This window comes from Callithrix jacchus, chromosome 16 (assembly GCF_049354715.1).
Source record: "Callithrix jacchus isolate 240 chromosome 16, calJac240_pri, whole genome shotgun sequence".
Classification (NCBI taxonomy): domain Eukaryota; kingdom Metazoa; phylum Chordata; class Mammalia; order Primates; family Cebidae; genus Callithrix; species Callithrix jacchus.
The window spans coordinates 47764660-47886555 of record NC_133517.1 but is presented as its reverse complement, the minus strand read 5'-3'; the positions used below and the strand labels follow the sequence as shown (position 1 = coordinate 47886555).

Genomic DNA, 121896 nt, shown 5'->3' with positions numbered 1-121896 from the left:
TTATTTCTCCATATCCTCTCCAGCATCTGTTGAAGGTAAAGTCTCATGTTTATTCTTGGTAATAGGCTATTAAAGGTTATATATTCAATGAAAGTAGGAAATCAAATAGCAACATATTATTAAAAATCTCATCTTAAAAATTCGGTTGGGATTTATTAACTGAGTGTGCAGTGTTAATACATAGGTCATTTATTTTATCAAAGGATTAATGTTATCCAAAGTAAGCAATTTGTAATGCTGTATGAAAATATTTTATATACAGATATACTGTCAAAATTAAATACATATATTTCATTAATTAAAAGGTAAACATATATTATTATCTTAAAAATATGCCTCCCAAATTGCAACTTATTTAGACAAGTTATATTCTATATAAATGACAAAGTAACTCAGTGCTAAAGGTTAGCATCCTTAGATTTGGTAAATTTATTTATTTGTGTCTTTTTTGAAATTGTCCTTTTTCATGTCAAAACATTTCCTATAACATTTATTGAAGGCACTGTGTTACACATTCATGATTAATTACATCTCTTGAAATCTCTCTTACATATCTTGGAATTTGTTATGCTGTTGCTTCCTTGAGGTATATGACTCTCTTATTCTCATGGGCATTATTCATATATCATTGTTAACCCTAAAACATCTCCAGCACAGAAGTTGATAATTTCCACTCTTAATGCAGTATAATAGATTCATAGTGAACCATAAAATTATTTTGACAGTAAAGCAATGTCAATTTTGAGTGTTTGAAACCTTTAATACTTCATAGATTTAATGTCTTCTCTTGAAATATTTAAACAGGTTTGAAAAGTATTATCGCAACTGATACCTTACGTGGATTGTCTTACAAAAATCAGTACAGAATTATACTGATTGATGTATGTTCACATACGTATGAAATAGTTTGTTGACTGCAGCATTCAGTTTCCATTGTTTGTATCCATCTTCTAGTAAGACAAGATGTATTTCTCAATTGATCTAATCCATTTTGACCAGGATCCATTCAGTAACTTCTGGGAGGCATTCCACTTTGAAAAACTGCACGAGCAGATAGATTCTTGGAGGATGTAACTAAAGTTCATGTTTCTATATTGTCACTCCATATTTTTCAGTGTTCTTTAGTGCCACTCAAAATCTTATTCCAACAAGTTTTTATCTCTTGTAGTAGTCTCTTTAGGAAACATGAGTCATTCAGTTTTTTCTGTTCCTTTAAAGCTTTATTTTCTTCCTAGAGAATAGATTTTAAGAAGTTTAAACTTCACATTTTTACAAAAATATATATTTTTAAATACTCAAATTTTCATATTACTTTATACTTAAAACTGGTGCAATGAAAAGGTAGAATCTTGTGTGACATTTTAAAAATGATGATTTCTGACTATCATTATAACATGGAAAACTCGAGGTTGATTAAATTCAAGGAGATTAAAGATTTAGGATTCTCCAGAGAGCTACATCAGCTGACTGCCATTTTTACACTTTAACTGTGGACATAATAATACTGTTTGAACTTTCATGATAGTTGTAGATTACTCAGTTGAGTTTCTTTAACGTAGAAAAATGTATTTTTAGTGGAAAGAATAATTGACTCTGAAAATACTCAGATTATTTTGGCAAAGATAATTAATAAGGATATATATAACTGATGGAGCTTGTGCCCTAAGCTCTACCCCAACAATTAACCTTCACCAGATTATGTCAGATGCCTGCCTCATAAGCTAGGTTTTAGCACCTAATAAGAATCTTAAAAAGAGCTACCTGTACAACAAATAGGAAGAAAGATACCTGGCAGGAACAGACATGTAAAGGAGTAGCTCTGCATAGACTCAGTAATAGTTCTCTGAGTCCTCTGAACTGTGAGAATGGGAACAGTGCAGGGTGGATTAATTCTTCACTTTGATAACAACTAGTTAATCACAAATATAAAGCATACCAGTGACCTTTATCCCTTTCTAGACCAAGAGGTGATATCAGTTGTTTGTTTTACACTCTTTGCAGTTGAGCCCAGACTTGAGGCTTAAAATCAATATAGTGCTTTCAACAATCAGTACTAAGTAATTGAATTGCAAGCAATATAAAACCTATTATAACTAGTTATTACTAGTTGTTGGGTAACTAGATAATTTAGATAAGTCATTGGGTATTCTCTAAGTTACGCATTGTGCAGTGTTTTACATACTTCATTTTATTTGCGTAATAATCTTTTGAACTTGATGATTTAAACTCATATCACAGATGAAGAAACTGATCTGCAAAGAAGATAAATCAGCTGCTAAGGTCATATGTCAAGTAAACATAATGACAGAATCTTGGTTTCTCTGTCCTATTTTTAATTTGGCTACAAACTCGTATCTCTTTTTGCCATGCATTTAGTAACACTAGCACATACTTTTTAAAGTACACATTTCAAACATTAAATGACAGATCTCAAAGGGAAATATAAAGCAAACTTTTCATATTCTTTCCAATAAGGGGTCCCAGACAATTTTTTAAAGTGCCAATTGAAATTTTTTAAGAGCAAATATATAATGTGAAATATATAATGCATCTATATATTTCAAATCTTGCCTAAGCAGATTTGAAATATATAGATGTGAAAATTTCATACTTTTCCTCAGAGACCAAGAATAAGCATTCACTGAAAAGACAAAAATAGGGCATCTTGGTTTTACCCCTGTAAGCCTGGGAATATTGTTGTTTTCTTTCTTTTCTGAACTTTCTTTCCAAATTCTCTTAGTGAAAAGTCTTCAGGGTGTTTATATTGTTTTTAGCTCCTGTATTTATTTCAGATGTTCCACTTTGTATGGAATCCCTAGAGTTTCCTAAATCCCAGAGTGTACAGACTGACTTCGCTTTTCTGAAAAAATTAAGGAATTTCCATGTTGCCATAAAGCTGTTGGTCAAGTAATGGAAATGTAAAAGAAGCCATCACTTTTATGAATAAGGTGTGCTCATTTTTCTATGCCTCAACCTAATTAATGCCTATATCATATTAAAGTTTAGTCAGATTCAGTTAAGTGTTCTGCCTTATTAAGTCATTCATAAATATTTTCCATATTATTGTATAATTTATCTAATAATATCTAGTAGTATACATATAAATATATAGTGTTTATATACTATTATATATTATCTATTCTGTACAATAGACACTAATAAAAGATATAAGATAGGTCCTTATTGTTTAATTTTTATTTCTTTACAAAGTAACAGGGATGATTATTTTTCTTCATGTATTTGTCATCTATTTTATTTTCTCCTATATAAATTATTTTTTCATGTCTTTTACCTGCTAGCTACAATATTTTAATGTTGCTGCCTTTTAAAAAAGTTATGCTTTGATATTTGCCCTAACAGCTTCTATTTTAAAATAGTGTGTTTATAAAATGCAATTGAAAAGACTCCCAGTTTTGAGGGGCATCTCACTTCTCCTTTTATCAATGTTGTAATAAATTATTTCAAAACCAGCTACAAAAAGAAACAATTCAAAATGAAAAATTAAGAATTAAGGTGAGTAAAGAGCTGATGAACCATAGGGAAAATTATATAAAATAATTCTCACCAAACTCTTTGTCGGTTGGGCTTCACCCAGGGCAGGTGGTTTTCTTTCTTTAACCTTAAAAACAAAGTCACATTTATATTACTGAATAGTTCCTCATTGATCCTCCAGTTGTTTGTAATTGCTAATTTTCATATTACCTTCAACTTGTCTAATCTATTTGAGACTCTACTTTAAATTTCTTATTGTTAAGATAGAAAAATATTAATATGATTTAGAAATGGAATGTCAGAAAGAAGCAAGAGAGTTCAATATTCTGAATTCCCAGAATCCATAATTTTGTAGATATGCCTAGCACTGTGTTAACTGCTGTGAGGTATGAAAAATTAACATAGTAGGGTATACTAGCAGAGATAAAACTTAAATTTTAATTAATATAAAAATAAAGTTAACAAGAAATTGTTAAATCCTGGCCATATATTTTATTAAGCTTCTCTTATCAGAAACAAAAAGAAATAAAACAATAGTAATAGTAATAGTAAAAAGCTTGTAACATCCCTGTCTCATGAAGAAAATTCAGTGTAGCTGACTGCTTTAATATCTTGCCTTGTTATTTCAAGAAAAAGGTGACTTGTATCAAATTAATTAATGTTGTAATATAATTTAATTTAAAGATTTAAATTATTTGCATATTTTGCTTCTCTATAGTTAGTTAATTTTGGAACATGATGATCCACAGAAAGCTCAGCACGTAAGAGAAAGAATCACAAATATTTAACATACTAAGACCTTTACCCCTTCCTAGACCAAGAGGTGATATCAGTTGTCTGTTTTACACTCTTTTCAGTTGAGATGAGACTTGAGGCTTATAATCAACATAGTGTTTTCAACAGTCACAACTAATTAATTGGATGTACAAGCAACATAAAAACTACCTACATTAGACAGTACTTTGAAATCACTGTAAGTAGGAATGAAGAATGGTAGACTAGAGTAGGAAGTCTTCATGAATCTTGAGCTAAGCCTTGAAGGCATAGAATCAAATAGATCCAATTTATAGGTAAAAAAAAGTAGAAACGCCCTCTCAGGAACAAAGGTAAGGGCCCAAGATTGGAAATAAGCTTAGCAAATCCACCACACCAAGAGGAGACTGGCTTCCATCAAGTACAAAAAGCAATGATAAATGAGGTTGTTCAAGTTATATAATAGATAATACATTTTTATCACTGTCAATAGGGTTCAAAGATAATCTTACCATTTTACCTTCTATGGGAAACTACTGCTCAAACAAAACAAAATTCTTATTAAGTCATAAAAATTTTATTTAGGAAAACATTTAAAACCATAAAATAACCTTTTGATTTTGTGTGACAGTTGGTAAAATCCATAAAGAGGTGAATAATAAAAATAAAATAAAACATTGTATTAAACATTGAAAGCTTTTTATTACTAAGCACTTTATATGTGTTATGTAATTTAATGCTTTCAAATCCTATAATGTAGATACTATATTTTTCTGCATATGTAGGTAAGAAAACTGCTGTCTAGTCTCTAGATGATGTCTTCCATATTTGGTTTCATTGTTTTAGTTCATAAGCACTAGTGGAAAAGTAGGAAAAAATTAGCCCTATTTGTATCAAAATTATTTAAATAAAGGGAAGTTGTGGGACATGTATATGCCTAATTTAAGCATATAAAGATATTTGTTAAATACATTTGATTTTCTGTTTTATTGACTAGGAGTTCTTATAAATGTATACACATATGGATAAAAACTATTAATATGTTTTAGAGAGAGATATTTTCCATTCCCCACCCAATGTATCACCCTAGTATCCTTGGAAGTTATTATGGCAATGAAGCATTTATTTATTTATTTGTTACTCCCCTTTCACAAAGAGTTCACTCTAGCCAAGAGATATATAGGTATTTCCAAACTGAGTCTTTCCTCTTCCAGAATTAAGTAAAAAAAAATACTTCAAATCTAGATGATAATAAGCACTTAGGAGTCTATGATAATGGATATGATCATCAGAATTGTGGCATCTTGGCACAGGAGTGGTTTATATTTTTATTTAAAGTAAATAGTCCTTAGCTTACCTTGCTGGTGCAGTTCAACAGTACTGTTGTGCCTTGTGAAACTTTTAATAAGTGGAGATCGAAATCACCAGTGCTATTCATTTTAAGAAATTGCCTCAACTTGCGAGCAGCACGGAATAAAAACATACCTTCCTATTATAGGAAAAAGTCAGAAGGGCTGTGGTTCAAATAAAATATTAAGAAATGATAAGCTTTCTTAAGGAGCCTAGAGCCTGAGCTGTATTGCTCAGTAATGCCCCACCTCCACCCCAGTTTTCTATTCCAGTAAATCACGTTACTGACAAGTTACAGAACTAAAACTGTTTAGCTCCTAGGTGACAGCATGAAGTTCATAGAACTTGGTTTAATGATTATCTTGACTTATAAAGTTTCTTTCCTCTATTATGCCTATGTGATTTTATCGCTTGTGGGTGAACATGTTACAAGATTGTTTGATTTTAAGCGTGATAACCAAAGGAGAAGGCTTCCGGAAGCAATAATATATTATAAGAGGTATGTATGGTTTTTCTTAGTATTTCTTGCATCTTCTGAGCTATAGATGAGTAGCTGATAATAGGAAAATAAAAGACTGCAGTCACGTAAAACATTAAGTTTTTCAGATATTTAAATTAAGAAATTAAAAATTTATTTTGAAATCTAAAAAAGAAAGCTAAGGACTAAAATAGGAATTTATGAGGCTAACTTAGCTACTGTGAGTTTTAAAAAAGACTATCAAATAGCACACTAGTTTCTGTAGGGAGAAATGGCATAAACTTTTTAGGTTTTGCAAAGTGTACTATTATACCAACTAGAGGTGATAAGCATTTAGTGATAAGCAAATATTGAAAGAAACATCTTCAGGATGCTTCCAACTAAATTATATGAATGACTTATATTTGTATGTGTGCAAGCAATCACATTAACAAGTATTTTTCTGTATAAGAAATTTAGAGGCTGGGTGTAGTGGCTCACACCTGTAATCCCAGCACTTTGGGATGCTGAGGTGGGCAGATCATGAGGTCAGGAGATCGAGATCATCCTGGTCAACATGGTGAAACTGTGTCTACTAAAAAATACAAAAATTAGGTCATTCCTGAGTAGTCAAAGCTACTCAGAAGGCTGAGGCAGGAGAATTGCTTGAACCTGGGAGGCAGAGGTTTCAATGAGCCATGATTGCACCACTGCACTCCAGCCTGGTGACAGAGTAAGATTTTGTCTCAAAAAAAAGAAATTTAGAAATAAAAGACAGATGTGTCTTTGAATTCAACAATTATAGTATTTTCAAGGTAAAAAATAGAATAGTAAAACAGAAAAGAAAATTGTTATTTAATAACCACAGGGCTATTTGTAAAATAAAAATATAAAAGAGGACTATAATATGATTTAATCAATGGGAATTATGTGGCCAGATTGCATATATTAATAGTATTCATATAATTGTCTAACAGAGGCACAAAAAATATAAGCTTTTATAAAATCAAGCTTGAAGGACAAACTCCAAATAATTATCATTACCTTATTATCATCACATAAATGTCTTTTTAAAAAGTTAAATTCATTATTCAGGCAATTGCTACCAATTTCTTTCATGCTGTCCTGTAATAAATAACATAAAATAATATGGTTAAAACTGAGTACTTTTCTAATATCTAGTAATTATAAAAATAATAATTTTATAATATCTGGTATTTATATGTGCATTTTAAGGAAAATAACTTTTGCCTGGCTTAGCTTACTATGCATGAAGCATGGTTTTCTATAGTTGAAGGATAAATAAGTGTATACACAAACCCTCCCATATTACAGCCCCTCCCAGATCCTATAATTGAATCCCAGAATTCACTAAGATAATCTGGTTCATCTAGGGAAATAAAAGTACCTATTTTAGAAATTGTGCTATATAGACAAAGTACTATAAAATGTGAAATTATTAAGTTGAGATGTATTTAAGAGTTTATTCACTCCAATTTCCCGCCATCAACAAACAACAAGAAAAGAGATCTATATTAGAATGGAGGGATCCATACAAAGCTCAACACATAAGAGAAAGAATCATAAATATATAACATACCTAAGACTTTTACCCTTTCCTAGACCAAAAGGTGATATTGCTTATGTCTTTTACACTCTCTTCAGTTGAGCCGAGACTGCTGGCTTATAATTAACATACTATTTTCAACAGTCACAACTAATAATTTGGATGTGTGAGCAACATAAAACCTGTCTGCATTAGACAGTACTTTGAAACTGACAGTGTGAATGAAGATTAAAATTTATTCACATTTTTGGCAATCCAATTTTCTGGGATAGTTGAGGTAGAATTTTCCTGGGAAACATTGTAATTGGATGTGTGTGTATTATAAACATAGCAATGGGAAAGCAGACTGGTACATGCTCTTTTTTTTTTTATTTCTAAGGAATGTAGTAAAAGAAGGTAGCAATTACCTAAATCAGTAATGTAATTGATATTAGGAAAACTCCCTAAGGTTTTAAGTTTTCTTATGCACTGGGTTGTACCGGCCTCTCCAGCAAACTAGAAATTCCATAGTATCAGAGTTTCTAGGACTGAAAACAATCTTAGCCTACATAATGTCACCAGAGAAACATGATAAGAAGTGGAGCAATGGCAGGATATGGTCATGGGCTTTGAATCCTCATCTGCCTCTCAGAAAAGTGTGCATTGCTGTTATCACCTGTGAAAAGCAGAAATGATCTCTGGGTTGACCCTGATTTTAAAATGCATATGCTATCAGTTTTATCTGCAAGAAATGTCTGAATACAAACATCTCAAGTGTAAAAAATACATTTTCAATGACTATCTTCACATTGCCACTTTACATATTTCTGAAAATGTAGTAGATAATTAATATTTGCCTATTAAGTCATTTTCATGTTGACTTCCACTTACCCCAAGGACCATAACTCATACATAATTTTTTCTTTGATAAAACATAGAGTATTTAATTCTTGCCATGTCATCCTTCAAAAAAGGTGAAAAATGTGCAGTTAATCTATATGATATCTTCCAGTTCACCAAAATATTATATTAGACTATATGTCACATAATGAGTGCTAATTTCTTGCAACAGTTTAACAAATTGCATGACACATGAATATTTAAAAAGCCTTAGTGATTAGGCTGCCTTTCTAGGTTATTAATAAAATTTATTTTTGGCAGATCCACAAAAAGGTAATGTTATACCAGTTGATTTGTTTGCCTAATGTTTGATACAGAATGTAAATATGTTAATATACCTTTAAAAGGTTGACTCCTATAGAGGTCACAGTTATTAATTCATTGACATTAGTATATTTTATTAATGCATCCAATATACATCTATATGGCTGCCAATTACTGTTGCTTTCTAAAATTCTTTTCATTCAACCAAAAGAATGGCTCAGAGTAAGAATTATAGATACATGGTATTGGAAGGAAACTTAGATGGCCATTTTTTTATTTAGTAAAGAATATAATTACTTAACCAAAGTCACAATAATTGTTTTTTATTCATGTCACATATGTCAAGATGCATATAAGAAACAAATCACGGCTGGACGTGGTGGCTTACACCTGTAATCCCAGCACTTTGGGAGGCCAAGGCAGGCAGATTGCGAGGTCAGGAGTTAGAGACCAGCCTGGCCAACATGGTGAAGCTTTATCTCTAGTAAAAAAAAAATCCAGGCATGGTGGCACATGCCTGTAATCCCAGCTACTTGGGAGGCTGAGACAGGAGAATTGCTTGAACCTGGGAGGCAGAGGTTGCAGAGAGCAGAGATTGCACCACTGCCCTCCAGCCTGGGCAATAGAGCAAGACTCTGTCTTGGGGAAAAAAAAGGAAACAAATCACATGTCATATATATCAAGATGCATATAAGAAACAAATTTCTTCAAAATTTTTATGAATATGGAAAATCAAAAGAGAAAAGCCAAGATTATACAGACTGAACTGTAGTATTTTCTAGTATAAAAGATGACACTGTAGAAGTTCTTTGTTTTTAGGTGAAGCTATTTTTAATACTTTTGTCTTTTAACTCTTATACTAGAGGAAAAGTGATTTTAAGACTAAAATTTCCTTATATACTATAATTACATACAAATTCATTAGAGCAGTCTGAATTTGACTATATTTTATCTTTACATTGAGTTTTATACTATGCAGTGAGTTTTATGCTTTCATTTCTTTTCATGTTTTTAAGTGTCTTTTTCTTTCTCTATTTTTAAACATTTATTTTAAGTTCAGGGGTACAAGTGCAGGCTTGTTACATAGGTAAACTTGTGTCATGGGGTTTGTTGTATAGATTATTTCATCACCCAGGTATTAAGCCTAGTACTCATTAGTTGTTTTTTGATCCTCTACCTCCTCCTACCCTCCATCCTCCAAAAGACCCCCAGTATGTATTGTTCCCCTGTATGTGTCCATATATTCTCATCATGTAGCTGCCACTTTTAAGTGAGAACATGTGGTATTTGGTTTTGTGTTCCTGTATTTCTTCGCTAAGGATAATAGCCTCCAGTTCCATCCATGTCTCTGCAAAGGACATGATCTCATTGATCTCATTCTTTTTATGGCTGCATAGTGTTCCATGGTGTATATGCACCATGTTTTCTTTATCCAGTCTATCATTGATGGTCATTTAGGTTGGTTCCATGCCTTTGCCACTGTGAATAGTGCTGCAATGAACGTACACGTGCATGTGTCTTTATAACAGAATGATTTCTATTTCTTTGGGTATATACCCAGTAATGGGACTGCTGGGTTGAATGGTATGTCTGTCTTTAGGTCTTTGAGAAATTGCCACACCATCTTTCATGATGGCTTAACTGATTTACATTCCGACCAACAGTGTATAAGCATTCCTTTTTCTTTGCAACCTTGACAGCATGTTATTTTTTGACGTTTTAGTAATAGCCATTCTGACTGGTGTGATATGGTATTCCATATTTCTCAGAGGTTTTGTTCATTCCTTTTTATTTTTTCTTCTCTATTCTTGTCTGCCTGTCATATTTCATAAAGCCAGTCTTCAAGCTCTGAAATTCTTTCCTCTGTTTTGTCTATTCTGCTATTAATACTTGTAATTGCATTATGAAATTTCTGTAGTGTGTTTTTCAGCCCTATCAGAAGGATTAAGTTCTTCTCTATACTGGCTATTTCAAATTCTTGCTGGAGAGGTAATGAGGTCACTTGCAGGAAAGAGGGCACTTAGGCTTTTTGAATTTTCTGCATTCTTACTCTGATTCCTTCTCACCTTTGTGGGCTTATCTACCTTCAGTCTTTGAGATTCGGGTTTTTTTTTTTTCTTGGCACAATCTGGTCACTTTTCCATAGGGTTGCTGTGGTTTGCTGTGGGTCTGCTTCAGTCCCCAGTTGCCTTGGATTTTCCAGAAGCTGACAGTATCACCAGTAAAGGTTGCAAAACAGCAGAGATGGTAGCCTACCACTTCCTCTAGAAGCTCCGGTCCAGGGAGGTATGATCCTATTGCCAGGTGGAACACACCTATAGAAGGTGGCTGGAGTTTCTGGTTGGGAGATCTTGCCCAGTCAGGAGAAAGAGGATTGGGGACTCTCTTAAAGAAACAGTCTGGCCCTGCTTTTGTAGAGCAGCTGTACAGTGCTGGGATACTGCTTCATTGCCAGTTGGCTTGAGCTCTCCAAAGCCTGCAGGCTGGACAGTATAGGACCCAAATAGCAGAGATGGCCAGCCCACCCCTCCCTCTGGGAACTTGTCCCAGGAAGTTTACAAATCTCTGCAGGCAAGAGAACACCAGCAGGAATGGCTGGAGGCCCTGGTTGGGAGGTCCTGCCCAGTGAGGAGGGATGACTCAGTGACCTGCTTAGATGCAGTCTGGTCATGTGTTGGTAGAGCAGTTGTGCTGTACTGGAGGATCCTATCTGCCCCTCATAGGTTTGGACTCTCCCAAGCCTTCAGGCTGAAAAGGGTAACTCACCCAAACAGTGAAGATGGTGGCTTGCCCCTCTCCCTGAGAACTCTGTCCCAGGTAGGCACAACACTGCTGCAGGTGGCTGGCTGAAATTCCAAACCAATGGGTCTTATCCTTTGAGGCACCATGGAAGTGGGGCCCCCAGACTATCATTGCTTGGCCCTCTGGATTCAGCCTCTTTCCTAAGGGTATGCACAGGGATCTAATGTCCCGCTTTGCTGGAGCTGCAGTTACTTTTGCTGGGAAGCTCCAACGTGTGCCTGAATGGCTGCTCTGCCAAGACTCCTGGTATCTCTGTGTGTTAGACTGGTGAAGTGGGTTAAGGAGGGGATTTCCCAACTCAAGGTGGCAAAGATCTGTTGGAAGAGTGTGGTTTCCAGGGTCACATATTCACTCTCCACTTTTCTGGGCAGGGGGGATTCACCTGGCTGGGTGTCACTCCCAGGTGGCTGTCATCCTGCCTTTCTTTTCTCTGTTCTCTATGGGTCAAATTGTTTCCCTGATTAGTCCCAATGAGAGTACTTGGGTGTTTCAGCTGAAGGTGCTGTATTTACTCTCCCCTTTTGTTCCTCTTTGCGAGAGCTACTCACCCTATCTACTTCTATTTGGCCATCTTGGCCACTTCTCCACTCCTTTTCTTTCAAGTTCTTCAAATACATAATGTTCTTTACATTTGTGAATTAGATCTTATTTAATTTCAGCATAGTTTTCTTCTGTCTTTGAATTTTTAAATTACATTTTAAGTCTCTTCTTTAGAAATACTAATTACATAAAAATGAATCTTCCATTGAACTTTTCTTATTGTGTGTGTGTATATATATATACACACAGATGTGCATACACACACACAATTTCAATTTGTATGGTTTTGCCCACCATGTCTTTGGTATGCCTGTTTTAATGGAGTATTCATTTCTGGTTTTTATTTTGGTCTGTATATTTCCCCCAAATCCAAAGAACATTTTTTTCTTTCTGTTTTCTTTCATACTCTATTGTTTTTAGCTCTTTTTACTTTGGTTTCTTAGAGACTTCACATTTTCCATTGCTTTCATGGATAATTAAACTTTGGTCTAGATACTTCATTTTCCTTTTGGCTATTTTTGTGTTAATTCATTTGTTCATTTATTTTGCTAGTATCAGTGCATAATATTTCCTTTTAAATTTTCTGATTATTTTTGAAGGGATGCTAAAGTAGAGTAGATTATTGTTCAGCCAATATTTGACATCTAACTCACCAAATGAGAGGATGTATTCATTCCATATGGCTGATGTAACAAATTACCAAAAACTTGGAGGCTCAAAACAATAAAAAAGTATTATCTCACATTTCTAGAGGTTCTAGGAGAGCATGCACTGTTTGCCTCTTCTATCTTCTGGTGTTTGCCAGCATTCCTTGGTGTGTTCTTGCCTTGTGGCCTCGTGGCTGGAGTCTCTGCGTCCGTCTTCATCTCACTTCCTTTTTGTGTAATCCAAAATAATCTCATCACATCAACATTCTTAATTCATAGAGAAGTATGCTTCTCTGTCCATTAATGTTGAGTTTGTCCAAAAGACATGTGGCAAGAAATTGAGGCTTTCTGTATAGTTTTTGTGGGTCAAGAATTTGGAAGATTCTTAATTGGGAGCTTCTGGTTCAACCTCTTCTCTGAGGAGGCAGTCAAGATGTTGACTGTGTCAGTAGTCACCTGGACTTGACCAGGACTGAAGGGTCTGTTCCCAAGATGACTCATTCATATAGGTATTGGCAGAATGCCTCAATTTCTCACCACATGAGCCTCTTTACAGGCTTTCTTCAATGTCCTTACAAGATAGTTTCTGACTTTCCCCCAAATATCAATGTAAGAGAAACCAAGGAGGAAGCCGTATGTATTTCCTGCCATTTCTGCATGATTCAATTGCCTTGCAGTGAGTCATTAATTCCACTCCACACTCAAGAGGAGGAAATTTAAACTCTACCTCTTGTTAGGTGGAGAATCAAGGAATTTGTGGGCATATGTTAAAATGTCCCCACAGCTGCTCCTTCCATCTTGTGACTTATAATGAAACACATGGAGATAATTGAACCCAGCCAAACTGCATGCCTGTGAACCTAAGATAAATGCATATTACTGAATGCCTTTCTCTCTCTCTCTCTTTATGTATGTATGTATTTGTAACAAAAACTGACAGATAGAGAACTATTGCTTTTTAGAACAACTAACTGTCCAAAAATAAAGCTGGAAAAAGGCAAAGGTAATGAAATGAAACAGCTGTTCATTCTTACCCAATTTCTAGATTCTCTGTCATAGGACAGTTTTCTTCTTAATTTTTTTCCTATTTTTCTCTTCAGGAGAAAAAGTCAATATGGCTCACAGTTACTCTTCATGGTTACATGTGCTAGAGCTAGCAAGCTAATGTTTAATTATTGCTCATAGCTGATTTCTGCTTCCTTTCTGTTATTTTTCATTCTTTTAGTAGAGCTGGGTCTAAGGATTGGAAAGTTTTGGTAAATAATATATTCAGTCTCATTTCTCTTGCTAGAAATAAACTTGGTCCCTGTAGAAATGTTCTTCATTTCTTCATTGCTTTCTTTTTTTTTTTTTTTTTTTGAGATGGAGTCTCACTCTAGCCCAGGTTGGAGTGCAGTGCCATAATCTGCTCACTACAACCTCTACCTCCCGAGTTCAAGCAATTCTCCTGCCTCAGCTTCCTGAGTAGCTGGATTCCAGGTATGCACCACCACACCCACCTAATTTTTGTATTTTTAGTCAAGACAGTTTCGCCATGTTGACGAGGTTGGTCTCAAACTCCTGACCTCAAGTAAAGTAAAAATATTTTTCATTTCTGATCATCACTATGACAACCCATCCATGGCCCAAACCTTGTGCCATATGAAGCCTTATTTAGGGGATCTTTTAAAATGTGCTGTTTATTTTTTAGAAATCTGTACTCTATATGAAATTTGTAAAAGGCATATATTGTTCCTGGAATTCTGTTATTTTGCCATTTGTCAAACATCTTAGCAGATTATAGTATGACTTAATAGTTAATTCTTAGTTTAAATTAAAGTCATTTATTCTTTGATCAAATACTTGAGCATTTACTATGTGCCATTTCGTATTTGGAATGCAATAGGAATCAAAATCATATATAGCTCCTTCCCTCAAGAAGTTTACTATTTAGTGGCAAAGACATTAATTCAATAATAGCAATAAAGTCCCAATTTGATAACTGTTATAAATACAATATATATGCTGCCATGAAAGCCTATACAAGAAGATTTTACTTAAAAACCTCAATGAATACTTCCTGGAGAAGGGTACACTTCAAAAGAGGTCTGCATAATAAGTACCCTAGGGAAAAGGGGGATTCAGTAGTAAACAGTATACGTGACTACTTTGAAGAAAGAGGGAATATTGGTTGTATGTGACAGAAAGAAGAGAGCAAGGGAAAGTAGGAATATAGCTGAGAGAGGAAGAGACAGAACTGGTTTCACATAAAGCCAGGGGGCTGGAAGAGATCAAATGATGTGTGGCCTTAAGGACATTTTAAGAAGTTCTATAACAATCCTAAAAGCAGTAATTAATGTATTTCTACTTACAAACAGGGGAATACTTTTTCAGTTTTATTTTTTTTCAATAATCATATTAATAGCCATATGCTGGGATGGTTTGGAGAGGTTCAAGAAAGTATATAGGTCAGTCTTTATGAGGCTGTTACATAGTCATTGCTTCAGATAATGGTTTATTGCACTTGATGGTAAGAGAGAATCTAGAAATATGTGAATAGATCTGAGAAACAGGAAGCAAATTTAATGTATTTTAAAATAAAAATTAACCAAGATGGACATGTCAAGGATCATTCTTGGGTCATCTGGTGCTTACAATGAAAGAGTCAGATGCTCCTTGATGTACAATGAGTTTACATTCCAATAAACCCATTGTAAATTCAAAAATTATAAGTCCAACCATGGTAAGTTGGTTGCTATCTGTATTGTGTTGCCATTGAGATAGGAAACAGAAGAAGAGGTGGAATAGATAAATTACATATTAGGTTTTAAACAGATGATATTTGAACTGACTTTCAAAGATTCAGGAAAGATGTCAAATAGACAAATAGTGAAGCCAAAGAGTTAGAAGGAAAGCAAAGAGAATAGATTGTTTTGAGGAAGTGGTGGTCCATAGTAAATGCTAACTTAAAGGTCAAGTAAATTGAGTCTTGTTCAAAATTTACCTACATAAAGAAAACAAAGCTAAAGTAGAAAATAAATCTAATATTGGAATGGTAAAATAGATGAGGGAAAATAAAATCAAATATTAAGCAGATATTGTATTTGTTTTCAGGTAATGTGTATAAACAAGTGATATATCTGCAATAAAACATTAAGAGTAAAAAGCACTGTGTGGAAGCATATGTTTCAATGTGAATGCATATGTACATACATGAACACACATATCTAGCATAAGCCTTTAAAATTAACTTTCATTTACCTGACTTGCTGGGATGATCAATAGTTTCTATTCTTTTTGTCAAAACATATTAACTAATGCCCAAAAAACAATAAAGACCCCCAACTAGTAGTTTAGTTTCTGATGTGCTTATATATTTTTTCTCCCACCACTTCAATTGCTTATTTACTAAGTCAATTCCTTAACACTAAGTTATATTTAGCATTTAATTGTAATACATAATACTATATAAACCAATGAAATACTGGGATAAAAATAGTTGTTTTGAGAACTTCTACTTTTCAGTTTGGCATGTAAGAAACTTAGACATTGCCAATCCATACTAACAAGTAAAAAGCTGACTCCATTAAAAAATCAACAACTCTTCTTAGATCAGAGAAGTGAGGTCACAGGGCAAACCACTGCACTAAGGTTGGAGAGACAGAGAAGACCCCCAAATTAGAGAAACAGAATCACAACTTACTGAAGCAGAGATCCATGAGCAGAATCCTCCATAGCAACCGTTGTGGGGGTAGAAAAAATTAAACCGTAATTGGCATATGCTGAAGGCTCAGTGTGAAACAACTTTGAGAGCTAAACACTCCAAGCGTCCCCAGTCATAGTGGGTGGCTACATTCTTTTATGAGTTTCACCTTCAGGTTCTCTATCTACTAGGTCCTCACAGTAAGTATCAGATGAGAAAGTCCTCTGGTGCTTCTGGTAGTAGAAGGGGAAAAAACTATTATAAAATAAGTTAGAGGTAGGAGGATCACTTGAGCCCAGAAGTCTGAGACCAGCCTGGGCAACACAGCGAGACCTTATCTTTGCAAATAATTACAAAAATTAAGCCAGGCATGCTGGCACATGCTGGTGGTCCCAGCTACTCAGGAGACTGAGGTAGGAGCATCACTTGAACCCGGGAGGACAAGGCTGCAGTGGGCCATAATTTACATCACTGCACTCCAGCCTGGGTGAAAATAAGACCCTGTCTCAATAATAATAATAATTGTTAAACAGCTGAATAGTCTGCTCTCCTTTAAAGGGCCCACCCTCAGGGGAGACTATTTTACCGCTAGAGCCTAACCTTCTGAGGTTTTATCAGAGTCTGACCTGCCTCAGGGAAAAAATACCCAACTCCAGGGTCTTCTAGCCTTTCACATGTTGGAAGGCCGTCCTGTACCACCTAAGGAGGGGAAAAAAAAGAGCAGCACTGGTAAAGTTCACAGTCCAGGGCACAGGCTCACCAAAAGACTAAGACCTAATTACAGGCTTATAAAACACATTCCCTTTTTCTACACCTTTATTATGACATCACTAAAGGCTATTTATTACAGTTTAATTGCCCAGAACATTATAATCAGTTATGAAAAAAATTACAAGGCATACAGAAGGTGAAAAACACAGTTTGAAGAGCCAGAGCGAGCATAAGGACCATACTTATACATGGCTGTGATGTTGGAATTATGAGAACAAAAATCTTTTTAAACATCTATGATTAATATGCTCAGAGCTTTAATGAAAAAATTGACAACAGAAAAGAATAGATAGAAAATGTAAGCAGAGAGATTACAGTTCTAGGAAAGAAATTTTAAAATGCTGGTGATCAAAAATAGAAATAATTTTTCATAAGGTGTAAGAAAGGGGTACAGTTTCAGTTTTCTGCATATGACTAGCCAGTTTTCTCAACACCATTTATTAAATTTTGTCAGATTTGTCAAAGATCAGATGGTTGTAGATGTGTGGTGTTATTTCTGGAGATTCTGTTCTGTTCCAGTGATCTATATATCTGTTTGGGTATCAGTACCATGCTGTTTGGTTACATTCACTTTTGAAAACCGGCACAAGACAAGGATGCCCTCTCTCAGCACTCCTATTCAACATAGTATTGGAAGTTCTGTCCAGGGAAATAGGGAAGAGAAAGAAATAAAGCGTATTTAAATAGGAAGAGAGAAAGTGAAATTATCTCTGTTTGCAGATTACATGATTGTATATTGAGGAAACCCCATTGTCTCAGCCCCAAAACTCCTTAATCTGATAAGAAACTTCAGCAAAGTCTCAGTATACAAAATCAGTGTGCAAAAATCACAGCATTCGTCTACACCAATGACAGCCAAATCATGAGCAGACCCGCATTCACAATTGCTACAAAGAGAATAAAATACCTAAAAGTACAGCTTACAAGGGATGTGAAGGACCTCTTCAAGGAGAACCACAAACTACTGCTCAAGGAAATAAGAGAGGACACAAATAAATGGAAAAACATTCCATGCTCATGGATAGGAAGAACTAATATCATGAAAATGGCCATACTGCCCAAAGTAATTTATAGATTGAATGCTATTCCCATCAAGCTACCATTGACTTTTTTCACAGAATTAGAAAAAACTACTTTAAATTTCATATGGAACCAAAATAGAGCCCTCATAGGCAAGACAATCCTAAGCCAAAAGAACAAAGCTGGAGGCATCACGCTACCTAACTTCAAACTATACTACAGGGTTTTGCTCACTTTTTAATCAGGTTTTTGTTGTTTTGTTTTGCTGTTGAGCTGTATAAATTCCTTGTATATTCTGGAAATTAAACCCTTGTTGGATAAATAATTTGCACATATTTTGTCCCATTCTACAGGTTTTGTCTCCACTCTGTTGATTGTTTCCATTGCTGTTTAGAAGGTTTTCAGTTTAATAAAGTCATATTTATTTTTGCTTTTGTTACTTGTGCTTTTGAAATCTCAGCCACAAAATCTATTCCTAAAAACATTATGAAGCATTTCTTCTATATTCTCTTCTAGTAGTTTTATATTTCTGGGTTTTATGTTTAGGTCTTTTATCTATTTTGAGTTGATTTTTATATATGGTGAGAGGGGTCTAGTTTCATTTTTCTGCATATGAACATCCAGTTTTTCCAGCACTATTTATTAAAGAGATCATCATCTTCCCATGTATGTTCTTGCATATTTTGTCAAAAATAAGTTGGCTTTAAATATGTGGATTTATTTATAGCTTCTCTATTCTGTTCCCTTGGTCTATGTGCCTGTTTTTATATCAGTGCTATGTTGTTTTGGTTACTACAGCTTTGTAGTATATTTTGAAGTCAGGCAGTGTGGGACCTCCAGCTTTGTTGTTTTTGCTTAGTATTGCTTTTGCTGTTCAAGTCTTTTGTGTTTCCATACAAATTTTAAGATTGTTTTTTCTTTTTCTGTGAAAAACATCATTGGTATTGTGATGGGGATTGCATTACATTTGTAGATTTCTTTGAGTAGTATGATCATTTTAACAATATTAATTTTTCCTATTCACAGGCATATTAGGTCTTTACAGTTGTTTGTGTTCTCTTCAGTCTTTCATTAGTGTTTTGTAGTTTTCACTGTAGAGATCTTCACCTCCTTGGTTAACTTTACTCCTAGGTTTTTATTTTATTTTTCTGATAGAAATTGTAAATCAGATTGCTTTCTTGATTTCACTTTCAGCCTGTTAATTATGGTATAAAGAAATGCTGCTGATTCTCATATGCTAATTTTGTATCTGATAACTTTACTGAATTCATTTATCAGTTCTAAGAGTTTTCTTGTGGAGTAGTTAGATTTTTCTATGTATAATCATGTCATCTGCAGAGAGGGACAATTTATTTCTTATTTTCCAAATTGGAAGCCCTTTATTTCTTTCTCTTGCATAATTACTCTGGTTAGGACTTCTAGTGCTGTGTTGAATAGGAGTGGTGAAAGTGGGCATCCTTGTCTTATTCCAGTTTTTATAAGAAAGGCTTTCAGTTTCCTCATTCTGTAAGATGAAAGCTATGGGTTAATCATATGTGGCCTTTTTGAGTTGAAATACTTTGTTTCTATGCCAATTTATTAAGAAATTTCATCATAAAGAGTTCTTGATTTATATCAAATGCTTTTTTTCTGTGCCAATTGAGAAAATCACATGTTTTTTGCTATTTACTCTTTTGAAGTAATGTATCATATTTATTGATTTGTGTATGTTGAACCTTCTTTGCATCCTTGGGATACCTTCCACTTAATCATGCTCTATTAATTTTTAGATGTGTTGCTAGATTCAGTTTGTTAGTATTTTGTTGAGAAGCTTCGCATGTTTGTTTATCAGAGATACTGGCTTGTAGTTTTCCCTTTAGGTATCTCTTTGTCTGGTTTTGCTATCAGGGTAATGCTGGCTTTGTAGAATGAGTTAAGAAGAACTCTCTCCTCTTCATTTTTTTTTTTTTTTAAAGAATAGATTGAGAAGAATTGGCATTTGTTCTGCTTTAAAAGTTTGGTAGAACTCAGAAATAAAGCCATCTGGTCCTGGGCTTTTCTTTTTTGGGAGACATTTTATTATTGGTTCAATCTTGTTACTCATTATTGGTCTCTTCATGTTTCCTATTTATTCTTGTTCTGTCTTACAGAGTAGATGTATTTAGGAATTGATTCATTTCCTCTAGGCTTTCCAATTTGTTACTGTGTAGTTGCTCAAAATAATCTCTGATAATCCTTTGTATTTCTGTGGTATCAGTTATAATGTGTACTTTTTTGTTTCCGATTTACTTATTTAGATCTTCTCTCTTTCTTTCTTAGGTAGTCCAGCTAGTGGTTTATTGTTTTGTTTATGTTTTCAAGAAATAACCGTTTTGATTTGTTAATTCTTTTTATTATTTAGTCTAGTTTAGATTTTAGTTTTTATTTCCTTCATTTCTGCTCTGATCTTTGTTTTTTCCTTCTTTGTATTAATTTTGGGCTTGATTTCCTCTTGCTTTTATAGTTACTTGTGGTGCGCTGTTAGGATATTTATTTGAAATCTTTCCACTTTTTTGATGTATATGGTTATTGCTATAAATTCCCTTTTAGCATTACGTTTACTATATTTCATATGTTTGGGTACGTTGTGTTTACATTTTTATTTGTTTCAGAATTTTTTCATTTTTATCTTAATTTTTTCATTAATGCAATGATCACTTGGAAGCCTGTTGCTTTATTTCAATGCAGTTTCCAAAAATTCTCATATTATTAATCTATAGTTTTATTCCATTGTACTCTGGGAAGATGCTCAATATAAATTTGATTTTTAAAAATTTTTTGAGACTTGTTTTGTAGACTAGCATATGGTTTATCCTGCACAATGTTCTATGTGCTGGTGAAAAGAACGTGTATTCTGTAGCTGTTGAATAAAATATTATCTAAATATCTGCTAGGTTCACTTGGTCTGTAGTGCAGATTAAGTCCAATATTTCTTTGTTAATTTTCTCTCTAGATGATCGACTCAACACTGAAAGTGGGGTGTTGAAATTTCCAGCTTTTACTGTATTGGAGTCTATCTCTGTCTTTAATAATATTTGCTTTATATTTCTTAGTGCTCCAGTGTTGAGTACATTTATATTTACAATTGTTGTATCCTGTTAATGAATTGATCCTTTCATCATTACATACTAACCCTTTTTATCTCTTGTTATGTTCTTTGACTTAAAGTTTATGTTGTCCGATATAAGTATAGCTACTCCTGCAAGGTTTTGGCTTTCATATGCATGGGATATTGTTTTCTGTCACTTCACTTTCAGTCCATTAGTGTCTGATATAGTTTGGCTGTGTCCCCACCCAAATCTCATCTTGAATTGTAGCTCCCATAATTCCTATCTGTTGTGAGAGGGACCCATTGGGAGATAATTGACTCATAAGTGTGGATCTTTCCTGTGATGTTCTTGTGATAGTGAATAAGTCTCATGAGATCTGATGGTTTTATAAATGAGAATTTCCCTACACAAGCTCTATTGCCAGCCCTTATATAAGATGTCCCTTTGTTCTTCCTTCATTTTCCACCATGTTTATGAGACCTTCCTACCCATGTGGAACTGTGAGTTCATTAAATAATTTCTTTATAAATTATTCAGTCTTGGTATGTCTTTATTAGCAGCATGAGGAGAGAGTAATACAGTGTCTTTACACATGATGTGACTTTTTTTTGTTGGCAGCATTTGGTTGGGTCTTTTGTGTTTTCTTTTCTACCCATTCAGCCAGTCTATATGTTATAATTATAGCATTTAAACCATATACATTCAACGTTGTTAATGATAGCTGAGAACTTACTACTGTCATTTTGATAACTGTTCTCTGAATGTTCTGTATGTCCTTTTTCCTTTTTCATTTTTTATTATTTATCTTTACACTTTGGTCATTTTCTGTAGTAAAAAGCTTTAATTTCTTTTCGTTTTCATTAGTGTGTCTGCTCTGCCTATGAGTTTAATTCTTTCTTGTGCTTTCTAAATAGTAGACATCATCCTTTTACTTAGAGACATTGTACTCCCTGAAGCATTTCTTATATGATTGATCTAGTAGTAATGAATTTCCTTCAGTTTTTTGCTTGCCTGAAAAATTTTATTTCCCCATCGTTTTTAAAAGATAGTTTTCCTGGGTTTAGTATTCTTCATTGGCATTTTTCTTTCATCACTTTGAATATAGTATTTCATGCTATCCTGGCCTGCAAGATTTTTACTGAGAAATATGCTACTAGTCTGATGGGATTTCATCTACATGTGACTCGATGTTTTTCTATTGCTATTTTTAAAATTCTCCCTCTGTCTTCAGGCTTTGACAGTGTAACTTTAATGTGCCTCAGAGAATTTGTATTGAATCTATTAGTATATATTTTAGCTTTCTATATCTAGATGTCTGTATCTTTCATAAGATGGAAGAAGTTTTCAGATATTATTTCAATAAAAAGATTGTCTATGGCATTTCACTTTTTTTATTCTTCTGGAAATTATACAATTCAAATACTTTTTTGCTTTATGGTATCCTAATGTCATGTAGGTTTTCTTCATTCTCTTTTATTCTTTTATTCCCCCCACCTTTTAAAAAATCCAGCTCTGTTATTTTAAGAAACCAAGTTCAAAAATTCTTCTTCTTGAATTACTCTATTGTTGAGGCTCTTGATTATATTTTTTTATTTCATCCATCCAATTATTTAGTTCCAGAATTTCTGTTGGTTTTTTTATGATATATGTTTCTCTTTCTTGAAATTCTCATTGAGGACATGAATTGCCTTCCCAATGGCTTTTTAAAAAATTGTCTATCTGTATCCTCTTGTATCTCACCACATTTCCTTAAGAACATTATTTTTAATTCATTTTCAGGCTTTATAACAGATGCTCTTTGGGATATTTTACTGAAGAATTATTGTGTTCTTTCATAAGTGTCATTTTTTTCTTAAATGTTCATATTTCTTATGCTTACCTTATCTGTGCAACTATTTTAACAGTTCTCTTTCAGTTTCATGGATTGGCTTCTTTCATATAGAAAGATTTTTCCTGTAGCTGTATTTAAAGTATTGTTTTAGGAGGATGTTTTGGCTTTAATTCTGGATTGGCACAGTAGTGTCGTCTCTATATGATGTATTTGGATGCAATCAATATCAGCACTGCCTGAGAATTCTTCATTGGCTCTAGTGCTGGTTGTTAGTAAAAATTATGGTGAGATGGGCCTGTTCTCATGCCACCAGATGGTGCACATGAGTACTGTCAGCGGTGAGTAGAATTGGCCAATATGCAGGCCCCTAGACAGCATTCGCTGGTTCCAGTGATTGCAGGATGGGCTAAGCCTCAAGCCTCAAGCTTATTTTTCTTATTCTTAATTGATATAAAAGTGAATACTTTCAAATAATAATGGCAACCATGTATTCAATTATGCTTATATATGTTTATGCATATAAGTGAAATGAATAATAGCAGTGATAAAAGGGCTAGGAGGGAGACATTAGTAATATTTTGTTATTATAAATTACTTGTACCTCTATGAAGTGGCATAGTATTATCTGAAAGTAGATTTTGATTGGTTTTAAATGCAGTGTATTCATATAAAAATGAAACAGGGACATCACTATAGATCCCATGGATATTAAACAGATAAGAAACAAATATGAGCAACTCTAAGTCCACAGATATGATAATTTATATGAAATGCATCAATCACAATCTGCCAAAACTCACACAAAAAGACATAGAAAATCTGAATAGGCCTATATCTATTCAATAAATTGAATCAAAAATGATGTTACAAAACAAAAAATACTAATTCAAGATGAGTTTATTGGTTAATTCTATCAAACATTTAAGGACAATATTACATCAATGTTCCACAATATCTTACAGAAGACAGAAGCAGGAGGAACACTTCGCAACTCATTCTATAAGGCCAGCATTACTCTGATATCAAAAGTCAAAGACATTACAAGAAAAGAAAACTATAGAAAAGTACCTCTTATGAACATAGATACAAAAATCCCCAACATGAAAGTATACTTTTATACATTAATGAATTAAATTTGCTATTGGGGATAGCACCTATGTTTTACACCACAATTAAGTGGATTTTTATCTGAGGTATTGAAAGCTGATTCAACATTGGAATATCATTTAATCCAATCCATCACATCAATAGGCCAATAAAGAAAAATCATGCAATCATATCAATAAATGCAGAAAAAGCATTTGACAACATTCAACACCCATTCGTGATAAACATTTTTAACACACTAGGAATAGAGAGGGACTTCCTCAACTTAATAAAGGACATCTACACAAGTCCTATAGCTAATATCATACTTAATAATGAGAAAATTGAAGCCTTCCTGACAACAAAGCAAAGCTATCTCCCTTCACTTCTCCTTTCAACATCTTACTGGAACACTTAGCTATTGCAATATGACAAAAAGGAAATGAATTGTATCTGGTTTGATAAGAACAAAATAATGCAGTCTTTGTTTGCAGATGATATAACTGCCCGTGTAGAATTTTTTTTAATAAGTAAAAAAAGAATCTCTGAGAACTAATAAGCAATTATATAAAAGTTGCAGGATTCAAGAGAAATAAGTCAATCACTTTTCTATGTACCATTAATGAACAAGTAAAATTTGAAATTAAAAATACATTATCACTTACATTAGCAGTCTTAAAAATAAAATACTTAGGTTTAAATCTAAAAAAATGTCCAAGATCTTATATGAGGAACACTACAACACTCAGATAAATAATATAAAAAAATAAATGGAGAGATATTTCAGGTCATGGGTAGGAAGACTCAATATTGACATGATGTCAATTCTTTCCAGCTGGACATACAGACTCAATACAATTTCAAACAAAATTCCAGAAAGTTATTTTGTAGAAATTAACAAATTTGTTTTAAAGTTTGTGTTAAGAGGAAAAAGATTCAGGACAGAGAATTCAATATTGAAAAAAAAGGGCAAAGTTAGAGGACTGACACTACTCAATCTCAAAACCTACTCTAAAGATACCGTAATCAAGACACTACAGTATTAGCGAAAAAAAAAAAAACACAGACAAATAGATCATTGGAACAGAATATGAGCTCAGAAATAGACTCACATAAGTATGGTCAATTGATCTTTGACAGAGAAGCAAAGGCAGTAAAATGGAGCGGTCTCTTTTCAACAAATGGGGGTAAGACAACTGGACATTCATATCCTCACCCCTAAAATTAATGTATACACAGACCCTGAACCCTTCACAAAAATTAGCTCAAAATAGATTACAGACTTCAATGGAAAATGCAAAATTATTAAAATCCTAGCAAATGACATAGAAGAAATCCTTGACGAACTTGGACATTGAGATGACATTTTAAATAAAACACAAAAGGCATGACCCATGAAAGAAGTGACTAATAAGCTGAACTCAATTAAAATTAAAAACTTCTGGTTTGCAAAAGACTGCATCAAGAGAATGAGAATACAAGCCATACACTGGAAGAAATGTTTATAAAAGACATATCTGATAAAAGAATATTATTCATATATTACACAGAACTCTTAAAACTCTACAATAAGAAAATTTACAACCTAACAAAAAAATGGACAAAAAGCCTGAACAAGCACCTCAGCAAAGAAGATACACAGACAGAAAAAAGCATATGAAATGCTATTGAACAGCATATGCCATCAGGGAAATGCAAATTAAAAGAACAATGAGATATCATGACATCCTATTAGAATAGCCAAAATCCAAAACACTGACCACACTAAATGCTGGGAAGGATGTAGAGCCATAAGAACTCTCATTCATTGCTATTGGGGATGTAAAATGGTACAGCCACTTTGAAAGACAGTTTGGTGATCTTCTACCAAATGAAACAATCTCCTGCCATGCAATGCAGCAATCCTTGCCATTTATTTACCCAAAGAATTAGAAAATTTCTGGCCACACAAACTCTCCAGATGAATAATTATAGTAGCTTTATTTATAATGACCAAAACTTGGAAGGAATGAATATCCTTCAGTAGGTGAATGAAACTGTGGTACTTGCAGACAATGGAATATTTTTCAGTTCTAAAATGAAATGAGCTATCAAACAATGAGAAAACATGGAGGAATCTTAAATGCATACTCCTAAGTGAAAGAAGCCAATCTGAAAAAGGATATATATAGTTTGAGTCCAACTATGTAATATCCTGGAAAAAGTAAAACTAGAGACAATAAAAAGATTAGTGGTTGTCAGGATTTAAGAGGGAGCAAGGGGATGAATAGGAGAGAAACAAAGAATGAAAAGTGAAGTTTTTAGGGCAGTGATACTATTGTGTAATATAATTTGGATGAAAGACATCTGTCAAAACCAAAGAGTGTACAACACCAAGAGTGAATCTTAGTCTAAACTATGGACTTTGGGTGACAATGATATGTACAATCAATGATCATAACAAATGTACCACTATGGGAGCAGCTGTTGATAGTGGGGGAATTTGTGTGTGGGGACAGGGAATGTATGGGACCTCTACTTTCAGCTCAGTATCCTATGCCTATGCATGTTAGGACTGCAGGCATAGAAAGCACACAAATACACATGCATATACAGGGTTTTATGAGGGTATTTTCCTTTTTCATTTTATTAAAACACAGGATCACAATGTACACATTATACTTAAACTTTTGTATCATTCTCACTTTGCTTTATATCATAACCATTATCCTAGGTCACACATAATAGAACAATTTTTATGACTGCATAATATCCTACATTAAATGTATTCCACAAATTATTCAATGCTTCTCTTATTGATGACTTGTCAAATATTTTCTCCTCCCAGCATTCTATAACAGACATCTTTATATTTGTGTGTATGTGTTTATTATTTCATTTTATATTAATGCTTGCATTTCTGTAGAGTTAGTTCCCGAAAGTGAGATTTACTGAATAAAATGGTATAAGTATTTTCAAAATAATTTGTGCTTCTACCATCAAATAAAGAAGCCCATTCTGTTACATTTTTATCTGCATCAGATGTCATCAGTCTTTATCATTTTTATGAATCTTGAGAAGTGAAAAATTATGCCTCATTGTAGCTTAAATTTGCATTTTTGTAACTACTTGAAGATGAGTATTATTTTATGTTAATGAACAATTTGCATCTTCTTTTCTATGAATAGTCTGTTCTTATCCACTTTCTTATGTGCTTTTTGTCATTTAATGACAAGTTGATATTTTTATATAAGAAATTTTAAAAACTTTTAATATTTTACTTTAGGTTTTTCTATTATATAGTGCATACAGTGTGAGTGAGTGTGTGTATGTGTGTGTATCTCATATAGTGCATATAGTGTGAGTGTATCTCTTATATAGTACATACAGTGTGAGTGTGTATATGTGTTTATATCTCTTATATAGTGCATACAGTGTGAGTGTAAAAACCAGGTATTTCAGAGTTTAAGATTGTTTACATTTATTGTCAGATATAAATTCTATTTCTTTTTGTTCCTTTTCCTTAATTTTGGTATGGAAGTGACTACATTTTATTTTCCTTTTCCTATTGTAATTTGAAAGACTATAATTATTTTAAAAGTGTTTTCCAACAATTATTAAAATTATATTTTCTACCACTGTAATTAGTATACATATACATTAATCATTCTAATATCAGGGAGGGATGAGAGGGACTTATCATCTTTTTTACTTTCTCAGTTTTTCTATAACCAGACACTTTTTATATTCTTAGTTCTTAGGTGAAACATGTTATTTTTGTGTTTAAATATTTATAATAACTATCTAGAAGTCACTAAATACTGCAGCATTTAATAGTAATTGTTTCATAACACCATTTCTCTATTATTGATATCTTGTTCAAATGGAGTAATCTAAAAGTCAGGTTTTTATTGAATAAAGAAGCAGTACCCTTGCTGCTCTATGTGCGTCTTTATTTTTCTTGGTACAATAATACAATTTGCCTGGGTCTAAGACTGTGAATCCACAGTCACAAACCTTAGTAGTTATCACAAAATTCAGTAGAGATTGGTTAACTGGAGATAAACAATGGTAAAAGAATTAGAGGCTAAGTTTTAAGGCAGAGTACATCTAAGACCTTAGTTTATTACCTAATTTATCCTTTAGTTGACATATTTCCTCTCTCTTCCAGGAAGGATGCTTCTTTGAAAAAATTCACCTCAATATATCCTAGTGTGTCTCTTGCTGTTGAGTCATAATCAACAACTTTAAGATTTTAATGCAGAAAAAGACCTCTTTTCTATTCTGAACTTTTGTTTCTATTTGATTGGTTATTTTCTCTTCAGAAATGCTTATTATTTATAGATTAACTCTCTGCTCTGTCTATGGTATCAATCAACTTTTCTTGATTATATGTACACACACATACACAGGCCCACACACAATAGGAATATAATATATAGACAGATATATAAATTCTTTAATTTTGCTTTTTAGGAGATCTTTACACTTTTGTCTATCCAGTGATTATATCAAAAATCACTCCTCTTTTTTATACATATATTTTTATTATTAAATTCTTTAACTTCCTATCTGATGGAGATAAACTCCTCTCAAAGCACCATGTAATTTCTGAAATTTCCCATAGTGTTATCTAATGTGTGTTCTGTAATAAACTCTTCAGGTTCTTCTCCTTGGTCTCCACAACTTGTCATAGAAATGGTGAACTTCATGAAATCACTACTTTCCAAGGTAAAGCTATTTATCCAGTGGGAATCACTGATGTTCCCACTCCAGTTGTGGAGAGGAGACAGATCTTATTATGTCAAAAAGTGTTTTCCTAGCTGCGTTTGGAGCTGTTGGAGCTCCAAAGACTTCTAATGCAATACACATTGTGGTTTTCATTCCCTAGCTTTCCTGTTTATCTCCTTCCATTATTTAGCATTAATTTTTTAAATGAAAGTTAGTAACACTTCCACTACTGGCTTGAGCTTTGATTAGTCTAAAACTTAGATATAAGTTAATAAAAGTTATCCCATCTCTCTGACTAGAGCAACTTGCTCAATTAACCAAGGTCAAAGGCAGTCAACACCTTGGTGTTCCACTGGCAAAAGATTGTTTCATAAGTAATCCAATTAGAGTACATCTAAGACCTTAGTTTATTATAAGCAAGGGAATGATCATTCTCCTGGATATGAGAGGAGAAAGAAACTCTTGTGGCTACTGGGTTTCATGAAGATGACTGTCACATGGAGAAATGCAGAGTCAAAAATATTGCAAAGAAATAAAGCTGAAGTTCTAAGCTACAATTAAAATATTCATTTGGGGTCTTTTGAGTTATACAGGCCATTAAATAACTATTTAATTGTTTAAGTCCATTTTTGTTCAGTTTTCTACTAATTATACATGAAAGCATAGTGACACAAATACTTACACATGCTGAGGAGGCACACCTTCTTCAGCCTGGAAGATTCAAAAGCTAATACCCTGTGCCTGGCTGTTCTAAAAACTGTTCCCCTTTCCGTTGCAGCCACTGTTATAAATGAAAGGCTTGCTTTTGCTGTATCCTCACATGGTTGGGAGAATATACTCATAGCATTGGAACAGCTCTAGTCCTCTCTTAGCTGAGATTTTTAAAGTAACTCATATACAGCCCAAAAGAGAGGAGGAAGTTCCTTATCCTCCTGTGAGAGAAAATCTGTCATGTTTCCTATCCCAGGAACCCTTCTTTCTAGAATAATGGACAGTGTAAGCAATACCTAACAACTATCACCACCACCATTACATTCCACAATCCCAGGGAAATCAGATTTACAAAAACACTAAGTGGAAAAACTAATGATTGGCAGGGCTAGCATGCAAATATGGGTTTGCCTGCTTACACAAAGGCTATGCTTTTTCTGTTACTCGAGTTTGTCATATAAGTAACGTAAGCTTCATTCAAAATTTTCAACAAACAGTGTTTCATAGAAGAGTTGAAAACATAAATTCTAGCAAAATCCAAGACAACATGTTATTTTCTGAATCCTGAACCCTGACCATATGCGTAGCCTGTAATACATTTTGTTTGCTAAGTCACTTGTGGGTCTACTTTTAAAAAATGTATTGGATGTGCATGCATATTCAGATTTTAAGCATAAAATGTAGAATGATACCTTCCTTAGTAGTGTTCAAGATAAAGTGCAACAGAAGACTACTTTTGACTTGTATTATGAATAAAGTAGAACCTGAACTTGATCTTAAGTGATACAGTAAGTCCTCATCTAACATCACTGATAGGTTCTTGGAAACTGCAGCTTTAAATGAAATCTTGTACAAAGAAGCCAGTTTTACCTTAGGCTAATTGATACAAAAAAGAGTTAAGATCCTGTGGAATATTTCTGGTCACAAAACATCACCAAACTTCTATATAAAGACCCAAAACATTTCCAATATTAAACACTGAAATAAATGTGAGCTACATGTACATTTAAGAAAGATTAACAAAAACAAGATAGTTATCCATGTTTTTGTGAATCAATGAGTGTCAATGGTCATAGTGGTGATTAAGTAGAAATAAATGTTTGCAAAGCTAAAACTGTCAGAAGCATTTCCTCCCACCACACAGTTAAAAAAAGAATTACAAACAAATAAGGGTGGCTCACAGCTGGATGAGCACTTTCATCTTGCAGCATTTATTGTTGTGTATTTGTATGATGACCATCTACTTAACAAATTTTTATTTGGCAATAATTTACATTGATTGATTTGTTCATTTTCCAAACTGCTTATTCCAGTTCAGGGCTGCAGGTGGCTGGAGCCTATCCCAGCAGCTCAGAGTACAAAGCATGGACTAGCCCTGGATAGGACACCCTCCATCACAGGGTGCTTTCATGCACACCTACACTTAGACTAAGACCATGTAGACAAACTCATTCTCCTAAAGAGCACACTTTTGGGATGTGACAGGAAACCAAAGTACCCAGAGAAAACCCACACAGACATGGGGAGAATGTGCTAACTACACAGACAGTGTCCCAGGGCCTGAAATGGATTTTTTTCTCATCGGTGTCATAACAAATGTCATTGAACAAAGGATGTTATTCAATTACCTGCTGTCTTTAAATGTGGGTGTGGGAAGATTTGTGGAGTAAGACAGGGGAAGTAGAAAATTCCAGAATGGGGAAACACAAAGCAAAGGCACTGCGGTACAAAAATGTTTAGCATATTTTGGAAACAGTAAGTAATCCAAATTGGTTGTGGTGTTGGCCATATAAGGGGCCATACAGAGTGGTAAGTAGACTAGAAATGTAAAGAACAGATTTTTCTTCTCCAATGCCCACATGAGGAATTAGTCCTGCAATTTTGTTGAGTAGGGATATGGCATGATATGACCCTGCTTTGTGATGATTAGTACGCGTTTGGGAAGTGCTCATAATGTATATCTGACTGAGATGCTTATCTACTTTGCCTGGAGAAGCCAATTAGGTGGAGGGTAGATGTGAATTATGGGAGAAACACTATGAGGTGGAATAAAGGCAGAAGAATCAGAAGGAAGGCTGTTTGTGAGAATTCTGCCCTGTTGGACTGGGGTAAATCCAGCTGCATGAAGATGTTGGATCCAATTTGGACATGTTAGGTAAACAAGCATTATTTAGTTTGGAATGCCATTTTGAAAAAAAATTATAAAGTAATAAACCCCAACCTTATTAATCATGTCTACATTTTCTACCAAAAGAGCAGAGAAAAGAAAAAAAAAACCACATATTTGTGAGCTCAACTGTGTTTACCCTGTCTAACATTTTGGATTTCATTACTTATAATAGTTCTCAACGGATAAGTTTTGAGAAGGCAAGAGATACCAAGCATTTGCAAAGACTAAGACAAAAGAGCTTTATCAAACCCCGTAGTCCTGTCTCTCCTTCATCTACTGCCCAACATTGCTAGGTTAACAAGAAGGAAAAAAGTCCACGGAATTATTTAACTTTAGCATTCTTTGTTATGACAGTAAATATATATTAATTATGTTCTAACATGTATGAAATAGGATACATTTAATACAATTTAATATCCCAAAAGTTTTTTATACTAAATTTTATGTTAATAACTAAGGTGAATATATACTACGAATTAACAATTGTATTTTAATTAATAAAAGCTCTGCATCTAAAAATGTGACTGTATTAATTTCCCAGTCCTTCCTATGACCAAGAATAGCTCAATTCTTATGCAATTTATGGCACTGTGCTCCTCATTTAACTTACACTCATAACATAGCATGCATTTTAATGCTTTTCTCTGTAGTACATAAAACAATGGCAGAAATAGAAAGTTAATATTTTAACAATTAATATTGATGGAATCCACTGTAAAGAACACTAGGAAATAAAGAGCAAGCAAAGAATGAAAATTACTATATTCTCAAATATAATGTTTCAGAATAATATCATCATGAAAGTTCCCTCTAAATGCTTTTTTATGCACTAGAGTTAGAAAACTTGTGATTGTGAGTTTTCGTTTGTGAAAATACCTCTACAAAATTTCTCTGATGAAGTTCAACTTAAAAATATCAATTGGTGAAATTCACTAGAAAATCTAATAATGTAATGAATACAGAACAAAAGAGTGTCTAATGAAAGGGTAATTAATAAATCTTAGTTGTCAACCATCCTTTAGCTTGTGTAAAGTTGTATATGCATTGAATTTCTTTTTCTGATGGTAATATATATTTTCTATTTAAGGGTAATGAACAAATCTTAGTCAATAAACTCATCCTTTAACTTGTGTAAAGTTGTGCATGCACTGCATTTCTTTTTCTGTAGGTAACATTTTCTTTTATTCATGAAATGCCTTTTCCAGCTTTACCAACACACCTTAGGTACACAACATGGGATTTTATTAATTTATTTTAATCAAGGTGTGGTTATGTAAGGTTGGAGATAAGAAATGGCATTCCAGGAATTATATAATTAAACAGTTGGCAGATTTGCCTAGCTATCAGTGTTCATGTTAAATACAGACACTGCATAATTATTGAAAAGCTGATGGCATATTCACATGTACTTGGTACAGTGCCATAGATGACAAGATTACAAATATCCTACTCTGGGTGTGCAGAAAGGTTATTATGGAATTTACCCAGGACATCCATTCTCTGGGTCTCCTAAATAGTCTGTACTTCTACATCAGTGTAATGAAAAGAACACCAAACTAGAGTTTGTGAATAATTGTGTGGGTTTCTGGCATTCAATAGTTTTACAGGTGGAATTGATCTTATAGATTATGCAAGTCAAAATTCTAATTGGAAAAATAAGGCTCTCAAGCAGTTAACTGACTTGTCCAACACCTCATAGTCAAAGTGGCAAAAGGGGACTCTGACCAAAGTGTTTCATTTCCAATCTTTGTTCTTCCTATGGCATTGTACTGACTTAATGTAACCTCCCCTTGAATTTTGTCATAAGTAAAATGAGTGCATTGGACTAGAGCAGGGTTTTTCACATATCATGTTCCATATAGTCCTGGGATTCCACAAGGTAACTGGGGCCATTTAGAAGTAAGCATGAAGATGATACAGGATAGTCAGGGCTTGGGGTTTCAGTGGAGCTCTGTGTAAGATTTTACTTTAAAAACTTTCATGGTTAAATACAAACTTGAAAACCAGAGTTATTAAAGAGTCACTTCTATGTTCTATACAGTGTTCCCCTATTATCCTCGTGGGATACTTTCCAAGGCCACCAGTGGATGCCTGAGACCACACATAGTACCAGACCCTATATATGTGATACTTTTCTTCCTATGCATACATACCAATGATAAAAGTTTAATTTATGAGTTAGGCACAGTAAGAGATTAACAACAATAACCAATAATGAAATAGAGCAATTATAACAATATTTCAGCATTACTACTCTTGTTTTTTGGGGCCGTTATGAAGTAAAACAAGAGTGACTTGAACATAAGCACTGAGATACCTCTGCCATCAATCTGATCATGTGAAAGGCTGCTATACGACTAATGGGAAGGTAATATCCACAGCCTGCTTTGATGGACAAGGGAATGTTTCATGCCTTGGATGGGATAAAGTGAGAGAGTGCAAGATTTCATTATGCTACTCAGAACGGCATACAATTCAAAATTTATGAATCGTTTGTTTCAGAAATTTTCCATCTAATATTTTTGAACCTTGGTTGATGTTGGGTAACTGAAACCACAGAAAGTGAAATGTTGGATAAGAGGGAACTAATGTAAATGTAAAATCATATTATGTAAGTTTGAATTTTGAGAGAATATTGCTCTCATAAGTCAAACAATTTCTAGCCATTTTCAAATATTGCAGGTTTTTATTTGCATCTGTTCTTAAGGATATGAGATAGAAAATGTAGAGAGCATTGTCATAGACATTATTTCTAACATGAATAATATTACAAGAACTATCACTTGTTGAATGCTTAAGTTCCAAGCACTGTTCCATGAGCTTTACATATATTAGCCCATTTAATTTATTTAAAATAACCTCATGAATTATGGGTACTAATTTTATCCTCACTTTAGAAATAAGAAAACTAAGGCACAGAAAAGTTAAGTGATTTATCCAGTAGAGGTCTTGACAACAATAGACACCTATAAAAAGGAATTCTAAAAGTGTCTTCCTTTTTCACTAGGAGGAACTTTGTAATTATGTTGTGGCATTAGCATTCAACTGAGCAGTCTCTCCATTTTCTCTCCAGGTGCTGGGGGCCATTTCAGTTCTACTCTTCTTTTTGGAAAACTACCTTTAAGAACTCCATATATTCACTTAGTATTACTCCTTTTTATTTGCTTGTTCCTAGTACAAGAACTATATTTTATCAATCCTCAAGTTTTCCATTGTATTTTCATGTAATAAAAAATTACTGATTGAATGACAGTGTCATCAGTCACATACTCCCAAACTTTCAGAAAACATCAGTTGCCATCTGTAAATTTTACTATGGTTTTTAAAAAGAAACATGTCATACTCAACAGCGTCAACTACAAATGCTGAAATAACATCTTTCTGAAAAGCAAAGCACACTGCCATGTGTGTACCTACGCAACTGTCTTGCATGCTCTGCTCATGTACCCCAAAACCTATAATCCAATAAAAAATTAAAAAAAAAAAAAAAAAAAGAAATAACATCTTTCTGAATGCTTTTCATCTCCAATTTATTTTATATGGCCCACATGAATTATCTCTCTCTCTTTTTTTTTGGTTCTGAAAGAAAGGGTTTAACAGATAATTAACTTTTGTGTTGGTCTTCATTCTGGGCTATCTTGTAAAAAGGGTATTTTTTTTTTACTGTGTTTTTGAAATTTCAGCTTTTAGATTCAAGGGGTATATGTGCAGTTTTGTTACATGGGAATATTTTGTGATGTTCAGGTTTGGGGTGTAGTTGATCCCATTACTCAGGCAGTGAGCATAGTCCCCACTAGGTAGTTTTTCAGCTCTTCCTCCCCACAAGTCTATTGTTCCCATCTTTATGTCCCAGTGCATCCAGTGTTCAGCTCCCACTTACAAGTGACAAATACATGGTATTTTGTTCTCTGTTTCTCTATTAATTCACTTAGAATAATGGCCTCTAACTATATCCATGTTGCTGCAAAGGACATGATTTTGTAGCCATGAAGAATTATCTTTCTAAATCCCAGATTTAATTATACCATGCTGCAGTTTAAAAGCCTGATGGCTTCTTATTATCTAGTCCTAAAAGATCAGGTTCACATTCCTCAGCCTGGCATGTAAGGTCTTGCAAGATCTAGTCATACCCTACCTTCCAACTTTTCTACACCCAGATCTCCACTAGAGCTATGCGGGCCATTGACTTTAATTACCAAGCCCCCATGTCAAATTAGTTGGTATCCCTAAACGTTTTCAACTGTAATGATCACATTATCCCATTGCATTGCAATTCTTTATTTAAGAGTCTATCTCTTTTTCAAAACTGGACTTCACAGTCTGGTAAACTGGTCTCTTTTATACCTGTGCTCATTATTTAACAGCTTGCACACAATCCTTAACAGGCATTTATTAATTGCATGCAAAATTGCATGGCAAGCCAGGATTCCAAGCTTTGACTCAGAGTCCTCTCTGATGAAATGACATTCCCTTTCATTTTTGCCTCCTTAAGACATAGACATTCTTTAAAGTCCTATTAAATTGTAATTCCACACTGAGTAGAGTTGTTGAAGAGGGGAACACATCATTCAGATTTGAGTTGATGAGTTACAGTTAGCAGATGCTTAATAAATGTGTAAAGTAACAAAACTATTAAGGAACCATGTGTTAAATAGGGAATCCTTTCCCCATTGCTTATTTTTGTCAGGTTTGTCGAAGATCAGATGGCTGTACACGTGTGATCTTGTCTGAGTTCTCTATTCTGTTCCACTGGTCTATGTGTTGTTTCTGTACAAGAACCATGCTATTTTGTTTGCCATAGCCTTGTAGTGTAGTTTGAAGTTGGGTAGCATGATGCCTCCAGCTTTGTTCTTTTAGCTTAGAATTGTCTTGACTACACTGGCTCTTTTTTGAATCCATATTAATTTTATGGTAGTTTTTTTTCTAATTCTGTGAAGAATGTTAATAGTAATTTAATGGGAGTAGCACTGGATCTATAAATTACTTTAGGCAGTATGGCCATTTTCATGATATTGATTCTTCCTATCCATGAGCATGAAATGTTTTTATATTTGTTTGTATCTCCCCTGATTTACTTGAGTAGCGGTTTGTAGTTCTCCTTGAAGAGGTCTTCACTTCCCCTTGTTAGCTGTATTCCTAGGTATTCTCTATGTAGCAGTTGTGAATGGGGTTCATTGATGATTTGGCTTTCTCCTTGTGTATTGTTGGTGTACAGGAATGCTTATGATTTTTGCACACTGATTTTGTATCCTGAGACTTTGCTGAGGTTGCTTATCAGCTTAAGAAGCTTTTGGGCTGAGACTATGGGGTTTTCTAGATATAAAATCATGTCATCTGCAAACAGTTTGACTTCCTTTCTTCCTATTTGAATGTCCTTTCTTTCTTTTGCCTCATTACTTCCAGTATTATTTTGAATAGGAGTGGTGAGAGAGGGCATTTTTGTCTTGTGCTAGTTTTCAAGGGGAATGCTTCTAGCTTTTGCTCATTCAGTATGGTAGTGGCTGAGGGTTTTTCAAAAATGGCTATTGTTATTTTGAGGCATGCTTCATCAATACCAAGATTATTGAGAGTTTTTAACATGAAGGGATGTTTAATTTTATCAAAGGCATTTTCTACATCTATTGAGACAATCATGTGATTTTTGTCTTTAGTTCTGTTTGTGTGATGAATTATGTTTATTGATTTTTATATGTTGAAACAGACCTACATCCCAGAGATGAAGCCAACTTGATCATGGTGGATAGCTTTTTGATGTGCTCCTGGATTTGGTTTGACAGTATTTTACTGAGAATTTATGTATCGATGTTCATCAGAGATATTGGCCTGAAGTTTTCTTTTTGTTGTAGTATCTCTGTCAGGTTTTGGTATGAAGATGATGCTGCCTTCATAAAATGAGTTAGGGAGGATCCCTCCTTTTTAATTTTTGGAATAGTTTCTCCTCTTTGTACCTCTGGTAGAACTGGGAAACTACCTTTAAGGACTCCATGCATTCACTTAGTATTTATTCGGTTTTTTTGTTGTTGGTGGTGATGGTGGTAGGCTATTTATTATTGCCTCAATTCCATAACTTGTTATTGGCCTATTCAGGGATTCAACTTCTCCCTGGTTCAGTCTTGGGAGGGTGTATGTGTCCAGGAATTTATCCATTTCTTCTAGATTTTCTAGTTTATTTGCATAGAGGTGTTTATGGTATTCTCTGATGGTTGTATTTCTGTGGGATTAGTGATGATACCCACCTTATCATTTTATTTATGTGGATATCAATGATGATATCCACCTTATCATTTTATTTTATCATTTATGGTATTCTTCTTTGCCTCCTTTGTTAGTCTAGATAGCAGTCTATTTTATTACATTTTTTCAAAAACCAGCTCCTGGATTCATTAATATTTTGAAGGGTTTTTTTAATGTCTATATTTGCTTCAGTTCTACTCTAATCTTGGTTATTTTTTGTCTTCTGCTAGCTTCAAGGTTTGTTTGCTCTTGGTTCTCTAGTTCTTTTTGTTGTGATGTTAGGATATATATTTGAGATCTTTTTAGCTTTTTGATGTGGGCATTTAGTTTTATAAGTTTCCCTCTTAACACTACTATAGCTGCATCCCAGAGATTCTGGTACATTGTCTCTTTGTTCTTATTGATTTCAAAAAACTTCTTGATTTCTGTCTCAAGTTTATTATTTACCTAGGAGACATTCAGGAGCAAGTTATTGAATTTCCATGTAATTGTGTGGTTTTAAGTGAGTTTCTTAAAGTTGAGTTCTACTTTGTTTGTGTTGTGGTCTAAGAGACTGTAGTGATTTTAGTTCTTTGGCATTTGCTGAGGAGTGTTTTGCTTCCAATGATGTGATTGATTTTACAGTAAGTGCCAGGTGGTGCCAAGAAGAATGTATATTCTGTTATTTTGGAGTGGAGAGTTCTGTAGATATCTATCAGGTCCACTTGATCCAGAGCTGAGTTCAAGTCCTGAATATCCTTGTTAATTTTCTGCCTCAATTGTTCTGTCTAATATTGACAGTGCAGTGTTAAATTCTCTCACTATTATTCTGTGGGAGTCTAAATCTCTTTGTATGTCTCTAAGAATGTGTTTTATGAATCTGGGTGCTCCTGTATTGGGTGCATACATAGTTAGAATAGTTAGTTCTTCTTGTTGAATTGAAACCTTTACAATTATGTAATGCCCTTCTTTATCTTTTTTTATCTGTATGGTTTAAGGTTGTTTTTGTCAGAAACTAGGATTGCAATCCCTGCTCTTTTTCTGTTTTCCATTTGCTTGGAAGATTTTTCTGTTTTGAGCTGATGTGTGTCTTTGCATATGAGATGGGTCTCTTGAATACAGCAGACTAGTGTGTCTTGACTCTATCTAGCTTGCTACTCTGTGCCTTTTAACTGGGGACATGTAGCCCATTTACATTTAAGGTTAATATTGCTATGTGTGAATTTGATCCTGTCATCATGATGCTAGCTGGTTATTCTGCAGACTTGTTGTAGTTGCTTCATGGTGTCATTGGTCTGTGTACTTCAGTGTGTTTTACAGTGGCTGGTAATGATTTTTCCTTTCCATGTTTAGTGCTTCCTTCAGGAACTCTTCTTTCATGACAGGCCTGGTGTTGACAAATTTCCTCAGCATTTGCTTGTCTGAAAAGGATTTTATTTCTTTTTTTGCTTATGAAGCTTAATTTTACTGGATATGAAATTCTTGGTTAGAAACATTTTTCTCTCAAGAGTGTTAAATATTGGCCCCCAATCTCTTTTGGCTTGTAAGGTTTCTGCTGAGAAGTCCACCATTATTCCAATGGGCTTCCCTTTGGCCTTTCTCTCTGGCTGCCCTTAAAATTTTTCTTTCATTTCATCCATGGAGAATATGATGATCATGTGTATTGGAGTGGTTCTTCTCATAGAGTATCTTACTGGGGCTCTCTGTATTTCCTGAATTTGAATGTTCTCCTCTCTTGCTAGGTTGAAGAAGTTCTCCTGGATGATATCCTGAAGCATGTTTTCCAACTTAGTTCCATTCTCCCTGTCTCTTTCATGTATCCCAATCAGGTGCAGGTTCTGTGTTTTTATATAATCACATAGTTCTTGCAAGTTCTGTTCTTTCATACATTTTTTTCTTCAATTTTGTGTCTTATTTCAGCAAGATAGTCCTCAAGTTCTGAAATACTTTCCTCCACCTGGTCTATTCAACTATTGATACTTGTGGTTGCATCAGGAAGTTTTTGTGTTGTATTTTTCAGCTCCATCAGGTCATTTATGCCTCTCTCTAAACTGATTATTCTGGTTAACAGCTACTATAATGTTTTATTGTGTTTCTTAACTTCTTTGCATTGGCTTATAACATGCTCCTTCAGCTCAGTGAAATTCATTATTACCTACTTTCTGAAGCTTACCTCTGCTAGTTTATCCATCTCAGCCTCAGCCCAGTTCTGTACCCTTGTTGGAAAGGTGTTGCCATCATTTGGAGAAGAGGTACTCTGGCTTTTTTCAGTTTTCAGTGTTTTTTTCATTGATTCTTTCTTGTCTTGCTGAGATTATCTACCTTTGATTTTTGAGGCTGCTGACCGTTGGATGGGGCTTTTGTGGGTATTTTTTTTTTTTACCTTTAATAGTGAGGCCCTTCTTCCATAAGGCTGCTGTGGTTTGCTGGGTGTCCACTCTAGACTCTATTTGCCTGGGTCTCTCCTGTTCCTGGGGGTGTCCCCAGTGGAGGCTGCAGAACAGCAAAGACAGCTGTCTGCTCCTTCCTCTGGAAGCTCTGTCCCAGGGGATTATTGGTCTCATGTTAGTGGGAATGCTTCTGTGTAAGGTATCTGGTGACCCCTGTTGGGGGTGGTCTCACCCAGTAAGAACAGAATCAGGGACCCACTTAATGAAGCACTCTGGCTGGAATTCCACTTGTCCGAACTGCCTGGATTCCTCAGAGCCAGCAGGGGAAAAGACTAAGTCTGCTGATTCACAGAGACAACAGCTACTTCTCACCCCAGAAGCTCCATCCCTGGGGGATCAGAATTTTGTCCATAAACCCCTAGCTGGAGTTGCTGGAATTCCCAGAGGGAGGCCACACCCAGTGAGGATGGATTGGTCCAGGTGCAGCCTAAACAGGCAGTCTGTTCATGATCTGCAACAGCTGCTGTGTTATGCTGTGGAGAATTCCTCCTGGATCCAAACCACCTGATCTCCTCACCAGCAAGGGCAAAGGCAAACTGGAGTTGCAGTGATGGTTGCTGCCCCTCTTCTAAGCTCAGTCATCTTAGGCAGTAGGTAGCCACAGTGATGGTGGCTTCCCCTCCCTCTAGGAACTTGGTAGTCTTAGGCAGCCCTCAGTAAAGCGGGCACTGAGAGAGTCTGCACAGCTCTCTGCTTGGAACCCAAGACCCTGTTGGCATAGGCCTACAAGGGGAATCTCCTGATCTGCAGGTTGCACAGATCCATGGAAAAAGCGCACTGGCAACTAAGTGCGCTGGTAGGTAGCACAATCACTCACTGCCTTCCTTGGCTGGGGATGGGAGTCCCACTTAGCCCCTGTGGCTCCCAGGTAGGCCATTACTCCATCTTGATTTCTTTGCTTTCTGTCAGTTGTGCCGACGATCTAGTCAGTCCCAATGAGAAAACCTGGATACCTTAGTTGCCAGTGCAAGATTCACTTGCTGTTTTTGTTTTCCTGGTGGAAGCCTCCAACTGCAGCTGTTTCTAGTCAGCCATTTTGGCCCAGCTCTCACTCAGTAGTCTAAAGGTTAATATGCAGTAGTGGTTATACACTATCCTACAAGCAGCAATCTAATTAGCAATTAACATATGTGCCAACTGTAAATTCATAATCACAAGTGTATATATGCTGTACTTTATAACTCTTACTGTTTACTTGAGCTTTATATATCAATTTCAACTATAGAACCCATAGGATCTAATTAATGAGACAATGTGAGAGACAAAGTATGAGATGGAATATATTCAAAGATTCTGGTGAGCGGAAGTGGGATGATAACAGATCAAATATAAAGATTTACTAAAGAAATATGTAAAGCAAAGAAATGTAATCAAGTATGGTAAATCAAACTGTCAGAAGAGAGTGTTTTGTTTCGAGAACATAACTCTAAATACTAACTGGTTAAGCAAAAATAAGCCATTATGTAGACTGCAAGTAATTGTATAAGTAGCATATAAACCAATAGTGAGAAGTCACTTATATAGCCAATATGGTAAAGACTGTAAGTCATATAATGATTTTATAATGTCACCATTATGAACTGAATATTTGTGTTTCCTCCAAATACATATGTTGAAATCCTAACCCCCAATGTATTGGCATTAGAAAGTGAGGCCTTTGGGAGGTAATTACATCATGAGGCTGAACCTCTAATGAATGATAGCAGTGCCCTTATAAAGACACACCAGAGAGCTCTCTAGCCATCTGAAACTTTCACATTGTGCCACATAAAAATACGAGAAGCTGGCAGTCAGCAATGTAGAAGACCTCCTTCACCAGAAACCAACCATACTGCCCCCATTCTTGGACTTTCGGCCTCCAGAACTACGAGGAATAAATTTCTGTTGTTTATAAACCACCAAAGTACCAAATTTCATGGTTCTTTGACATGGCACCCAGAAGTGTCTAACAAAGTCACTTATGTATATCAAAATCTTTACAACATAATTTTGAATTATACTACATTCATATAACATATAATTTTATGTTATGCTGTGATGTTATAACTTTAAAATGCCATTTAAGTTTTCTTCGATGTAAATATAAAGTATGTTCATTCTTTCAGTCAATAAATATTTATGAAGGGTCTTGACTGCACTAGGTAACATTCTACATGCTGGGGATTACCAAAACAGAGAGTCTCTGCTCTAAAAATATGATAATTTCAGACAGTAGTAAGAACCGTGAGGAAAATAAAAGAATATAATTTGAAGAGGCCACTCTAATTCTACAAGGAACTAAGTTTTGTGTCATCAATTGACCTTTTACTACAGTGTCTGCATTTTTCCTCTTGGTTGGTTGGATTTTATATCCAGTAGCGGCCCCTCCCGCCGCCTCTCTCCTTCAAAAGGTTCACGAGTGTTCTATTGCTTAAATTCTGACATACATAAGTTTCTGCCTGTGCACTTTATATTTGACAATAACTTGTCAAGTATCAAATTCCTAAGTCACGTTTTTATCTCTCAGAATTTTGTAGACATTATTCCATTATCTTTTGCTTTAGATGTGGGAAATCTGAAGCCACTTTGATTCTCCTCCAAATGACTTGCCATTTCCACCTTTAGAATTATTCTCCCTTGCTCTTGGAATTCAGTCACTTTACCAAGATATAACTTAGTTACAATCATGTTGAATTAATTTTTTATAGTACATATACTAATTAGCACTGTACATTCCATTTTTCCTTAATTTGTGGGAAAACTCCTCTATGATAGTTTATTTTATGCTTCCATGTAATGAATTTTCTTTGGTAGCAACAATTATTCATAAAATGGCTCACTATTATCTCTTATTGTTTCAGCAACTGTTGATATTTGTATTTTAACTTTGCATTTATGGTGATTATAGCAAATCTATTTTATATATTTGTTTATTCTTCTTGTTATTGCTAACAATTTTGTCTTGTCTAAAATGGAGGGCGTGCACTATTTTTTATTTCAATATATTTCCTTGGTTGTATAATATCCTTTTTCATCGTATTCTATTATCACCTACTCTTTGATATTCTTTGGTAAAATTAATGTGTACTTTAAAACTATGGTGTGAAGTACAAATGAAGGTTTTATTCTCTTTATTGGTGGCCAGCCCTTTCCAGAAGGGAAGACTGTAAACCTAGAATAGAAAAGTCTATTCTAGGTTTACAGTTTTTTTACTGTGGCATTTCTGTATGGTTGTCATGTTATTTTTATCTTAAATTTAAAGTGGAACACTCTGTTCTGATATATATTTGACTCCATATCTAATGATCCTCTTCTCATTTATCACAGACTCTTCTCTGTTGAATTTCTAAGTGAAGCCACAGTATTATCTGCTCTGTGTGCTCTTAGAAGGCCTAGGAACACAGCTATATGGGAAGGGGTATGTGGCAGCCTTAATACACTGAGAAGTGGGAAAAGCTCTGGTCAATTTTATTGGTGGACAAGGACTGTGCTCTTTCTTTTTATTAAAGACTATTTTATAGAGCAGTTTTAGGTTCACAAAAATTGAGAAGAAGGTATAAAGATTTCTCACATATATCATGATACTGTAAAATACAGTTATGTATTACTTAACGATGGGGGATGTATTCTGAGATATGTGTCATTAAGTAATGGTGCCATTAGATGATTTCATCATTGCACAAACATCAGAGAGCCCAAACCTAGATGGTATAGCCTACTACATACGTAGGCTATATGGTATTACCTATTGCTCTCAGGCTACAAACCAGTACAGCATGCACTGAATACTATAGACAATAATAACACAATGTTAAGTATTTGTGTATCTAAACATATCTAAATATAGAACAGGTACAGTAAAATTACAGTATAAAATATTAAAAATAGTATACTTGTATAGGGCACCTTCCATGAATGAAGTTTGCAGAACTGCAAGTTGCTCTGGATGAGTCAGTGAGTGATTGATAAGTGAATGTGAAGGCCTAGGATATTACTGTACACTACTGTGTTGTACCTTTATATGACTGGTAGTGCAATGGGTTTGTTTACATCAATGTCATCTCAAACAGTAATGCATTCTAAGACATTACCACAACTATGATGTCACCAGGCAATATGATATGGATGTTTCAACTCCATTATAATCTTATGGAACCACCATGGTATAGTGGTTCCTCATTGACTGAAACGTTGTGTCATATGACTGTTCATGTTTGGTCTTTGTCCCAGATTCCTGACACACAACCTTTAAAATCCTTGAAATCTCCAAAGGGATGTCTTTTTGTGTGCTAATAAGATGACTGGTGTCTGGTAGCCCCTAGGTAGCCCCCAGCCTCAGTTCTAGTCCCAGCCACTGGGATAACAAGGTGTAATTAGAGGGTTGGGACTTTCAGCCCCATCCCCCAACCTCTGGGGAGAAGGCAGGTTATGTTGATCACCAATGGCCAATGATTTAATTGGTTATGCCTAACTCTCCAGAGAGCTCACAAATAGCTGAACATGTGGAAGTATTCGGAGGGTGGCATACCCAGAGGGAGTATGAAAGCTCCTGACCTGTTCTCCCCTACCTTGCCCATGAATCTCTTCATCTGTACCTTTGTGATATTGTTTATAATAAAGGATAAATATTAGTATTTTCCTGAATTCTGAGACCTGACCTAGAAAATTTATTAAACCCAAGGAGCAGATCGTGGAATCCCCAATTTACAGCCAGTTGATCAGAAACACGGGTTAGACAACCTAGGGTTTGTGATTGGCATCTGGAATGGGGGTGGAGCAGGAGTCATGAAGACAGCCTCAAGCTGTGCTATATGATGCTCTTTCTAGGTAGATAGTGTCATAATTGAATTGTCAGCCAGTTTTTGTCCTTTGCAGAATTGATCGCTTGCTTAGAGTATGAGTGGGGTATTAGCCCCACATTTGGTCACAGAAGTCTTCTGTGTTGATTATTGTTGAGAAAGAACTTAGGAAACCTGGTTTTTTTCCACAGATACTTTCTGTCCCCACACATGTGTAGCTTTCCCTGTTATCAGCACTATGATGTCTTTTTAACAATTTACCTTTTGTTAAAGTACATCATGGTGTATGGTGAGCTGGCCTGCATGAGAAAAGAGTGGTCATTCGGTTTTCAAGTTTCCTCTCAATTGAGAAAGCAGTGTTTTGCTTTTCATAGAGACTACCATATTTAGGGGTCATTTCCCCAATTCACTTGCTTTTCCCCAGTAGATATTTCCACTGCCTCTCTTCAAAGTGGAGTGTTAGTGAAAGTTTTTTCAAGATGTTGTCCACTTTTGTCACCATTTATTTGAGTTTCTTAGGGCTTCCATTACAATTGTCCATCAACAGCGTGGCTTAAAACAACAAAAATGTACTCTCTCACAGTTCAGGAAGCCAAAAGTCTGACATCAAAGTGTTGGCAAGTTGGTTCCTTCTGGAGGCTCTGTGGGTGGAATCATTTCATGACTCTCCTGGTTTTTGGTGGCTGCTGGCAATCCTTGGTGTTCCTTGGCCAAGCCAAGTTGATGCATAAAATTAACCATCAAACTCATATGACCTTATTATCTTTTTAATACCTATGGAATCAGTAGTTATGACTTTCTTGTTACTTCTTATATTAGTAATTTTTGTCTTCTTTCTTTTTTTCATGGTCAGCCTGGCTGGTGCCTTATTAATTTTATTGATCTTTTCAAAGAACCAGTTTTGGGTTCATTGATTTTCCTCCATTAATTTCTTATTCTCAATTTCATCTCCAATTTCATTATTCATTTTCTTCTGGTTAATTTAGTTTTAATTTTCTCTCCCATTTCTGTTTTCCTAAGGTGGAAGCTTAGACTATTGGTTGTACATCGTTTTTTTCTTTTCTTTCTATGCATTTAAAACCCTAAGCATTGGTCTCACTGTACCACACAAATATGTATTTTCTTTTCATTTAATTCAAAATATTTTAAAATGTCTTTTGAGACTTTTTGTTTGAGCCATATGTTATCAAAAATGTGTTTTTAATCTCCAAATGTTTGGGAATTTTCCATCTATTTTTCTTATTTTATTGATTTCTATTTTAATTACATTTTGGTTGACAGCATACTGTGCATCATCTGTACTTTATAAAAATTTATTATGGTGTATTTTATGGCTCAGTACATATTCAGTCTTGGGAAATATTCCATATGAGGTTGAGAAAAATGTGTATTATGCTGTTGTTTGATTAAGTATTTTATAAATGTCAATTAGATCCAATTGTTTCATGGTGTTTTCAAGTTCATCTGCAACCTTACTGATTTCCTCTCTGCTGAATCTGTCAATTACTGACAGAAGGCTATGAAGTTTCCAACTATAATAATAGATATGTGTATTTCTTGCAGTTTATCAGTTTTTGCTTCGCAGAGTTTGATGCTGTTGTTAGGTATATACAGAGAAAGGATTCTTTTTTTTCTCCACTGTCACAGAGTTGCATTTATTTTGTAGAGAGACTATTTACAATGGTTTCTTCTCTGTTTCTCAGATGACCAATTCTTGGCTCAAAATTGTCAGTTCACTGTGAGCAGTAATAACACACTGAGAAAATCACTAAACAAACTAGGTAAGAAATCTAGGTTCTTTCATATATATATATATATGTAAAATTGCACTTTAGGTTCTGGGGTACATGTGTAGAAAAGGCAGGACTGTTGCATAGACGCCTACAGAGCAATGTGGTTTGCTGCCTCCATCCCCCCATCAACTATATCTGGCATTGCTCCCCGTGTTATCCCTCCCCAACCTCCCGATCCCCTGCTGTCCTTCCCCTATTCCCGCAAACAGACTCTAGTGTGTGATGCTCCACTCCCTGTGTCCATGTGTTCTCATTGTTCAACACCCGCCTATAAGTGAGAACATGCGGTGTTTGATTTTCTGTTCTTGTATCAGTTTGCTGAGAATGATGGTTTCCAGATTCATCCATGTCCCTACAAAGGACATGAATGCATCATTTTTTATGGCTGCATAATATTCCGTGGTGTGTATGTGCCACATTTTCTTTGTCCAGTTTATCATCAATGGGCATTTGGGCTGGTTCTAGGTCTTTGCTATTGTAAACTGTGTGGCAATGAATATACATGTGCATGTGTCTTTATAATAGAAGGATTTATAACCCTTCGGATATATACCCAGTAATGGAATTGCTGGGTCAAATGGAATTTCTATTTCTAGGTCTTTGAGGAATCACCACACTGTCTTCCACAATGGTTGAACTAATTTACACTCCCACCAACAGTATAAAAGTGTTCCTATTTCTCCACATCCTCTCTAGCATCTGTTGTCTCCAGATTTTTTAATGATCACTATTCTAACTGGCATGAGATGGTATCTCAATGTGGTTTTGATTTATATTTCTCTGATGACCAGTGATAATGAGCATTTTTTCATATGTTTGTTGGCCTCATAAATGTCTTCTTTTGAAAAATGTTTGTTCATGTCCTTTGCCCACGTTTGAATGTGTTTGTTTTTTTCTTCTAAATCTGTTTTAGTTCTTTGTAGATTCTGAATATTAGCCATTTGTCAGATAAGTAGATTGCAAAAATTTTTTCCATTCTGTTGGTTGCTGGTTCACTCTAATGATTGTTTCTTTTGCTGTATAGAAGCTCTGGAGTTTAATTAGATTCCATTTGTCTATTTTGGCTTTTGTTGCCAATGCTTTTGGTGTTTTACTCATGAAGTCCTTGCCTATGCCTATGTCCTGAATGACTTTGCCTAGGTTTTCTTCCAGGGTTTTTATGGTGTTAGGTCTTATGTTTAAGTCTTTAATCCATCCGGGTTTAATTTTAGTGTAAGGTGTCAGGAAGGGGTCCAGTTTCTGCTTTCTGCACATGGCTAGTCAGTTTTACCAACACCATTTATTAAACAGGGAATCTTTTCCCCATTGCTTGTTTTTGTCAAAGGTCAATGTTGCCTCAAAGGCCTCTGTTCTGTTCCATTGGTCTATATCTCTGTTTTGGTACAGTACCATGCTGTTTTCATTACTGTAACCTTGTAGTATAGTTTGAAGTCAGGTAACATGATACCTCCAGCTTTGTTCTTTTTGCTTAGAATTGTCTTGGGTATGCCGGCTCTCTTTTGGTTCCACATGAAGTTTAAGGTGGTTTTTCCCAGTTCTGTGAAGAGGGTCATAGGTAGCTTGATGGGTATAGAGTTGAATCTATAAATTACTTTGGGCAGTATTGCTATTTTCACAATATTGATTCTTCCTAACCATGAGCATGGAATGTTTTTCCATCTGTTTGGGTCCTCTTTTATTTTCTTGAGCAGTGGTTTGCAGTTCTCCTTGAAGAGATCCTTTACATCCTTTGTTAGTTGTATTCCTAGGTATTTTATTCTCTTTGTAGCAATTGTGAATGGGAATTCGCTCTTGACTCTCTTTAAGTCTGTTAGTGGTGTGTAGGCATGCGAGTGATTGAGGAAGGATTTTTATGTCTTCTTGGAGAACTGACCCTTTATTATTATGTAATGCTCCCTCTTTATATCCATGATAGTCCACCTTGCTCTGAAGTTGGCTTTGACTGAAATGAATATAGCTACTCCCATTTTGATTAGTGTTAACATCGTGTATCATTCCCCATCCTTTTACTTTTAATCTATGCGTATCTTTACATTTCAAGTGGTTTTCTTGTAGACAACATATAGTAGGGTTTTTAAAATCTACTCAGGCAGTCTCTATCTTTTAATTTTTATAACTGAAAATGTTATTCCTAAAACAAAAAGCCTTGCCTCTTAAAAGGCAATGTCTCTTGTTAAATTGCAACTGATTAGTCATGCTACTGAGTCATATAAACAAGAAGTTTGTATTTTACTCTAGCATAACTTGATATTAATAAACTAATTTTTATTGTAATCAATTTACATGTTCTTTTCTGTTATAATTATAATTATTTAAACGTTGTCCATTTATTTACACATATTTTGGAAGCAATATTTGACTAGAATTTGATCCTTCTTTGGCTACTTCTGTTAGCAAACCATTCAAATGCAAGACCAAATCCTGATAGGTACTCAGGGAGAAAGACTTTATTAAAAATCTTTTCAAAGAAGAAAAATGGTACCAGATTTGAATTGAGACAGATAACTCAAGCACCATTAAAGAGGCCAAATGTGCAGGGGAGGCAGGAAGATTAGCCAGACCCCACTGAAGGCTGCAGACGTTGTCCCAGTGAGATCTGACAACTACTTGAACTAAGATTGGTAGTAGAACTCTACAGAGTAAATAAAGAATACAGGTGTTAATATGATATACTAAAATACAGAATTTGGTGATGGATGAGATGAAGACTATCAAAGATAATTTCAGGCTTTCAGAATTCAAAGACTGGAAAATACTAAAATTACCTAAGATAGAGAATTTAGAAGCAAGAACAGGCTAACCATGATGGTAATTAGTCCACTGTTATGCATGAGGTGCCATAGTACATCTGGGTAGAGATCTCTACTTGATATTTGATTTAAACGGTCCTAAAACTCATGGGAGAAATGTGAACCTCAGGTAATAGGAGAGCTGTCAATGCAAAGCCAGAAGTTGAATCTGTGAAAGTCTCTAGAATACAGTCAGAATTAAAAAGTTTGAAAGTTGTAAAAGTATATTGTAACCTATTAGTTATTAGATTTATAAGTTCATAACTTAAAATAAATAGACAGCTCTATATATTTCTATGATTAGACTGAGTTATTCCTAAAAAAACATTTGGCCATTTCTAACAGTCTTTATATTTTGAAACAGCCTCTGCTCTGGTGACTAAGACTTACATAGTTCAATCATGTGTGTTATATTCAGGTAAAATAACTTTTTATGGATAAAAAATATTGTATAACATCTCAAACTAGTTCACATTGATATTAAAAAGTACCTGACATTTGATTCATAACAAATTTCGGAGGAAACATATGTTCCAAAAAAGGCTTCCTAGATTATTTGAAATTAGTTCTGGGTCCTCATTAATTTATAGTGTTGACTAACAATCCATAAATTAGTTATTGAATATTTGAAAAACTAAGATGCTGAGCTAATTATGAGATACAAAGATGACTGACTCAAACATAAAATCTGTCTTTAATATACATATAGACTAATTTGGAGAAAAAAGAAACATACTTAAGTATACAAGGAGTAGAGAGTTAGAAATAATAAATAATTTCAAAATAAAATAAGGAAAAAATTCCATTTGCAATAGCATTAAAGAGACAAAAGATACTTAGGAATAAATTTAACAAAAGAAGGGTAAAACCTGTATTCTGAAAACTATAAAATATTGTTAAAAAATTTTTAAAAGATATGAATAAATGGAAAAAAAATTCCATGTTCATGGATGACAAGCATTTCTAAACATTATTAAAAAGATTATATTCCCAAATTAATTTATGCATGAAACAAAATCACTATCAGAATCCCAGCTGACTAATTTGTAGAAATTTGACAAGCTGATTCTAAAACTTATTTGGAATTGCAGGGGACCTGAAATAACCAAAACAATCTCAAAAAGAAAAGACAAAATAGAAGGATTCATACTTCCTGATTTTAAAGCTTATCCAAAGAAAGATTTTAGTACTGACCCAGGATAGATATATAGATCAACGAAATGGAATTGGAGAGTCCAGAAATAAACCCATACATCTCTGGTCAAGTGATGTTTGATGAGGATGCCAAGATTATTCAAGGGGGAAAAAACAGTCCTTTCTTCTCCAAATCTTGCTTATTTGTGGCTTTATAGGAAAACTATTTCTGTATAAATTTCACATCAGCTCCTGATCCCTCCCACCTTCGTGCCCACATTGTACCTTCTGAAATTTTATTATATAGATGTCACTACATAAAAATAAAGTTATATATCAAAATTAAGGAAATTATGAATAAAAAGATGTTTTAAACAGATAGGACAATCATAGAGTTATGTTTAAGCGAGGCACAGTGACTCATGCCTGTAATCCCAGCACTTTGGGAGGCTGAGGCAGGCAGATTGCTTGAGGTCAGGAGTTCAAGAACAGCCTGACCAACATGGCAAAACCCCATCTCTACTAAAAGGTCAAAAATTATCTGGGTGTGGTGACACATGCCTGTAATTCCAGCTACTTGGGAGGCTGAAGCACAAGAATCGCCTGAACCTAGGAAGTGGACATTGCAGTAAGCTGAGATCACACCACTGCATTCCAGTCTGGGTGATGGAATGAGACTGTCTCTAAATAAATAAATAAAGTTATACTTAATATATTATAATGTGCTCTTGCCAAATGATGAGAATATCATCAAAATCTAATGGAAGAATGAAAACTGATCTTGAGAGCTATAACAAAGAGAATACCCTTAAGTTCCCTGCCACTTCTCTATGGTCTGTCATTGCTTCTGTCCATGCCACTCACTGGACCATACTTACTAGTATATGGAGTCACATGGTTTAGTAATTGCACAGAGATGTGACATCACTAGAGAGCTTCAGATTGCATTTAAATCATAAACATATTTAATATACTAATCCCAAGAAAAGGTAGGTAATCCATAAGATAAATAACAGGAATTTCATCAGTATAAAAGATTTTAAGAAAATAAAAACATAATTGAAGGACAAAACTGATTTCAAAACTAAATACCAAGCTATAGTATTTGAGACTATGGTCCTGGCAGAGGGATTATATATCAATGGGTTATCATTGAGAGGTCAGAAATAAACCAGTACATTTGAGTTCAATTCATTTTCAACAAGGATTCCAAGATATTCAGTGAGGGAAAATAGAATTTTCAATATTATGTAGCAAAGACTGGATAGCCACATGAAAAAGAATGGAATTGGACCCCTACCACACACCATATACATAAATTAACTCAATATGAAGCAAAGACCAACATATGAGACTAAAACTATAATGCTCTTAGAACAAAAAAGAGGTGTGAATCTTTGTTGTTTGGATTAAGCAATAGTTTCTTGGTATGAAAACAAAAACATGAGCAATAAGAGTAAGTGAACTGGAAAACAACTTAAAATGTCATAAAAATTTAAAATGTCCTTAAAAAAGGACACTATCAAGAAAATGAAAAGTATAAATGATAGGAGGAAAAATTATAATATCTGATAAAGGTCTAGGATCCAGAGCACATAAAGAACTCTTACAACTGTAAAAATGAAAAGACAACCCAGTTTAAAAGTGGTTGAATGATTTGGATAAACATTTATGCAAAAGAAGATATACAAAATGGCTAATAATAATAGCCAATAATGAAAAGATGCACTTGACATCATTAGTCATCAAGGAAATACATATCAGTAGCACTATGAGATACTACTTCACACCCACAGAGATAGCTAGAATAAACAAGTTAGATGATAACAAGTTTGGTAAGAATGTAGAGAAATCAGAGCTTCCATAAAATACTGGTAGAAATGTAAATGGTACAGCCTCTTTAGAAACAGTTTGCAGGTCCTCAAAAAGTTTAACAGAGTTCCATAGAGTCCAACAATTTGACTATTAGGTACATACCAAGAGAATTGCATAAAAAGTTGCATAGCCAAATAATGGAAAACACAAATGGCCAGAAATTGATGAATGGATAAACAAAATGTGGCATATCCATGCACAATTTTATTGAGCCATAAAGACAAAAAAAATACTAACTCCTGTTATCATACAGATTATTCTTATAAATATTAAGCAAGGCAAACAAAGTCAATACAAAAAGCTGCATATCATACATATGAATTATATATAAGACATATATGAAATGTCCAGAATAGGCACATTTCTAGAGACAGAAAGCAGAGTAGCGACTGCCAGAGGCTGGTGATGGGAAATAGTTACTGCTAATGGGTAGAATTTTTTTTTGGCAATGATGAAAATATTCTAGAATTAGATAATGATAATGACTGCATAATTTGTTGCAGACATATCGCAGAGATATTGTGGGTTTGGTTCCACTGCAATAAAGCAAATATCACAGTAAAGTGAGTCACACAATGTTGTTTGGTTTCCCAGCACATAAAAGTTGTTTGCACTATACTGTAGTCTATAATGTGTACAATAGCCTTATGTCTAAAATAAGATATATAAAGCAATGTATATATCTTAACTTAAAAAGATTTCATTGGTGAAAAATTCTAACAATCATCTGAGCCTTCAGGGTGTTGTCAACTTTTTTGCTGGTGGAGGGTCTTGCTTCGACGTCAGTGGATGCTGACTGATCAGAGTGGTTGTTGCTGAAGGTTGGATGGCTGTAGTAATTTTTAAAATAAGGCAACAATAAAGTGTGCCACATAGATTAACTCTTTCTTTCACAAAGATTCCTCTGTAGCATGTGATCCTGTTTGAAAGCATTTTATCCACAGTATAACTTCTTTCAAAATTAGAAGAAATCCACTCAAATCCTTCCATTGCTTTAACAACTAATTTTATGATATATTCTAAATATTTTCTTGTCATTTCAACAATGATCACAGCATCTTTACTCAAAGAAAATTCATTTCAAAAACCACTTTCTTTGCTCATCATGAGAAGCAACTCCTCATCCATTCCAGTCCTGAGATTTCAGCATTTCAGTCACATCTTCCGGCTCCACTTCTAATTTTAATTCTCTTGCTATTTCCACCATATCTGCATTTACTTTCTCCACTGAAGTCTTGAACCCCTCAAAGTCATCCATGAGGGATGGAATCAACTTTTTCCAAACTCCTCTTAATGTGGATATTTTGACCTCCTCTCATGAATCACAAATGTTTTTAAGGGCACCTATTACAGAATAATGAATCCTGCTCACAAGGTTTCAATTCTTTGCCCAGATCCATTAGACGAATCATTTATCTTTGGCAGCTCTAGCTTTCCAAATGTATTTCTTTCTTTCTTTTTTTTTTTTTTTTCTTGAGATGGAGTTTTGCTCTTATTACCCAGGCTGGAGTGCAATGGCATGATCTCGGCTCACCGCAATTTCCGCCTCCTGGGTTCAGGCAATTCTCCTGCCTCAGCCTCCTGAGCAGCTGGGATTACAGGCATGCGCCACCATGCCGAGCTAATTTTTTGTATGTTTAGTAGAGACGGGGTTTCACCATGTTGACCAGGATGGTCTCGATCTCTTGACCTCATGATCCACCCGCCTCGGCCTCCCAACATGCTGGGATTACAGGCTTGAGCCACTGCACCCAGCACCAAACGTATTTCTTAAATAATAAGACTCAAAAGTTGAAATTACTCTGATTCATGGGCTGAAAAATAGATGTTATAGTAGCAGTTATGAAAACATTACTATCCATCAGCACTCTTGAGTAACTAGTTTTGCATTGTCAATGAACAGTAGTAATACTTTGCTAAAACTTAAAGTCACCAGCTGCATTTGTCCCTAACAAGAGTCAGCTTTTCTCTTAAGCTTTGAAGCCAGTCATTGACTTCTCTTCTTTAGCTATGAAAGTTCTAGATGTCATCTATTTTCCACAGAAGGACGTTTCATCTACATTGAAAAATCTGTTGTCTAGTGTAGCCACTTTTATTAATTATTTTAGCTAGACCTTCTGGATAACTTGCTGAAATGTCTACATTAGCACTTGCTGCTTCATGTTACACTTGCATGTTATGACGATGGCTTTTTTTCCTTAAGCTTAATAAACAAACGACATCTGCTAGCTTCAAACTTTTTTAATGCAGTTTCCTCACCTCTCTCAGCCTTCACAGAATTGAAGAGAGTTAGAAACTTGCTCTGAATTAGGTTTTGCCTTAAGAGAATGTTGTGGGTGGTTTAATCTTTTATCCAAGCCACTAAAACATTCTCCATGTCAGTAATAGGCCTGTTTTGCTTTCTGATCATTGCTGTGTTTACTGGAATGGCACTTTCAATTTTCTTCAATAACTTTATTTTTTAAAAAATGTTTATAGATTCAGTGGGTATATGTGCAGGTTTGTCACATGGATATTTTGAGTAGTGGTGGAGTTTGGGATTCTAGTGAACGCCTCACCCCAACAGTGAACATTGTATCCAATAGCTAATTTTTTAACCCTCAATCTCCTTCCACTCTCCCCACTTTTAGAATACCTATGTATGACCATATGTACCTTTCCTTTGTATCCACCACTTAGCTAACTGTTTTGTGCAAGAGGCCTGGCTTTCAGCCTATCTCATCTTAGAACACACATTCCTCACTAAGCTGTATCATTTCTAACTTTCAGCTTAAAGTGATATATGTGTGACTCTTCCTTCCACTTGAACACTTTAGGGGCAACTGTAGGATTATTAATTGACCCATTTTTAATATTATTGTCTCTCAGAGAATAGGGAGGTTCAAGGAAAGGGAGAGAAATGGGGAATGGCCAGTTGATGGAGCAGTCAGAACACATAAGTATTTACTGATTTAAGTTTGCTGTCTTATATGGGCATAAGTGATGATCCCCTAAAACATTTAAATCGTGAAATCAAAGGTCACTAATTAAAGAGCACATAACTAATATCAAAATAATTTAAAAGTTTGAAATATTACAAGAATTACCAAAATGTGACACAGGGACAGGAAGTGAGCACATTCTGTTGGAAAAATGGTGCCAACAGACTTACTTGATATACGGTTGCCACAATCTTCACTTTGTAAAAAACAAACAAACAAACACCCACAGTATCTGCAAAGTGCAATAAAGTGAGGCACAGTAAAATGAGGTGTGCCTGAAGACACTGAATTGTATATGTTAAAAGGATAATTTTGATCTCAATGTAAAACAATTAAAGAAAATATCAATGATGAATAAACTTAAAAACATCCAATGTTTCTAGCAGTTGAAGAAATGCAAATCAACAGATAATTGCACTGGAAGATAATTTTAAAAATAAAAATAAAAGCTGACAAGAATATTGATCTCATATACTGCTGTGGGAACTGTAAACTGAATTATCCTTTCTCAAAAATAATTTGGTGATAGTATCAAGACGCTTAAATGATGATTCGGTTTCATTTTGTCATTCCAATTCTAGCAATCTGCATTCCATATTTGGCAGAACATAGGGAGTGAGGAATATTACCGTTTATTATAAATCTCCTTTTCCCTCTAAGGTGGGTAGAAATAATGCGTCTCATCCTTACCCTGGGTCCAATTTGGACTCTACTATTATATCCTTACCCTGGATCCAATTTGGACTCTACTATTATAGTCAGCATTATTTCTGTTTTCTTACTTCTACAACTCTACTCCATGGCCACTCGACAGAAATGTGACGGGTTCTATCTATGTTTTGCTTTTATCTCAATCTTTGTAAATTGTCATTGTATGTGTATTATTACTAATGTATATGGAAGTACTACAACATGTAAATATCTACAAATCAATGCTAAATGTATATTGGAAGTGCAGGCTCATCAAATTGTACTGAAGAGGTATACTATCTAAAAATATTGGAGATCAGCTCAATTTCCCACAACATGTTGTCTCTACACAGGCTAAAATGGCTACTTTACTACTTCTAAAACACCATTTACATCTTTTCATTTCTGAGCTTGGTTTACAACCAGTCTGTTTGTTAGATGATAAGCTAACATGTAACAATCAGGCAGTCACTCTTCACACTTCTAAAATTGTAACTTGTATATTTACCACCAACCCTTAACCCCCACCAAAATGTAAGCTTCTTGAAAGAAGGATCTGTACTTGGTCCATCATTGTACCCATACCCAAATCCAACATCACCCACACAAATGGGTTTTCCATAGTAATTTGTACATATCAGGTCCTAAATAAATGTTAGCTGAATGAATAAACTATCACAGATATTGTCATTGGGAGGTAGGAGGGTGCAGTAGAGAGCATAGACAAAGATACTGGCTTGGTCACTTACAAACTGGATAACCTTGGGCGTCAGATTCTTCTGTGGTGAAATGGAGGTAGTAAGAGTGCCTTTCTCAAGGAGTGTAGTAAGGATTAAATTAATTAACAAATGGAAAGCACTGATAATATAATAAACACTTCATAGCTACTAGTATTATGGTCTCCCCAAGACTTAGACACTGTAATGTTTGCAAAGCATCTAGTACACACTGAGTGAAAGAGTAACTAAATCTGTTCTACCAGTCATGTTGATATTAACAATTCATTGAGACTTTCTTTCTCCTTCCCTCAAATTTATCATGTTCTATGTACAGAAAACATCCTTAAAGCTACTGTGGAACTACTCATTTGGACTGATTAGCTGTGTACTCTTCCATGCCTTGTGAATTAACCTCCTTAAGAAGAATAGCTATGTTTCATTTCTTGAAAATAGTACCATTGTTGCTGCTGATGTACTTGTTCTTGTTTTGTGTGTTAATGTGATAAGCTCCTCTATATTCCCCCACCAAAAAAAAATATATCATGACTCTGTTGGATAAAACTCTCCTTTTATTGAATTTTTAATAGCATCTTCTTTTGCAGTTTTACACACATATAGTTATTTATAAACGTTGAACTAGCACTAGTTTTTTCTGTCCAGTAACATTAAAATTATACGAGAAATATTATCTTGACTCAAAAGATTAATCTAGTACCATCACCTAATGCAGACAATGTCCAAATTAGCAAGAAATGTAAATGGAGCAATTAGCATTTACTGTGCACTATTTTTTTTTCTCATCAATGGGCAAAATCAGGGACCTCTGGATTACAATTTACAGTGTAGTATAATATTTCTTTGAAGTTCTCATATTCCTACAAGAGGTATGACACTAAATTCCTCAAGGCATCATGACACTTTGGTATGAGTATGTGGAAGAGACAGTAGAGTAAAAGAGGGGACAGATTAGACAATTTCTCCCATCTTATGAACATTTGAAAGAGTTTTCCTTTGCTATTTGGAGTTTCAATCTGGTTGAAAAAAGACAGATTATCTGTTAAAACAATACATCAATCATATTGTGTTGACACAGTTCTGAAACCTTAGAAAAAATTAACTCTTGCAGATAACATAGTTGTCTATGTAGAAAATTCCTAATAATCGACAACAGACTTCTAGAACAAACAAGTGATTATAGTAAGGTTGCAGGACACAGGTTAATATACAAAAATCAATTGCTTTTCAATATGCCAGCAATAAACAATTAAAATTTGAAATTAGAAACACACCATTTACAATAGCACTAAAATATGAAATACTTAGGTATGTCTAACAAAATATTTACAGTATTTATATGATGCAAAGTACAAAGCTCTGATGAAAGTTTGCATTTTCAATCACATCTATCACATCTTGTTTTGCAGAGTTTTACACACATATAATCATTTAGAAATGTTGCCAAATTAATACTCATTGGTTCTCTGTCTAGATAATAAAATTAAATGATTAAAAAATTTTTAAACGAGATAGTTCATGATAATGGATAAAAAGACTCAATATTGTTAACATGTCCATTAAGATGTGCGTTTAGATACTGCAGCAAAGCAGATATATAAATGGCAATAAGTATCTGAAAAGATGGTCATATGTCATTATGTAATGGAAAATTAAAACAACACTGAGGTATGATTTATGTAATGGAAAATTAAAACAACACTGAGGTATGATTACAAACCTATTAAAGTATGGTCAAAACCTGAAACATTGATAATACCAAAGCCTGGCAAGGATGAACGGCATTAGGATCTCATTCATTTTTGGTAAGAATGCAAAATGGTACAGCCACTTTGGAAGAAAGTTTGGTAGTTTTGTACAAAGCTAAACACAGTCTTACAATATGATCCAGCAGTCATATTTGTAGCTATTTACTTGAGTTGAAAACTTATCCACACAAAATCCTTCATGTACATGTTTATAGAAGCTTATTCATAATTTCTAAATATTGGAAGCAACTAAGACATATTTTTCAATCATTGAAGAAATAAACTAATTGTGGTATATGCATTTAAATAGACTGTTATCCAGCAATAAGAAAAAATGAACTATAACTGTGCAAAAAAAAACCCAAAAACATAGGGGAAGCTGTGATTCACATTGCTAAGTGAAAGAATCCAGTCTAAAGAGGCTACATACAGACTGCATGATTCCAACTGTATGACATTCTAAAGAAGGGAAAACCATAGAGAAATAAACAAATCAGTGATTACTAGGAGTTCAGGGGAAGAAAGGGAAGGATGAGTCAGTGGACAGGGGATTTGTATAATACCTCATGATTTGTATGATATGCAATCATGGATACATGATGTTATACATTTCTCTAAACCCAAAAATGTGTAAAACATAAAGAATGAACTCTAATGTTAACTATGCACTTCAATAATAATGTGTCAGTGCTGGCTCATCAATTGTAATAAATGTACCATACTCATGTAAGATGATAAGGGAAACAGTGCAGAGAAAGAGAGACTATATGGGAATTTTCTACTTTCTGCTCAAATTTTCTAGAAACCTAAAATGGCTCTAAGATATAAAATCTATTAATTAGAAAAGCTTTACCCACCATGTATAGAACATTTAACTCACAGCAAATTATAGATAACACATAGATATAAAATACACACATATAAATAATTATGCATATACATACACACATTCAGATAAAATATGCATCTATTCACCATAAGTCTTAAATATTTACTCTGTTATTTTCCCTCTCTTAATGTAATGCTTCTACAGGGACTAACATGGTAAACAGGAGGTGAGTAAATGCAGGCAGTGATACTGAATTATGCTTAGGAGAAATTTAGTAGTGAAGAGAAATAGGACTGAAATGAGTAGTTGTGAGATCTTAGGTTCTAGGAAAGAATTATTTTTAAGTTATATAATTATGTCAACTATAAAAATATATGGTTGGTAGCTCATTGAACTTTATTCCGTAGTTATTTTACTTTCTTGTCAAGAAAGATGAATACTTGAGTATAAAACTGCATACCAAAATAGTTCATATTTTCCCAATTCAAGAAAAGGTGAGGAAAACAAAATAGGCACATACCAATAATTGATCGATGCTGATCATTAGAACACTCTCATATTGTTTGCCATCTTTACCTTCAATATCACAATCAGATGATGCTACTGGCAACAGAACAAGGATCAGGGGAGGAAGTCCAAAGATATACCTAAAAGAAACTAAATTCAACAGGAAATAAGAATGTGCTAAATGTTATATCATATTGCATTTGATTGTGCAATATGGATGGGATCACTTATTTCTAATACTTCAAAAAATACATCTCGCTTTAGAGATAATGCAGGAACAGACCCAAAAGCTGAACTTATGTAACAACCGAAGTGGAACAGCATTTTGGAGTGTAGCGTTCTTTCACTTTTTATTTTGCAATTACTCATTAGAAAAGTGCAAAGCAAGTGTGATGAAATCAGAGACTGCTTTTGAAAAACACTCCAAGATGTTATTCAATTTTAATTTATGTTAATCATCCCTGTAAGGAAAGGAATCTACAGATACAGAGGTGCACTATAGTTTGAAGAGTTATTGTTGGAATTTTACTATGTACTGCAAGTAGTTGTATATTTTTGTAAAACTTGATTGTAGTCTGTATGTCTATTTGCTTCTTGGAGGCAGCACTATGGGAGGTTAATCTCCCTGCGATTGTACTATAAATGTACTTTTTCATTTTAATAATGAACCCTGAATGGTTTATATTCCCAAAACTCTTACAAAGGTTATGTTTGTATTTTGGGACTCCTCTCCTATTCTTTCACTATCTTCTGTCTCTGCGTGGCCAGAGACCCAGATTCTTTTCAAACACAGTGCTGTCCAGCTTCTTGCCATGTTAGAAAAACTCAGTCAATAAATTCTTATCCTGGTAACCAATGATTTCTATCTGTTTTTAATAACTCTTCCCAATTAAGAACAATTGTTTAATCAAAAGGACTGAAAAAAATAAATGTTATTATTTCAGGCAGAAAGATGGAAAGCCAGTGATTCCCACAAACATTAAAATCTGGTCATTCAGGAACCTATTTCTTCATAAACCTGCCATAGTGTCTTGTTTGTATCTTTTTATAAATTCTGAGGTATGCTGACAATATATTTTCTGTGAATTTCTCAAATGGACTTTAATTGTACTTGAATACCAGACATTTCACTTGTGTGCCTTCTCTGATTAAGAGTACAAACAATACTCCTTAAATCCCAATGAACTAATATTGTGACAACAGCCTGAAGACTGTTAAGGATATTGTAAGGTTTCCAGTAATATTGTCATCTATTATATCATGATCTGTCATATAAAAAATCAACAGCACTCCCAAATAAATCAAGTGACCCATTTGGTACAAATAGAGAAAATTGTCTGAGTAGCAGTTATGAAAACAAACATAAATCTAACTTCTCATTTGCATTTGTGACAACATGATAAGAGAAATAAAAATTTAAGATTTTTATTTATACAAATCTATTCGTAACTCTGCCACTAAATGCCTATATGCATCATGAGCATAAATTAACTTAGGAGACAAGTAATGATGATGACACTAGTTACCTTTAATTAGTACCTACCATGTGCCAGCAATTTCATTTATAAAATCTCTCTCTCTATATATATATATATATATATGTGTGTGTGTGTGTGTGTGTGTGTGTGTAATTTATAAATATCAAAAAAGTCCTACAAGTTAGTCTTTCTGTAGCACATACAGAGTAGGTGTCAGGTCTGGATGCTAACCTGAATTTGTTGCTTTACCAGGATTTGATTAGAAATGGCCGTAATCTATTGATAACATGTAATTACGTTTGTCCTCTGAATGAAGTTTTGCCTCTCTCTTCTACTCTTCCTTCATACTAAAGATCCTCATTGATTAATTGTTAATTATAAAAATTGGTAATTAAACAAGTGTACACTCATAGATTTAAGGGGTATCAGAGTATATTACTAATAATACATATTTAATATACTATACAGTGGGGAAGTCTGGGCTTTTAGTATATCTACCACTTGAATAGTTAACATTGTACCAATAGATAATTTTTTAATCCTTATGCCCCTCCTACTCTCCCACCTTTCAGAGTCTCCGATGCATATTATTCCACTCTGTATATCCATCTGTACCACTGTTTAGCTCCCAGTTATTAGTAAGAACATGCAATATTTGATTTCTGAGTCAATTCACTTAAATAATGGCCTCCACTTTCATCCATTTTGCTGCAAAATACATGATTTAACTCTTTCTTACGACTGGGTAGTATTGCATGGTATACATATACCACATTTTCTCCCCCCTCCCTCTCTTTTTGAGACAGGGTCTCACTCTGCTGCCTAGGCTGGAATACAGTGGCATGATCATAGCTCACTGAAGCCTCAAACTCCTGGGCTCAAGTGACCCTCCTACCTCAGCATCCTGAGTAGCTAGGAGTACAGTTGTGAACCACCATGCCCAGCTAATTTTTTAAAATTTGTATTTAGAGGAAGGGTCTCACTCTTTTGCGTGGGCTGGTCTTGAACTCCTGGGCTCAAGCAATCCTCCCACCTCAGCCTCCAAGTGTCAGAGTTACAAGCATAAGCCACCACACCCAGCCATACCACATTTTCTTTATTCAGTTCTCTGTTGATGAACATTTGGATGATCAACTGCTAGTTATTTACCAGATTCTGACCTTGTAATCTGATTTGTATGGATTGTATGGAATCATACTTTTTATTTTTTCTGTCATCTTACAGGTGTCCAAAAGGCATACTTTGGGAAGAATAGATGATAGGGGGAAAATTATATAACATATAACTTGAAATCAGCTTAAAGGAGAATATAATAAAATAATTAAATGCGAGAGTGAAAGAGAGACTGTTATCATTATGATAAACGTTATTTCAAAGGTCCACCTTTTGTGTCAGTACATGCAGTTATTTTACTTTCTATGAGCACTAGCTGTCTTTTTCACTCCAGTTTTCAGTAGTTAGGTGCTTGCTCCCCAAATTCACATCAACTTATTTATTCACTGGATGGCGTTTTCTCCATTTTTTTCCAGTGAAAGTTTGGTGTAAAATTCAGTCTTTTTGTGTATTACATGTACTTTCTCAATTTTAAAACATAATTTGCCTTGCCTGTAGAGAGTGTTTTATGTTGCCATTGTTGTCGTTGGATAACTAGCCCCAGACAGTCTATGACAATGCAAAGCACAGAGGTTTTGGAATATAGACACCTAAGACTTTTGTCTTGTTATGACAATGGTTTGTGTGACTATGTAAGTGACAGAGCATCTCTTAAGCTCCACTTACCTGATTTCCAAAATGAAAACTTTAGAGTAAATAATCTTTTTCATCTTGCAGATACCATATTCTAAGAATCTACCTGGCTATCCAAATGCAGAAACCCTTTAGATCTGAAATTGCCTCAGGGATAATGCTGCAAACATACCCAGGACCTTGGACCCACATCTCATAGATTCCCAGCTCTCTCATTAATGATGTGTAGCTTGGTAGTTTGGTCCATAATTGAAGACCGTTTCCCTATGTCACATAGGGAGTAACATATTAAGATTGGCTGGTTTGAGAGTGCTTTTGACGTTGTTGTCACACCCACTCCACAGCATCCTTAACTTTTCATTAGATTACAGAAAAGATAAACAATAAGGAATAATGCAAGGCAAGCATGGGCTTGTGGGATTGCTCTTATATCTCCTGAAGGGATTGAAACTGGAAATTTGTTTTCAGTAGAGAATTTGGTTAAACCAGAATGAGGTCTATCTAAAAATTCTTGTTGATTTTTAATGTAGGCCAAATAATACATTCAATACTCAGCTCCTTAAGTTATAGGAGTCAAAGTGAAGATAAAGTTTTCATCCATCAACTCCATCTTTATCGGTCTTTAAAACCAGTGTTTACTGAATTTCCATTGCATAGACCTATTTTCACTAATAATTTAATTCCATAACCACTTCATGAGGAAGTAGTTAAGTACTACAAGTTATTCACAATTATAGATGCAGACTCTGGGGCACCAAGACAGTTATATAGGAAAATTCCTTTTTTTTCTCTTTGCTTTTGTTTTTATTCAAGATGAAGTCTCACTCTGACACCCAGGCTGGAGTGCAGTGGTGTGATCTCCCCTCACTGCAACCTCAGCCTCTAGGGTTCAAGCTATTCTCCTGCCTCAACCTCCCTGAGTAGCTGGGATTATAGGCACCTACCACAATGCCCAGCTCTGTTGCCAGGCTGGAGTGCAGTAGCATGATCTCGGCTCACTGCAACCTCCACCTCCCTGGTTCAAGTGATTCTGCTGCCTCAGCCTCCCAAGTGGCTGGGATTACAGGCATGTGCCAGCAAGCTGGGATAATTTTTTCGTATTTTTAGTAGAGATGGGGTTTCACCATCTTGGCCAGGCTGTTCTTGAACCCTGGACCTCATGATCCACCTGCCTTGGCCTCCCAAAGTGCTGGGATTACAGGTGTCCACCACCACACCCGGCTAATTATTTTATATTTTTAGTAGAGACAGTGTTTCATCGTGTTGGCCAGGCTGGTCTCGAACACCTGACCTAAGGTGATCCACCTGCCTCGGCCTCCCCAAGGGCTAGGATTATAGACTTGAGCCACCATGCTTGGCCAGAAAATTCCTAAATATAATATAGATATGGGATTCAAATCCAAGTTTATCAAGTTGAAGAGTCTAGAACCTCAGCTTTTAGGCACTAAACTACACTGCTTCCATAAAAAATAACCATATATGTGTAGTCAAGGGGAATGCACAAAAATCCATCTTCCTCTGCATGAACCTCACTAAGGTACTTCCTGGCCAAACTGTGAAACTGCATCACGTGCTCTTATTTCAGAAAAAGACACAATATTTCTTCTTATTACAGTAGGTTATGTGTCAGGTTTAAAACAAAAAAAAAGTCACAAACCTGAGTGTGAACATGACATGTATATTTGTTCTATGAAATGGCCTTTTCCATTTTTAAAACAACATTCAAACACTGATTTGGTGCAGCTTGTAATTCTCCTCTATACCTGCTCAGGCTTTCTAATATTAGTTCTCTATTATTATTTTTTGAGACAGGGCATCACTCTGTGCCTAGGCTGGAGTATAGTGGTAAGATCATGGCTCATGGCAGCTTTGACCTCCAAGTTCAAGCAATCCTCCTGTCTCAGCCTCCTGCGGATAGTCTGTTTTTATTGCTATTCAGCTTTTTGGTCCTAAAATATGATGAAATTACCCAAATCAGATAAGGCAGTTGGAGACCACATAGTAGGTCCTCAACTACTTCAACTCTCAAAAGAAATGGCAAAGAAAAAAAGAATAAAGAGTAATCTTATGTACACTCTTGATGGAACAAACTTCTAGTGAAATCTCTTGAAACTTCAGGAAGCCATGCATTATAATCATTATTATTAGAATTCTAATATTTTGTCTGCTAATGAAAACTTATAGCCACGATTCATGTAGCTTTACTTCAGAAAGTAAAGGCTCTTTCTGAAAAATGCACACATTAGCTTCCTTTTCTGTTTACCTTTCCACCTTAAATCAGAGATGTTGCAAAGATTAGAACCAAGGATGGTCCAGAAAGAAGAAACTGCAGGAGAACTATGAACATTTCAAGGAAAATAGCATTGAGCTCAATTATTAGTTTTATGTTAACACTCCTTACAATTAATCCATAATTATGTTGGCTATTCTTCCCATTCTCCCTATCTTTGTTTTGTTACTGAGTACTTTGTTTTGGTACTCCTTGGTTATGTCAATTATTGATTCTTTACCCACGAGAGTGGAAAGGAGTCTTAATCTAACGGAGTAGCTATCAAAAGAAAGAGAAGTCAGTTTCCTATTCCTGCACCCTCCCCCCAGCTGTCCTCTTGCTTGAGGAAGTACTTACTGTAAAGCATTCCAATTTTTCTAAGCAGATCTTTCCCTTTTTAAATTCTTTTCCTCTTTTTTTTATTCCAGTAAGTTTTGTTTTTTGTTTTTGTTTTGGCTTTTTACATTAGCCATACATGACTGCCATCCGAAGCCAACCCTCCTGAATTCTGCCCCTTTCCATTCTAAATCCGTAATCTGCACAAATAAAACATATTAGTTCTCATCACTGTTCTGGAAGTTAGAGTCATGCTTATTTAATCCTGCCTCCATCAAGAAGCGCCTGTAGGAAAAAAAATATAGAAGCTTACATTTCTCAGCGCTAGTCCCAGGACTGGTTTCCCAGCAATAGGCGCAAGGTACAACCCTTGTTGGAAACTCCCAGCCTTACTCAGGGGGAAAAACGGGGTTTTCCGGAGACCTGTTCCCCTAGGGTTTAAAAGCGCGTCCCGTGGGAGCTTCGCTTTCACTTCTCTAGGGAGTTCTGACCTGCAAGAGCCCAACTACTCTCCGAACCCCGGCCGCCTGCGTGAGTAACTTGGGGCGGCCAGAAGCACGCCAAGGGCGGACAGATGGACAGAGAGCCATTGGCTGCCTCTGAGACCGGCTATGGGCTGCCACCGCTGAGCGGCGCGGAGGCTGGAGCGTTCAGTCTCCGGACAGAAAGCAGGCGTTGGGACTTGCTGGGGCAGCAGCTTCAGGTTCAAGAGGCTATGGGCCAGGATACTCAGGCGAGGCTGGCAGCTGCCCGTGGGAGAGCCAGAGCTCTCCGCAGGTCCAAAGTACAAGGCTGGGCAATTCCCTGACGTGCCTTGGTACAGGGACCCCAGCGCGTCCCAGACTGCCCCGGCGCGCCAGGCGCGCGAACTTGTGCGCAAGGGAGGAGAGCGCTTACCATGGAACATGGTCTGCGGGAGGCAGGCGTAGTCATGATGACCGCAACTGGAGCGGGAGCAAGCTCTCACCGCCCATAGTCACTCCCAGAACCCTGGTCTTCCGCGGAGTTGCCGAGCCTGTGAGTTTGTGCTGGGCAGGGTGATCTTTGCAGCTGGTTCCTCTTACCCACGCCGTGCCTGCTGTTTCATCCATCCCGGTGGGGGCGTCACACACCACCGCCTGGCTCCGCGCTTTGCCTTTTCCATAACTTCCGTAGGACCCGCCGGCAGCGTACTTTCAGTTTCTACTTTGCGCTTGGTCTGCAGGTTCAACCTTTGGGATCATCAGCAGTGAACCTTCATTATCCCCTCTCTCCTGGGCACCTGCTTCCCCCCGCACCTGGAGGAGAATCAGAAGAGGGCGCGAATTTCCAGATCACCGCAGGAGAAACCAGCTGGCTTGAATCAAAATGATTCTGGGTAAAAGTCTTTCCAGATGACCTCTACAAACTTTGGCAATGCTTGGCGACTGGAAGCTAGAACCATGAGTTGCTACTATGTGCACGGAAGCCACAAGTGTGCAGGACGCAAGCTGGGTTATTGGAGGCGGACGACACCAAAGAGACGTTGCTGCGGATGTGGTGGACGATGCCAAGTCGTCTTGTAAAAAAAAGGAAGTGAAGAATGATTAAGAGGGTCACGCCCTCTACCACTCCAACCTCTCTAATCAGTCTCTTTCCGCTCTGTCTTCTGTACATGCACCTGCTCAGGTGAGACCTCAAGGCAAAATAATCCCGTGGGTCCACCTTATCTGGTAAGTGTTATATTTGGAAGATCAAACCTCAAATTAAATGGAGGACGTGGAAACTGGCAATAATATTTAATTACGACTTGCACGTGCACATTTATCTGAATTGGCTAATAAATCAAACTATCCATCTTGAATATGTGCCACTGATATGTTAATTTTTTCCTAGGTCTGAAATATGTAGCTTATTTGCTACATTACTTTGATTTCTGCTGTTCTGCAGAATCACCGCTTAGAGGAAGGTGGATAATGTAAACTAGTAACAACAGTGCTAATAATAACGACCATTTATCTAGCATTTGCTTTCCACCAGTACTGTGCTAAGCATTTTGTGTATATCATCTCATGCAAAACTTTGTGTGAGATAGACCATTTACTTACCTGCACTTTATAGATGTGGGGACTGAGACTTCCTCAAGTAACTTGCCAAAGTTCACTTAGCTAACTGAGCTTAGACACAGATTTGCTGCGTTTGAGCTGTAGAAACTCCTGCTTGGAACTCCTGTGAATAAAGTAATAATGTGCACATTGATGCCGGGAGGGAGACGACAGCGTGTGTGTGCCTTTGCCTCCGTGTGAGGACTTCAGGAAAGGTTTCTGGAGTTTTTGACTTCTAAATTGAAACTTGAAGAGGAACGAACGTGGGGCTGGTAAGGAGTATGTCACGTTCTGTTACAGTGTGAACAAGGAAGAGGAAAAGAGGAGGGAATGAGAAAGAAAAAGAGGATGACAACAAACTAGTGAGAACAGAGTTACTCAAGCCTGAATTTTAGATCTTTGATTCCTCTTTTCGTCTTCCTTCCCACATCCAATCCATAGACAAGTCATGTCTGCTTCACCTTCAAAATAAACCCTAAGGTAACAATAAAGGTGGTCCAAGGGATCTTCTGGCTTTCATTTTTACCCACAACCCCTTCATTCTTCTCAGAGCAGCAGGATATCTGATTCCACGTTGTGCCCCGCCCTCTGACGACTTTCCACTGGGTACCAGGCCCCTAGGGCCCTGGTGATCTGGGCCCTGCTGCCCTCTCTGACGTTTCCTGGCATCACATCACTATCCTCCAGCCACACTGGCCTTTCTCTTCCAGCCCCGCATCCACTTAGTATGGTCTCTAGTCCGTGGCTGGCATTCAGTAAGTACTGCAAGTGACAGAGTAAGAGAGAACAGGTGAGTGGGAATGCATGAGTGAATACGTGTGAAGGAGAAAGTGCATGGAAGAAGAAAATAGAAAAAAGAGAAAGAGAAGGGGGGCAGCAAATGGAAACAGGAGACAGAATGGAGTGAGAAGAGCCGTATATTTCCATTTCTCTGGAACCTAGAGTGGGAGTTGGGGAGGGGGACAGACACGACACTGGAGTGACTTTAAAAAATGAGTTCTATAATGAAACATGCCTAGCTTGAGGATTCATTTTATTTATTTTATTTAAATTTCATTTTATTTATTTATTTAAAATCCCTGACAGCAGCATTGAGGTATGTAACTGTTCATAGCCTGTACCCTCCCCGCAACCTTTTTTTTTTTTTTTTAACTTTCCAGGAACAAAGTAAAAGAGTACCTATCAATAATTTGCACAAAAGGAAATCCTTTCTTTTTATCACAGTCACCATAAATCCGGGCAGAATAAGGGTTGTACATACCTGAACTTTTGGGAAGCATGAGGGGAAATTATTCAGAGCTGCAGGAGAGGCAATGTAAATGTTACACTGGATTCGGCCCCCAATTATAAAGAATCTCTCTGAGGAGAATATTCATAAAGCTTTGGGAATTGTTATGGTTATAAGAAATAGCCACATTCTAACAACATCAAGTAATGACTTTTCTGTATATGAAATAATATCATTTAGGAAAAAATTCAAAATGAAGTCTTCAAATAGCTTTTGACATTTTGATAAAGTGAATATTATTTTTATAAGATAGATGGACAAGGATAAAATGTTTTCTAAATGTTTAAAATGTTATTGTTTTATGATTAAAGAAACGGAGTGGTTACTGTTATGTTTGCTCATAGACTCAATGAACTGAGCAGAAAAGCATTTAAGGGGGCCAAAATAGTAGATATATTTTACAAATAATAGTAAATAAATGTTAAAAGGAAAGAGAGCATTCTCTGAATGATGAATATAATGTAATAGAAGAAGTACAAATAAAATTATATGATGTCAATTTAAAGGGAAATTATTGAACATTAACCAATGTCTTTTAATGTTCTGCAATTTTCAGTCAGAATAGTCAATTATTGTTAACCAGAAAATATTTTCTTGATTAATATCTGAACTATTTTTACTCAACCTAATATGACTACTTTTTACAGTCTGTAATCTGAATTCTATCAATCATTCTATCTAAGGGTAGTATGGAGTTCTTTGTATTTAACTTTCCAGTAATAATATTCAACATGTTTCAAACACACACACGGCCATACAGCCAACATTATGGATATGTGATCTGTGTAGTTGCACAAGGGCTTGTGCTTCATTTGATGCTCTGCTGTCACTGTATTGAAATTCTTTATTTTTAGATAAAGGGATTCTTATTTTCACTTTGCAATGGGTTTCACAAATTCTATAATTGGCCATGCACACTCACACGTGTTAAGTTACACACTGTAGACAGTACTGCATGTCTTTGAGGTGATTTCAGTTTGGTAAGAAAAACATGTTAAATGTTTAATTTCAAAGATAAAAATATTATTAAAAGAGAAACACGATTTTTTTAAATCAGAAGCTTAAAGTAGTATAGACCCATTTTTATAGGTAAACAAAGGTCCAAAAAGGTTAATTTACCTGTCCAATGAACAAACAGCTATGAGAGGATTATCTGTAATTTAATAAAATTTAAATTTTATCAAATGACTAATGAACATCTATTTACATGGTCATGGTTTCTTTTATTGCACTCCTAAATAAACCATAAATTTAACAATGCAACGTTCAAATTGCTAATACTTAGAATTTTACAGTTATAGTCACAATCAGGATAAGTTTATTTTCCATATTATATTCAAGTGATATTGAGCTAGTTTTGTCAGGTTTTGCTAGTTTCATAAAAGGCATTGGGAATTCTTTTGTTTTCTAAAATTGCCAACTGTTTAAACATTATGTGAACTATTTGTTTCTGGAAGACTTACTAGAGTTCAACAATAAAACCTGATTCCATGGATGAAACCCAGGGGTAGGATGAGACTGTCGGTTTTAAGCATTACAAGTGTGAAAATGAAAAAAGGTTTATTTTGAAGGCTGAATCAAAATGGACATGTCAGACTGTCAGAACTGTGCTGGAGATGGGTATGTTAGCATATCACTGATGGCCAGAGCCATGGAAATGAGTGCACTTACTCAACCTGTATGTTAGAAGAGAGAAGAGAGAACGAATGCTAGCAGTAATCTTGAGGCATGAGCAACCCTAAAAAGTAGTTGGAGAAAGGGGTGCCCATCAACAAAACAGACAAATACATAGTAGGCAGCAAAGTGGGAAGTCAGAAGTCAGGGTTCAAGAAGGCAACGGATAATAGAATTTCAAAATAGAATAAGTAGTCAGTATTTCCAGGTGTTACAGAGAGGTTGAGATGAAAAGTGTGTCTGTTGAAGATGGAGGTTGGAAAGTATGTTTGTTGAATTTAGCAGAGCAGAGATTGTCCATGGTCCTCATGGCAACAGTTTGAGAAGAGCAGTGTGGATGCAAACAGTATTTTAGTTTGTAGGGGTTGAAACGATAGAAATAAAGTAAGAGAATACAACTTTTACAAAATGCTAGATAAGAATAAAAGGAATAGACTCATGATTTGTAAGGCATGGAAGCTTTTATTTTCAATTATGAGAAACATTTGAGCATATTTATATATTAATTGATAAAATTAGGTTCTACAGAACAGGGAAAGAATGGAACCAAGAAACCCAAGATACTCCATTGACTTTATTTTTCTTATTCTCTCTCCATTTCTCCCTCCTCTTTAATTTCAGTTCCAAAGTTCTATAATTCTAAGCAATCGGAATCTACTCTATATCTAGGGCCTAAATTTATGTTCTTGACTGAAATGTTCCCATCAGCAATCGTCTACTTCTGGATTGAGTGTTGGCTGTCTAAGAAAGAAGTCTAATAATTCCCAAATCGCCTTTCAGAGAGGGCAGCTGTAACTTTTACATGCATTGCAGTATCCAATCCCTTCATATGCTAATGTTGCCTTGTTGGCAATTAGGGGTTTCTTTTATATACAGTCTTGCATCGTTTAACAGTATATTCTGAGAAATAATAAATTAACCTTGCTTACTGTAACTTTTTAACTTTATAAACGTTTAAATTTTTTTCAACTTTTGACTGGTGTCATAACATTTAGCCTAAAACACAAACACATTGTGCAGCTGTTCAAAATATTTTCTTTTTTTATATTCTGATTCTATAAGCTTTTTTCTTACTTTTTAAACGTTTTTGTTAGAAACTAAGACACAAACATACACATTAGCTTAGTCCTTCACAGGGTCAGAATCATCATCACTGTCTTCCATCTCCACATCTTGTCCCACTGGAAGGTCTTCAGGGACAACAGCATGCCTGGAGCTGTAATTTCCTATGATAACAATGCCTTCTACTGGGCTACCTCCTGAAGGAGCTGCCTTAGGCTGTTTTACAGTTAACTATTTTTTTTAATAAGTAGAAGGATAAGGATAAGGATAATAAGTCTAAAATAATGACAAAAGTATAGTAAAAACATAAACCAATAACATAATTGTTATGTATATAATAGTATTATACATGCTATACATAAATATTGTATGTGCTATACTTTTTATATTATATGTACAATATTGTATCATATATATGATACTATTATACTTATAATATTTATGTACTGTACAGTATTATATGTGCTATACTTTTATAAGACTGGAAGTGCCATAGGTTTGTTTACACCAGCTTCACCACAAACACATGAGTAATGAGTAGTGCTAAGTTGTTACAATGGCTACAATGTCACTAGGCGATAGGCATTTTTCAGCTCCACTGTAATCTTAGACCACCATCCTATATGCAGTTCTTTGTTATACAGTGCATGATTGTACTAGATTTTGGAGGGACTATACTTTTAACCATTGCCTTTATAGAAGACTAGTTAGAAAAGAATACATCTACAACAATCTTTTTCATGCAAACTGAAAAAATGTAAAGAGATTTTGTTTAAATCACAGGATAGATTGCCTTTATATGATCCAGTGAATATATGATGTCATATTGTTCTTATGATCTCTTAGAGAGAGCAGTCACTATCTTATTCAACCTGGAATTCTGTATAGTCAACAGAATACCTTTCAGTTTACAAATTCTAACCAAGTATGACTTGTGGAAAAGGGAGACATCAGACTGCCTAAGCCTTGACTCGCTGTTATTACACAAAACCAGTATCTGTGCGAACTTGTGTTAAAGTCCAGGACAAAACCAACTACTGATTAATATTGATATCTCTAAAGTTTTTATAAGGGTGTTAAAATTCTGATATTTAATATAGATTTAGACTTCTTTTCCTACTATGGAAGGCTGTCTTCTCGAAATCATTTTATTGTTAGATTAGAAATTGACCCAATCGACGTTTCCTTCAGGCAAGCCAGGTTTGGTCCAAGCCAGGTTTGCCTTAGACTATGTTCCGACTACTAGAACATCCATTAACTCATATACAGTGTAAAATGATTAGGTTTATTGCAACAGTAATAAAATAATAATCTAGAAAGATATTGTATGTCCCTGAGTTTCTAGGGTATCAGTCATTGTTCTATGCCAATAATGTATCAATTAACTGGCATCCTAAAAACCTGCAACTACCATTAATGTTCTCTCCAAATAATTTAATATACTAGCTGGCAGTTATATGTATATATATATATTTCAATGAGAAAAGCACAAAAATAGAAATTTTTAAGAAATGAAAATACTAAGCCATGGAGTTTCATTTGCCAATGATTTCTTTTTCAAACCATGGCACATTGTGTCATATATTTCTTGAGTAACATTTTTTATCGAATGGTGGCTGTATGCTTTATTTTTTTTTGTTTCTTTTTGTATGCTAACAATTCTCCCCTATGTTTTACTAAAGTGTTTTTCAATTATGTATTTCTCATTTAATGTTTTTAATTAATTTTTTGCATTGACTGATAAAATTGCATGTTTTCAAGTATATATAAATTGTGAAAGGAGTAATCTGTCATATGCATTATCTTCCATAGTTATAATTTTTGTGATAAGAACACTTTCTTTCACTCTCATCATTTTTCAAGACTATATTATTATTAGCTATGTCATCATATTGTACACTAGACCTCTTGAACTTATTCCTTCTGTGTAACTGAAATGTTGTGTCCTTTGACCAACATCTCCCCAATTTCCCTCACAACCACTCCAGCCCTTGGTAACCATAATTCTGCTCTTGACTTCTAGGAGATCAACTTTTTTAGATTCCACATATGAATGAATATGATCAGTCAGTATTTGTCCTTCTGTGCCTGGCTTATTTCACTTAATATATTATCCTCCAGGATCATGAATTTTATTGCAAACCACAGAATTTCATTCTTTTTATAGCTGGATAATATTCCATTGTGTATATACAACATATTTTCGTTATTCATTCATCCACTGATGGACATTTAGATTGCTTCTACATATTGGCCATTGTGATGATGCAGATATCTGTTTGACATACTGATTTCATTTCCTTTGGATGTATACCAAGTAGTGGTATTATTGGGTCATATGGTAGTTCTGTTCTTATTTTTTTGAGAAACTTTCACAACATTTTCCATAATAGCTGTGTTAATTTACATTCCTACCAACAGTGTGCAAATGTTGCCTTTTCTTCACATTCTCACTGAATTTATTTTTGTATGTCTTTTGATAATGACCATTCTAACAGGAGTTAGGTGATTCCTCATTGTGGTTTCAGTTTGCATTGCCCTAATGATTAGTAATGTTGAACTTTTTTACATGTATATGTTGGTCATTTGTATGTCTTCTTTGAGCAATGTCTATTCAGATCCTTTACCCATTTTAAAATCAAGTTATTTGTTTACTTGCTATTGAGTTGTTTGAATTCCTTATATATTTTTGATATTAACCTCTTAACAGATTTATCATTTATAAATATTTTCTTCCATTTTGTCTCCTCCCCCTGTTGACTGTTTTGCTGTTTGTGTAGAGGATTTTTAGTTTGACATAGTCCTATATTTTCAATTTTTGCTTTTGTAGCCTGTGTATTTGGAGTCATATCCCAAAAGTCATTGACCAGAGCCATGACAATGGAGTTTTTCCTCCCATGTTTTCTTCTGATAGTTTCATAGTTTCAGGTCTTATATTTAAATCTTTAATCCATTTTGAGTTAATTTTGGTATATTATCTGAGATAAGAATCTAATTTCATTCTTCTGCATTTGAATATCTAGTTTTCCTGAAATTGTTTATCGAAGAGATTGTCTTTTCCTTATTGTGTGTTCTTGGCTCCTTTGTCAAAAATTAGTTGCTTATAAATAAGTGGATTTTTGTCTGGGCATACTGTTTTGTTCCATTGGTATACGTTTTGTTTTTATGCTAATACCATGATGGATTTTGGTTACTATAGCTTTGTAACATATTTTGAAGTCAGATAGTGTGATGCCTCTTGCTTTGTTCTTTTTGCTCAAGATTGCTTTTGCTCTTTGGGGTCCTTTGAGGACTCATACAAATTTTAAGATTTCTCTTTGTATTTCTGTAAAAAGTGTCATTAGTAACTTGACAAAGACTGTGTTTTATCTGTAGGTTACTTTTAGTAGTGTTGATATTTTCACAATGTTAATTCTTCCAATCCGTAAGCATTTGATATCTTCCTGTTTGTTTTCCTCAATTTATTTTTTTTTAAATTTTTTATTGCATTTTAGGTTTTGGGGTACATGAGCAGAGCATGCAAGACAGTTGCATAGGTACACACATGGCAGTGTGTTTTGCTTCCTTTCTCTCCTTCACCCACATTTGGCATTTCTCCCCAGGTTATCCCTCCCCCCCCCACTGGCCCTCCCCTTTTTCCCCCAATAGACCCCAGTGTTTTGTACTCCCCTCCCTGCGTCCATGTGATCTCATTTTTCATCATCCGCCTATGAGTGAGAATATGCGGTGTTTCATCCTCAGCAAACTGACACAAGAACAGAAAATGAAACTCCTCAATTTATTTTATCAATGTTTTACAGTTTGCAGTATATATATCTTTCACCCCCTTGATTAAATTTAATCCTGAGTATTTAATTCCTTTTGTAGCTATTATAAATGGGATTGATTTCTTGACTTTTTTAGATTGTTTGCTGCTAGTATATAAAAATGATAATAATTTTTATATCTTAATTTTGTATCCTGCAACTGTATTTCTTTATTAGTTCAAACAGATTATATGTGTATAGTTTCTGTATACAAGACCATGTCATTTGCAAACAGGTAAAATTTAACTCCTTTATTTCCAGTTTGGATCCTTTTATTTCTTTCTTTTGCCTAATTGTTCTGGCTAGGACCTCCAGTCCTATATTAAATGGATGTGACAAGGATGAGCATCCTTGTCATGTTCTAGATTTAGAGAAAAACCTGTCAAATTTTCCCCATTGAGTCTAATGCTAGCTGTGGTTTTGCCATATATGACCTTTACCTTTATTGAGATACATTCATTTCACACCTAATTTTTTAAAATGGATGTTGCACTTTGTCTCTTTTTCTGCATCTATAAATGACTGTATGGTTCTTGCCTTTAATTATGTTAATGTGATGGATCACAGTTATTGATTTATGAATGTTGTACCATCCCTGCATCCCCAGGATGAATCCTACTAGATCTTGGTGAATGATTTTTTTAATGTACTATTGAATTTGGTTTGCCAGTATTTTGTTGAGGATTTTTTGCATCTGTGCTCATCAGGGATATTTGCCTGTAGTTTACTTTTTTTTTTTTTTTTTTGTAGTGTCCTTCTTTGGTTTTGGTATCAAGGTAATGCTGGCCTCATAAAATGAATTTGAAAGTACTCTGTCCTCCTCAGTTATTTGGAGCAGTTTGAAAAGAATCGGTATTAGTTCTTCTTTGAATGTTTGATAGAATTCACCAATGATGCCACCTGGTTCTAGGTTTTATTTGATGGGAGGCTTCTTTATTACTGATTCAATCTCCTTACGTGTTTTTGATTTGTTAAAATTTTCTACTTCTTGATAAATTGATAATCTTGGTAGGAGGTATGCATTGAGAAATTTATCCATTTTTTCTAGATTATCCAATTTGTTATTTTGTAATTGTTCATGATAGTCTTATATGATCCTTTGTATTTTTGTTATATTGGTTGTAATGTCTCTTGTTTTTTATTTTGGATTTTATTTCACTTTTTTACTTATTTATTTTTTATTTTACTTTAAGTTCTAGGGTACATGTGCAGATCTCGCAGGATTGTTACATAGGTATACACATACCATGGTGGTTTGCTGCCTCAATTTCCCCATCATCTACATTAGGTATTTCTCCTAATGTTATCCTTCCCCAATCTCCCCACCCTCTGCTATCCCTCTTCTACTTCCCATCCCCCAACAGAACCCAGTGTGTGATGTTACCTCCCTATGTTCATGTGTTCTCATTGTTTGACACCCACTTATTAGTGAGAACATGCGGTGTTTGGTTTTCTGTTCTTGTGTCAGTTTTCTGAGAATGATGGTTTCCAGCTTTATCCATGTCCTTGCAAAGGACTTGAACTCATCCTTTTTTATTGCTGCATAGTATTCTGTGATGTATATGTTTCACATTTTCTTTATCCAGTCTATCTTTGATGGACATGTGGGTTGGTTCCAGGTCTTTGCTATTGTAAACAGTGCCACAATGAGCATATGAGTGCATATGTCTTTAAAATAGATTGATTTATAATCCTTTGGGTGTATACCCTGTAATAGGATTGCTGAGTCAAGTGGTATTTCTATTTCTAGATCCTTGAGGAATTGCCACAATGTCATCCACAGTGGTTGAACTAATTTACACTCCTACCAACAGTTTAAAAGTTTTCCTATTTCTCCACATCCTCTCCACCATCCATTGCCTTTAGATTTTTTCAATGGTTACCATTCTAACTGGCGTGAGATAGTATCTCAATGCAGTTTTGATTTGCATTTCTCTAATTACCAGTGATGATGAGCATTTTTTCATGTTTGTTGGCTGCATAAATGTCTTCTTTTGAAAAGTGTCTGTTCATATCTTTTGCCCACTTTTTGATAGGGTTGTTTGTTTGTTTCTTGTATATTTGTTTTTATTCTTTGTAGATTCTGGATATTACCCCTTTGTCAGCTGGGTAGCTTGCAGAACTTTTTTCTGTTCTGTTGGTTGCTGGTTCATTCTAATGATTGTTTCTTTTGCTGTACAGAAGCTCTTAAGTTTAGTTAGTTCCCAATTGGCTTTTGTTGCCATTGCTTTTGGTGTTTTAGTCATCCTTGCCTATTCCTAGTCCTGAATAGTATTGCCTAGGTTTTCTTTTAGGGTTTTTCTGGTATTAGGTCTTATGTTTAAGTCTTTACTACATCTGGAGTTAATTTTTGTGTAAAGTGTAAGAAAGGGGTCCATTTTCTGTTTTCTGCACATTTAGCCAGTTTTCCCAACAGCATTTATTAAACAGGGAATCCTTTCCTTATTGTTTGTTTTTGTTTGGTTTGTCAAAGATCAGATGATTGTAGATGTGTGGCATTACTTCCGAGAACTCTGTTCTGTTCCATTGGTCTATATGTCTATTTTGGTACCAGTACCATGATGTTTTGATGACTGTGGCCTTGAAGTATAGTTTGAAGTCATGTAGCATGATGCCTCCAGCTTTTTGTTTTTTCCCCTTAGGATTGTCTTGGCTATGAGGGCACTTTTTTGGTTCCATGTGAAGTTTAAGGTGGTTTTTTCCTCCCAGTTGTGTGAAGAAGATCAATGGTATTTTGATGGGGATAGCATTGAATCTATAAATTACTTTGGGCAGTATGGTCATTTTCACAATATTGATTTTTCCTAACCATGAGCATGGAATGTTTTTCCATCTGTTTGTGTCCTCTTTTATTTCCTTGAGCAGTGGTTTGCAGTTCTCCTTGAAGAGATCCTTTACATCCTTTGTTAGTTGTATTCCTAGGTATTTTATTCTCTTTATAGCAATTGTGAATGGGAGTTCACTCATGATGTGGCTCTCTGTTTGTCTGTTATTGGTGTATAGGAATGTTTGTGATTTTTGCACATTGATTTTGTATTCTGAGACTTTGCTGAAGTTGCTTATCATCTTAAGCAGATTTTGAGATGATGGAGTCTTCTAAATATACAATCATGTCATCTGCATATAGAGACAATTTGATTTCCTCTTTTTTCAGTTGAATACCCTTTATTTCTTTCTCTTACCTGATTGTTTTGGCTAGAACTTCCAATACTATGTTGAATAGGAGTGGTGAGAGAGGACACCCTTGTATAGTGGCAGTTTTCAAAGGGAATGCTTCCAGTTTTTGCCCATTCAGTATGATACTGGCTGTGGGTTTGTCATAAATAGCTTTTATTAAGAGTTTTAGCATAAATGACTGTTGAATTTTGTCAAAGGCCTTTTCTGCATCTATTGAGATAATCATGTAGTTTTTGTCTTTGGTTCTATTTATGTGATGGATTACATTTAGATTTATGTATTTTGAACCAGGCTTGTATCCCCAGGATAAAGCCTACTTGATTGTGATGGATAAGCTTTTTGATGTGCTGTTGCATTTCATTTGCCAGTATTTTATTGAAGAGTTTTGCATTGATATTCCTAATGGATATTGGCCTGAAATTTTCTTTTTTAGTTGTATCTCTGCCAGGGTTTGGTATCAGGATGATGATCTGACAAAATGAGTTAGGGAGGATTCCCTTTTTTTTTTTTTTGTATTGTTTGGATTAATTCCAGAACAAATGGTACCAGCTCCTCTTTGTACATCTGGTAGAATTTGGCTGTGAACCCATCTGGACCTGGACTTTTTTTGGTTGGTAGGCTATTAATTGCTGCCTTAATTTCAGACCTTGTTATCGGTCTATTCAGGGTTCCAACTTCTTCCTCGTTTTTTCTTGGGAGGATATAAGTGTCCATGAATTTATTCATTTCTTCTAAATTTACTGGTATATGTGCATAAAGTTTGTAGTAATCTCTGATGGTAGTTTGTATTTCTGTGAAATCTGTGGTGATATCCTTTTTATCATTTTTTATTGTGTCTATTCAATTCCTCTCTTTTCTTTTTTATTAGTTTGACTAGTCATCTATTTTTTGGTAAGATTTTAGCTACATTGAAACTTTCTATATATCGTTAGTTTATTTTCTTTTGCTGCTTCCAATATTCTCTCTTTGTCCTTGATTTTTCATAGTTTTGCCATATATGTTGGGGTAGTCTTATTTGGATTGAATCTGTTTGGAAACCTTTGATCTTGCCATGCCTAGATATTTACAACTATGTTCGGGTCTAGAAAGTTTTCTGCTACTATTACTTTAAGTAAGATTTCTGCTTCTTTATTTTTCTCTTGTCCCTCTTGAAGTCTAATGCCTTGAACATTTAATATTCTTTTCAGACTATTCCATAAATGCTGTAATATTTATTTATTTTTTTCTTTGGTGGTGTATTGTCAAATAACCTAACTGAATTCAAAGATTCTTTTCTCTACCTGATCAATTCTGCTATTCAGACTCTCAATTGCATTTTTAAATTTCTTTTATTGTATTTTCAACTCTAGAATTTCTGTTTGTTTTTTCTATTACTTCAATTTTTCTGCCAAATTTTTTATTTTGGTCACATTGTTTTTCTCATTTTATTGATTTGTGTTTCTGAATTTTCCTAAAGTACTCTAAGCTTCCTTAAAAATACTTGTTTTTAAATTATTTGTTGAGTAGTTCATACATGTCCATTTATTTAGCATCTAATACTGGCACCTTATTTTGTCTCTTTAGTGATATATTTCCCTGATTGTGATCCTTCTGATTGTGTATTTAAAGTAGGTACTCATTTTATTCTTTATAGATTGTGTTCTTTTTTTTTTTTCTTGGAAAACTCAGTGATAAGCATAGCACACTGAAGTATGCCAGAATTTGGGGAAATTGTGACTTGCTTGCTGCCTCCAGATGCTTGAGGTCCACTGTGGTTGGTGCAGCACTGGGGTGGCCTAGGAACCAGGGGCAGAGGAGGCCAGTGCACTGGTAAAGTACACCAGAATTTTAATGCAGCTGTGGCTGGCATGGCACTGCCAGAAACCTGGAGCCTGCTATGACAGACACAATGCTAGAATGAGCTGGAAGACCAGGGCCACTGAGGCCTGCCTGCTACTGAAAGCTGTCTGGAGCCTTGGTCTGCTGACATCAGCCAGTGGTGTGGGCTAGAAATTGAATTTGTCATATAAGACTAAACCCTGAGGCTGTGTGGTCCTGCTGGTTATGAGGGCAGGCAAGCCTATAAGTTAATTTCAGGGGTACAAGTCTGGTATATGGGACCATGGGGTTCTTCCAAGTACTGGTTTTACAGTGGTGAGCCCAGTGTTGGGGTCCGAGGCAGAGTCCTGTGCTCACTTTCTTCTGTCTACTCCAAGTGTACAATATCTCTCTACATGCTGTGCTGCCTGGGTTTGGGGAAGGGATGATGCAAACAATCCAAAACTGTCCTTCCTACCCTCTTCAATGCATCTTTTCCTATGACTGCACTACAGTGAGAACTGTGATCTCTCACCTTGCTTCTCTAGCTCTTATGAAAGTATGTTAATATGTGAAGTTATTCAAATTGATGTGTCTGCAGAGGGATTATCACTGGAGAGTTCTACCCTGCCATTTTGTTCCCTATTTGGATACATTATGAATAATTATAAAGCTATCATTTAAATGGAAAATCAGCAGAAAAATGTGATTGTGGAGGCTAACAAGTTCCACAATAGGCCATTTATTGGCAACCTGGAAAGCCAGGAAAGCAAGTGGTATAGCTTAGTCTAAATCTGAAAGCCTCACAACTAGTAAAGCTAATGGTGTATACCTATCAGTACAGCGCCTAAAGCCTAAGAACCTTGGGGCCACTGTTCCTGGACTCTCAGTCTCAGAGTCCAAAGTTTGACAAACCTGGAGTTCTCATTTCCAAGGGAAGGAAAATAAGTGTTTCCCAGTTACAGAAGTGAGAAAGATAATTTGTCTTCCCTCTATTTTTGGTAACCAAATATTTTGTTGTTGTTGTTGTTTTCCTGATCTTCCTTGGTAAGGCATTGCTTTAATCAGTATAATGTAAAATTTTATATTCTCTGTTATTTTCCTCATTTCAAAATGATATTTTGAATTATTTTCATTCTCTGAGAGCTTTATATTTTATATAAATTAATAAAGTATGATCACTTTGATTCTATTTCTAAACAAGTAGAAGCTTTTATAATCTTTCCATTCTAAAATAAACTTTATAAAATTAGGGCTTTTTTTTTTTTGAAAGGGAGTTTCACTCTTTTTGGCTAGGCTGGAGTGCAGTGGCACAATCTTGGCTCACTGCAAACTCCACCTCCTGGGTTCATGTGATTCTCCTGCCTCAGCCCCTGAGTAGCTGGGATTACAGGCACATGCCACCATACCCAGCTAATTTTTTATTTATTTTTTGTATTTTTAGGATAGATGGGGTTTTGTCATGTTGGCCAGGCTGGTCTCAAACTCCTGGCCTCAGGCAATCCTCTCCCCTCAGCCTCCAATTAGAGGTGTGAGCCACTGCACCTGGCCGAAATTAGGGCTATTTGCCAAACACAAATATGTCTGTCTATATTAAGCTATTTGAATTTTATTTTTAAGTTTTTCAATACATGTAGTTTTCCCTTTATTTGTATGGTCTTATAACCTACAATGAGTCCTAACTGAAAAACAAGACAAAAACAAAAATATTGTGTGTTCAGGTGTATCGACCATTTAAGAATGAGCCAGCTGGGCGCGGTGGCTCAAGCCTGTAATCCCAGCACTTTGGGAGGCCGAGGTGGGTGGATCACAAGGTCAAGAGATCGAGACCATCCTGGTCAACATAGTGAAACCCCGTCTCTACTAAAAATACAAAAAATTAGCTCGGCATGGTGGTGCATGCCTGTAATCCCAGCTACTCGGGAGGCTGAGGCAGGAGAATTGCCTGAACCCAGGAGGCGGAGGTTGCGGTGAGCCGAGATCGCGCTATTGCACTCCAGCCTGGGTAACAAGAGCGAAACTCCATCTCAAAAAAAAAAAAAAAAAGAAAAAAGAATGAGCCAATGGTTGAGACAAGAGGTTTTGGCAGTCATTCTCCAATATTTACCAGATTTAAATCAGTGACTTAAAAATAAACCAAGGGCTTTAGAAGATGGCGCTGTGAGAACAACCCAGGATTGCAGCTCGCGTTGAATCCGCAAACGGTGAGTCAGAGCTGCATTTACAGACTGATCTTTGTTGCCCACAGAATGGGGAAACTCCCAAGTATAAAAAGACACGGGACGCCAGGCAGTAGGTCTGCCTGGCGAAGCCGGCAGCTGGGGCGGCAGCGGCCGGCCCTACCCAGCAATCCCCACAGGTCGCGCGTGTCCGGGTGCCCTGTTGAACCGGCAACCTGAGACTTGAGAGGGCTGGACTAGAGACTGAATGAGACTTGGACAGTAGCCCAGCCCAGGGGATTGCAGGGACAGATCGTTTGGGATACCCAGTGGGACGAACAAAACTGCGATTTCAAACTATCCCGAGCAGACGGTCCGAGACGCTCTGTGGGGGAGGGGCGTCCACCACTACCGAGGCAACCCGCCCCAACTGAGATACACGCCCACTGCTGACGCAGCCAGCCGTTGCCAAGGCAACCCGCCCCAACTGAGATACACGCCCACTGCTGACGCAGCCAGCCGTTGCCGAGGCAACCCGTCCCTACTGAGATACACGCCCACTGCTGACGCAGCCTGCCATTGCTGAGGCAACACGCTACAACGAAGAGTCTCCACCGCAGGGAGTGGCAGAGACCACAGCAGAGCCTGCAGGAACAGGGCGAATCACACAACAGCAGGGCGGAGCCTCGGCAGCCAAACAGTGGCTAGTCTGCCTTCTAGCTGGGCAGGACACCTCATCGAACATCCAAAAATAAAGCCCAAACCCCTCAACACAGAGCATTTGAGAAAAAAAAAAGGGTTGTTTAATGAGCTCTGTTGCAGCAGAATCAAACATAGCAGCCTAACAGCCCTGAATGAACAACAGAGCGCAAGCTCAGCAATTAAGCCCGTATAAAGTACAAACTGTCTCCTCAAGCAGCTCCCTGACCCCTCTATATCCAAAAGACTGACATTAGGCAGGCATCATCCTGGGACAAAGATAGCAGAAAAAGAAACTGGTAGCATCCCTCGGTGTGCCACAGCTGCTAGAGGTGCACCCCAGACAAGCAGGGTCTGGAGCAGACCTCAGCAGTCGTACAGCAAAGGGGCTAGACTGGTAGAAGGAAAACCAAGCAACAGAAATACTTCATCATCAACATTCCGGGTGTCCACTCAGAGACCCAATCGAAAAGTCAGCAACTACGCAAACGACCAGCGGACAAATCCACAAAGATGGGAAGAAACCAGTGCAAAAAGGAGGAAAACACCCGAAACCAGAACACCTTGCCTCCTAGAAAGGACCAAAACTCCTCACCAGCAAGGGAACAAAGCTGGACGGAGAATGACTGTGTCGAAATGACGGAATTAGACTTCAGAAGATGGATAATGAGAAACTTTTGTGAGCTAAAAGATCATGTATTAAATCAATGCAAAGAAACTAAGAACCTTGAAAAAAGATTCGAGGAAATGATAACAAGAATGGATAACTTAGAGAGGAATATGAATGAATTAAAGGAGCTGAAAAACACAATATGAGAACTTCGCGAAGCAAACACAAGTTTCAATAGCCGAATTGACCAAGCAGAAGAAAGAATATCTGAAGGTGAAGATCAACTCAATGAAATAAAACGAGAAACCAAGATCAGAGAAAAAAGCGCAAAAAGGAATGAACAAAGTCTCCAAGAAATGTGGGACTATGTGAAAAGACCTAACATACGTTTGATAGGTGTACCAGAAGGGGATGAAGAGAATGAATCCAAGCTGGAAAATACTCTTCAGGACATCATCCAGGAAAATTTCCCCCACCTAGCAAGACAGGCCAACACTCAATTGCAGGAAATACAGAGAACACCAGAAAGATATTCCGCAAGAAGAGCAACCCCAAGGCACATAATCGTCAGATTCAACAGGGTTGAAATAAAGGAGAGAATACTAAGGGCAGCCAGAGAGAAAGGTCGGGTCACCCACAAAGGGAAGCCCATCAGACTCACAGCAGATCTCTCGGCAGAAACACTACAAGCCAGAAGAGAGTGGGGGACAATATTCAACATTCTTAAAGAAAAGAACTTTCAACCCCGAATTTCATATCCAGCCAAACTGAGCTTCAGAAGTGAAGGAAAAATAAAATCCTTTGCGAACAAGCAAGTGCTCAGAGATTTTGTCACCACCAGGCCTGCTTTACAAGAGCTCCTAAAAGAGGCACTACACATAGAAAGGATCAACCAGTACGAGCCATTCCAAAATCACACTGAATGCTAAAGAGCTTCAACATAATGAAGAATCTACAACAACTAACAGGCAAAACAGCCACTTAGCATCAAAATGGCAGTATCAAATTCACACATAACAATATTAACCCTAAATGTAAATGGACTAAACGCACCAATCAAAAGACACAGACTGGCAAATTGGATAAAAATCCAAAACCCATCAGTGTGCTGTATCCAGGAAACCCATCTCACATGCAAGGATACACAAAGGCTCAAAATAAAGGGATGGAGGAAGATTTACCAAGCTAATGGAAAGCAAAAAAAAGCAGGAGTTGTAATTCTCATCTCTGATAAAATAGACTTTAAAGCAACAAAGTTCAAAAGAGACAAAGAAGGCCATTACATAATGGTAAAAGGATCGATACAACAAGAAGAGCTAATGATCCTAAACATATATGGACCCAATGCAGGAGCACCCAGATACATAAGGCAAGTTCTTAATGACTTACAAAAGGACTTAGACTCCCACAGAATAATAGTGGGAGACTTTAACACTCCACTGTCAATACTAGACAGATCAACCAGACAGAAAATCAACAAGGATATCCAGGGCTTGAACTCAGACCTGGAGCAAGCAAACCTGATAGACATTTACAGAACTCTCCACCCCAAATCCACAGAATACACATTCTTCTCAGCACCACATCACACCTACTCTAAAATTGACCACATAATTGGAAGGAAAGCACTGCTCAACAAATGCAAAACAACTGAAATCATAACAAACAGCCTCTCAGACCATAGTGCAATCAAGTTAGAACTCAGAATTCAGAAAACGACCCAGAACCGCACAGCTTCATGGAAACTGAACAACTGGCTCTTGAATGTTGACTGGGTAAACAACGAAATGAAGGCAGAAATAAAGAAGTTCTTAGAAACCAATGAGAATGAAGACACAACGTGCCTGAACCTCTGGGACACATTTAAAGCAGTCTCTAGAGGAAAGTATATAGCAATAAGTCCCCATATGAGGAGAATGGAGAGATCCAAAATTGACACTCTATCGTCAAAATTGAAAGAGCTAGAGGAGCAAGATCAAAAAAACTCAAAACCCAGCAGAAGACAAGAAATAACTAAGATCCGAGCTGAGCTGAAGGAGATTGAGACACGAAAAACCCTTCAAAAAATCAATAAATCCAAGAGCTGGTTTTTTGAAAAGATCAACAAAATAGACAGACCACTAGCCAGATTGATTAAAAAGAAAAGAGAGAACAACCAAATAGATGCAATAAAAAAATGATAAAGGGGAAATCACCACAGATTCCACAGAAATTCAAACCATCATCAGAGAATATTACAAACAACTCTATGCGCATAAACTAGTAAACCTGGAAGAAATGGATAAATTCCTGGACTCCTGTGTCCTCCCAAGCCTAAACCAGGAGGAAGCTGAAACTATGAATAGACCAATAACAAGGTCTGAAGTCGAGGCAGCAATTAAGAGCCTACCACACTAAAAAAGCCCAGGTCCAGATGGGTTCACAGCCGAATTCTACTAGACACACAAGGAGGAGCTGGTACCATTCCTTCTAAAAAATATTTCAAACAATCCAAAAAGAGGAAATCCTTCCCAAATCATTTTATGAGACCAACATCATCCTGATACCAAAACCCGGCAGAGACCCAACGAGAAAAGAAAACTTCAGGCCAATATCCATGATAAACATAGATGCAAAAATCTTCAATAAAATATTGGCAAGCTGATTGCAACAGCAAATCAAAAAACTTATTCATCATGATCAAGTAGGATTCATCCCAGGGATGCAAGGCTGGTTCAACATACGCAAGTCTATAAACGTAATTCATCACATAAACAGAACCAAAAACAAAAACCACATGATTATCTCAATTGACGCAGAGAAGGCATTTGACAAAATTCAACAGCCCTTTATGCTAAAAACCCTCAATAAACTCGGTATCGATGGAACGTATCTCAAAGTAATAAAAGCTATTTATGACAAACCAACAGCCAATATGATACTGAATGGGCATAAACTGGAAGCATTCCCTTTAAAATCTGGCACTAGACAAGGATGCCCTCTCTCACCACTCCTATTCAATATAGTACTGGAAGTTCTAGCCAGAGCAATCAGGCAAGAAAAAGAAATAAAGGGCATTCAAATAGGAAAGGTGGAAGCCAAATTGTCTCTATTTGCAGACGACATGATAGTATACCTAGAGGACCCCATTGCCTCAGCCCAAAAACTCCTGAAACTGATAAGCAACTTCAGCGAAGTCTCAGGATATAAAATCAATGTGCAAAAATCACAAGCATTCGTCTACACCAATAACAGACTTAAAGAAAGCCAAATCAAGAGTGAACTGCCATTCGCAATTGCCACAAAAAGAATAAAATACCTTGGAATACAACTCACAAGGAACGTAAGGGACCTCTTCAAGGAGAACTACAAACCACTGCTCAACGAAATCAGAGAGGACACAAACAGATGGAGAAACATTCCATGTTCATGGTTAGGAAGAATTAACATCGTGAAAATGGCTATACTGCCCAAAGTAATTTACAGAATCAACGCTATCCCCATCAAGCTACCATTGATTTCTTCACAGAACTGGAAAAAACCACCATGAACTTCATATGGAACCAAAAGAGAGCCCGCATAGCCAAGTCAATTCTAAGCAAAAAGAACACAGCGGGGAGCATCACACTACCAAATTTCAAACTATACTACAAGGCTACAGTAATCAAAACAGCACGGTACTGGTACCAAAACAGAGATATAGACCAATGGAACAAAACAGAGGCACCGGAGGCAACACAACATACATACAACTATACAATCTTTGATAAACCTGACAAAAACAAGCAATGGGGAAAGGATTCCATGTTTAACAAATGGTGTTGGGAAAACTGGCTAGCCATGTGCAGAAAGCAGAAACTGGACCCCTTCCTGACACCTTACACTAAAATTAACTCCATATGGATTAAAGACTTAAACATAAGACCTGGCACCATAAAAACCCTAGAAGGAAATCTAGGCAAAACTATCCAGGACATAGGAGTAGGCAAGGACTTCATGAACAAAACACCAAAAGCATTGGCAACAAAAGCCAAAATAGACAAATGGGACCTAATGAAACTCCACAGCTTCTGCATGGCAAAAGAAACAGTCACTAGAGTGGATCGGCAACCAACAGAATGGGAAAAAATTTTTGCAGTCTACCCATCTGACAAAGGGTTGATATCCAGAATATACAAAGAACTCAAACAGATTTACAGGAAAAAAACAAACAAGCCCATTCAAAAGTGGGCAAAGGATATGAACAGATACTTTACGAAAGAAGACATATATGAGGCCAAGAATCATATGAAAAAATGCTCATCGTCACTGGTCATCAGAGAGATGCAAATCAAAACCACATTGAGATACCATCTCACGCCAGTTAGAATGGCGATCATTAAAAAATCTGCGGACAACAGATGCTGGAGAGGATGTGGAGAAAAAGGAACACTTTTACACTGTTGGTGGAAGTGTAAATTAGTTCAACCATTGTGGAAGACAGCGTGGCGATTCCTCAAGGCCTTAGAAATAGAAATTCCATTTGACCCAGCAATCCCATTACTGGGTATATATCCAAAAGACTATCAATCGTTCTACTATAAGGACACATGTACATGAATGTTCATTGCAGCACTGCTTACAATAGCAAAGACCTGGAATCAATCCAAATGCCCATTGATGATAGACTGGATTGGAAAAATGTGGCAGATATACACCATGGAATATTATGCAGCAATCAGAAATGATGAGTTTGTGTCGTTTGTAGGGACATGGATGAATCTGGGGAACATGATCCTCAGCAAACTGACACAAGAACAGAAAATGAAACACCGCATATTCTCACTCATAGGTGGGTGATGAAAAATGAGAACACATGGACACAGAAAGGGGAGTACTAAACACTGGGGTCTACTGGGGGGAAAAGGGGAGGGCCAGTGGGAGGGGGAGGTGGGGAGGGATAGCCTGGGGAGAAATGCCAAATGTGGGTGAAGGGGAGAAGAAAAGCAAAGCACACTGCCATGTGTGTACCTACGCAACTGTCTTGCATGCTCTGCTCATGTACCCCAAAACCTATAATCTAATAAAAAATTAAAAAAATAAATAAATAAACCGAGGCTGGGTGTGTTGGCTCACCCCTGTAATCCCAGCACTTTGGGAGGCCGAGGCAGGTGGATCACGAGGTCATGAGATCGAGACCATCCTGGTCAACATGGTGAAACCCCGTCTCTACTAAAAATACAAAAAATTTGCTGGGCATGGTGGCGCGTGCCTGGAATCCCAGCTACTCAGGAGGCTGAGGCAGGAGAGTTGCCTGAACCCAGGAGGCGGAGGTTATGGTGAGCCAGGATCGCGCCATTGCACTCCAGCCTGGGTAACAAAAGCAAAACTCCAACTCAAAAAATAAATAAACAATAAATAAAATAAAATCCAAAACCAACCAAACACCCAAACATGAAACAATAAAATGGAAGACTTCCAACAATCCATGGGTCAGTATTACAAGGTAAAAAAGAAAAAAAGAAATCAAGGAAAACTCCAGAGGTTAAATCTAGAAAACATCAGGGGATACCAAGCAGGTCAAATTTATAGTTTTCTGCTTGTTGTTGTTTTAATCTTGACTAAAACTACTGTCTTCTTTATGACTTTATTTTTTTTCTGAGTCTTTTTAGGCACTTAATACCCTTAATAAATATTTGTTTTCTTGGCCTGAATTTGAATTCATACAACCTTCTTTTCTTCATCCTGTAACATATTAATGAATATTAAACTGCAGAAGGAAATAATTGAACTCTATGGCAAACTTGTTCCCAGAAGTAGACTTCTTTGGAAGGTCTCTTTCAGTGCTCTCCCACTGTGTTGGTGCAGCTCCTTCAATATGCTGCATCAGGAAATGGAATTAACTGGAATTTTGATGATCATGATAGTAAGTATTGGCTCAAAAAGTGTGTGTTTCCCAAACATTTTATTGAAAAGACAATGAGTTTCTTCCTCTGAAAAATCACTACCAAAGTTTTTGCATAGCTATTTGTCCTAGCAGTGCACATTTTTCATTACTAGAATTAAAAGCCAGGTGAGATGCAGTGGCTCATGCCTGTAATCCCAGAATTTTGGGAGGCTGAGGTGGAAGGATCACAAGGTCGGGAACCTGGTGAAACCCAATCTCTACTAAAAATACAAAAATTAGCCAGCATGGTGGTGCACACCTGTAATCCCAATTACTCGGCAGGCTAAGGTAGGAGAATTGCTTGCACCCAGGAGGCAGAGATTGCAGTAAGCCGAGATTGCAGCACTGCATTCCAGCCTGGGCAACAAAGCAAGACTCCTCCAAAAAAACAAGTGGCGGGGGAAGGACTGAAATAAAGGCCAATTGGCAAAGACACATAATGGTAATCAGGTTTACTACTTACTGTCTTATCACATTTCCTTAACAGTTTTTATCACTTACTATTATAAATGTGCTATATGCACTCTATGAAGAATCAAACCAAATTTTATAAAGATTGCTTCTACTGTCCTGCACTTCATCGATCAGACTCATTCTTCTTTCTGGAAATAGTGAAGTTCAGCTTATAAATGTGCTCAAGTCTCTCCAATCCTCTTTTAATACAACAGTTATCAAGTAATTTTATGTGCCATACACTGTTGTAGGTACTCAAGGTATATCAGTGTCCAGAAGAAAAAAAACAATTTCTTTGAAATTGAGTTTACATATTAGTGAAAGAGCTACATGGTATATAATAAAGAATATAAAATCAAAACCACATTGAGATACCATCTCACGCCAGTTAGAATGGCGATCATTAAAAAATCTGGAGACAACCGATGCTGGAGAGGATGTGGAGAAAAAGGAACACTTTTACACTGTTGGTGGGAGTGTAAATTAGTTCAACCATTGTCGAAGACAGTGTGACGATTCCTCAAGGCCTTAGAAATAGAAATTCCATTTGACCCAGCAATCCCATTACTGGGTATATATCCAAAAGACTATCAATCGTTCTACTATAAGGACACACGTACACGAATGTTCATTGCAGCACTGTTTACAATAGCAAAGACCTGGAATCAACCCAAATGCCCACTGATAATAGACTGGATTGGAAAAATGTGGCACATATACACTATGGAATATTATGCAGCAATCAGAAATGATGAGTTTGTGTCATTTGTAGGGACATGGGTGAATCTGGAGAACATCATCCTCAGCAACCTGACACAAGAACAGAAATTGAAACACTGCATATTCTCACTCATAGGTGGGTGATGAAAAATGAGAACACATGGACACAGAAAGGGGAGTAATAAACAGTGGGGTCTATTGGGGGGAAAAGGGGAGGGCCAGTGGGAGGGGGAGGTGGGGAGGGATAGCCTGGGGAGAAACGCCAAACGTGGGTGAAGGGGAAAAGAAAAGAAAAGCACACTGCCATGTGTGTATCTATGCAACTGTCTTACATGCTCCGCTCATGTATCCCAAAACCTAAAATCCAATAAAAAATTAAAAAAAAAAAAGAATATAAATTCTCTAAAATTCTAGATCGTTATTAAGTTCTATGGGGAAAAATGAAGAATCAGGGTAGGGAATTTGTGTGTGGGATGTGGAGGAAAACTGTTATGATTTTACATAGGCTTTAGTGGGAAAGTGACGTTTGAGCAAAGACATGAGGAACGTGAGTGAATGAGTCGTGGATGTGAATAAGAAGTATCTTCTAGAGAAAGCAAAGCCAGCACTAGAGCCCTAGGGCAAGTGAATGCCTGGAAACTTTGAGCTGTCTGCTCTCAATTACTTTCCTTTCTCTTTCTGTTCTTATATACTGGGCTCATTCTGTGTAGTTTACACTTACTGTTTCTGCTCCTATTATTCTCCACTCCACTACACCCTGCTTCTGTCTACCATGTCTGAAATCACCAACAAACTAGTTGGCTAGCTATTATTGATGTTACTACTTAAATAGTTATTTAAAAATTATAAAACAGAACAAGCAAAATATAAATGTTTAATAAAAAAACAAATTTTAAAAATAAAGCTTCATATAGTTTGTGACAGTCATGCTGTTGATACATGACTATATATTGCCCTCTGCACACATAAATGTTTATGTGCAGTGTGGTACCACGTGACAGTGTTTTGATGAATGACAGACCACATATATGACAGTGGTCCCACAAGATTATAACACTGTATTTTTACTGTACCTTTTATGTTTCTATATGTTTAGATGCACAAATATTTACCATTGTGTTACAACTGCTTACAGTATTTAGTACAGTAACATGCCGTACCACTAGGTTCATGCAAGGACACTCTGTGATTGTGCAATGACAAAATTGTCTAATGATGCATTTCTTAGAATAAATAGCTGTCATTCAGTGATGTATGACTGTACATATGTATTTTCAACCCAAATGAGATCATATTATACATATTGTTTTGCAACATGGTTTGTTTTCCATCAATGATCTGCAATTTATATTTTAATAAGTTCTTTATCTAATGTCCAAATGGTTAAATTTCTAAAATTGCTCCTAAAATGTTAATTGTATTGGAGCTCTTTTTGTTTTGTTTCGTTGTTTTTTAGTGGATTATTGTATTGGCAACTACTATTTGGGCACTAGAAGTGTTAAACATTTCTGGACCATGTCTATGGTTATAACTAGAAAAGTTATCAGTTTGTATTCACATTTCCAATTATATTTTAATTGATAGTTTAGTTTTTTACTTCATTTAAATTAATAACTTTGCTCTTTTCACTTTCATTGAAAATATTAATTACTTATTAATAATAGATACAAATAAAGTTCTTATAAAATATTAATACTCATATTACACCAAACAATATAACTTATAAAGGAAGTTTAAATTGTCTTCCTAGGTATTTCTGTTCCTTGAATGCATCTGATATGGCTTGGCTGTGTCCTCACCCAAATCTCATCTTGAATTTTAATTCCCATAATCTCCACATGTCGTTAGAGGAAACAGGTGGAAATAATTGAATCATGGGTGCAGTTTCCCTCATACCCTCTTGTGATAGTGAGTTCTCACAAGATTTGATGGGCTTATAAGGGGCTTTCCCCTTTGCTGGGCACTCATTCTTCTCCTTCCTGCTGCCATGTGAAGAATGATGTGTTTGCTTTCCCTTCTGGCATGATGTAAGTTTCCTGAGGCCTCTCCAACCATGCTGAACTCTGAATAAATTAAACCTCTTTCCTTTATAAATTACCTTGCCTTGGGTATGTCTTTATTAGGAGTATGAGAACGGACTAATAAAATCAATTGGTACTGATAGAGTGGGGTGCTGCTGTAAAGATACCCCAAAATGTGGCAGCAGCTTTTGAACTTGGTATCAGCAGAGGTTGGAACAGTATAGAGGGCTCATAAGAAGACAGGAAGATGTGGGAAAGTTTGTAACTTCTTAGAGACTTGTTTAATGGCTTTGACCAAAATGCTGACAATAAACTCCAGGCTAGGGAGGTCTCAGATGGGGATGAGAAACTTGTTGGGAACTGGAGCAAAGGTAACTCTTGATTGCTTTAGCAAAGAGACATGACATTTTGCCCCTGCCCTAGAGGTCTGTGGAACTCTGACCTTGAGAGAGTTGATTTAGGGTATCTGGCAGAAGAAATTTCTGAGTGGCAAAGTGTTCAAAAGGAAGCAGAGCATAAAAGCTTGGAATATTTGCCGCCTGACAACACAATAGAAAAGAAAAATTCATTTTCTGGGGAGAAATTCAAGACAACTGCAGAAATTTGCAAAAATAACAGGATCTAAGAATGTTAATCACAAAGACAATGGGGAAAATGTCTCCAGGGCATATCAGAGACCTTCTCAGTAGCCCCTCCTATCACAGGCCTTGGTGTCTAGGAGGAAAAAATGGTTTCATGGGCTCAGGCCTCTCTTGCTATGTGCAGCCTGGGGACTTGGTGCCCTGAATCCTAGCTGCATCAGTCATGGCTAAAAGGGGCTAAGATATAGCACAGGCCATTGCTTAAGAGGATGCAAGCTCCAAGCTTTGGAAGCTTCCATGTGGTCTTGAGCCTACAGGTACAAAGAAGTCAAGAATTGAGATTTAGAAACCTCACCTAGATTTCAAAATATGTATGAAAATACCTGGATGTTCAGGCAGAAGTTTGCTGAATAGGCAAGGCCCTAAAGGAGAGCCCTGTCTTCCATGTCTTTATTAGCAGTGTGGACATGTATACATATGTCCATTCTAATACACATATATTTTTAACCCAAATGAGATCATACTACACATATTATTCCACAACATGGTTTGTTTTCAGTGGTCTCCATATTTACATTGTAATAAGTTCTTTAATATCCAAATGGTTAAATTTAGAATATTGTACCCTAAGTGTTAATTGCATTGGAGCTCTGGTTTCTTTTAGCAGATTATTGCATTGGTAACCACAATTGGGCACTAGAAATGTTAAATGTTCTGGGCCATTTCCATGGCTATAGTCAAAAAAGTTATACGTTTTCATTCATGTTTCCAATTGTATTTTATTTAATAGTTTAGCTTTTTCACTTGATTTAAACTAATAACTTTATCTTTCTTTTTTATGAAAATATTACTTATTAATAATAAATACTTATAGTTGCTATAAAATATCATACTGATATTACAGCAAACAGTATAACTTATGAGGGAAGTTTAAATTGCCATCATAGTTATTACTGTTCCTTGAATGCATCCTTTTAAGGACATATGTGATATCCAAATTCTGTATTCTAAAGTGATTTATAATCCAGGATTCCATTGATGGTTATTTTGCCAATTTAATATATGATTAGATTTATTTACTTACATTTGTTTTCTATGATATTTTTGAAAACTTTAGTTACATAAAAAGTGATATCACTGAAGTTTTGTATGTTCAAGTTTATCTGTATTATACCTTTGGCCCTTTTTTCTCTTCTCCCAATAGGTAAATATTTTCCATACCAGAACATATATATCATTTTGCTGTTGTTGTGTACATTGTGTATAATACGTAGCTGCATTATATGTGAATGGCTCATAACTTTTAAACCAATTCCCTATGCTAGCTACTTGGTTTGGAAGTAGTCTTGCAAAAACACTTTGGTACATCTTAACACTTAATTTACTTGATATCTCCAATGCATTTGACACTTCCTCTCTCATAGATATTTTCCTTCCTATGTTTGCCCTGACGTCACTCTCCTGATTCCAATTTTACAGACTTAATTTTTCCTTCTCATTCTTTGAATTTTCTTTCTCTGCCTGTTGACCATAATATTTCTTTTTTTTTCTTTTTTTATTGCATTTTAGGTTTTGGGGTGCATGTGCTGAATATGCAAGACAGTTGCATAGGTACACACATGGCAGTGTGTTTTGCTGCCTTCCTCCCCTTCACTCACATTTGGCATTTCTCCCCAGGCTATCCCTCCCCAGCTCTGCCCCCCACTGTCCCTCCCCTATTCCCCCCAATAGACCCCAGTGTATAGTACTCCCTTCCCTGTGTCCATGTGTTCTCATTTTTCATCACCCGCCTATGAGTGAGAATATGCAGTATTTAATTTTCTGTTCTTGTGTCAGTTTGCTGAGAATGATGTTCTCCAGATTCATCCATGTCCCTACAAACGACATGAACTCATCATTTTTGATTGCTGCATAATATTGCATGGTGTATATGTGCCACATTTTCCCAGTCCAGTCTATCATCGATGGGCATTTGGGTTGGTTCCAGGTCTTTGCTATTGTAAACAGGGCTGCAATGAACATTCGTGTGCATGTGTCCTTATAGTAGAACGATTTATAGTCCATTGGATATATACCCAGTAATGGGATTGCTGGGTCAAATGGAATTTCTATTTCTAAGGCCTTGAGGAATCACCACACTGTCTTCCACAATGGTTGAACTAATATACACTCCCACCAACAGTGTAAAGGTGTTCCTATTTCTCCACATCCTCTCCAGCACCTGTTGTCTCCAGATTTTTTAATGATTGCCATTCTAACTGGTGTGAGATGGTATCTCAATGTGGTTTTGGTCTGCAAATCAAGACCATAATATTTCTATTCCCCAGAGTTCTGCCCTTGGCATTACCCGGTGTCACTTTATCTGCACCAATGGTTTTAACCACAGCATTACACTTATTGCCTACATGTTATATTCTAAATCTAGTTACATATGATTTCATGTTCCAACCCTATAATCCAACAGACTACTCTATCTGGGTTTCTCAAATATATCTTAAATGCAACATGCACAAAAATGTGCTCATGTTTTCTACCTCATTCTCCCAACCCTATATCCTCCCTGAGTATGTACTTTGACTGTATATTTATCACCTAGGCTATAGACCTGGGAGTAATAAAGTCAGTCACTAAATCCTTTTAATACCAACTGCTTGCTAGTGACTCCAGTTTCATCCATTCCTGCTGTCTTTGATTGGGTTCTTTCTTATTTCTCCTTGACTACAACCCCCTCCCCCAAATGTTTTTGATAAAACTGTCTGTTTAAAGTTTTTCAATGGCTTCCTATTTTCTGAGGTACTGTACATGGACACTCTGCTTGGAATACAAAGTTCTTCATAATTTATTCTGCCATTCTCTAATCACTTACATGTCCCTCCAGACAGAACCTCAATTTTTTCATACTATCAAAGTTTGCAACCTCTGCACATGCTGTACTTTTAGCATAGAGTCACCTTTCCCACTCCATGCTTGACGTTATCTAAGGTTTTATGTCCTCAGGGATGTTTTGTTTTAAGTTACTTGTATGGATTAGGTCTTTATTCTCTCGTATGCCTATTGGCCATAGTGCAGTTGTTTTGACAATTGTATGCCCACAGGGGATCTTTGAAAGCACAGACTTCTCTTTTGTTTGTGGTATCTTTTGAATCTAGCACAGTACCTATCTTGCCTTAGGTGTCTAAGGTAAGTTTGTTGAACGAATGGGTGGCTACTTCTACAGTTACATGTGAAATTATATAATAAATATAGTTTAACTTTACAGTGTTCTGAGGCAGATACCTATCTTGTTTGTGGTTCTATTCTCAATTTAATACAGTCCCTGGAGATCACAGTTACTCAGTAAGGGTATAATCAATATCACATTTAAATGTATTAATTCATTCTGTTATCATTGGCTGGCCACTGGGATATAGATTAAAGTACCATACTACTAAGAAATTCTAGGTGTAGACTGACTTTCCTTTCAGACATATTCAATTTAGTCATATATTTAAAGAACAAATCCAATATTATGATTCCATCATGTATATCTGATATCAACAGTGGTATCTAGCATATATGCCTATGCTCAAAAGCCAGCTCTAAGTATAAGAAATAGTTCCTATCTTGGGATATTTGATATTCAGAAATCTCACACAATCTAGGTAGGATAATATTATTAATGCAAAACAAGACTTTATTTTAAAAAATAGTCTCCAGATGGATTTAATGTCAGCCTAATGTGTGTGTGTGTGTGTGTGTGTGTGTGTGTGTTGTATTATAGTGAGAAATAGAAATAATAAAATAGGACTGTAAAGAGGAAGAAAATTCAGCTAAGTATGAACTAGCTTCTTATGTTCAACATTTATTTAAACATTTCCATTTAAATAACATGATTAAATTGGTAAAGTTTTAATTTTAATTATTAGATCAACTTTAGATTTTAATCTCTTCCTATTCCTTCTCAAAAACAAATGTGTTTGTGTCTTTTGTGGGGACATGAATAAACCTGGAAACCATCATTCTCAGGAAACTGACACAAGAACAGAAAATCAAACACCATACCTCCTCACTCATAGGCAAGTGTTGAACAATGAGAACACATGGACACAGAGAGGGGAGCATCACACACTGGGGTCTGTTGGTGGGGGCTAGGGGAGGGACAGTGGGAGGGAGGATGGGGAGGGATAACATGGGGAGAAATGTCAGGTATAGGTGATAAGGGGATGGAGGCAGCAAACCACCTTGCCATGAATGTACCTATGTAACAGTCTTTCATGATCTGCACATGTGCCCCAGAATCTAAAGTACAATAAAAAACAAACAAAGAAATCATTTTAAATTGAGGATCCTGGCCCTAGAAAGTATTCCAGAATCACTTGTTTGTATTTTCCACGTTTAGTTTGTTGGAATTATTTGTTATAGCAATATTTATAAGGACTAACAATGGTTTCTACTAGGCAGCATTATAAATAGAATTTTGTAAGTTTCTTGGCAGATGGAAGGTTATGTTGCACAAATTGAGTCCATAAAATATGCTCTATAAACTTGTGTAGGTGTTATTTTTGAAGTTTATTTATATTTTAGAATTGTGAATTTAAAATATTCTAACTGTAATATATATATAATAATAGTAGGAGGGACTTCATAACCCTACTTTCAACAATGGATAGATCATCTGGACTGAAAATCAACAAAGAAACATTGGACTTAAATTGCACAATTGACCAAACGGACCTAACTGACATTTACAGAACATTTCATCCAACAGCTGCAAAATACACAATCTTCTCAGTAGTGCATGAAGCATTCTTCACAGCAGATTACACGTTAGGTCACAAAATAAATTTTAACAAACTTAAGAAAATAAAGATTCTGTCGAGACTCTTTTCTGACCAAGATGGTATAAGATTAGAAATTAATAATAAGAGGAAATCCAGAAATTGTATAAATACATGGAAATTAAACAACATGCTTTTGAATAAGTACTGAGTAAATGAATAAATTACAAGGGATATTAAACAATTATTGAGATAAATGACAATGGAAACATACCAAAAGCTATGGGATATAGCAAAGCAGTTCTAATAGGAAATTTTATAGCAATAAATACCTACAGCAACATATAAGAAAGATTTAAAATAAACAACCTAACATTACAACTCAAGAAACTAGAAGGAGAGACTAAACACATACAAAAGATCAACAAAACAAAGTGTTGGCTTTCATAACTCAGATGAAAGAATGATAGAGGAGGAAAGGCAAAAGGCAACAAATGGGCTTTGAAGTAACTTGGAGATCTTTAAAAAACACGTAAAAGAAGGAAAAAATAACTTACTTCAGGAATTCAACATCAATAATCCTACTCACTTCGTGAAATCAGAAAAGGTTTGCATGTACTTCGTGGACCTTGGAAAGAGAGAAGGCATACTGTTGATGGTCAGCAGCTCACTGAGGGCTGCACCCTATAGAAACCCATCTCATCAGAGTAACTGGAAAGACTCCACAGTATCCAAAAGCAGCAACAACAAAAGTAACATGCTGGGATAAGATCTCAATGGTATAAATAGTCAGGAAAAAATGTTTTGCATCTTCCTGTCTCAGCTACAATATTAACTTTGAATTTTGTCGTATGGTTGACTAAGTTGCTTTATAAGACTAAATTTTATACAACCTATACATAAAAATATGACTTCCCCCTTTTAAAATTAACATAACTGATGTTCTCAAATGTGTTGTGAAGTTGACATTCCTAATTTTTAATTTTTATATATATAGGAATATATATATTTTAATAGACAAACAAAAATTGTAATATGTCAACATGTTATGAAATATGTATACATTATGGCTAAATATTTATAGTTTTATTACTCCCTGCAACAGTATCTTCTTTTATTTCCCAGTCCTGAGTTTTTTCATTTTGTTTACAGTAGCCAGAGCAATCTATCAAAATGCAAATTTGATTATAGCAGTCTTTGGTAATCACCATTATCTTTATAGTGTCCTCTCTTTAGTTCCTCCACCTATTTCTTATGATTATTTTTATCTCCCAGCTAAATATCTTGGAGAATTCCAAGTGCATTATCCACCGTATTAGTCTGTTCTCACATTGCTAACAAAGACATACCTGAGACTGGGTAATATATAAAGGGAAGAGGTTTAATGGACTCACAGTTCCACATGGCTGGGGAGGCTTCACAATTATGGCAGAAGACAAAGGAAGAGCAAAGGGACTTCTTACAAGGCTGCAGGCAAGAGAACTTGTGCAGGGCAACTCCTGTTTATGGAACCATCAGATCTCTTGAGATGTGTTCAACACCATGAGAACAGTATGGGGAAAATTGTCCCCATAATGCAATTTTGTCTCTTGTCCCTGTCACTGACACATGGGGATTATTACAATTCAAGGTGAAATTTGAGTGGGGACACAGAGCCAAACAATATAATCCACTTTTATATCTTTCTTTACTCACCTGCTTTTTTGACAAGAAGTATCTTCATCAGCCTTTCCTTCCTCTCTCCCTCCCTTCTTCCCTCTTTCTTTCCCTCTTTCCTTCATTCCTTCCTTCTTTTCTTTTTTACTTGTTTTTCTTTATTTCCTTTGCCAATTTGAAAGACTGGCAAGGAGAGTAATGCTGGAATTGGACACACGTATAACTAATACCAGCCATATTAATTATGAGCAGAAGTTGCATGCCTTCTGAACCAAGGCAGAAGAAAGCTTATATGTGATTCTCAGACCTCTTCTCAGTCTCATTAGCTAAGAAGGGAGCAGGTTCCAGATGGAACAGCTGTAAGTTGGTGGGGCCTTCCTCCATCCGGATCCCTAAGTAACTTTGTGAAATGGAACCCCTCTCTAACCTGTGATAAACTTGTACCACAAAGGAGAACTCAATTTTCTTGTGCTAAAATACTGAGATTTGAAGATCAACATGTGCTGCATTATAAGCTAGGTTCTTATAAAGATATTATTGCAAATCACTTTTAATATTCATTTTTGTTATTAGCAAATTTGAAGTTTTATATATTTATTGAACATTTATATGCCATTTATATATTTATGATACTTAGTTCTTTGGTAAAATGCTGTTTATGTCCTTTGCCTATTTTTCTACTAGGCTGTTTATGTTGATTTTTAAAACATATTTGTATATTAGGGTACAGTAACCCTTTAATGTCATTGGTACTGAAATAGTGTTTCCAGTTTATTAAGTGCCTTTTATTGTCATTTTATAATGTATTTTGTGTCCAAAGTTTTAAAAATTATACACTGAGTAATCTGTGAATATTATATGATTCTAAAATAATATTATTTTATGATTCTAAAATCTGATAGTTTGATTTTTCTGTGGGTTGACTATTTTCTGTTTTTTTAAAACTTGAAATTCTATACTCCATTATGATTTATGTTGTTGCATGCTATCTGGTCAGAATATAGCTTTGTAATGAATACATTTATCTTAAAACTGACTAGGCTTTTTCTCCTAAATTAAAAAGACAACTCTGACGATATGTTTTGAGTTATTCCTTAAACTACCTTCTAATTATATTAAGTATCCATTCTGAGGATTCAGGACACCTGTCCATTTGGCTCTCCCCTGGAGCTCTGTGTACTCCAGGGATGCCGGGCTCACCAATGTAGTGTAGGCAGGAAGCAAGAACCTCTGTGGAAGTGAAAAGGGGAAATGCCTGACTCAGCAATGCAAGCGGGTTTTGAGTAGAACAGGAAACAGTTCTCTTCCTCAGTAGCTCTTTACTTAGCAATTTATTTCTTCACTGAGTCATTCAGACTTTTCTGTGGCAGTAAAATAAATAGAAAATCAAGAAACATTTTACCGGGCAAATGAGAAACACTTCAGGTTTTTTTGCAGTTGTATAAATGAAATAATAAGTAATTTACAGTCATTGAGACTTTCACTATGCTTAGAGAAAAACACACCGTAGGTAGTAAAAACTTGCCTCACTATATTTTTCGTTACATGTTATGTGTTCTAAAATTTATATTAGGGTATAATACTTGGTTCTGTAACCAAGTACATGTAGATGTTCCTCCTTTAACACAAAGGTCTAATGAGGACCACAAGATTTATAAAAGCCAATAAAACTGAAATTCTACAAATCTTACTCACAAATGTGTAATTAGAAGTATGTCTGAGATATGATGGTGGGGTATGGATTTCTGTGTGCATGCTTTCTTGAGAAAGGGAGAGAGAGAGGGGAGACAGAGTGAAAGGAAGAGAGAGATATATAAATAGAGACGATAAAGACTGAGAGACAGAGAAACAGAGAGGACACTGAGAGAATCAGAGAAAGATTGAGAGAAAAAGCTAGAGACAGACAGAGATAGGCAGTGAGAGAAAGAGTCAGAAAGACAGAGAGACACACAAACAGAAACAGAGAGGACAGAGAGAAAGAGAGAGGTTAGAGAGAGAGAGACATTGACAGAGATAGAGACATAGGCACACACACAGGGAACCCAATCAGATGCAGCCTGATCAGAGGCAGGTTTACTTACCAAGTCACTAGTCTTCTGCTTTAAGAGTAGGTCTTCCTTATTCATGAAATGGACATTCCAGCATCTCACCTTAGCCAGACTCACCTTACAAAGAATTTTCAATGGCTCTGGGCTGTGACAGTTCTGGGAAAGAAGGAAGATGGATATTCTTAGTACCACCCGCCCAGAGAGCTGGTAATAGCCACTTATGAGTTTTTTCTTTTTTCTTTTTCTTTTTTTTTTTTTTTTTGCATTCGTAGAAAACACCAGACTCTGCGATCCTAGCTCAAAGTACTACTCTTATTTTGATTTCCTAGCAAGTTGCAAATGAAACTCTACATTGAATTGGTCTGTTGGAGAGAAGTAAATATTAGAGAGAAGTAAAAATGATGGGCATTTACTCTATCAGTTTTGGTTTTGTGAATTTCCTTGTGTTTTAATATCTAGTGGAAGGTGACAAAAAACACTTACATGCATAAATGATATTTTGTGCATTAAATAAAAGTTTCCCAAATATTGACAGAGTTATATTTCTAATCTTCTTAATGCATAAATCATTTTAACATCTTGTTTCATTTTTCCAATTTTATCTTTTTGAAGATTATTAATTATCTACTATGTTTCAAGTATAGCCCTAAACAGTGGGGGTATATTAGTCAACAAATCAGCAACTACTTGTGCCTTTATGGGCTTCTGTTATGTTATGGGGAGACAGACAATGAAACATAATACAGGATTAAGTTGCATGGCATTTAAGAAGGTTATAAGTACTATGAAGAAAAATAAAGCATCTTAAGGTAGCTAAGGAATAACCAGAGGGTTAAGAGTTACAGTGGGATTCTGGAGTTAATTGAAGGTAGAGTCATAAAGATTTGTTAACAGATTGGTTGTAGGATGTAGAATAGCAAGTGAAAAGGCCCTGAGATAAAAAGTTCACTCATTTATTTCAAGAACACCAGGAAATCTATTGTGGCTGAACAAGAAAGATTGAGGGGAAGAGAAGTAACAGAGGAGACCAGAGGGGTAATGGTGGGGCCAGAAATGTAGGGCTTTCTAGGCAATTTTAAGAATTTGGGGGGAGGTATTAATGCAGTGATTTAGGCAGAAGAATGACATATTACTGACACTTTAAAGTGACCACTCTGGTTGTGTTGCTGAGAACAGGCTGGAGTGGGTAAAGGGTGAAAGCAGGAAAACCAATTAGGAGGATGATGTGATAATCCAGGTAATAGAAGTTAGTGCATATTCCAGGGTAGTAACAGTGAGAATATTAGAAAGAGGCAAGATCCTACGATTACTTGAAGGTAGAGTAACCAGAATTTGTTATCAGATTGAATGTAGGGTGTGAAGAACAGAGAAGAATCAAAAATAAGGGCAAGGTTTTATATGTGAGCACCTGAGTGATGGTAATTTCATTAACGGGGATGAGAAAGGGGAGCGGTATTTGGAAGAGAAGAAAAGCCCTGTTTGGATATGTTCAGCAAACGTGTAGGTATCATTTTAGACCTTCAGGTATATGAATGTGGAATTCAAGGGAGAATTGTTAGCTGCAGATACAAATTTGAAGGTTGTTTGTGACTGGGTGATGTTGAAAGCTGTGTCAAGATATAATGACCAATGCAGTGAAGGTAGGCAGAGGAGAGGCTAAAGGACTGAGCTGTGAGGCACTTGGGCATTAAAAGGTCTAGGAGAAGAGGAAGAGCTTACACAGGAAACTGAATTGGAGTAACCAGTAGGGGAGGAATAAAATAAGAAGCTTGTCTTGGAAGCCAAGTAAAGAATGATTTTAAATGCTTCTAGCTAATCAAATAAGGTAAAAACTAGAAATTTGCCAGTGATTTAGCAATATGGTTTAGCAGTACATGACACTAATATGGAAGTCACTGAAGACTTTGATCAAGGCATGGTTTAGTAGAGCGACAAGAGTAGGAGAAAGAGGAATACAAAAGTACAAGAAGCAGAGAAATGAATGTATGTTTCATTGAAAAAAACTAGTTTCAGCGGGCATGGTCACTCACACCTGTAATTCAGCACTTTGGGAGGCCAAGGTGGGTGGATCACCTGAGGTCAGGAGTTCGAGACTAGCCTAGCTAACATGGGAAAACCCTGTCTCTATGAAAAATACAAAATTAGCCAGGTGTGGTTGCACATACCTGTAATCCCAGTGACTTGGGAGGCTAAGGCAAGAGAATAACTTAAACCTGGGAGGCGGCAGTTGCGGTGAACTGAGATCATACCATTGCACTCCAGCCTGGGCAAAAAGAGTAAAATTCCATCCAAAAAAAAAGTTTCATATGGTAGAAGTAACAGTACACTTGTATACTGATGGAAATGATAAAATATAGAGGTGGAGAAATTGATGTTGTGGGAGAAAGAGGAAAGATTTAGGGAGCTGGTTCTTCGAATAGGTTAAATGTAACCCAAGGCAACATAGTGAATAGTTGAGGAGTTGCCCATGGATAAGAATGCAGGTAGTTTACCTATAATAAAGGAAGGCAGAGTGAAGGTAGTTATTAGGGGCAAATATAATTATGGGAGCTAGTTAGAGTGTCTTCTGATTGCTTAAGTTTATTTTTATTTATTTATTTATTTCAGCAAAGTACACAGCAGAGCCATTGGCTAAGAGTGACAATAGGAGAGGTATTGAGCATGCGGAGGGAGAAAGACATTTATGAAAATAGTCATCCAGAGAATGTATTAGATAGTCAGCATGTACAAGTAATACGGAGGTGGGGCTGCATGAAGGGTGTCCTTCTGGCCATTGTTGCTCAGGGTAGTTCAGTACTTTTAGGCTGGTCAAACGTTAATAGAGTTCTATTCTTAGTCTCTCTCTTCTACTGCCTCTGCTTCCCAAGGACTCCAGCCAGAACCTCTGTCTCTTTTCCTGCCTAAACCGAGCTGCTTGCACTCCTGTGATTTATATACTATCCTGTCTCCTGTTGTTCATACTTTGTAACTTCCTCTATTATTAGTTATTATATTAAGAATTAGGGTCCATAGAGCTTATGATTGGCTAACCTCCTTGGATATATAAGTAGATTTAAAAGAAGGAACTGTTATCTCTGAATCAAGTTTGTGGGATGGAATTATGGAAACATGATTGTAAGTTAATATATCATTTTAAAATAAGCAGTATATAGCATCTGGCCATAAAAACCTTTTATTCTGGACATTTAATGAAGGAGCAAGAAGAATATATACTTTTGTGAATGTATAGGAAATGTCTCTTTTATCTATTTCTGTTCTTAGGTGACTAGGAAAGAAAATGAGGGCTAGAGGAGCCCCCGAAAAGAGAAGCATTTTATCAGCTTAGCAGAAAATAAGCACCTTATGACTATAGCGAAATAGTACCAGATGAGCAAAGCCAAATGCAAGAATTTGCAGTGCCAATCTCCACTGAATCCCCAAATCACCACTGACAGGTCTTGATTCCAAGCTCAATGTTTTAGTGTGAGGTGAACAAGTGTTTCACTAATACTCTAAAATCTAAGTCAAATTGAACAAAGATCATGAAGGGCTAAGAATTACTCTTGCAAGTATAGTGAAGGGTGGAATGGGTAAGAGAAGTCAGGAGAAACCAGAGAAACCGTGGACTCAAAGTCAGAAGTACTGAGTTTCAATTTTGGCTTTGCCAATGACTAGAAACCTTAAACGAATCCTGTAATCAGTAAAGCGCTGAACTTCTTATTTGAAAATGCACACTTTGAGTTAGATGTCTTCTAAAGACTCTTCTAGTACTAAAAGTAATTCTATGAAGTTAATTTTTATTAACTTGTCTTATCTACTAAAACATAATGATAAAATGTCTTCATGTTTATCTTAATGTATTTTATTTTTTAATTTTTAAAGAAAACATTAGTTTTGGATAAAATGTTTTGTTTTTGTTAATAAAATGAACACTTTTTAAAAACAGTATAGAAAACTAAAAAATAAGCAAGTGGGAAGGAAGAAAGCACATGCAATCCTAGTTCTTTCTAGTAACATTTGATGTCTATAAGGCTACTATATAGCAGTTGCTATTGTGAATGAAATATCTTTGTTTTATTTTAACTAGTTGTTTACTTATATAGAGAAGCTACATTTAAAAAAATACTAATTTCGGCCGGGTGCGGTGGCTCAGGCCTGTAATCCCAGCACTTTGGGAGGCCGAGGCAGGTGGATCACGAGGTCAAGAGATCGAGACCATACTGGTCAACATGGTGAAACCCCGTCTCTACTAAAAATACAAAAACTTAGCTGGGCATGGTGGCGCGTGCCTGTAATTCCAGCTACTCAGGAGGCTGAGGCAGGAGAATTGCCTGAACTCAGGAGGTGGAGGTTGCGGTGAGCAGAGATCACGCTATTGCACCCCAGCCTGGGTAACAAGAGCGAAACTCCGTCTCAAAAAAAAAAATACTAATTTCTTAACTGATTGTCTTTGCTGAACTCTCTATTTTAAGCTACTGTTAGTCAATATTCTTGTTTCCCTATATAGCAAACTATCTTATCTACAAATAAAATTTAACAATTTTTGAGCCCTTATTATGTAATGCCTCCTTTTGATTGTTTATACTTGATATTTGTAGAAAAATTTTTCCATGATTCCTTTGGCTAGCATTCTTTGAACAATATTAATAGTAATGATGAGATTAAAATTTCTGGCTGTTAGTTTAAGCTTTTATTTTCTTCAAAAACATGCTAAAAGTTTTTATTAAGAAGTTTAAAAAATGTTGTATAAGCGTTTGATGACTTTTTAGAACATATGTGACTACAGATTCTTTTTCTCATTCTATTTATGGGAGAAAATATATTAACAAACCTTCTAGCATTAAACCATTTTATATTCTGCAATGAACATCAGTCGGTCATATAACAGAATTTCAGTGTAGCAATGGATTACTAATTTTTGCTCTTAAATTTATGTTGAAATGTGTCTGTGGTTTTATTATTTGTAGGTTGTTTTGGTTGAGTTTTGCTTCAGTGTCACATAAACTTTGTATAAAATCGTGTGACTCCTTCCTTCTTCCTCTGAGCTCACAGAAGTAAACTCTTCCTTGAAACCTGAAAGAATTCTTCCATAACATTTTGTTGTTCTGAAATAGCTTTGTCAGCTTTCTTTTATTATTGATTTGTTTTGGTTCACATATTTTTACAGAAAAAAATTGTCTTTCAAACAGATTTTTAAAGTTACATACACAGAGTTGAATACTTTATGCAAAGTTAATAACTTTCCTGAGAACTTGAAAAAATGGGGAATTATGTGTATGATAGTTTATAGTATTGTATAACTTTATAATTTCCTTGACACTACAGTTCCTCCTTAAAATTTCTCCTCTTTCCTGAAATAAATCTATTTGCAAAAAATATGATTAATCTATGTTTCACATGCGGTGCTTTCTGCCATATTTTTAAAACAATTTTTTTTGCTTGTACTCGTCTTTGAAAAAAGACTGTACCAGACAGCTTTTGTTTCCAAAATAGCACGGATAGGTCATTCATGGTTTCTCTTGTTTACCTGGCTGCCATTTCAATTCATCCTTCAAATTTAAATATGAATTCAGTTATGCTACACCTGGGCAGGTAGGAAAAGAGTTATGGCCATGAAAAGCTTTGTTTCTGCACTTTTTCTATATATATTTGCTGGAAAAGAATGAACCAAATTTCAGTTCTAGTGTGTTATGTGAGTTCTAGTGTGTGTGGGTTGGTGGAGGGAGCTAGGAGGTGAAGAGGGGAGTGGGTTGTGTGTGACCTGCATTGAAGGTACTAAAGAACATGCCTTTGATTTTGGATTATTCAGGTACATTAACTAGATAGGTTAGAAGTCAGGTTGGATAAAAGCCCTGGGCCTATGGGCTTTCAGTATGGTGAGGCTACATTTTTCCCGTTTCTTGCATAATAACTTTTACATATGTGAAAATTGCTCACCCTTGCTTCAAAAGTATCTGGACTCTGAGGATCCCTCTCCCATTGCCATGCTGAAAAAAATGTTACTTTTAAGAAGAGTGCATCAATGAAAAACAAACAATAACAATACACTGAGGAGTGGCTGTTCATTTTTCTGAGTTTGCTTAGCTTGGGGCAGGGACAGTCTACGGCAGAAACCCATTAATCCCAAGACAGCCTGTGATGTCAGCCTGTTCTCCAATTACTTACTGTAAGTGAGAAGTGGCAGAATTTGCTTTAATTACTTCCCTGAAAACTGCATATTTTCACCAAGGGAAGTTCCACATCAATCTTTGATGTTTTTCTTCACACTGATTCAAATTTACTGTATCTAGCAGCAATTCCAGCCAGAAAGTTGTGATACAGGATAAGTGTCCCTTATCTGAAATGCTTGGGACCACAGTGTTTCAGAGTTTGGGTTTTCTTTTGGATTTTGAAATATTCAAATATACATAATGAGATATCTTAATGAGAAATATACATAATGAGAAATATACATAATGAAGATAATTATTCTTAATAATGTGCATGAAACAAAGTTGTGTACATTAAATCATCAGCAAGGAAAGGCGTCGCTAACTCAGCCACTCATGTGGACAATCTGAAGTTTTTTGGTATAACTGTCATGCTGTGCTCAGAAAAGATACATTGCAGCAGAAGAGTGTTGGGGGAGTCTTTTTTCTCTTGAGGATGCTTGAGAAACTTTGCGCTGTGTGTCTGTGCTTTGACTGGAACCCACCACATGAAATCAGGTGTGAAATTTTCCACTTGTGGTGCCATATCAGTGCTCAAAATGTTCAGATTTTGGAGTATTTTGGATTTTGAATTTTTGGATGAGGGGTTCTCAACCTGTGTATCATTGGCAGTATTTACTGGTTTTAGAATTGATAAATATTTTCTTTCTCGTTTGTATTTATTTTTGGTTATCTCTCTCAATTTCTCAGAGGAGTCCTTTATAAGAAATTCTCATAAGAAGTAACCTATTTTTTTTCTTTTATATAAAAATGAGTGAATAAAACATCTATAGGGTGCTTGATTATTTGAACCCTGAGACAGTTAATATTTCATGTAGTGGTTCTCAAAGTACGTTCTACAGAAGTCAGTTGCAAATCATATCAACAGCATTTACAGGAGAAAAAGTTTCCATGCCCAAAAAGTGTTAAAAATGGAAGTGAAACAAAATTAAACATGATTATTTACTGAAGGACTTTTTTTTTCCAGATAGGGAGGTTTTTTGTTAATTTTTTATTTTTTTATCCTTTATATTAGGTTTGGAATTATATAGGAAGATTTGTTTCATAGGTAAACAGTTGTCACAGGAGTTTGTTTTACATATTATTTCATCACCCAGCTATTAAGCACAGGACCCAATAGTTACCTTTTCTGCTCCTCTCCCTCCTTCTTCTCTTCACCCTCAAGTAGACCCCAATGTCTGTTGTTTCTTACTGAAGGACTTTTCGAAACCATGAATATGCAAAAGAACACTGTGAACTTACAAGACAGACATAATATGTAGTAGTTCCTAGAATGTATTTAATTCAGTGCCTTTATTTTTTTTCTATAAATTATCAAAAAGAAAAAATAAACTAGTATAACAAACACTAGAAACTACTGGTATAACAGCATCGTTTCCTAATTATAGGTGAAGGAATTAAGAAGAAATAAAAAATCTTCTAAATGTTAGTCTTGCAAATGTAATTATAAAAATAATTCCTTCCTCTCTTCTCTTGTATCCATGCAGCAAATATTTGTCCGATGCTTAATTCATGATCCCATAAATATGTGAAAGAAATTTTTTTTTTTTTTGAGATGGAGTTTCGCTCGTTACCCAGGCTGGAGTGCAATGGCGTGATCTCTGCTCACGGCAACCTCCGCCTCCTGGGTTCAGGCAATTCTCCTGCCTCAGCCTCTTGAGCAGCTGGGATTACAGGCACGCGCCACCATGCCCAGCTAATTTCTTGTATTTTTTTTTTTTCTTTTTTAGTAGAGACGGGGTTTCACCATGTTGACCATTATGGTCTCGATCTCTTGACCTCGTGATCCACCCTCCTTGGCCTCCCAAAGTGCTGGGATTACAGGTGTGAGCCACCGTGCCCAGCTGTGAAAGAAAATTTTAATACGAGAGAAATGATAGGTTCACTTGCTACTTTATAAGGATATTGTGAGAACTAAATGTAGAATGCATGTAAAGTGCTATAAAAATCCCATTGCTTTATGATGAAACCTATAGATCAACACTTTTAAAACAAGCTTTTGTAACATGCAGATGTATTGTGAGTCATTGTGAGATATGTTGCAAGTTACTAATATTTCTAAGTTTGTGATATTACATGGTTTTTAAAAATATAAAACATAACATCTAGGTTATGCTTATAATGATGTCATTGTCACTGATTTCTGACATAATCGCTCAAGTGGGAGTAAGAGGGAAAATGTTTTAACTACTCTCTTAGAAATTGACCTGGGAATGGATTGTCATTGCTATTTAGCTTATGCTGTGATTTGAATGTGTCCCCCAAAGTCCACTTGTTAGAAACAATCCCAATGCAATGATGTTGAGAGGTGGGACCCTTAAGCTAAAACTAAGCCATGCCCTCATGAGTGGCTTAATACCATTATTGCAGGACTGTATTCCCGATCAAAGGATGAGGTTGGCCTCCTTCCCTTTCTCTCACCTGAGTGGTCTTTTGCCCTTCTGCCATGGGATGATGCAGCAAGAGGGCTCTCACCAGGCACTACCCCTTGATATTGGACTTCTCAACCTCCAGAACTTTAAGAAAATATATTTCTGTTTATTATAAATTATTCAGTCTCAGATATTCTGTTACGGAAGCACAGAATGAACTAAGATAGCATATGAGCTGTAACCTGTAAAGTTGTGAATTAAAGCAGCAGAACCCTCTACCTTGAAGCAGCAAACATTCACAGTTTTGATAAATCAAGAGCAACCCATAACTTCCCAATGTGGTGACTTGTAATATTGCTGAGACATGGCTTTGAGTCACATGTGCTGTGAGGTTGCATAGTAGGATGCGTCATTTGGTTCTTGGCAGATGTATGATTTAGGAGAAAGCCTGAAGTTTATGCCAGTAGTCCAGATGAAGGCACTCATTTGGCTACTATAATTTTTTGTGATTAGAATGTGAAAATTTTTAGAAGATAATTTTTGTTTGCATAAGTTCATGTTAACAGAAACCATTGTGCTACATTTTCCACAGCAGCTTTTTCTTCACGGGCTAAAGAATTTTGTATATGGGAAACTTTATAAGGTGGCTGAAACTAATGGCCTGTGAGAATGAAATCAGGCAATACTGAAGAATAGGTATGAACAAACATATGCACACATTTACTATGGAGGTGTCAATCTCAGTATTTGAAGGTGTAAAGGCACACTGACTTTTCTACTTATTTGCATTTTAGCAAATTTTGTGATTAAGGGCAGACTTGATCTACCCTTTGACTAACCTAAGCACATCTAGAAGAAGGGCATTGTGCATGCCTACATATTAGCAGCTCATTACATTACATTGTGACATGGCACAACTCCTTTGGACAAATTTCACTAAGGAATACGCTCTTGCAGACACCAGAAACAAGAAGCCAAGTAGAATTTGTGTGCTAATTCTCCATATTGAATTGTCCCTTATTTATTTTGATTGGCAGATATTCTTTTAGATGCAGAAAAAGGGTCAAAATGATGACAGAATCTTATTGTTTCACTCTTTCTTTTTGGAAAACATGTGGCAACATAGCCCCTTTTACCTATGTCTACCAAGTACTTCTCCTTTTATAGTTAGTTTGAGCCCTGCCAATGGCTGCTTCAGAATTTAGTGTATTTTGTTTGAAAAACAACATTTAGTCATGACATTCAGAATCTCAGAAAGACCCACAGATTTTATTTAATATACAATGTGTCTGATAGGACTCTGTACTAATGGAAATACAAAGCTAATTGCTGTTAATTTGTAATGTACATGGGTTTTACAGCTTGTAGAATGTTTTTTCTCATACTAATTCTCAGTGTTGTTGTAGTAGAAATAATTCCGAGTTATATGCTTGGATACAGGTATCTCAACTGAACCTTTGGCATTAGGCTGGCTGAGGTCTTGTTGGAATCTGGTGATTGAGCCAGAGTTGTTGAGAACACTGACCTCACTGTCAAAATTGGCCCATTGGAGGGTGTTCAGGTGGTGACTGAAGTAAGTGGAATACTGAATCCCTCTTATTATTAACTCTGGAGGTGTGCACACCAAGTGATACCATCCTGCAAGTGGGACACAAAAGCTGTGATTCACAGCATGGTTGAAAGGTGGTGCCAGACAGTCTTTCCTAGAGAGCTAAGGCTTGAATAGCAGGACCCTCATCCTATGGTACAGATGCAAAAAGAAAAGGGCTGACCTACATATGGTCTCTGATCTCACGCACATAACCCAGAGTTCAGAAAAGTCTTCAAGTCCTAGTGGGAAACAGTGTTAGGCAAAGGGACAGGGCAGACTATGGAGTGGGAGTCATTATTTCAGGAGAAAATTGGGTCCTGTGCATAGAGAATGAGTCACCAGGGCTTGGCAATGGCAAACTATTTCCTGGCATCATTGTGTGAGTACTCAGTCCTAGAGTCCAGTAGTCATGGCAAGAGCCTATAGACAATGCCTAGATGACAAGAGCTCATCCAGTTAAAGGGCAGAGGCTTCACATTAGGATTTTCTCAGGAGGTTTTAGGGTTAAAAACTGTATCACTGGAATATCTCATTCTGCCGGCTAGTCCGCTTGCTCTGGTTAATAGACAGAAAAATTAGGTAAAACGATAAGTTGTTGAGACACATTTGTTGTAATAATAAAAATGTTATTATGTATGTAGCATCTTCATTGTTCTTGATGCCCTGTTTGTTGGAATATTTTGTACTGTTATGAGCCCCAGGATGTTTTATCAATTTCCATTTTATTTTCTAGAAATTTTTTTAAATTTTAAAATTTTGCACTATTTAAAAATGTACAATTTGTTTTTTGCCTTTTCTGCTTTTTTTTGTTTTTGAGGCGGAGTTTCGCTCTTGTTACCCAGGCTGGAGTGCAATGGCTCGATCTCGGCTCACCGCAACCTCCGCCTCCTGGGTTCAGGCAATTCTCCTGCCTCAGCCTCCTGAGTAGCTGGGATTCCAGGCACGTGCCACCATGCCCAGCTAATTTTTTGTATTTTTAGTAGAGACGGGGTTTCACCGTGTTGACCAGGATGGTCTTGATCTCTTGACCTCGTGATCCACCTGCCTCGGCCTCCCAAAGTGCTGGGATTACAGGCATGAGCCACCGCGCCCGGCCTCGGTTTTTTGTTGTTGTTGTTGTTGTTGTTGTTGTTGTTGTTGTTTTGCTAGGTTGTTTCCAACCACATTGTTAACAATTTTTTGGCAATCAGCATGAGTCAAAGAGTTGAATAAAAAGAATCTTTCTTTATATCATCATCATCATTATCATCATCAATCACTGTCATCACTATATCATGATGTGTGTCATATCTTAAAAATAAGAAGATTTTCATATTCTTCAGGAAGTAATTTGAATGTAGATCATAGCTTTTTATTTTATTTAAAAATGTTTAGCATAAACTAATATGAAAATTATATTTTATTCAACCACCAGAGGGAGCTCCCAAATATATGGATTCTAAAAGGGAAGGAGTAGTAATCAAGTAGGCAGCTTTCTATGTTTTATAGTTGAAAATCAGAGATTTAATCAGCTGTGTGTCATGGTTTTGTGGGATTATGTGTTGGGTTTTAGTACATCAATTGCTTAAAATCTTGTCCTACTATAGATTATCTTAATTAATAGTTGTTGAATAATAATCTTGTTTTTATATTTTTTAAAAGTTTGAGTAATTGTGTTATTTTAACTTTATATTCTAATTTTGGAAAATATTGATTAGTGCCATGCTTTGAAAATATAATTATACTTCCTGACCACCTCTCTTTGGTCTTCATTTTTCTTAAGTTGTGTTTTTATATTGTCAAATTTATAATACATTCTTTTTTGTAGCCATAAATTCAATGCTGACACATCTCTTTTTTGTATGTCTTTGCTTTGATGTATTGCTTGACTTGTTAAATTTTATTGTCAAATAGTTTATTTGAGAAGAGTCTTTTGGTTCTAGAATCCTTGATATCTTCCATGTTTGGGAAGGACTGCTTGTTGCAGTATGACAATATAGAGTGGGTATAACATTATGAGGTCATATTTTCTTTCTCTCATCTATGATTTAATATTCCCCCTAGGAGAATCAAGTCTTGCAGTTTTTTTTTTTTTTTTTTTGCTAATATTATGTGGGCATGAAATGAAAGGGAAGGAAATTATCCAGTTGTTTCCTGGAGGCAGAGCAAGTCCCTGCAGAGCTGCTGCCCTCAGTGATGATGAGTTTTTTATCTCCCAGAACATCCCACTTCTTAAATGTCTAGCATCTTGTAAGTAACCTTCTCAGTTATGTTTCTTCATAACTTGCTAAGTTCTGTCTCTCCTCTTTTAAATGGCTTTATTGAGATATAATTGATAAATAAAAAACCGTAATTTGATATAATTGATAAATTAAAAACTGTGTAATTTGATGTGTTTGGACATATGTATACATTGTCAATGCTATAACCATGATCAAGATAATAAGCATATCCATCATCTCCAAACGTTTTCCTCTGTCCCCTTGACCCCACACTTTTTTTGTGGTAAAAGCACTTAGCACAGCCATCTGGGGAGACGCAGTCCCTGGAACCACTATCTTTATCTGTTGTCTCTGTACCCTACTTTAAAGTGTCTGAAAGTTTTCTTACATAGTATGTGGAAATTATCAGGCCCAAAGGTTAAGCAAATTGCCCAAACCATGGAGGAGATGAGTGAGAGACCTGGGAGTGGATCCAGAACTCTTAACTGTTCAGTTGATATATTGCCTTCCATTGCTTCAAAAAGCTGCGAGCTGTCCTGCTTCTTCCCAACACACTTGACTCAAGTCAGGTATTTAAATTCCCATTTCTAAGCTGAAGTCAATGGTATTTCCATAACTAGGATGTTTGTTGTCACAACAGAAAAAAATGAATTGTAAGCAATGAATAGAGGTGAAATATATTCATTCAGAGTCAGTGTTGATACATTCCATCTTCCTTCACTTCCTTTAACCTCTTATTTTCTCCAGGCTGCTTACAAATGTATTCAATGTGTTAACAAAAAATTTAATACAGACGGTGCCAGAATATCAGCATTTGGAAAAAAGAAAAATACTTTCTATTTGGTGTTAGCATAACTGTCCATTTTAACTAGGTGTATATCTCTCTGTGGATAATTAAAATGCTATCTGTAAATAAAGTAAACTATTAAATATATGATGTCACCATTTTGATTTATGTTTTTCCACAAAGCACAACCACTGTCTAACAAATGTGGATTTGACAGATTGATAATTATGGTCTCTGCCGGGTCAAATTAGCTCATTTCCCTTAAAACCTTAAAAGCTTGAGCAACAATATGTTCTCCCAGACACAAAGAGGAAACAGCAAGCCTCTCTACTCCGTGGTGATTGTTTCCTGGGCAAGCGTGTTTCCCAGCTGCAATCACAGATGCCCCAAATCTATGCCAGTGTCAGGCCCTGCCATACTGTAGCTCCCTTCAGGGGGCATCTCAATCGTTACTTTCCCCTCCTCTAGTCCTCCACTGAACCTGCCACACCTTCTAAGAAAACCAGAGGTCAGATTCTGTGCTGAACTGCAGGGACCCTCACACACACTGCAACCTACAGGACCGTAGACATTTGACTGCTGCCTCCTCAGTTTACCACAGGGGGCAGACACTGACTGAAAAAGAGGTCCAAGAAATAAATTCCCAAGGAACAGCAAGGAGATACAAAAATGCAAAATATAAATGAATAAAATAAATTTTGAAACATATACTCTGTTGCCGCCTTTAATAGTACATATTATGAGATAGGATTTATTTCACTTATTTACAAATAAACAGCTCTTCATTATTGCTGAAGATGTATGAACTTAAGGTTTAAAGTTAGGGCAACTTAAAACTTTTCTGAAGAGAATGACTTCTGGGCAGTGTTTACTTTTTTACATTTTGCGTTTCAAATTTAATGCTTCTATGAATATGTTTTACTCAAATGTCCAGCTTTGTTATGATACCCTAAATGCATAATGCATTTCTTAGAAAAGATCTTTTCTGAAGGAGAAAGCACTATGAACATTCATTTGATCTTCCTTTACCAGTCAATGATTTTTATCCTTTACTATACATTTTAAAAGACCTAACAAAGGTGCATAAAATGTTGTTATTCTTAATCAGTGGAGCTACATGCAAAATTCAAAACTCAAATCTGTGGGAAGAATTATGAAGAAATATTACTACTGGTTGTCAGTCTGCACAGACTTGTCTATGTTATTCTAACATTGTTTTTAGCGTGGCAGAGACAAGGATAAACCATGAAGCCTACCTGCTGGGATCTGAAATATTGCTTCACCACTTCTATCTTGAGCATATTAGTTAATTTTTCTGTATCTCAGTTTTTTCATGTCTAAAATGGAGGTAATAATATTACTTGTGTTGTTATGAAGACCAAGTGAGTTACTATTTATAAATTATGCCCACTAATTAAAAAAATAGAACAGTGCCCAATGGTTTTATTTTTAAATAAAAGAAAACACATATTTTTTTACAACATCATTAGCCCCAGATCAATATTGCCGTATTACTGATCAGGTCTCTTTTCCTTACCTATCCAGAATGTTTGTGTTAGAGTTCCATTTGATAGTGAGAGGTATTAGGAAGCTCTGGGTCAATTTTCTCATCTGTAAATTATGATGATGATCTTGTCTTGGAGGTCTAATGTGAAATGCAGTGAAGTTGCATAATTGAAGTGCTTAGCAAAGGATCTTACTGGGAGAAGGCACTCAATAAACACTTACTGATAAATACAAATAATTATGCACAAAGTCATATAAGCTCAAGATTCAAGAAGATAAAATGACTATCATAAAAACAATTTTTTATTGAAAGGGTCAGATTGTTTTATCCTTTTATTATCAGATTCAAATTAGAAATTTTCAATTCATACTTTCTAAAGGGACTATTCAGGGAGAATTTCTGAAAAATTTCATCCCTCCAGGGTTTTATAGTCATTTCTTGACTTACACACAATAAAAATAACAATAGATTTCTACTTACTTGGAAAGCCTCGTAGAAATACTGTTAAGGTCTACTTAGAGGCAAACAAAAGAGGTTGAGCTCCTTTTGTGTTTCTTGCTTATTTGTGTTACTCAGTGGTGAAGAACAGTCACTTATTATTTCCTTTGTGAGAATGATTATGGAAAATGAAAAACATTTGTCTAACTACAAGTCAATTGCTAAAAACAGGTAAAATCTTGTGCTATGGAGTAGGCATCATGTCAATTTCAACAAACTGGATTTTAGTATCAGATCACTGGAAATGAGCCTGAAAAACCTCCCCTCATACATTATGGCATATTCAGTTAATGTCTTTACAAATATCTATGGCTGCTGCATAAGACTTTAGATACCCATCAGCAAATCCAGATAATTAAAACTTTCCTTAGTTCTAGTAAAAAATAAGAATGATATTAGGACAAGGGCTTGGTGGATGGCAGAACAGGTTGGACTTAGGAATGTCAGTTTTTAGGAACACATAAGTCCACTGAGTTATGACGAAGTATCTGGGAAAACCCCTGTAGTGGCCACTTGGTAGGCAATGAGCAGGCTCTGATGAAAGGTTCAGCCAATGAAAAGAAATGCCCGGGAATAGGAAACTGAGAAGTACTGGCCAGGAAGGCCTAGTCTCAGGGCAGTCCCCCTAGCACCATATAGAAACCATTCTGTCATAGAATTTTGAGTTTAGGGAAAGCACCCTAATACGCAGGTAGACTGGTAAGGACAAGAGAACAAAGACCTGATTCGAAAGATACAGCGTTACTAGAGCATGATTCAGTTATTAAAATTGAGTTACAATACAATAGTCTAAAACTGAAGATTAAAACATAACATAAGAACAAGATTTAAAATGTATCTGCTTAAGGAAAAGATAGGTTTTAAAATCTAGGTTAAGGCTGAACCAGCAGGTAAACACCTTACTGTGAAGCCTAATTAACACCACAATCACCAATATCTTACAACAAATAAATGTGTGAGTGAGTTTCATAGAATGGCTTCTTTTAATGAGGGACAGAGCCTGTCCCTCAGAAATGCAGACGGCCTAGAAAACCAAAGTGTAGTTCAGCAAAAGTCAAAATAGACCCATTCAGAAGATATTCCTTGGATCTCCGTGATCTGCTTTTATGCTAAGGAGTTCTTGCTTTGTGCTGTTGGTGCCAAGACTAGAGTCTGGGCCACACATCTCCTTTTATGAAGAGCAACAGTTAGATTCATAAATATACATGAATATGGAAGACTGGGGATGGGGAATAAAATAGTTTTCATTACCTAAATCAGGAAGTGAATGATGGAGGCAAAGTAGGTGCTCAGTCTTCAGGGGGCACACAACTTAGATTGCTTTTCTCTTTGTTAAACATATTGTTTTGGGTGCCACCAGTAGAATTAAAAGGGCTGCTGACATTCTTTCTGGCATACACAGTTCACATTAAGCACAAAGTTGACAGCATAAATGATGACTCCTGACATAGGTGGGCCCCAGTGGCACCATGCCTTTCTCTCTGGTGTGGGCAGCTACGCGTATGGTAAAAGCCTCATCCTGTGAAGGCTTTGTTTCTCTTTCAAGAGGAGACAACACAGAAGAAATGGAAGAGAGGCAAAGGCCGGTAGTTGAATTTTTATGCAGGGTTCTGATACTCTATTTCCCTCAAAATAACTGAATCTCTTATCTGATAATTTTTAAATCACATTAAAATACAAAATTATTTAAATGCTGACATCATAATTGTCCTTTTATTACTAAATGCAGAGTGGAAAAAAAAAGAATAGTTTTTTTTTTTTTCAAGAGAAAATATTGTCACTGAAAAACCCTATACCGAGCCAAATTATTGGTCTTGTGTTTTGGCAACAGAAGGTTCTTTCCTCACATGCAGATTCTCGGAAAATACACTGCCCATATTCACTTTTGAAAAAAATATTTCACCAAGAGATTAATTAAAATAGATATCACAAAAAATGAGGAAGTTATAGCATACAGCTGGTGAGCACTGAAACAATTTGAGCATTGTCATATTTAATCAACAGCTATAAAATTCATGTAAATATAAAAGCAATTATAAATAAAAAGATACATTGTACATATTAATATTAAATTGGACCTATGAATCCAGAATATTGTTTATCAAAACTAACAAGTGGATTCGGGTTGGTGGCTTGGGTAGAGGAAGTAAAGCCTGCTTCATTTCTCATCTATCAAAAGAGGAAGTCAATAGATAACACTTCTGTACTGATGTAGAAAAATTTAAATGTACATATTGCAGTATATGTTTTAAATATTAAATTATTAAGTAATCAGTAGAAACATATAACAGGGTAGTTTCTAAGCCACTATAGAAATTAAGCAAACAAATATATCCATATAGGAAAAAACAAGTAAAAGGAAAAAGAAAGAAACCACAGAATAAACTGTGCATGAAACACAGTGATATTCATGTGATTAAATATTTCAGGTACAACCATAAATTTTAAAAAAAAGATTAAACCCACTATTAAACCACAAAGATTAACATGTGGCAACTCCAATGTATCTAAATATGCACTATACACAAGAATTACCCCAAAACAAAAATAACAAAAAAGTAAACAAGGAAAGGATGGACAAAAGTGTATTCAGCAAACAACTAAATGAAGGAGTGAGACTATTGATCTCCATTAAAACATAATTCCAAACCAAACCAGCAAAGGGAAGAAACATAAAACGTACTACGCACACTGAAGATATAATAAAATCAAACTCCAAGGAGCAAATAACATGTTTTTGACATATATAGAACAGAAATTGCTAGAGAAGAAGGAAAAACAGTAAAACAATGCAATCATTTCAGGACATGTTATCACCATTTTCAATTTCTGACAGGTGATTAGATATAAAAAAGCATACATAATAGATTTAATTATTATAATGACAATTGACATATCTTTCTTTAAAAATGCTTCATCCTTTTCATTTTTCTTAAAATGTTTATCAAATTGATGATACAGTAGTGAAATGCGAAAAGTCCCCTTGTCTCCTTCTCAGGGTGTGCGACAGGAGGACTGGCTGGCTTCTTCAGTGCCCCACTACTCAAATCTCCAGGGGAGCATACAGACTGCCAGGTGTGGGGCTCCGACCACATGGCAGTGTCTAAGGGTGAATGTTTCCAGTTCCTCAAGCCCCAGTAGGCCTGTGTTACAGTGTACTCTTTTAGTTTTGCCGGCTATAGGCTTGCATTAGTCAGCTCAATTAGACCTCTACCTTGCTGCAAGGACAGAGGGCTTTCTGTATCCTGGATTCTCGCCTTGGTGTACCAGAAGAATCAGATCACACCCGGGCTTAGAGAATGAGTGCAAGGTCCTATTGGGTGGAAGTAGCTCTCAGCAGATGGAGGAGCCAGAGGGAGATGGTGTTCCCCTGGAGTTGACCTCTCTGCAGGCTGGGCTTTCCTTTGACTGCTTTAGCCAAACTCTGCATGGTTCCCCTTGTTGATGGCCTGCCTGCCGGCCTCCATAGTGTGCTCCTCTGCTGGCATGCGCTCCTCAACATCCAGTCACCTGTGTCTTCTTCTGCCGGTGTGTTCCTCACGAGTTCCAGCCACTTGTGTGTCTGCCTACTAGGGTCTTGGGTCATATTTACAGGCCCAGGATAGGGTGTGGCGGGCCAGGGTGGTCTTGGAAAATGCAACATTTGGGAGTGAAGGCAGGAGTACCTGTCTTCACCTAAGTCTGCAGGCACAGGTCCGAGGGTGAAGCCCTAGCCAGGGATCATGCCCTCCCTAGCCACCACTTTCCTTTCCCACTTCTGTATCATGTAAAGGGACCATGCTTTTCCCTTCCCAGCACTCTCATTATCAGTAGGCCATACAAGAAATCCCAATAAATTCTCCAATTTGGGAAATGTACAGGTTATATTTTAGAATAAAACTTGACTAAAACTCAAAATCAAACAATAATACTCACAATTTCTTAGAAATAAAAAGTTGTCCTCTAAGGAACACTTGAATCAAAGATGAATTTAAAATTAAAATTGCCGGGTTGCTATTTCTGGCAATAATGTAGAATACATGTCTGGAAAAGCCTCACTACAATGCACATTTTTATGTGGATAAAATAAAACCATTCTTTTTTTTTAAAATGTGTTCACTATAATTTAAGGGGATCCTTGTGAGTC

General features: G+C 36.0%; 1 protein-coding gene across 1 annotated transcript; it reads right to left on the bottom strand.

The window, feature by feature from the left end:
• Positions 1 to 342: 342 nt before the first annotated feature.
• IL7 (interleukin 7) lies at positions 343 to 67607 on the bottom strand. The gene is made up of 6 exons (XM_054246460.2): positions 67048 to 67607; positions 60335 to 60471; positions 7097 to 7177; positions 5603 to 5734; positions 3566 to 3619; positions 343 to 1231 (listed from the first exon to the last, which is right to left on the bottom strand). The coding sequence occupies exons 1-6, from the start codon at positions 67055 to 67057 to the stop codon at positions 1112 to 1114; spliced, it is 534 nt and encodes a 177-aa protein (XP_054102435.1). The 5' UTR covers positions 67058 to 67607; the 3' UTR covers positions 343 to 1111.
• Between the last annotated feature and the right edge of the window lie 54289 nt (positions 67608 to 121896).

Bases quoted from the DNA above. Each gene is read 5' to 3' on its own strand.
- IL7 (XM_054246460.2), bottom strand. The intron at 7,178-60,334 runs GTATGTGCCTAT...TATTTATTACAG, and splicing joins TCAGCATCGATCAATTATTG to GACAGCATGAAAGAAATTGG. The intron at 3,620-5,602 runs GTAAGCTAAGGA...TTTGTTTTTAAG, and splicing joins TGTTGAACTGCACCAGCAAG to GTTAAAGAAAGAAAACCACC.